The sequence below is a fragment of the Ipomoea nil genome, unplaced genomic scaffold (assembly GCF_001879475.1).
Source record: "Ipomoea nil cultivar Tokyo-kokei standard unplaced genomic scaffold, Asagao_1.1 scaffold1576, whole genome shotgun sequence".
Lineage (NCBI taxonomy): Eukaryota > Viridiplantae > Streptophyta > Magnoliopsida > Solanales > Convolvulaceae > Ipomoea > Ipomoea nil.
Window position 1 is genome coordinate 4,109,058 of NW_017618004.1, and position 143,418 is coordinate 4,252,475.

The 143,418-nt window shown below is 35.5% G+C and overlaps 11 protein-coding genes and 2 long non-coding RNA genes across 25 annotated transcripts; 6 read left to right on the plus strand and 7 right to left on the minus strand.

Moving 5' to 3' along the window:
• Positions 1-4,643: 4,643 nt before the first annotated feature.
• LOC109190238 lies at positions 4,644-7,892 on the minus strand. 3 transcript variants are annotated; one of them, XR_002055677.1, is made up of 4 exons: positions 7,735-7,887; positions 7,474-7,635; positions 4,784-5,041; positions 4,644-4,749 (listed from the first exon to the last, which is right to left on the minus strand). XR_002055677.1 is itself a non-coding variant. In XM_019340697.1 (3 exons), exons 1-3 carry the CDS (start codon positions 7,781-7,783, stop codon positions 4,944-4,946), a joined length of 309 nt encoding a protein of 102 aa, XP_019196242.1. In that variant the 5' UTR covers positions 7,784-7,887; the 3' UTR covers positions 4,644-4,943. The 3 variants fall into 3 exon arrangements, 2 of the variants coding, with proteins under 2 accessions (XP_019196242.1, XP_019196243.1); XM_019340697.1 differs by having other exon boundaries at positions 4,644-5,041; XM_019340698.1 differs by lacking the exons at positions 4,644-4,749; positions 4,784-5,041 and adding an exon at positions 5,193-5,550 and having other exon boundaries at positions 7,472-7,635; positions 7,735-7,892.
• Positions 7,893-12,004: 4,112 nt separating this feature from the next.
• On the plus strand, positions 12,005-16,960 carry LOC109190527. The gene is made up of 3 exons (XR_002055733.1): positions 12,005-12,110; positions 13,566-13,632; positions 16,270-16,960. It is a non-coding gene; the product is annotated as an uncharacterized LOC109190527 (long non-coding RNA).
• A 2,663-nt stretch (positions 16,961-19,623) lies between these two features.
• Positions 19,624-40,240, plus strand: LOC109190525 (beta-galactosidase-like). Of its 3 annotated transcripts, none has more exons than XM_019341022.1 (20): positions 19,624-19,634; positions 34,476-34,675; positions 34,809-34,904; positions 35,006-35,118; positions 35,228-35,294; positions 35,380-35,472; positions 35,551-35,694; positions 36,036-36,124; positions 36,222-36,327; positions 36,406-36,493; positions 36,649-36,767; positions 36,860-37,024; positions 37,106-37,278; positions 37,731-37,840; positions 37,992-38,101; positions 38,220-38,330; positions 38,420-38,530; positions 38,837-39,045; positions 39,207-39,543; positions 39,667-40,240. In XM_019341022.1, the coding sequence occupies exons 2-20, from the start codon at positions 34,496-34,498 to the stop codon at positions 39,775-39,777; spliced, it is 2,532 nt and encodes an 843-aa protein (XP_019196567.1). In that variant the 5' UTR covers positions 19,624-19,634; positions 34,476-34,495; the 3' UTR covers positions 39,778-40,240. The 3 variants fall into 3 exon arrangements, with proteins under 3 accessions (XP_019196567.1, XP_019196566.1, XP_019196565.1); XM_019341021.1 differs by lacking the exon at positions 19,624-19,634 and adding an exon at positions 21,770-21,782; XM_019341020.1 differs by lacking the exon at positions 19,624-19,634 and having other exon boundaries at positions 34,245-34,675.
• On the minus strand, positions 23,306-43,459 carry LOC109190528. The gene is made up of 3 exons (XR_002055734.1): positions 43,278-43,459; positions 32,586-32,591; positions 23,306-23,317 (listed from the first exon to the last, which is right to left on the minus strand). It is a non-coding gene; the product is annotated as an uncharacterized LOC109190528 (long non-coding RNA).
• LOC109190526 lies at positions 41,939-45,159 on the plus strand. The gene is made up of 6 exons (XM_019341023.1): positions 41,939-42,723; positions 43,103-43,155; positions 43,591-43,678; positions 43,771-43,869; positions 44,162-44,274; positions 44,749-45,159. Exons 1-6 carry the CDS (start codon positions 42,073-42,075, stop codon positions 44,789-44,791), a joined length of 1,047 nt encoding a protein of 348 aa, XP_019196568.1. The 5' UTR covers positions 41,939-42,072; the 3' UTR covers positions 44,792-45,159.
• Positions 45,160-45,849: 690 nt separating this feature from the next.
• On the minus strand, positions 45,850-50,465 carry LOC109190524 (receptor-like serine/threonine-protein kinase ALE2). 3 transcript variants are annotated; one of them, XM_019341018.1, is made up of 13 exons: positions 50,312-50,465; positions 49,929-50,187; positions 49,566-49,619; positions 49,273-49,389; positions 49,020-49,202; positions 48,836-48,925; positions 48,623-48,724; positions 48,138-48,509; positions 47,684-47,977; positions 47,195-47,587; positions 46,874-47,117; positions 46,097-46,772; positions 45,850-46,001 (listed from the first exon to the last, which is right to left on the minus strand). In XM_019341018.1, exons 2-12 carry the CDS (start codon positions 50,002-50,004, stop codon positions 46,103-46,105), a joined length of 2,595 nt encoding a protein of 864 aa, XP_019196563.1. In that variant the 5' UTR covers positions 50,005-50,187; positions 50,312-50,465; the 3' UTR covers positions 45,850-46,001; positions 46,097-46,102. The 3 variants fall into 3 exon arrangements, with proteins under 3 accessions (XP_019196563.1, XP_019196564.1, XP_019196561.1); XM_019341019.1 differs by having other exon boundaries at positions 45,850-46,772; positions 49,929-50,177; positions 50,312-50,464; XM_019341016.1 differs by having other exon boundaries at positions 45,850-46,772; positions 50,312-50,464.
• Positions 50,466-59,077: 8,612 nt separating this feature from the next.
• Positions 59,078-59,987, plus strand: LOC109190383 (protein YLS9-like). Its single transcript, XM_019340847.1, has one exon. The coding sequence runs from the start codon at positions 59,126-59,128 to the stop codon at positions 59,888-59,890; it is 765 nt and encodes a 254-aa protein (XP_019196392.1). The 5' UTR covers positions 59,078-59,125; the 3' UTR covers positions 59,891-59,987.
• Positions 59,988-61,936: 1,949 nt separating this feature from the next.
• Positions 61,937-63,298, minus strand: LOC109190347 (LOB domain-containing protein 22). Its single transcript, XM_019340812.1, has 2 exons — positions 62,382-63,298; positions 61,937-62,086 (listed from the first exon to the last, which is right to left on the minus strand). Exons 1-2 carry the CDS (start codon positions 63,296-63,298, stop codon positions 61,996-61,998), a joined length of 1,008 nt encoding a protein of 335 aa, XP_019196357.1. The 3' UTR covers positions 61,937-61,995.
• An 18,729-nt stretch (positions 63,299-82,027) lies between these two features.
• On the minus strand, positions 82,028-84,605 carry LOC109190717 (protein indeterminate-domain 7-like). 4 transcript variants are annotated; one of them, XM_019341283.1, is made up of 4 exons: positions 84,537-84,605; positions 83,751-83,985; positions 83,235-83,634; positions 82,028-83,161 (listed from the first exon to the last, which is right to left on the minus strand). In XM_019341283.1, the coding sequence occupies exons 2-4, from the start codon at positions 83,971-83,973 to the stop codon at positions 82,258-82,260; spliced, it is 1,527 nt and encodes a 508-aa protein (XP_019196828.1). In that variant the 5' UTR covers positions 83,974-83,985; positions 84,537-84,605; the 3' UTR covers positions 82,028-82,257. The 4 variants fall into 4 exon arrangements, with proteins under 4 accessions (XP_019196828.1, XP_019196827.1, XP_019196829.1 ...); XM_019341282.1 differs by lacking the exon at positions 84,537-84,605 and adding an exon at positions 84,256-84,509; XM_019341284.1 differs by lacking the exon at positions 84,537-84,605 and having other exon boundaries at positions 82,028-82,670; positions 82,716-83,161; positions 83,751-84,509.
• A 3,523-nt stretch (positions 84,606-88,128) lies between these two features.
• On the minus strand, positions 88,129-97,311 carry LOC109190719 (putative hydrolase C777.06c). Of its 2 annotated transcripts, XM_019341286.1 has the most exons (13): positions 97,108-97,311; positions 96,103-96,230; positions 95,859-95,971; positions 95,552-95,593; positions 95,115-95,170; positions 94,888-94,964; positions 94,279-94,398; positions 93,786-93,862; positions 93,643-93,706; positions 93,502-93,552; positions 93,359-93,407; positions 93,076-93,221; positions 88,129-88,170 (listed from the first exon to the last, which is right to left on the minus strand). In XM_019341286.1, exons 1-12 carry the CDS (start codon positions 97,274-97,276, stop codon positions 93,085-93,087), a joined length of 1,083 nt encoding a protein of 360 aa, XP_019196831.1. In that variant the 5' UTR covers positions 97,277-97,311; the 3' UTR covers positions 88,129-88,170; positions 93,076-93,084. The 2 variants fall into 2 exon arrangements, with proteins under 2 accessions (XP_019196831.1, XP_019196830.1); XM_019341285.1 differs by lacking the exon at positions 88,129-88,170 and having other exon boundaries at positions 92,846-93,221.
• Positions 97,312-116,825: 19,514 nt separating this feature from the next.
• On the plus strand, positions 116,826-119,524 carry LOC109190232 (beta-fructofuranosidase, insoluble isoenzyme CWINV1-like). The gene is made up of 7 exons (XM_019340690.1): positions 116,826-117,024; positions 117,278-117,286; positions 117,383-118,251; positions 118,342-118,509; positions 118,587-118,837; positions 119,030-119,120; positions 119,236-119,524. Exons 1-7 carry the CDS (start codon positions 116,877-116,879, stop codon positions 119,413-119,415), a joined length of 1,716 nt encoding a protein of 571 aa, XP_019196235.1. The 5' UTR covers positions 116,826-116,876; the 3' UTR covers positions 119,416-119,524.
• Positions 119,525-120,037: 513 nt separating this feature from the next.
• On the plus strand, positions 120,038-122,763 carry LOC109190233 (heterogeneous nuclear ribonucleoprotein 1-like). 3 transcript variants are annotated; one of them, XM_019340692.1, is made up of 7 exons: positions 120,038-120,236; positions 120,388-120,634; positions 120,978-121,018; positions 121,188-121,351; positions 121,452-121,554; positions 121,641-121,810; positions 121,904-122,763. In XM_019340692.1, exons 2-7 carry the CDS (start codon positions 120,414-120,416, stop codon positions 122,417-122,419), a joined length of 1,215 nt encoding a protein of 404 aa, XP_019196237.1. In that variant the 5' UTR covers positions 120,038-120,236; positions 120,388-120,413; the 3' UTR covers positions 122,420-122,763. The 3 variants fall into 3 exon arrangements, with proteins under 3 accessions (XP_019196237.1, XP_019196238.1, XP_019196236.1); XM_019340693.1 differs by having other exon boundaries at positions 120,038-120,167; positions 120,384-120,634; XM_019340691.1 differs by having other exon boundaries at positions 120,039-120,236; positions 120,384-120,634.
• A 4,856-nt stretch (positions 122,764-127,619) lies between these two features.
• On the minus strand, positions 127,620-129,107 carry LOC109190401 (transcription factor MYB26-like). Its single transcript, XM_019340869.1, has 3 exons — positions 128,956-129,107; positions 128,631-128,760; positions 127,620-128,552 (listed from the first exon to the last, which is right to left on the minus strand). Exons 1-3 carry the CDS (start codon positions 129,086-129,088, stop codon positions 127,823-127,825), a joined length of 993 nt encoding a protein of 330 aa, XP_019196414.1. The 5' UTR covers positions 129,089-129,107; the 3' UTR covers positions 127,620-127,822.
• Positions 129,108-143,418: the final 14,311 nt, after the last annotated feature.

Below are 143,418 nucleotides of genomic sequence, written 5' to 3' on the forward strand. Positions count from 1 at the left end.
CTTTTACCAATTTATTTTAGCACAAGTGTCTCCAAATAAAACTGAAAATTAATTAGTTTTTAAAAATAATTAAGTTGAAGTATCAAACCCATTTATAATAATTTTTTTTTTTTTTTGGTAATGAGGGAAACCTATCATTATTATTCGAGGGTGTACACGAATAAACTTAGCTTCTATCTAATAGTCCTAGAGAGATAAATTGCAATAAGAAAACAAGTAAAACGGACTTGACTAATAAAATGTTAATAAGAATTGAATTAGCAATTTTTTAGGTACGAGAATTATGCTCTATCCACTTGTTTAACGTTTCGGACCACTTATAATCACTTTCAGCATATTGAAGAACAACTAATTTAAATTCTTTATATGTAAATAGGTCATATATTGGTATACAGTGATGAGGTACGTGTTGATGAACAATATAATGAAGGTGTTAGAGGTTCAACTATTATATTAGCTGGAGCAATTTATTATATTAATTATTACAAGGATATGGCCAGTAGGCAGTAGGCACAGATCTACTTGATTCTGGTTCATCCATTCTGTTCCTCTCATATATTTATTATTATTATTATTATTATGAAATGCTGTCATGTGGCTATGATGAAAGAAATGCAACAAAAGTCCAATCATCAACGCGGCTTTGGGGTTTAATTACAACACGCCCAAACCCATGAAAAAAATCTTAATTAAAGTTTAATTTTATTTATTTAATAACATTTAAGATTTTTTTTTTTAGAACATAAAGTCAAAAGATTGATACTTTAATTTTAGCTATTGTCTCAATTAATTCCTTATTGTATATTGTAATAATAGATTTGTAAACATTAAAAGAATTTATTCTTTTCGGTATAAGATTGGACTTTGAGTTGTCTAACCCAAATACTAAACAAACTTTGTACATTCATTGCTTTTGAGCAAGACATCAAGTGTGATTGTGTGTATATGGAAAAATATTGATTAGTTTATGTACAACCTTTGAATGGATCTCTTTGACCAAAATATTATTATGTACATACTTGTCAAGATGACCCATTTTGCATTAGGTTCAAATTGCATGCCTAATAAGTAATAAGTAATAATCCATTTGTTTATCAAAGTGTAATCATGTCTCGCCAAATTGTTCAATTATTTATTGATAAGCCAAATCTTAGAGTCCTAGAGAATATTCCGTGAATAGTATATCTCCCTAATCTGTAGGCCGGCCGGCTCACAATTATCACAGTGGTTATGCTGTGCATCCGTATGCACCATGCATGGTGCATACGGATGCCAAAACGACGTCGTTTTATTAAAAAACGCGTGTCTCTCTTTTAAAAAAAATCAGGTTCGATTCCCAGCAACAACATTATATTGTTCATTCATTCTGGAATTTTAGTTCATAGATTATGGAATTATAGTTCATTGATTATGGAATTATAGTTCATCGATTATGAAATTGTAGTTCATCGATTCTGAAATTTTAGTTTATAGATTATGGAATTTTAGTTCATTCATTCTGGAATTTTTAGTTCATAGATTAGATTATGGAATTATAGTTCATCGATTATGGAATTTTAGTTCATATGTTGTTGCTGGGAATCGAACCTGATTTTTTTTTTAAGGGGAGACGTGCGTTTTATTAAAACGACGTCGTTTTTGCATCCGTATGCACCATGCATGGTGCATACGGATGCACAGCATAATTTGCCCAATTATCATCAAATCTTTTGGTTTGATTTAGCTAAGCCCAACATATGATAAAGCTATAGTATTTGCATGAAATTGCTGAACTCGTTGTGATCGCTCCTTGTGCACAGTAAACAAAGGTCTAGCCTCTGTGGTTCATGTTCAGTTGAGTTACCATGATTTACATCCTTCCAAATGTTCTGTCGGGTCAAGGTATGAAAGGACCCTTAGGATTGGGGTTCAACCTTTTTGGAAGAATGAAATTGCTGAACTCCTGTATTAAATACCATTCAATTGATATATTAACTTGTTATATGTTTTCAAAAAAAAAAACTTTTTATATTATAAACTAGGGAAAATGACATATTTGGTCCATGAGTTATAACCATAGTGACGACTCAATCCCTAGGTTATGACCGTATCCAATAGTAGTCCCTCGATTATGAGCGACGTGGCGATTTTTGTCCCTAATGTTAGTGTTGCGTTGACAGTGTTAATTCCAGGAGAAAAGAAGTAAAATACTAAATAATAAAACATAAATAATCTTTGTTCGTTAGCTGCAAACGGAATACTAACACCGGGGACCAAACTCGCAACTTCGTTCGTAACCGATGGACTAAACTTGGATACGGTCATAACTTAGGGACAGAGTCAGAATTTGGTTATAATTCATGGACTAAAGATGCAATTTTCCCTATAAAGTACTTATAAATTATCCATCATGCATTAGTTTGATAAAATCTTGAAAAAATGACACTTTTTTCCTCTGAATTATATACTTAGGGGGGTGTATTCAATCATGACTTTCATAGAGTTTTAAAGACTTTTATGAACTCTAAGAGTTAGGGGGTATTCAATTCAAACTTTTAGAGAGTCTTTAAAAGTCAGGCGGTATTCAATCAAGATTTTGAAAGAATCTTTAAAAGTCGTGTGGTATTCGATTAAGACTTTTAGAGAGTCTTTAAAAGTCATGTGGTATTCAAAAAGTTATGAACTTTTGCAGACTTTTTAATTTTAAGACTTTTGTAGACTTTTCCTTCTCAAATATAAATAGTTAAATCCAACCATCAACCCCAAGATTTCAAAATTTTCTTTCTAACAACTTTGAATGTTGTCTCTCTCTATTTAAACTCTATTTTTTCTTCATATTTAAACTTTATAAACCTATCTAAATTCAATAAAATTATTTTTTTCTTCATTATCCTATATTTTCCTCATACCTAAACTCTACCAATTTTCTCTCTCCTAAACTTTACAATCTTTCTCTAAAAATTTGAAATAATATTATTTTTACTTCATTATTATTTGTTTATATTGATTTTTATTTTTTCGATCTATTAATTTTTTATCCCTAACTTTCTCTAATCTCAAAGTCTTATTGCAAATAATAGTTCTTTGCATGATGTCTAGCAATATATCAAGTATAATTATATATATATATATATTAGATTTATTTTTTTTATGCAACTTGTAATTATATTTTTAAATATTTTATTTGATCAACTCTTTTATTATAAATTTTATTATTCAATATTGTTATGAATTTTTAATGAAATAATTTTTTTGATGCTTTTTAATAATATATATATATAAGTAATTAGCATATAAGTCTCAGCATACTATGGATAAAAATAATAATGTTGAGAGTGTTGATGTGGGTGAAGAACTATATAATAAGAAAATTTTATGATATATTAAAATTGTTTTGTAAGAAAATTATATAAATGATAAGAATCAAAACCATTGAAAGTTTGTAAGGATGTATTCAATTTAGAATTTCAAGAACTTTTGTAGACTTTTTAAAATAAAAAGTTGATAAAAGTCTATGAATGTTTTTTATATAGACTTTTATAGAGTCTTATAAAGTTTTAAAAAGTTTTGAATGACTCTATGAAAGTCAATCAAAGTTTATTAAAATCTATCATTTTAAAAGTCTTTAAAACTCTACAAAAGTCATGATTGAATACACCATCCTTAGGGCATCCTCAATAAATAAGTTTTTAGGTGCCAAATAAGAGAGATGAGAGAGAAAAATGTATGAAAAAAAAAAGAAAAGAAAAAAAATAAAAACAAAGGTGAAAAAACTCTACCCACAAACTTCATTCTCTCTCTTGGTGGGACCCACATTTATGACAAAATCTCCATTCTAGCATGAGGCACTCACCCCTCTCTCTCATCTCTCCTCCACATACCTATTTTTTTTCTTAATTCTGATGCAAAATCTCCTTGTTGGGGATGCTCTTATAGCACTTTCCGATTTTGAACGGCCGATTCACGGTTCAAGATCCAATTTTTCTAATTTGTGATTTTAATAAAACGAAACCCAAATATTGGGTTCCGATTATGAATCATAACCTGAACCTTTCAATTCGGTTGCTACAGTGTTTGATTTGGCTCGAACCGAACCGTGATCATCCCTACATATAAATAATAATTTGTTGAAGAAGAGAAATAAATAAGGGTAAAAATGTCCATTTAATATATCAGGGTGCAAGCGGCCACTTTTAGAATAATTGAGAGGTTAATATAAATGCATGAATAATTCAAGGTAAAAAGTTGCCATTTTCCCTAAAATCTTTGTTATTCCATTGTTCAATTATAATAGCAATATGAAATCTAGTCAACTTCATGGTCTGTAGGACTACCTCAATTGGTCCGACCAATCACCTTAAAATCATTGGAAGACCTTGACTGATCAACAAAAATAAAGACTACCTCAATTGGTCCGACCAATCACCTTAAAATCATTGGAAGACCTTGACTGATCAACAAAAATAAAGACTCCTTATACGTAGAGTGTATAGATTGGTAAGAACTAAGAACTTAAAGACTAACGAGGTGACTTACAATTTATGAATATTGGGTAGGGACTCTAGGGGCTTAGGAAGATACCTAATGTATTAAAACTTCCTGAAAATTTTGTAAATATGTTGTCTTCTTGCCCAGATATGGATGGCAAAATTGTCCAAAAAAGATTGATGTAGAACAAGAAAATGATATTCAACCCTGTAGATTTTGAACTAAAATAAAATTTAATTAATTTCAATCCAAGTGTAAGTAATACTCCCTGTATGGTTCTTACTATTCAACACTCTAGAAATTGGATGGAATAAACTGTTTGAGAATGGCCATATCCTCATCAATGCATCTTTTCTCTTTCAGGATCTCTTGCCTTCAACTTTCTCTTCTCCAATAAACGTTGCAATCTGAAATTCTGAATAGCTCACAATTTCCAGTCTCCCATATCCATTCTACCACAGGCTGCACTAACAGAACTACTTATTTTCAGCAGCTGGAGACTCGCTAGGAACCTGTAATGATTCTACTTTCTCTGTGACTTCGTCTTCCTTTTTTGGCATCAACAAGATGTAAGCTACACACAAAATCAAGCAGCCATAAAGCAGATACCAACACCAGTAGTACATGTAACGGACTAACGGTCACATATGTAAAAGGGTTTATGATTGGCATTACAAGTCAAACGTTACATAACTGATATTCAGTTTGACCAAGTTTGTGAACACGCAATTGATCATATCAAATTAGAAGACTCAACAATCTAGAGTTAGTAAGAAGACAAGCGAGTCCTAGACAAAAGAAATAGTAGTTCAAGAGAATAATTTACTACACATTAGTCAAAAGATTACTGTTTAAAAAGAAAGCAGCTTCTGTTATGTTACTGAAATTACTTTTATTTCAAGATGTCCGATGGGAGGAGATTGAACCCTTAACCTAAAGATTAAGAGGCCTTGCCTTACTCAATTGAGCCAACAGTCATTTATCGTTTCTGCTATTAATTCAAGAATCATGCACATCTTTTCCCAAAAATTACTCTTCCCCAAAATATTGGTTGCACAAATAAGCAAGTTCAGAAGTCTGCATTTGACAAGAAGAAAACCACCAGAAAGAGCATTAGATTTGTTTTCTTTTACTCAATTGAGCCAACATGCCTTGTTTTCTTTTACAGTATTTACAGCTTTACCCCACAGTGGAGTTTCAAGTATTTTATTTAATTACAGCTTTAAGAAGAAACTAGTAATTCACCTGTGCAGCATATATTATATATTTTCAAATATTAAAAACAAATGAGCCAAAATTTATAATATTTGTAAATATTAAAGAAAAACATTAATAATAAAACATGAAGCATACAATTATAATTTGTAAATTTGTTGTCAAGTAGATTTAGCACTTGTCACAAACAACTTCATGATAGACATAGCAATCAAAGGATATCCATAATCCATGTAATAAAGAGATTTTTCAAAGATTGTATAGATGCCAAAATAACTTCCTTCAAAATTTCATCAATACATTTTGTAATGAACCTTGTGGATTTACCACCAAATGAAGAACAAGAAGAAAACTACAGGCTGATTTTCCCAAGTGGTATGCCTTCTTTTCATTTGCTTGCAGTCATCTTATATTGCCAGTCTAGAAGGGCGGAGGCTTGTTGGGGAAGATTGGAAGAACAATAGGTTAATAAAAGTGTAAGTAATTTTAAAAGCATACTCTGCCCCGTTTGGTAAATGGCTGTTAGCTGATTGGGTTAATTAGAGGATATAACTAGTTGATAGCATTAGCTGATTATACGAAGGTGTTTGGTAAATTAGCTGTTAACTGATAGCTGTTTGGTATAATTTTTTTTCTCAAAAAGCTAATTGTAAAAGTTTCTTTGAGCAGCCTTTTGAATTTTAGCATTTTGGAGTAACAAAAAGCTAATTAACCAAACACTTATATTGATTTTTTAACTAAGTCAAACAGCTAATAGTGGTCAAATAAGCCAAAACTGGCCTATAAGCTAACTATTTTACCAAACAGGGCCTAGGTTGAGAATGGGAACAACGGAATAGTGTAGTCCTTACAAGCTCTCACTCTTGTGGTACAACACCAGAATCAGGGAAGCCAATGGGTCGTTACTTTTAGAATACAGTATGAGCAATTTCTAGAGTGAACAAGAGAAATCCATCTATAATTACCATATTGGATTTAAAGTTAGTGAGTTACTAGTATTCTAATGTTTTCTAAACAAAGATATTTTAATAAGAAACAAAAAAGTTCTAGCTAAGCACAGTTGATGGTGCCAGGAAGGCTTTACATCCATAGTCAAATTTAGCTCTTTATGGGGAATGAAATTCATATGCCTGATCCATACCTCTCTTGCAACCCTTACATAACAAGAGAAAGATCAGGTAAAGAATTTTTCTCCACCAAATGTTTTCAGCATTTCTGAAAAGTCACATGCATTTCTTTTTCACCGAAGACTCAATTTCATCATCACTACACAAAGTTAGCAGATGACCATTGAATTTTTGTCAAGAAGGGAAAGTAAGTCAACAAGCATGAGCTCTTTTCGGTATTTTTATTCCTCTCTTTTTGTTGTTGTTGTTGGCGGCAGAGGAAGGCGGGCAAGGTAATTAAAGTACTGAACACGAGGCAATGAGGCACGGTAACTATTAGGAGCCCGAAGTGAACAATGTCCTAAATTATATGCAATTCATTATGAGCAGCAAACCACATAGCATGCAAGCCTTAGACCTCTTTACAACATGTGAATTCAACTTCAAACATTGACACAAATCCCTAACCTTTAGTAGCCTGGAAAATAGATCATTACATTCAAATCAAAACTGATTCCATCCAACTCAAATTTCAGTAATAATATCGGGACAAAAATCGTGTTACAAGCAAAGCACATCTAAATTTACTATGAATCTGCTAATATCACATGAACACATTCATACGCGTCACATAGTATCATCATATACTAGTAAATGATAGAAAATTAGGTAGAGGACGACGAACCTCCCATGGAGAAATTGACTGTCAAGAGCATCGGCCAGAGGAACTTGTACCGCCGAGCGAAGGATTCCTTTGGTGGCCGGTAGGTCGGCGGTGGAGGCCTACACCCCGTTGACGTCAACGGCGCCATCGAAGACGACGAGGATGCCTGCTGTTTCAGCAGCGCTGTAAAATACAGAGTAGTAATAACAGATCAATCGTCATTGCGGCTAACAATATTTGGAAAACAAAAATAGAAAATTAATATGCTGCGAGAGTTGTTACCCTTCTTAGGTTTGTCCATGTAGAGCTTTGGAGTATCTTCTCTACTCATTCTTCTTTAGTCTCTGTACACTGAATCGCCAGTCAGCCCTCCATCTCCATTTCTCCTCCAGTTCTTCGGTTCTTCCCCTGAACTGTAATTACCTTCAATCTTGGTGTAAAACGACACCGGTTGGGCGCTTCTTTTAGGATTAGTACGGCGTCGTTTGGGATATGAGTCCACGACTATTATACATGAATCACATTTTGTCCTTTACTATTAAATTAAATTTTCAAATTATGTGCATGACTATGTAAGTTGTATCACTTTTGGTCCTACCGTCCAATTTTCTTAGCCAACTATAGCTGAATTCCGAAATGAGCACTACATTTGCTTCTTCTGGAATGAGCACTTTTAGAAGAAGCACTGCATACTTGCATTTGTTTCTTTTGAAAGGAGCACAAGCAACGACGTCGTTTAGAGGTTATCCGAAAATTTAATACTTTTTTGTTAAACAACGAGCGGCCTCATCAGTTCCCAACATTAAATTTATATAAATCTGTTTTTTTTAGACTCTAGTAGTCTTTTTTAATTCTAATCCAATGATATTAGATAATGTATTAAACCATCTATATACTAATCCATTTCCCATACGCAATATAGAGCCCACTAACCGGATTCTTATTTTCTATGTAATTATTGCTACAGTAAATTTGAAACCCTTCGTTAGTTAATGAAAGGCCATCAATCAGAACTAAAGTCATATATATACATCACAAACCTACTGAAAATCACAAACCAATTCTACCATACTTCATAGTTTTCGATTTCTCAACCGCAATCTCTATAAAACAAACCAATTCTGCTAATATTAAAAAATGTTCATTCTTGCAAGCCATATTTTTCCTATGAATACAAGACATGCTCTGAGGGTTTGTATCCTTAGAGCATACCAAATACCTGAAAGAAAATATTCATCGCAAATCAGATCTAAAGAGATCGTATTTCATGACGAGAATGTCAGCTTTATGAATAAACAAATATTATGAGCAATAAGTATAAGAGATGATTTCTCCATAATTTATGAGGTAAGCCGTAAGCCCCTATAAATCTTATCTTAATTATAATAAAGCTATATGGTTTGGGAAGTAATCAATATTACAATTAATGTCACAACATCCTTTATTATAAATAAATAAAAAAAAAGTACAACATTTGAAAAATAAAATAACTATATATTATATAATCATATAAAAAATGTACTTTTGAAAAATAAAATAGCTATATATTATATAATCATATAAAAAAATGTGTTCAATTAGAGTTTAAATTTACTCATACAAAATTTGAAATTTGCTTTCCAAATGTAATTATCTTAGTTATTATTCGTATTGTGAAAATTATAATATAGATGAAATACAATTAAGAATAAATCAATGTAATTATGTAAATTCTCTCTATAAGTTTATTTGAATATGCACATAACTAGAGATTATATTAACCATACAAAATTTTAATTTTAATTTTAATTGTAATTTTGTATTCTATAAAAATAATAAATACTTGACCAATGGAAGGTCAAAAATATTATTATGTTAAACAATTTAAAATATTTTAGTTTTTTTATATTTTATTTATATTTATAATAACATAATTTTTTCCCGTGCATCGCGCGGGTGAATTACTAGTAACATTACAATGTTGCTATCCATTTTAGACTTAGAAATAAGTAATATAGATAGAGGCCAAAGTCCAGTAATCAGTACTATGTATTAGAAATCAATAGTAAATAATGATAAAATAGTATTGAAATATTTATTTATTCATAAATCTTACCTCATCGTCGTGAAATACGATCTCCTTGGATTTGATTTGCGATGAATCTTTTCTTCCAAGTATTTGGTATGCTCTAAGGACACAGACCCATAGAGCATGTCTTGTATTCATGGGAGAAATCTCGCTTGCAATAATGAACATTTTTCAATATTAGCAGAATTGGTTTGTTTTATAGAGATTGCGGTTGGGAAACTGAAGACTATGAAGTATGACATAATTGGTTTGTGATGTTCAGTAGGTTTGTGATGTATATATAGGATTTTAGTTATGATTGATGACCTTTCGTTAACTAACGAAGGGTTTCAAATTTACGGTAGCAATAATTACCTAGAAAATAAAAATTCGGCTAGTGGGCTGCTCTATATTGCGTATGAGAAATCGATTAGTATATAGATGGTTTAATACATTCTCTAATATCATTGGATTAGAATTAAAAAAGACTACTAGGGTCTAAAAAAAAGATTTATATAAATTTGATGTTAGGAACTGATGAGGCCGCTCGTTTTTTAATTAAAAAGTATTACATTTTCGAATAACCTCTAAACGATGCCGTTGCTTGTGGGCGAGAACTTTTCACCATTATTTATTTTGCTTTAATATAGATAGAGATAGAGATTGACATATATTAAAGGTCATAAATATTATATTGAGTGAAAATATTATTACGTGTTTTTCTAATTTAAATATATGCATCACTTAGTCTCCTCTTTTTTTTTTTTTTTTTTTTTTTTTTTTTTTTACAGAATCTCATTGTCATGAAAAATACATTCTTTGCATTTGATACTCTAGCTTCCCTTTCTGTATGGCACTTTATAGGTGCGAACAAACCTGAGTTTGATGGCGCTTAAAGTTCTCATAGGTGAAAGTTGGTTGGCCGTGATGAACAGGGGAGCCCTGATATGATACTTTGAGCTGTGGTGTTAAAAATGTTGTAATGTGTAGTATTTTCGTTGGATGTAATTTCGTTTTCTTTCTATATGTTTATATACTTAATTGACGCGATGATTGTTCATTCTAGGGTTGGGGAATCTCAAATGAACGACAATAATTTCTTTATCTCGTATTCAAACGATATTCATAAATGACCATTCGAAAGGTTGCAATTGATAATTCCAAAAATCTTATAATTAAAATTCGGTAATTAAAAAATCAAAGCAAAAGACGGTTATGCACGATAAAATACGGCCCAAACCATTTATTGTTCCTTTTCGGTACCATATGCAATGTAACAGAAACATTCACTATCATTTTTGTCCAAACAGTGTCGTTCTTGTTTGGGCGAGATTTTTTTTACAAAACCAATTGGTTTTATTATAGTTGAGAGAAGAGAAGAGAATACAAGAAGATAAGATAATATGATGAATTGAACCTACAAAATTTACCATATATTGTATATTCTTAATATATTTCTAACTATTAATATATTTTCCTTTTCCATTCAACCTACGATATTTACAATGAATATCAAACGTTTCCATAACAATGAATATCAAACAACATAAATGCAAATTCAAACACACGTAACAGAGCACCTGAATTAGCACAGATAATTGATTACTTGACCTCAGGTCATGATTACTACAATAAAGCGAGGAATTGATTGTTGTAACTGTTATATACGATACAATAATAATAATTTTATTTTTAGGATAAGGGTCAAATATGTCATTGAAATATTCATGAAAGTGTAATTACGTCATTGAATTAAAAAAATTTCAATTAGACACTTAAACAGTTGAACTTAGAAAAAAGTGCAATTGGTTTTATTTGACCCGTTATTACATGTAACCTGTAAATTAAAAGGTAATTACAATATGTTAAGTGCGTACACATTATGTACACATGCAATTAATAATTTATGTATTTGTAATTATCAAGTTATGTGCTTTCAATTTGTTTGCAAAAGCTGCAAATATATAATTTTTAGAATAAAATTCACAATACAATATGAACATTGGTCCATGGTATAACTATTGTTTAACCAAACGTCCCAATTTTCTTGAGTAGTTATGCTGTGCATCTGTATGCACCATGCATGGTGCATACGGATGCAAAAACGATGTCGTTTTATTAAAAATCCGCGTCTTCCCTTAAAAAAAAAATCAGGTTCGATTCCCAGCAACAACATTATGTTGTTCATTCATTCCAGAATTTTAGTTAATAGATTATGGAATTTTAGTTCATTGATTCTGGAATTATAGTTCATCAATTCTGAAATTTTAGTTCATAGATTCTGGAATTTTAGTTCATTCATTCTGAAATTTTTAATCAATAGATTAGATTCTGGAATTTTGTTCATAGATTTTATAGTTCATCGATTCTGGAATTTTAGTTCATATATTGTTGTTGGAAATCGAACATAATTCTTTTTTTAAGAGGAGACGTGCGTTTTTAACAAAACGACGTCGTTTTTGCATCCGTATGCACCATATGCAGAGCATAATTTGCCAATTTTCTTCGTACTTTGGGCCATCCTCAACCAAACGGGCCCCGTGAGTATAGTTCAGCCACCGTCCCAACAGCTGTCTCAGGCGAGAACGCAACATTCCCGGCCATCTCTAAGGTACGGTGCACCCACCTAAAAAACCTGTGATTGATTATCCCTCAATTCTGTAGATACATTCTTGTAGCTATCTTCTGATGCTACTTAGTTTCTTCTTTCTGCAATTTGAGCTTTGATTCAGTTCAATAGATTGTGTTAATAACTAATTCAATCCATACGCCCTTACTGGCTTACATTGGAGAGATATTGCATTCTCGCGTTCTTCTTGATTTTGTTTCCTTTTTCTTTTTGGCTGTATTTTTGTGGCATTAAGTTTTAAGCAATGTGATTGTGTGATAAGTTGGAGATGAGTTTAATTCATAGTCATAGAACAAGAATGAGTACTGTACTTCATCATCGATTCAGTGAGAAATGCCTTTACATAAACTGAGTAATGTCTTTTTGGTTAGACCAACTACCTATGATTTGAGTGGATGGAACTCATGGAAGGAGATGTATGTTCATTTAAGTAAGATTTTGGATTGAGTTTTGTAAATGTTGCAATAAGCATTAGGAGAGCTTTCCCAATTTGAGTCCAACTATCGGTTACTGGCAGTTTATGGTACCAAAAAAATAATAGTAATTAAGTGTATTAATATGGAAATGAAGTGCAGTCAAGTTTCAGGTTAATAACAGTCACTTCAACACAAATACATCATGAGCAACTAGTGGAGGTGTGATTTGGCTAATGGGCTTTTTCAGAATACATATATTTATTGATGATATGTTGCAGCTTATCTGCGTTGGACGTGGCTCAGCTTTTACAGCTAATAATTATGGAGTAATTTTTTCCATAAGCAGAATAATAGACATCTGCAGAGTGGCTTGATAAAGGAGGTTTATCTCTATAATCAAATTTGTTAACTAGGGCTTATAGAGGGTACTTTAAACTTGTGTGATTAAATGTGAAAGTAAATAAATAATTAAATACATATAAGTGATTTTATATGACAAAGGAAAGAGAAGGGTGAAGAAACTAATCCAGCCAATACTTTGCAAAGCTTCCCCTTTGTTTAATACCCAAATTGAGCATGACCAAATGCCTATTCTGAGCCATAAAGTCTTAGTGTCTTTTCTTATCTAACTTATACTTCAAGTTATGCATGGACTCTGAATGTGAATCAGATTAGAGTTCAACTATTATACGCCCATAAAACTATGTTTTTATAAATAGAGATCCTCTTAGAGGTTCAGATTGTCACCAGTTTTGTAGAACACTTTTAGTGCTTTGCTAGTCTTATACTCTTATTTATCTATTCTTAGTGGAGGTCAAGGCTGCTAATCATAACAATAAGTCTACTGCATGCGTTCCTACACTCTCTCTATTTTGAATTTTGTATTTATGGTTGTCCTTCATTCTCTGTAGAATAGTTTCCTACAATTGTGTATTCTTAGTAGTATATATTGCTCTATGTACTCAATATTACTCCCATGAACTTTGATCATTCATTCTCTGAGCTTTACACTCTTCTTCAGGGGCAGATCCAGAAAAATAGCTGAGTGGGGGTGAAGTTCAAATGATTCAAAAATGTCCATAAGAAAGGTTTTCATTTGATGCAGTAAATATTATACATAACATTTTGTTTTTTCTTTCTAGTTTCTTTGTTCACACAATACATTCAATCACACGATCACAAAACCATAATCATCAAAAGCTATTGAAAGAAACCAGAAAATGGGCTTTAAAAGAGTAAAACATGCTCACGAACAAATAGAGAAACAACAATCTGTAAATTAGGCAATTTAGACATTAAATCAACATTAGGCAATTTCGGCTACTAGAATACTGGAGTATAGGCTATTGGAATAGTGAAATCAACATTAAATATATGGAGTATTTAATTTGATTAGTATTCTAATAGGGAGTACCATATGCAGTATATTAACAGCAGTACAACGTACAGGGACCAAATTTGAGAATATATAGTAAATATCATGGTTGCAGTAGGCGCTAGGCGCTAGTCGGGTGCCCGGGCAGCTAGCGCCTAGGCGGGCGCCAAAAATATAGTGGCAGACTTGCAGTTTGACAATTTTAATGAGGCTGTTTTCAACATTCAATCAAATAACACATCCAAATAGATGAAATAATGATAATTCATAAGTCATAACATCAAAACAATATTAAAAAATAAAAATACTCAAATATGAAATACTCAAATACTTCAATCATCCAAAGATTCAAAGTATCAAACTAGTCTACGGACGGCTGGACTAGACGACATCGGTCAAAATCGGACGAAATCGACTGACACGGCCGAGTTGGCCGATTTTGACCGATTTCGCCGCCTAGCCGGGTGCCTAGGCGGCCGGCCGATTTTTGGGCGCCTAGTAGTGAAAGCGGAACAGCCTAGGGGTGCCTAGCGCCTAGGCTGATTTTTACAACAGTGGTAAATATATAAAGATTATACAAAAATTGATAAAAATTGGGGAAATATACATCATATATTCACATATATGAACAATAAATATACATAGAATAGAATACATAAAAAAAATGTTGAAGATTGAAGATTTAGGGAATTAGGGATTTATAATTTATGGAATTAGGGTTAATTAATTAAGAGAATAAGGTTGAAAATTGGTTCGAACCTGAGCATTTGCAAGTTGTTGCCGACTTGCCGGATGACTGGACGACGGTCGGACGGTGGACCTTGAGAATCTGAGATGTCTAAGTCTCTGAGAATTTGGGATGAGCAGAGAAGATGAGCTGTGGGGCATGGCTGCAGCAGTGCGTAGTCGCAAAGGAGCTCAGGAGGAATCATGAACTAAAGTAGAAGAATGAAGATGACTAGATGAGTGAAAACAGGTCTCAGCGTCTTGCACAGTCCGCAGAGGAGCCACTGCCCAGGACTGCCAAGAGATACGCCCTGGGAAAAAAAAATTATATATATATACAGCCCCAAATCGACGTCGTTTTGGGGCTGTTCTGGGAAACAAGGATCAACATGGTTGAGTAGCTGTTTACAGTGGAACTACCTTTTATACTGAACAAGGAAGCGCACAATGGGTGTTTTATAACTCAGTTCTTTGCACATTTTTGAAGTCTATCAAATGCTCAGTATAGTTTTGAAGATGATGAAGTTCAAGATATATACAAATGAATGTAAACCAGTTAATTGTTCTGATTCAATTCAGAAAATTGAACAAGCATATGTCCACTTGATGCTTTACCGGTGTAGTATTTACTAGCCTTTTCTTCTGTTTGGGACTGAATTTGTTGTGCATAGATCTCTTGTTTCTTTATACCTTTAGTTTAAGCTTGCTGAGGTATTGTTTTTGTAAATTTCATTTTCTATTTGCTGGTTGCAATTGAGGACGTCATCATATATCCCAGTCTATGTAATTGTATTGTTTATAACTTCCAAAAAAAGTGGAATATTTGTTAACTCTTTCTTGCTTAACTTTCTTTCAGTTGAAAAGGACAACTTAATATCCTAGGAGAAAGGAGGAGAAAGAAATAGAAAAGAGTGGATCTCCTTTTGTTTCTTTTTCATCCCCGTTAATTTTTTCTTCATTTTTTTTTGTGTGTCCATGATGGCAGCATCTGATGTGGCATAAGGACTAGCTCATATTTTCAGCTCACGGAACATACTAATTTTTATAAATTTGTTATTCTGACTATTTGGGAGATCACCATGCATGTCTTTCAGCTTCTCTCTGATGCCTGATACTTTTCTTTTTCTTCTACCATTACACTTTTCTCATTATTTCTTGTGTGGATGCATTCTCTACCTTCTTGTATTAGCTCTTTTTTTTTTTTTTTCTTTTTTTTCCTGTGTGTTCTATGATGGACCATAGTTTCTGCATGAGCAAGGCAGATTCAAGTGTTCAAGTAAAGATGTATCCTGCTTATTTTTGCTGCCTCACAATTTAGTCACCTTTCGTTGCAATGCAACACCAACTTCCTATGCATACTTCATTTGGGCCTTTGAAGTACTATAGAAAAGATTTTATCATCTCAAAAGTCGGATAATATGTAGTTGCCAACCTTACGTATAAGAATCTAGTCTTTCAAACCATTTTGCTTGTTTCCTTTATTTGCAGCCTTGCCTCCTCCCGACGAGTAGGGAGACTGTACTACTATTGCTTCTGATATTCTCTTTTGTTTTCTGCCCCTACTCCCCTAGTACTTTTTTGGGTTACCTGTGATTTAATGATAAATTAATATTCCATTGTGCAGGCCTGCAGGGAGCTTTGATCATTGGATCCGATTCACATAATACATGTATTTTATGTCAAGGTGAATAGGTGATTTCATAGGTTAACACAATATTCAATCAACTTGAAAAAAGACATTCTATATTATCATGAAGCAGGTCAGCTTGTGCAAAACCAAAAAAAGGTTCCATGAACCTCGAGCAATTTTTGTTTTTTTCCTCCTTAAATGTTTTCACTTTTATGATTTCTATCTTATATATGCTTGTGGTATGCCTTTGATCCAAGTGTGTGTTTCCCAAAACTTGGATTCAAAAGCATCAAACTCTATTCTTATGCTGTAGTTGTCAACACTTGAACACCCGTAGTTATTAAAATACAAAAAATGCTTTAAGTTGGTCCTTATTCCTTGCAGTAATCTCTAGGATTATTGTTCATCATAATTAGGCCAAGAAAAAAAACCTAGTAAATTTCTTTTGTTCCTTACTTTGTGAAGGTATTTGTTTTTCCTCCATCATTTCCCCGCGTCAGGATATTTTATATCATGCTAAAAATAGAAATTACAGGAAAGATTCAAGTGGATATATTTCCTGTATCTTTGCTCTGAATCTATCCATTAATATCCTTCCTAAAGCCGGGAGTGACTATGATCATGGGATTCATGGCAGTGAAGGAGATAGTATTTGCATCATGGAGTGGCCCAAGACCATCAAAAAGTAAGGCGTCTCTTATTTATTGAGATTATTTTATTTTAATTATAGTCAATTTGTTTTTTTTTTTTTTTTTTTTTTTTTTTAAATAAAGAATCCTGTATGTGGATCCAAATCCTTTCCACTTGGTAGAAAGCTCTTTTCATCATATAACAGTGTTCTGATTGCATGAACTCTGAGGCGATTATGGAACATATTGGATCGCCTGTCATTACTGATTGCACTTGCTTAGATTGATCAGTTTTCTTAAAAGGATTGCATTCCAATCTTGAGGGCTCTCACCTGCTACTGTCATAGAATTTTGGTAGATAATGTAAATCGCAAGATATACCTAAATAGCCTATATGTTAACACAATTTAACTAGCTTGGTTTTCTTATCGAGATATATTGGTAACCATTTAACTAGCTTGCTTTTGTGCATGCCTTGATAACAAGCGTTCAACGTTCACACTTGGGGTCACTTTGCTTCTCGTCTTGAATGATATGATAAATGTGAAAGGCATATATGAATATGATATTATGATGGGATTTTAATTTGCTTATTGTTGCAGTGTAGCTTTGAATATATTGTGGATAGCAAATTCTTATGATCTTATCCATATTTTGAGAAAAAGCTGGGTATTTTCAAGCTGGAATGTTGATCCACAAATGGATGATTTGGATAAAAGCAACCTTTATTTGACGAGTACGTAAGAATGAGTCCGACGTTATATTATCCACAGCCGCCACAGGGATCCATGGAGACATTGTGTGGTGATAAAAATGGGATATAGCAGTATTTGGGAGAAGAGACAAGGTTCGAATTTTAGCTTGCAGTATTATGTCTAAAATGAGCAGATCTCTTGTGTGCACCGACATTTGATTCTGTCTGTTGAGTTATTGGGTCACCGTAATTTATATCATCTAAATGCTCAGGCGAGAGATGAGAGATTCAACTTTTTGGGAGAAAAAAAAAAAAAAGATATAGCAATTAACATGCGAAAGGCCGAAAATGTTAATGCGAAAACCCCACGTCGTCCCCACCCTATCGTCAGCTACGACAAACTTGTCACTAACTTGCAACTGCTGAATTGGATTTATTCGTGCTTTCCCTTCTGGGCCCAAAAGGTATTCAAATTATATCCGACGCAAAATATATCGTGGACTATGGTGCTTCATCTTGCATGGTAGATTTTAGTTTAATATATAGTTGTTTTTATATTAAATCGTTAACAACATAAACTACATCACGCTTAATAAGATTTGTATTGTATTTTGTTTTGTTCTATATTTTTATTTTTATAAACTTAATCCTTAATATACATAAATATTAAATTGCATGTACATCATATCTATTTCTATTCAGTCAGTAGTAAATTCATAATTTTACTTTTATATGTTCATAAAACCGAAGGTTAATCTATATAAATATTACACTATAGGCGTATCATGTATAATAACATTCATCATATATTATGTTCATAATATTTATTTTTATTTTTATTCCCTTTTTGTAGTATGTTCATAAGATTCTTTTTATATGTTCATAAGCATAATATACATAAAGAGAAAATTTCACTTTTGGTCCCTTGACTATTATATATGAATCACATTTGGTCATTGACTATTAAAACTTTCTAATTAAGTGCATGACTATATAATTTGTATCACATTTGGTTTTGTCGTCTAATTTTTCGGCCAATTACGGATGGAAGTGCTTCTTCTGGAAGGAGCACTGCATGCATTTACTTATTCTGGAAGGACCACATACTTCTGGCAATAGTTGGCTCTAAAATTAGACAGCAGGATCAAATGTTATATAAATTACATAGTCATACACCTAATTATAAAATTTTAGTATTTGAATGTGATTTATATATAATAGTCAGCGTACCAAAAGTGAAATTATTCTATACATAAACATTGCATTAGAGGCGTGTCGTGATTGTATACAAGAGTGTGAATGGTTGTTAATTATGTTACATTGAAATATATATATTATTACTACCCTATCTTTTATACCGAAACGTGTGTTCTTAAAACATTTATTATAGAATAATAATTTAGCAAGAAATTTAGGCACTTATCGTATAGGATGAGTAGGACGACGATAAGATCCACTGGTTGTATAATTATGAGTAGCACTGTCGACGCAACTATATATCAGCTGTTTATATATGCATGCAATGTGGATACAACTTCCACGTTAACATTCCTATCCCAACCAAGATAAACTATCCTACTCACCAACATAAGTTATTAGCTAAACATATATCTTTATTTTGACCATGTTTGATAATAGAGTCAGTAGTATTCAAAAAAATTAATTTTTTGTAACAACTTATTGCTCCAAAATGTGAAAATTCAAAAAACAGTTTTTTGATAAATATTTAAAAAAATAATTTTACATGTAATCAGTTATTAGTTGACAACTAATTTATCAAAGACTTTTCTACAATCAGTTATTGCTATCAACTAGTCAAACTCACTAACCCAATTAGCTAACAACTATTTACCAAACACCCATTGTCTTTTTTTTTTTTTTTTTTTTGGGGAATTTGTACGTTAGGCTATGTCCCAGTACTGAAAAGTGCAAATTGCTGGCCCTTCTTCTCTCCCAAAATGTGGATAACATCTTCTTTTGTATATATATTCACTGTACAGCTTCATTATATTCATTTCAATTCATATTTTGTGTTGGTATAATGATTGGGACTTGTGACCTACCCAAAATCCTAACTAATGGCTGCAAAATAAAGGAAGTACGTGCTTTAATTAACTTCAAATTGAAGTAGGCACAACTTAATTTTCAGTCCAAGATAAATATATTGGACTTATTTGCTATTTAATGTTTAACGAATTGCATTAATTTGTATTAATTATGTGTACTACTTAATATTAATTGTTAATTTGCATAGAGGTGTTTGATGAATTTGTGGGCATTTCTTAAAGGTAATTAATTTTTAATTAATTTGAATAAAATAGTATAGGGGGTGTTTTGGAAAAGAATATTTTCTCCAAAATGATAATTAAAAAAACACTGGATTTAATTTAAACAAATAGAAAATGTTCCCAAAAAAAAAAAATACTATATATGACGTTCTTAGCAACATCAAATCAGGATAGGGTTGATTGAAATTAAATAATTAATGTGGTCCTACAAATTTGTTAAACATCAATTTGAAAACATTGGATTTAATTTAATTAAACAAATAGAAAGTGATATAAAATTATATATATATATACATATAAACAAAACATACTAAAGTTTCTTATTACCTTGGAACATCATTTGTTTTTCCTTTTGTTGAAAACATGTTATAATTAGTTTCGCAATTTTGATGCTTTATAGAAAAGTCATCATGTAAGTGCTACCATACGTGTAATAATGATCAACAAAGCCTGTCGATTAATCAAATTAAGTAATTATATAATTTAAGATAGTTTCAGAAAAAAAAAAAAACTAATTTAAGATAAAACACAAAATTTATTTGCCGACCCTTTATTATCTTATTATAATGCTATCTTTTGGAGTAGGATATGTACGGTGAGTCATCCTATGTTTGGACAAAATCATATGTGATGTCTTAGGTTCTTTAGCCTCTATTTCAAAAAAAAAAAAAAAAAAAAAAAGGTTCTTTAGCCTCAAACACTACAAAATACCTAATTAGTCTACCGCATATTAATTATTAATAATGTGTAGTGTGTTAAAAGTTAGTTTGCTATTAGTTAATTTAAATGAGACTTTTTCTAAATTGATTAATAGCAATATGTGGCATGATAACATTTGTAGAGCAATTCCAACAGATTGGTTTATGGAGAGTTTGTTGTGAGTCTTAGTATAAATTAAAAGAAAGTAGAAATTAAAATATAATAATATAATAATTGAAATGATCACTTATTAGTAATTACTCTAATCGTCTAACTGGCATGTAAAGATTATGCACTCGTTACTCGTTAGGCCTTGTGTGTATACACAAATCACACGTTTTTTTTTTTCTTTCTATAAATATTAGGGTTTTGGCAAAAGAACCCTAATTATCTCTCTTCTATGCCACTTCACTTTCTCTTTCTTTCATAATAACCAAAAAAACCTTACCAAAAACTTCTATTGAGGTTGTTCTTAAGAGAATGGTTGCAGCAATTCATCGCTCAAGTCCTAAAATTTTCAATTAAAAGCGTAGTGCTATGATATTAATAATGTACTTGAAGCGATCCAACTGCTCTAATTTCACCACTTTCACATCGACGGAACCAAAAACTAACATCGCCCCCATAGGGAAGGTTGAGTGTTGCTCGCATGGACAGTTCAGTTGGTTACAGTGGTAATGTTTGGGAACAATGACTCGGGATCGAATCTCACCAGTGACAGTATGGGAGCAACCTCTCAAAGTGAAGGGACTCCTTGTGCACAGTAAATAAAGATCTAGCCTCTGTGTTCAACTGAATTACCATGATTTACATCCTTACAAATGCTCTGTCGAGTCAAAGCGTGAGGACATTAAAGTTAGAGATTCATCTTTTTGGAAACAAATGTTGAGTGTTTACATAATTGGTATTTCCTAATAAAGCAAAAAGTGCCTTAAAATGGTGGCCCTTGAGACAAGGGAAGAGTCCTTAAATTAAGCATATCCAACATCCCCTGATAAAATCAAAAGGGGCCAAACATAGGCCCACGTTTTATGAGAGATCCATCTCCAAGAATATAATGTCCAGACTTTTAATCTGACCCACACATTTCTCTATAGCGCAGGGGCCCACCAAATCCTAGAGCCACTGGCAAATGGCAATGGATGATAATGCACAAGCCCATGCATATATGATAAGATTAATGTTAGTTTTGTGTTGGTGTGTTAACCATTACGTGTGGGATTTAGTTATCCATCCCCTTCATACTTGTCATTCCATTTGTATATTATATATATCAACCAAATCTATCTCTAAACACTTTATACTTAACAATTTAATGTGCCCTATTAAAGTCCAACTATCTCATATATAGAACATAAATATCGGTACAATAGTAAAAAAAACATACATTTAATCTTATGGTGACAAAGATAGGCGTCAGTATGCTAGTGGCACGCAGACACATACAAGTCAACATTGGCTAAAAGTACATCAGGCTTATTAGAACATCTTCGATATTATTCTTTAGCTCTCTTTTCACATCATTAACAAAACAAAGAATAAAAAAAATAAAAATTAAACAGATTAATTAAGAAAATGTAGATAACTATCTATCATTTTCCTATGCCTTAGTAGACGTATGCATTTTTCTCATAATTTTTTGGATAGTGTAGAGTATCTAACTATCTATACACTTTGCATCTTGTTTTTCTCTCTTTTTATATTATCTTTTTACTCACGTAAAGAAATTTTTTATTCTATTTCAGATATCTTTAGACACGATTGAACAATATTACTCTTGGATCTCTTTAGAATGATGATTTAGTTATATATTGATGGATATGCAATGAAACTAAGTTGAATACTTTTGAAGTTAATAACCATGTAATGAGAAGTGAGAATCCCTAATATGGTCGCATGTACGTCCATTCACATTTGTACAGCTGACGTGTACTACTTATCCTTGTTTACTTTCAAGGGTCCCATCTTCCCTTTTCTTACATGGCATTCCAATCTTCTTATTGGAACTTCAAATCCCAACCGATTAACACAAATTAGCAACAATATAATTAATTGTGGTTTAATAGACTCCAAACTTCAATTCAAGTATATATTCTTCTACGTCCCTATTTTATTAGTCTTGGATACTTATCTCAATACTATACATTACTATATGGAGTATGTTTTAGAATTGAAAGAAAATGAAATAGAAATAATAATATAAATAGTTTTATATGTTTTTTTTTTTTTTTAAAGTATGTTTCACATTTCAAGATCAGCAAATTATGCAACTCATGTTTTGGTTAAAGTTACAAGCTCTTAGTTTCATCTGTCTAGATAGGAACTAGATCTCTCTATTTGTATATATTCATAATTTTTTTTTCTACTGATTAATATTTTGTTGGCTTTTTTTTTTTTAAAGGAAATTAAATAGTTTTATAGGTTATGTAATGATTATTACTGATTAATATGTTTTTACTCCCACTAAAGTGGCATAATAATTAACCTAGAAAAAAACGAGAACGCCAACAAAGTTTGACTCTTACTTGAAAGAAAGTCTGGCATAAAGTTCTTTAACATTGTATATTTTTTTTATAAGAGTTTAACCTCGATCTTATTTGCTTTAAGCCGTTGGATTGGATTGCAACTTTTGTGTTTTTTTTTTTTTTTTTACTTCAATAAAATTAAAAAGTGTGATAGTAGTATATGTATATTTATATAAAGTAAGAAGCACCATGAAGCAAGAAACTCTTCTGATCTTTCAAATAATTAATTATAAATGTAGAAATTGTGTGACACCTCTTTCTTCCATTTATATAATTAGATAAAGTAAGAAGATGAGGTTGGGTAGATTGTTTGGTTTGATTGAATTGTAGTGCAAAAGAACAAAAGAAATTGAATAAATTCAGTGATTCAGTAGAGAACATATATATAAAGATGAGTGTTGAAAGAAACATTTCAACTAGACCCTCCATATACATTTGCATGCTTGTGGACATTCATGGGGTCACCTTTGATCACTCATCTAGATACCTAGTAGCTGCTGGCCGGCCTAAAGTGTGGCTAAAAATGGTGCTCACACAAATTATAATTAATTTTTTTTAAGGTTATAATTAAAGAGTTAAATTTAATTATAACATATACATGCATGATCATCTTTGTTTTCAATATATAAATTAAACATGTCTCAAATATCATCATTTAGCACATTTTTATAATTAAAATTTTTAAGGTTATAATTAAAGAGTTAAATTTAATTATAACATATACATGCATGATCATCTTTGTTTTCAATATATAAATTAAACATGTCTCAAATATCATCATTTAGCACATTTTTAAAGACAGATTCCAGTGAGAACTATGCTTTTTGTGAGAATTGCAAGCATGTATCGTGTAATAATTATAAATGCAATCGTTGGTAGGTAAATGTGACTCAAAATTAGTTTTAAACGTACATTGTGCAACAAATTACAAATTTACGTAATTCTCCGTTATGTGTACTCAAAAATGAAAATTTGAAAGTGCATTGTGCAACTACAACTACAAGTGCAATTGTTGATATGTAACGGTGAATTGCATCGTTACATATCAACAATTTGATGATGTTTTAAACTTTTTTTAAAATATTAGATATTTCATAATATGGTATATAAAATTTCATATCCTAAAAATAAAAAGTAGATGTATTTGCTTGTAATTTTTTTTTTTTAAAGTTACATAAATGGTTAAATACATCTCTCTATTTTAGAATATATCCTCTTACGTCGAACACGGTAGATTTTCTAACCTATGGATGTAGTTGTCTTTAGCCAAACGTCAAGGAATCTTGGTCTTGGTATGAGTAGCCTTAAACTTTCAGGTCAACTATTCCATCTTTTAGAGGTATGGTACATACAATTCAGCGACGGAATTAAAGATGCAATAATAAATATAAAATGTATTACAAATAATTACTACTTAACAAATGAATATAGAATATATAATAATTAAAAATTATTAAAACTCCACTACAACTAACAATAAATTATTACAAAATGACATGCATTTTAAGTAAACAAAGACCAAATATTCCTTAAATAAAAGAATGAAAATAGCCACCGCTAAAACTTTTTGTGGCTAGGAACTAAAATAATAGATTATATCATAGGATAAAAGGAGATGCCTTTAATTTGTGCGATTTAAAATGTTAATCCAACGACTGTCGGGAGGCTCCTAAAAGTGTGAACAGAAAGCGGTTCAAGAAATCCATCATTATTATTCTTATTTCTTAAGAACAAAGACACTGCATATCTTTAAGCAATATATATATATATATATATATATATATATATATATATATATATATATATATATATATATATATATATATAGTTTAATTTGTTAAAAAAATTATTTTATTTTGGTGCATGATATTCGATCATTATATATGTGTGTGTATGAGTGTGGGGTTAAAAGTGCATGCACCAGTAGGATCCACCCACATTAGGTGTTGCTGGCCAAAATAGTTTTCACGTGGATTCTAATACAAATGTCTATATCAAGATTAATCTGTGGGAGTAAAGTTGGGATTAGAAAATGAGAGTACACATAGCATATTAAAATTATCAAATATTAATGTGATGTGTTGCCATTGATTTATTTATAAGTAACCAATAAATGTAAAGTAAGATAAAAAAATATAAACATTATATATATATATATATATATATATATATATATATATATATATATATATATATATGTCATGTTTATATTTTTTTTATCTTATTTTACATTTATTGATTACTTATAAATAATGGCAACACATCACATTAATATTTGATAATTTTTGTAATTATTAATGAAATTTTATTGCCAAAAACCTTGTGGTCGAGTAACATAGTTGTCGCTTCTCAAATCAGTAGCATTCAAAAAAAAATCAAATTTATTCACATACGCTTATGGGTGACTGCGGTTCCGATTTCGGTTCGGAATCACCGGTTCCAATTCCGCAAATGGACAAACCGGAACCTTATAGTAAGGTTCCGGTTCAAAACCGACGGTTCCGGTTGGAACCGCCTATTCTAACCGAATTTATTTTTTATTTAAAAAAAAAAAAAAAACACTATAATTTTTAATTTTTTTCGATTTGGAACCGGAACCGTACAGAGGGTTCGATTCCGGTTTCGATTCAACAGTTCACGATTCGGTTTGAACCGAACCGTGGTCACCCCTGTACGCTTCACTAAAAAATAAAAATTAAAAAAAAATAGTATTTTTGTTTTCACGCATACACTAATAATTATGTTCTTGAGGCACAATTTATCTAACCAATCAACCTAAACTAGTTTCATAAGCTCAGTTTTACTAGCATTTGGATTCCAACCCTACGAAGGATGTATGAATTTGGCATGCAAAGAAGAGGAATTAATAAAGCCACAATTGATCAATATTAATATTCGTTGGTATATATCCACTCGACTCGATCGATCCACTAGACCACTAGAAAAGTAAGTGCACTAAAGATTATATTCTTGTATGTATACCATTTTTGTATATGCCATGCCTTCAAACTTTATGCAGTCCTAAATTAAAATTTTTAGCCCCACTGATTTGAAGATTAAAATGTTAAAAGGTGTGCTTTGAGTAAAGTTAATCGTGTGACGTTATTGGTAAATGACTATACAACGATAATTGAGAAAGCTTAGAGCATTCATAATAGTGTAGTTTTTTTTTTTTTTTTTTTTTTTTTTTTTTTTTTTTTGTGATTTTTGAAGAGTTTTTGTAAGTGTGATTAGGAAAAAGAATATTGAAGGGAAGAGAAAAACAAAATAAATTAAAACAAACTTGATTTAAAAATATTAAAAAAAAGTCAGTGTCGAATCGGTGCTAGTTGAGTACCTGTAACGCACCCGCGGGACGCGTGGCTGTCACATTAGATTTTCAAATAAGTATTTATTTATTGTAATTTATCAACGTATACCACAAAATTGTATAATCTAGGATTTATTTGATATGTACTATAAGTATCAGATAATTATACTTATGAAATAATGATAAATAATTACCCTTTAGAGATTTATTAATCTAAGAAGAAAAATATTTTAGCTTAACAATATGAGAATAATTTATATATTTATAAAATTTTACTTTACATTTTAAAATATAATTTTTATATTTATTAACTTAATTTTTATTAATATTTAAAATTAATTATATGTTGCCATATAATTCTCTAAAAAGAAGTAATCATAATCATACTAAATTAGCTCAAATAATTCTCTAAAAAAAGTAATCATAATCACATTAATTAATTGACGATAATACTCCTAGATTTAACACTCATTTAACAGAAATGATTTATGGTAAAAAATGAAAGTTAAGGTACGTGTTCTAGTCGAACATACTCAAACTAATCCCCGTTCGCACTGAAATGGCCCAATTAAGGGGTAAAGTACGGGCTAGATTGGTTTTTCCCGTTCGCACGACCACTCACGCCAACCAAGCTGATTTCATTTGTGATATTAACTCAAAGTAAAATGTGGAAATCCTACCATTTACCATAATTATGGTGTTGAAATCCAACAAATTAAGCACTCATCGAACAATCAGATGGCTCCAGTTGTTTCTTGATTTTGAGTGTTTGATCAAATGTTAGACAGACAGGCAACATTATATATTTTTGTGAAAATGTGACATTATTGTAACTACTACTAATGTCCCTCTGATCGGTACTTTGACTACTTCGTTTAATTTCTTCATCCCCACTGACCTTAAAAACACACCATCTTGAAAGCAACAGCCACTGCAGCCTCCTATAGGTAGGGTAAATTAAACAACTTCATCCCATGTGAATCATGTCATTTTCTCACCTGCCATCATATTTTCTAGATATATGACCTCTGCACGCCCTATAAATATTTTAATTGAAGATCATAATAATAAATAAAATAGGGACTTATATTGTGGCGCATGAACTTTTTTGTATTAAATACATTTTTTGGAGGTGACGAGGGAAATCTGCAACACTATTGGGTAGATCGTCTTGTGATCCTAACTGGTAAATGACCACAAAAAGGTAAATCTGTTTGTGGTCAATCATAGTTGACCGGCTCAAATTAAGAAGGTGAAAATTTGAACTCGTGATTTTGTGGTTACAAGTTTGTAACCTTTGCCATCTTAGCTGGGATTACCCCAAATACTGTCAATATTTGTTCTCATAGTACGTTGTGAAACCAAACATATCATTCTTCCAAAAGGCTGAACCCCAACCCTAAGGGTCCCTCACACCCCGGCCCGACAAAGTATTTGGGAGGATGTAAATCATGGTGACTCAACTGAACATGAACCACAGAGGCTAGACCGGTGCTCACTGCGCACAAGGAGCCCCCCTCACTTTGAGAGGTTGCTCGATCCCTGGTCATTCTTCCAAAGTTTCACCTCTATGACCAGTTGAGCTACCCATGCGGGCAAACCAAACATATCATGAATGGTTGTATCAAGGTATCATGTTGGAAAAATTAGCAAAAATAACATGTGAGTGGTCATGAGGCCATGTATTGAGTGGGAACCGCTTCTGATTTGAGTCGAGTCAAAATTATCTAGTTGAGATGAAGAATTTCATATATTTATATATCCAAATTACAATGGATACTTTTGTGAATGAGAAATCGATTCTCAAGATATACATATGAAGTTGAGAAAATTGAGCTTTTTAAAGATTTTGAATATGCATTAATTATATTTAAATAATGTATTCTATCTTAACTAAAAGTCTAAACTCGATCATAGTTGGACCGCACATTTATTATTATTAATATTTAATATTTATAAATAATTAAATATGGGTTTAGACTTTAGACGACTGCTATAAATACATTTTCACTTTTTAATAAATTGAAATGCGTGGCTAAAAGAATCTATCTTGCATGTAGGGATGCAATTCATACATTGAGAATTAGTTTTTATATAAAATTCTTACACCTAGTACAAATCACACGATTTTCAATTGTTATACGTTGAAAAGAAAAATAAAATATATAATATAATTGAGCAATTCCAATGCATAATTGAAATTCATTTATTTCTTAACTATGTTTTTTGTTTTTATGTAAATGACGAGATTTACATGGTACAACATATAGTTTATTTGTATATATGATATGTGTGTAACTTTATTTTAAGCTGATAAAATTTAGTTAATGCAAAAAAAAGGAAAAAAACATATTTAATTTGTTATGATGTATCAATGATTCCATTTGTGTTTTCACTGGCAATTGAAGTCAAATTTTGGTTAGGAATAATAATTCATAATTTAGGTGTGATTTAGACTTGTAGTGCAGTAGTGGTTCACCATCTCTTCTAAATTATATATGCATTGAAAGCTTAATTGCTTGCAGGCTGTATGGGGGCCTCTATGTTTATCTAAGTCATAAATTGCCAGCAAAGGTTTATCATACATGCACCTCCTTCCATATCACGTTTCTTTATTTATTTTGTTTTGTTTTGTTTTGTTTTGTTTTTTTTTTTTTTTTTTTTTTTTAATTTGGAAGGGGGGAGGGGGTTATTTTATAATTTTTACCTTTATTATTATTATTTTTGGCTAACGCAGGAAACCTGCAACAATTATCTGATGACGTGAATGGGTCAATCCCGCTCTTGTGATCACCCCTTTCGGGGCATTTTCCTTTTTTTTTTTTTCTTTAATATGAAAGAATGGTGTTAAGAGGTGAAATGGAAGAAAAGAATAAATTATTCCTATTACAAGATTACAATATGATACTTTATTTAAGAAAATAAACCAATCTGTTGAGCATTATATAACAATTAATGTGTAATCCAACTATAAGCTTAGGCTTTTAGTTGAGATGGAGCATATGCTTCAATTTGGTATTAGAGTCAGACCAAAGGCCATGAGTTCAAAGTGCAATCCAACTATAAGTTTAGGCTTTTAGTTGAAATGGAGCACATGCTTCAATTATTTTTGCTCGATCTAACCATATATCATTAGTTCATGTTTTGGGATATGGTATCATGTTAATCAATTCCATAATCTCCATAAAATTTGGATCATCGCAATAATTGAGATTTTAAGGGAAAAATTAAAAATTGCTAGGTGTACTATATCCAATATATTATAGAATATTATACTTAGATTTAATAAATAAAACGTAATATTCAATAATTATTATTTTATCATGAAATGAAAATTTTTGATTATCAAACAACTAATAAGTTGACTTTCTAATCCTCCATTCACAATCATGCATTAAAACATCAATTATTTAAAATTGGCTTCATCAAATATTTCCTCTCATTAAACCTTTGAGGCCAGGTCATGCGCATCTCATATATCCATCCATTTAAATTATTAATTGTATAATTATTCTATTTGATCCTATATCATCCCATAAAAATAACAATTTTATTTCCATAATTACTGCACTTCCATGAAAAATATTAATAATAACATTGTATCATCCCACGATCGAGTCCTAGCTATCAGCATTTATTCCCTGTTAGTCAATGAAAAAAATAAAGGACAAAGGAAAGTTTTGTTGTTAATTAGTTGTTTTTTATGTGGGTTTATGTCCTTTTTTTGAGGGTTTGGTTTATATATCTCCCCTCAATTTTTGTTTATTTCTCTGTGTTTGTAATAAATTTATTAATTTCTTTGGTTATCGATTTTTTCTTAATAACGAGGGAAACTTGTGGGCGACAGACTCAATCGAGAAAATGTTGTTAAGAATCAAACTCACGACCTTCTGGTACAAGAATCATGCTCCATTCACTCGCCCACTCATTTTAGGACATGTTGTCGATTTCTGATGATATGTATGAGATTACTGGTCCTAAGTTTTTCTTCAAAAAAAAAAAAAAAAAAAACAATATAGTTATGCTCTCTATCCCAAAAAAATTGTTGGTTTTGACTATAAATTTAGTACATGTAGCATTTGTTAATATTGAAACAAATAATAATAATAATAATAATAATAATAATAATAATAATAATAATAATAATAATAATAATGATAATTATAATACTTAGTTAATACGTGCTTTTTAAATATCTACTCTATAATTTTTAATTGAAAAAGGTAAACTTATGTGAAAAGGAATTACTCAAATTGATGCACTTCTGCAACCAAAAAAAAAAAAAAAAAAAAAAAAAAAAAAACCTAAATCCTTTTTTTTTTTTTAGGAAAAAAACCTAAATCCTAATTGATTTTTAATTAATTACAATAAATATAAATATATTCACTATATAGGGGAATCGTAATAAGAAAGGGAAAAAAAGATTAAATAGAAGATGGAAGATGGTCATGATGGACATTAATGTTTTTTTAGTTGGAAAAGTTTGAAGTCACCATCATAACACAATTTAAGATAAGCAAGCTTAACTACTCACTTAACTAATCTACCCATTTAATACCTACATATGAATTTTTTTTCGATCTGTTGACAAATTTAGGTTTTTTTTTTTTTTTTTGTTCGGTTAAAAATAGCGACGAGGGTTTTTCCGAATACCCAAATTGATTGAAAAAAAGTGGTCGAAACAAGTGTTTGCCACCGGATTAAGGCCATTTCCGATTACTTGGGTGGTCGGAAATCTATTGATTTCTAGCATTAGTAAAAAAAAAAAAATTAAATTAGTTGATGAGCCTTCATTGATAAAGACATGAGAATTAACTGGAATAAATTTATAAGATGTGATATTTATTTTGTTTCATTTTCTGATCCATGTAAGAAAATAAATAAATAAGGTGTTCGTTGGTGCATGTAATAATGATGCATGGAGAGGTGATGTTGCGCCAATGACCACTTTGGCTTCGTAACTAAGAGTCATGGTCGTTGATAAAGATTATGAACTCAAGTCTATATCATATTTTTTTAGTGTAATTTTTTTTCTATAATCGCTATTTAATTTCTTTTATGAACAATAATGTCAGTATTATTTATAAGAAATAATAATATAATTTAATGCTCCGAGACATATATAGCTCAGGTAGTCAGATCAATCAACATAAAATAAAATATATCTATAATTTCATAAACTTTGTTTTGCTGGTAGTCACAGAGTGGTATTATGAAATTAAAATTAAAAATAATTTATTGGCAATTGTAATGTTTGAAAGACTTGAAGAAAGGTGATATATGGTGGAGTGCATGCAACTCATTACATTGCTTTGCTTGCAGGTTTAATAAGAGAGAGATGAGGGGCTATTCAATCTAGGAGACCTTTTTCCTCTTTTTCTTTCTCTTTCAAGTTAACCCAACGTACCATTTTTATGTTTCATTTTGCTTGCCGATAGTGAAAGGGTAGGTCGTTCCTCATGTTTATAGTCTCCATAATATTTTTCTGTACGGGTTTAACTGACTAGTTCAGTAAGCAATATTTGAAAGAAGAGACTAAGGTTCAAACCTGTGACATTGTAGAGATTATGTTCAAAGTAGACAGATTCCTCGTGCACACCGACATTTGATCTTGTCTACTAAGTCATTGAGTCACCGTGATTTACCTCATCCCATACGCTCTCTCAAGCCGGAATATGGGGTCATTAAGATTGGGATCATTAAGGTTGGAATTTAACCTTTTGGGAGAAGAAAATCAAAATTGCAAATTTAAAATCCCACGATAATATGGATAAGAGGAGAGAATCTAATTTTAAAGTGAATTTGACAATTCATTGACTGATTTACAAGATTAAAGACTAAGGTGGAATTTGGTTCAAAAATAGGAATCAAAATCAAAATTGGAATTTGGAATCATCCAACTTTTAAATTCTAGATCAAATATCACTAAACTTTTTAATTCTTTAAAAGTTTATAAAAGTCTTTATTGAATACATCCCCTTAATAATTAAAATGGTTTGTAGTAAAAGTAATTTATGTGTTTGGTATAACTTCGAGAATGAGAATCAAAATTTTAAAAAATAATGATGAAAATAATTTTGATATTAATATTTCAGACACAAAATGCTCACAATTTTTAGGTGCAATTTGCTAATCAACAAGTGCTCCGTACAATACAAATTTAACATATTCCTACTTTTTATTTTTGAATGCTACCTAATGAAGCAGAAAGAGTCAACAACACCTCTACTAAAATTTGATCTCATAACCTCCCATATAAAAGAAATCACGTACTACATGTCATCTGAGCATAAAGTCCTTAACATATTCATACTTCTTTAGCCGTGACTTTCAAGTTTCAATGCTCGCAGCCAAATTAGACTCATTTATTAGATAGGAAGAGATTTATACCTAATTATTAATTAATTGACATGATAGAAATTAATTCCAATTTTCTTTTAACAATACAACATAAAAAATCACGAGTTATTTTAAATTAATTAGTCAAATTAAACTTTCTACTATAGATTGTACTTTGATACAAAATACTATTTTCTTTTCTATGTGGTATGTGCACAAATAAATACCTAATATTAGTACTCAACATTAAAATTATAGTTATATTGAAATAATTTTTTTAATAATAGTATATGCATACATACATACAAAGTCATAAAATACATACATACATACATACATCTTTTAAATTTTTACAAAGTGACAATTTAGATTCATCAACCTCTTAATATATAACCTAACGATTTAGAACTACAAATTATAATTTTGTGTATACATTAACTAATAAGCTTTACACATTCAATTGTTCAACATAAATGTGACGAGTTTTAGTATTCTTTGTTAGTGAGAAACCAAACACGTCATAGAGTCATACTGAAAAAAAAAATAAAAAAAAAATAAAGAGTCAATAATACTTTAACCATTAAGTAATAAAAATACATAAATAGTGGGACAAAAAAATGATTAAAAAGAATCTCATTTTTTTCTTAGAAAATACTTGGTGTACTTCAATTTTAAATCTCAACTTGTACTTCCTCTCACATGCTTTTGATGTAGATATTTTTCTGTAAACCTACCTGATGAAAATAATCAATCCTGATTTACCACCTCAGGAAGTATAAATAAGGGAGTAGAATTTTGGAATTCTTTGTAGTAGAATTCTATGTTAAATTGTTGTATTAAAAAAATTGATTCAAACAAAACGCGGCAATGCGGACCAAATAAATTCGTAGTTATCGAGTAAGATTCTTGTCACTCTCTGCGGCGGAGCGTGAGGACACGCTCGTATCACTCGTCATGATTCCCTCACGGAGAGGGCCAACGCTCCGTGCAGTGTTTGGTTAATGCAATACAGAAACAAATCGGCTATGCTTGGATCAGTGGAGAATCTTGATTATTTGTACGCTTCGCTTCGTAGTTTGTACGTATCAAAACTACAAAACCCAGTAAATTAAGTGAAGGCCAAACATCTTGTACTCAGATGGCATGTAGTGATTTTTTTCATGTGAGAGGTCATGATATCGAATCTCAGTGGATTTGAAGACTGATAGTGAGACTCACGATTTAACGTATGTTAAAAGACAAAAATATCCTCATAGACATGTTGATAGGGGGTTTATTTACCTGCATCAAATCAAATTAATAGTTCAACGTACGCGAATCAAATCAGATAAGCTTACCGAACTAAACGGATTTTTAACCTCAGCGGCTACAAGCAATGCTTGCCATGGCGGGTGGCGGCCCCATTTGATGCGTAAAATGTCCAAAAATGGGGCCCACTCGGACCTCCATTGGTGCTATAAAATGGCAGCTGCAGAGCACTAATGTCTCCAAGTTTCAAGCTACAATTAATCACGCACACACTCTCTCACCACACTACGTTTCTCTGCATCTGTACGCTTAAAAAAGGAATAAAAAAAAAAATCTCAAGACAACAAAAGCAGCCCTTCTTTGTCTCTCTCTCTAGAAGATAGAGAAAAAAAAAGAGCATAGAATAAAGTGGGAAATTAAAGAAGAAGGGGCATTGCCCAGAAAGGAAGAAGAAGAGAGGGGTGGCAGTTTGAGGAAAAACATTAAACATGGGATGGAAACATGAAATGTGGGATGTGATTGTGGTATTGTTGGTGGTGTTATTGGGCACTTCTTGGGTTTCTCTTGGAACTGCTTCAGTATCTTATGATAAGCATTCTTTCATTATTAATGGCCAAAGAAAGATCCTTCTTTCTGGATCCATTCACTATCCTAGAAGTACCCCTGAGGTATATTTCTGTCCAATGTAATTCCTAGGTTTATCCAATGTTTTTTTTTTTCCTCTGTTACTGTTTTGTTATTAGGATTCTAGGAGAACAGTATTTCTGAGCTCTCTGTCTTGCTTATTATTTCTGGGTACAGATGTGGCCGGATCTTCTTAAGAAAGCAAAAGAAGGAGGCTTGGATGTAGTCCAGACATATGTTTTCTGGAATGGACATGAACCTCAACCTGGCAAAGTAAGCAAGACAAAAAAAAAAAAAAAAAGCTTATTTTTTTCCCTGAATATTTATATTTCTTTGCATTTTTACTGATTAATTTTTTTGGGGGGGATTTGCAGTATTATTTCGAAGGGAGGTATGATTTAGTGAAGTTCATTAAGTTGGCACAGCAAGCTGGACTTTATGTTCATCTCAGAGTTGGACCATATGCCTGCGCTGAATGGAACTTTGGGTAATATTTCAAGAAAATAAAAATTGTAACTTTATTGGAAAAAGTTTTCTATTTTGCGCACAGGGTTGAAGGGTCTTTGGGCATTTTTTGTTTCTTGTTTCAATTTCAGGGGTTTCCCAGTTTGGCTAAAGTATGTTCCTGGTGTCAGCTTCAGGACAGATAATGGACCTTTCAAGGTTAGTTAGTCATATTGAAAGTCTCTCATCTTGGTTGTGATAATTCTTTTTTTAATTTCTTGTTCTAAAATTATCTGTCAAACAGGCTGCAATGCAGAAGTTCACAACAATGATTGTTAATATGATGAAATCACAAAGACTGTATGAATCTCAGGGTGGTCCAATAATCTTATCTCAGGTAAAACTAATGTATTGCTCAGGGAACAAAGTTATGCCTACTTTATCTGTACAATATGCTAAAAAAATCGAATGGCAGATCGAGAATGAATATGGACCGATGGAGTATGAACTGGGTGCACCGGGAAAATCCTATGCACAGTGGGCAGCCAAAATGGCGGTGGGCCTGGGCACAGGTGTCCCGTGGGTCATGTGTAAGCAAGATGATGCCCCCGATCCAGTTGTAAGTCTCGCTGCCATTATTCTCGATTCTTTGGTTTTCTGGTTATAATGTTTCTTAATTTCATTGGAGATGACCTTTGTGCAATGTTTCCTGCTATGGTTGTTGGGGCACTGTTTTTCTATGTGACAGTTAGTGTCCCCGTGAATGGTTTATATGAATCTATAGATGTCTTCCAGCCCCTCACATGGCCTGTCTTTCACTTCTTCTCACAATTCTCGTCCTTTTATTTTGTTTGTTCTATGTTGAAATTTGAGGTCTGAATATGTGTAGACATCTATTTTCTTGTACTGTCGTTTTCCATTCATTGAAACATCTTGGGATGTCTATTCGTTTTCTCCCAGGTTAATGCTTGCAATGGTTTCTATTGTGACTGGTTTTCGCCAAATAAGGCTTATAAACCCAAGATGTGGACCGAAGCCTGGACTGCTTGGTAACCTTACTTTAGTCTTTTTCCCTTGTAAATATATGTGTTAAATGCCAAATTCGATATTTGAGGTTGCTAATAATCTCGTTGAATACTATTGCAGGTTTACTGAATTTGGAGGTCCAGTACCTTACCGTCCAGCTGAGGATTTGGCTTATGCTGTTGCAAAGTTCATAATGAAAGGCGGCTCATTTATCAATTATTACATGGTACGTTCCTGTTTTTTTTTTCATATAATTTTCTCTGCTTTTTCAGCATCTAATTGTTTTGTTATTGTTTTTGACCAGTTTCACGGGGGCACAAACTTTGGCAGGACGGCGGGAGGGCCTTTTATTGCCACTAGTTACGACTATGATGCTCCTATTGATGAATTCGGTAAGAACAGCTCTTAGTTAACTAACAATAAATTTTTCGTGTCCAAAAGGTGATTTCAAGGCCAATGATATAATTTTGTATTGGGAAGAGTCTGAAAGTCGGGGCCATAAAGTGTTAAGATAAACTTATTGCAACGTTTACTTGATATGTCAAAGGTTTATTACGGGAGCCTAAATGGGGTCATCTGAAAGATCTGCATAGAGCAATCAAGCTATGCGAACCGGCTTTAGTCTCGGGAGATCCAAACGTAATATCGCTTGGCAACTATCAAGAGGTTTGGATCGATTACTTCGTTTAATTTCTCTCAATTCATCTCATCGTGTTTGAAACTCAAGCGAATATATACTAACCTTTTACTAAACGCAGGCTCGTGTGTTCAAGTCGAAATCGGGAGCTTGTGCTGCGTTCCTCGCAAATAATAACCAACATTCTTTTGCTAAAGTGGCTTTCGGGAACATGCATTACAACTTGCCGCCTTGGTCCATCAGCATACTTCCCGACTGCAAGAACACTGTATATAATACAGCACGGGTGAGCACAAGAACTCTTGTTTTTTTTTTGCCTCGACATCACTGTGAAGAGTTACTTACATTAACCGAGTTTCACATGAAGGTCGGTGCTCAAAGCTCACGAATGAAAATGACTCCCGTCAGTCGCGGGTTCTCTTGGCAGTCATATAATGAAGAGACATCATCATATGACGATAATACATTTACAGCTACCGGGCTGTTGGAGCAGATAAATACCACGAGAGATGCTTCCGATTATTTGTGGTATATGACAGAGTAAGTGCATTTTTAACAGCTTGAATATAGTCTATTTACATATTGGCCATGTTTGGTAATAATGTAATATAGTTAGCTTATCAGCCAATTTTGGCTTATTTGACCACTATTAGCTGTTTGACTTGGTTAAACAGCCAATATTAGTGTTTGATTAATTAGCTTTCTGTAACAGCTTATTGCTCCAAAACTCTAAAATTCAAAAAGCTTCTCATTTTTGATAAGCTTTTTGAGAGCGTCATTTTGCATATAATCAGCTATAAGTTAACAGCTAATTTATCAAACATTTTTTTACAATCAGCTAATGCTATCAACTAGTTAAACCCACTAACCCAATTAGCTAACAACTATCAGCACTATTTACCAAACGCCCCCATAATGTTTGAAAAAATGATTAAATTAACTTAGGTGATTTAACTATAGTTTCGTTTTTATGTCATGATTTCCAACACCAGTGTCAGGATTGATCCGAGAGAAGCGTTTCTGAAAGGTGGAAAGTGGCCTTGGCTTACGGTCTATTCAGCTGGCCATGCTTTGCATGTTTTCATCAACGGTCAATTAGTAGGTATGTATTTCGGTTTTGTTTGAGCCTATGACTCAATCTCGTACATGCGTTTCAGTTAACAACCGTAATTCTATCCATTAACCATTCAGCTAGATAGTTTTTGCTTTGAATGTTTCATAAACGCTAAATTAGTAGGTATGCATTGTTGCAGGAACTTCCTATGGAAGTTTAGAGAACCCGAAAGTAACATTCAGTAAAGCGGTATATCTGAGAGCTGGTGTCAACAAAATTTCGCTCCTCAGCATCGCTGTTGGCCTTCCGGTTTGTTCTCTCTTCCAAAACCCATAATATGTCTCCATTTGTAATTCGATATGATTTGTACAATTTATTTCATGATATATATATAGGTTGTCTTACTTATACATGTGTATTTACCCAGAATGTTGGCCCTCATTTTGAAACGTGGAATGCTGGTGTACTTGGCCCTGTTTCACTTAGTGGTCTTAATGAGGGGAAGAGAGATTTAACTTGGCAAAAATGGTCTTACAAGGTTCGTTAATCGCTATAAGATATTTAACCGTAAAATTAATTGCTCGTTCCTGTTTATTTACTTAATAATCAGAGGTGTTTCCTTGCCAGATTGGTCTTAAAGGAGAAGTATTGAGTCTTCATTCCCTTAGCGGGAGCTCTTCTGTCGAGTGGGTTGAAGGTTCTTTCATCGCTCAGAAACAGCCTTTGACATGGTATAAGGTGTGCACCGCTTTACTCTTCCCCTTTTCTCGCTATTAATTTGTTTTATGTGACTTGTATCCTGTTGAGATTAACAAGAACAACGTCCACGGGGTGAAATTATTCTTTTATTACTTGTGATGGTGATAGTGGTGATACAACCCCTTAGGGATACAACTAATATATTTATAGGCATCTAATCTCTGTACAATGGGTCTACCTGCTTAACTCCTATTTCTAGTATAAGATAAACTCATATTCCTAATGCCTATATGAGACAAACTCAACATATCCCTATACTGAATTATATATTTTTGTATTTTCCAGACGACATTCGATGCTCCTGCAGGAAATGAGCCTTTGGCGTTGGATATGAATACCATGGGTAAGGGACAGATATGGATAAATGGTCAAAGCGTTGGGCGCTATTGGCCAGGATACAAAGCGTCTGGTGGTGCCTGTGGGGCCTGCAACTATGCGGGTTGGTTTGACGAGAAAAAATGTTTGAGTAAATGTGGAGAGGCTTCGCAAAGATGGTAAGATAAAAGTACTAATTGTTAAGAGTATAAACTAAGAGAGAATATATGGGTTTATAAGGCCATGAGTTAGACTAGCTAATTGGTTGGATTCAATCTTTTAGTGTGGTTTGGCTCATGTACATTATAGTCCAGTTGTTCACCAAAAGTGTGTGGTTCAGGTATCATGTCCCTCGTTCGTGGCTGCGCCCGACTGGGAATCTGTTAGTTGCTTTCGAGGAATGGGGAGGGAATCCATACGGAGTCTCGCTGGTGAAACGAGAGGTGGCTAGTGTGTGTGCAGACATATACGAATGGCAACCGCAGCTGATGAATTGGGAGATGCAAGCCTCGGGCAAAGCCACCAGACCGCTCAGGCCTAAGGCTCACCTCTCATGTGGCGCTGGCCAGAAGATTACCTCCATCAAATTCGCGAGCTTTGGAACCCCCCGGGGGAGCTGTGGAAGCTTCAGCGAAGGCACCTGCCACGCCTTCCATTCCTACGATATTTTCCAAAAGGTATCCAGAATCTCTCGTTTTTACCAACTACCATAACAGAATGATCATTCACAGCTAACTGTCAAAATAATCTTGCTAAAACATCCACTGGATTCAATGCCTAATTGCGTTTTACGTTTCTAGTACTGCATCGGGTGGAACTCGTGCACAGTACCTGTAACGCCCGAGGCCTTTGGAGGCGATCCGTGCCCCAGCGTGATGAAGAAACTCTCGGTGGAAGTTGTTTGCAGTTAATGATTTGCAACATCATAGGATAAAGGAATAAACACGGTATCAGTTTAGTTCCTCGATCACCCCACAACACAAACATATATATATATATATATATGTATTCTGCAAAACTCGATTCTTTGAAGTACTATATTGTCTTTTGGCCCGCGGATGAAGTTGTACAGATATGCAACACGCCCTCCGGCCAAAGAAACATGTATATATAGTATATACATACATTAGTCGCCCCCGCCATTTGCAGCTGAAGGTTGAAATGCACATCGAGACGAAACTAAGTGAGTCCATGTGCAAATTGGTGTGTTAAGAAGCTTTTGGGTCTCAGGAAGTTCAAAAGTTTATTCCTTTTTTTTTTGGTTCAATGTATAAAAAAAAAAGCAATATTCTCATTGCTTTGCCCATTGTAAGGTGTAAAATATGCTTGGAATATAATGTTGTAATAATAACATCAAAGCTTTCTTGGTTGAAATGTTGTCTCAGTTGCTTTCTTCTTTGAAGTTCTGTTAAAGTTGTACTCCATGCATAATTTATTGCACCAGAATAATGCCTTTCTTTGGATGGTTGCAATCTTTGCCCTACATCCATCCTGAGTTATCATAGTAGTAGTGGTGTGGTCAACAATTTTAAAGGTCAAAATGGGAAAGTACATTTTTCTTTTCTTCACCTCTCCTTGTTGGAAGCTGTTGGTACAATTGAAAATAGCACACTTTCCTAATTGAGAATGTGAGGGTACTTAGAAATTAGAATCTCCCCCTTTTTCATTACTTAAATTTAAGACGTACTTCTTCCGGACATTAGTATAACATGAATGCAAAATTTCACTTAAAATTTTCTTTCAGAAATAAGATGAGAGTTCGAGTATAAACATGTTGTGATAGTACTCGCCCAACGGTTGAATAACACTAATGACATTAACAACGCAAAAACACATATTATCCGTCCAACTCACAAAATTAATTCAGTTAAAATAATCATTGAAAGATAATTATAATAATAATTACTATAAATTGAATAGCATTAAATGTAATTACTATAATTAAGGGCCATCATCATCCCACCAATCACACAATTAGTCATTATCTTACAAAAGAAATCATCAATCTTACTTTTATCACATAATTAAGATAAAGAGTCATGAATATTATAAAAGCAACACACCAAGATGATTACCCCATGGCTCAATAAGAGCATGCACATCAGTAGTTTGTTTAGGGTTTATGTCAGTGAAAAAAACTGGTGTGGAAATCAAATTATGAAGAAAGTTTACCCTTTGTAGGAGTACACTAAAAAAAAAAAACGCCTAACTAACGCATTTGGGCGCACTTCGCGTCCCAGCGGGCGCGTGTTCCCCACGCGCTCGCTGAGGCGCGTCAGAGTGGCCGCCAACTGGCTGCCACTCTAACTTTTTGGTTGTTTTTTTTTTCTCTCCCTCATATATTTTCTTTCTTAATCACACTTACAAAAACATCTAAAAAATTACAAAATATCTCCACTATTATGGATGCTCTAAAAGTAATCTAAGTACGCATAGACAGCTTAGTTAATCATAGGGTTGTAAACGAATCGAAACGAATCAAATATCTCAGTATTCATTCGATTCGAATTCGACTATATATTCAAATATTCGTATTCGTATTCGTATTCGTTTAATATTCGAATATCAAATTTGATTCGTATTCGATTCGATCAGTTTATTCGAATATATTTGATTCGACTCGAATATTCGAATTCAAAATGCATAGCTTAAAAATTCTCTAATAAATTAAGATAAAATATAATAAAAAATTATATTTAAATAGCATAAAATATTCGAATCGAATACACTCTAATTCGTATTCGAGAAATATTCGAATCGAAAAAAGTATTCGAATTCAGATTCGTATTCGAAATATTCGAATTCGAATCAACACATTCGAATTCGAATCAACACATTCGAATTCGAATCACAAATCAATTTTTTTTTTATTTGATTTGTTTACACCCCTAGTTAATCACAGGGGTGAAATTTTGAAACGATAATTCGGATCAAGGCGCAATAAGCAAAGGTGTAATATATTATATATATAGTAGATTTGATTTGGTACCGCTCATAAAATTCATGATTTGGATAATTTACTCAAGATTTAAAATAGTGTTTATAGAAAGAAAGAAAGGAGGTCCCTTTGTTTTGTCTTTCTTTAGCAATTTGCTAAGCAGAGTTTACGTAGGAGAGGGAAGAAAGCAATTCCCAAACCGGATACTCTAAAATCTGTGCATTTGTCTCTTCTTCCACCGCTCTGCTACGCTCCGAAAAGCGCTCCCATGGCGGCGGCGGCGTCTACTCTGCAACTCTCATTCTCTCTCCTCGCCGCGTCCATTTCTTCTCCTTCTAACTTCCTCTCGCGATTGGGCTGCCTCGTCCTTCACATTATCCGTAATCGTAATCAGCATCTCCACCTCATGCTTGCTCTTCTGCTTCTGTTTACATTCACTCTTTCCTTTCTCGCCTTCTCCCTCTACTCCAAGCCCCGGAAAGCTCCGGTTCATCTCGAACAGCCCGATGTGGATAAGGTTCCGGAGCTTGAGGAGATAGAGGATGAGCGCGGGCCTGACCCGACCCGGATGTCCCATTCATTCCTTCTAGAGATCTTGCCGTCCAGCTCGCCGAAATGGGAGAAGTTTAGTGACGGAGAGGGCAGTGAAGCGGAGAAGAACGGCTCTGGTTCAGTTGCGAGGAGGGAGGCGGTGAAGGAGAAGAGAAAGAAGAAGAAACGGGCTAGGAAGAAGCGACCCGATTCGAATGGGGAGGAGGAAGGGGCTGGGGTTGTGAAAGAGAAGGAGAAGGAAGAATTGGTATGTCTGTACCCGTTTACGACGTCGTCTAGTGCGACTCAGAGGAGGATTAAGCAACACTACGATGAGCTTGTCAGGTGCCATGGCTCCAAAGCCTCCAGTACCTTAAAGTTAGCTCAGGTACTCTTTATGTTTTTTTTTGCTGCCTTGAATGTGTTTGTGAATATGTTTTCTATCTCAAGTATTTGATTATTCCCTTTGAAATTTGAATTCTTTTGTTTCTGAAGTTTCTCTTAATATAATCAAACTTCATCATCCCAATTGCTTCAATTTTCAAGATGGATGTTTAGCATTTCCTTGAAATATAAGGATCCTAACACTCAAATCATTAGAACTTCATACCATGAACAAATGTATAGCTTAGTGTGAGTGCTGTTTTGGGCAAAATATACAGTAATATTGAGCTGTTATTTGATCAATGTGATTTTAGTTGTTTGACCTTTTTTATATTTGTTTTTCTTCACACATCTTATAAATCGTTTGTAATTTGCATATGCAGGTTGAACAATTTGTTAATTGCTTGATGGAGACGAGGAATGAGCTACAACACAAGTATGGCCTTCTATTTTCTTTAGTTGTAAATATCAATGTTTTTGGTTATTGACTTTTTTTTTGTGAGCTACTGTTGTATACTTGTATTTCTCACACAATGATGAATGATGATAAGCGTATACAAGAGCGTCTTCTATAGAACTTACGTGTGGATGTTTATTCAATGCACAATATTTTTCTAACAACGCCAGACTTGATGTTTTAGACCCCAAAAAGATGAGTTTTGATTTGATTTAGCTTTTATTATTTTTATTACAGAAGTTCATCTACAATTCTTGTTTAGCTCTTTCAATTGATACCCGTCATTTACAGTATTTTGTTAACTATGTAGCTGAATTTTTCATTCTTCTTGGTTTCTGATTTCTAATTCAAAATTGCCTGGCAAACAAAACTTTTTGCATGCCGAAATATAACTATGGTTATGCTTTTAAACAGGTCTGAGGTTATCCAAAGAAGGTTCACAATAACAAAGGCCTTATTGTACCGGGCTGATAGGTCTTCATTGGATCGCCTAAGACAACAGGTAGGCAAAAGGGTTTTTCTTTCTCAATTAATATGCAACATAATCTTTTTCGAGTGCAACATACCAACAAATTTTCAATACGTGCAAGATAGATATACAAGCTAGAGTTAGAACAAAAGAGACTGGAAGATGATGCTTTTGTATATAATTGGCTCCAACAGCAGCTTAAAGTCTCTCCAGCATACAAGAAGGTATCAACATTTACATGTGCTTTTGCAAATCTCTACCATTCATGATGGTTTTATAAACCTTCGACAGGATTTAGTGACTCTAAATTCAACTCTATTTTTATTTTATTTTTAATTGTTTTCTTCAATATGGTTATATATAGTTTTCTTACTCTTTCTGCATGCATCCGTGCTTATTATTATTAATATCATATCTTTTGCTACTTGAGGTTGTCTTGTGGTATCTCTTTCCTTTCCTAATTCCTATGGTATAGCTGACCTGACCATTTGGCTCTTTGTTACCCTCTTCTTAAAGATGATTGAGTTTGGTGCTCACATGGAAACACAACCAAAGTCTGATGAAGATGCAGAATTTGCTGACATTTCTTTCGAAGAACTACTAGCACAAGAGAAGAAGGATGCTTTTTGGTGAGTACCTAGTCTTTATTCAACCATGTAGTCTTGTTTTTGGCAACTGTTAACCAAGGTTGAAAAAATCGCTAGGCACCCTCTTACCCCTCTAGAGTCTAGGCACCGGTATTTTTTTTATTATTTTTTATTTTTTAATTTTAATTTTAATTTTTTTAAAATTAGTTAAACTCCCGCCTAGACGACTGCCTAGGCCACCTAGTCCACGGCAACCTACTTGGCGCCTAGGCAACCGACCGCCTAGAACGGCGATTCCGCCGAATTTCTATGCGGTCAGCCACTGCCTAGCGCCCAGGCGCCATTTAATCGGATTGCAATACACATCATTAAAATTTAAATCTAAGTCCACCTTATTATCTACTAATCATCAATCAAGAGGCGGCAGGGACTCACACTACAATGTGACCCATAGCTGATGCTATATTTTCAGCGTTGCTACTTGCTAGTAGTTAAATTACTGTTTTACAAATGCAGGCAGCGGATTGGGAATGGGAAATCGAAACCATGCTCTGGCTGATAGCGGGAGTTTTTTGTTTTTGTTTTTGTTTTATGCGGAGGTATTTCATGAATCCACTGATGACAGCAGCTGCTTGCTTGTACATCTGAGACTCAGAAATCAGAATCATGCATGCTCCAACAGCAGGAATTTTTGAGTAGCCTGTGATGCTTAGCTTGATTTTGGATCTAAATATCCAATAACAGTGCCATTACAACATATCCTTATATTCTTCATTCACAGTTTTATTGGTAGTAGTTACTAGTTAGGCTCTTTCCACCAAAGCTAATTTGCCCTAGGTGTGGCAAACCATGTGTAATATACTATCAAGCTGTATTCTGGTGGTTTTTGCTAACAAACCTTTCTCTCATTATGGATCCCTTCTTTTACATTTCGGTTTACCTAACGTAATGCAGAACAACATGAGGTGAATGTTGGGGCCTACAAAAAACTGGAGAAAAAAAATCACAACTATGCTCTAACCGAGCACCGCCGCAGTCCATACATGAATGTGCTTAATTAAGCCACGGAAAAATGGAGGTGATAAGATAACAAACAGTTATTCATGCAAAGGTGACCACTGACATTTAAGTGTTGCATTAAATTCAGTCTTAGGAACACGCATGCATTCATTCATTCCATAGGTGTTTTGCACTTCTTTCACGACATTTTGCTTGCTTCACTTATTGCATCTCCTAGTAATTAACGAACTGTATTACTAAGAGATGGTCGAGTCGGTGGAATATGATTCTTGTACGAGAAGGTTATAAGTTTGATTTTTGCAATACTCTGTCTGAGCTCTGTCGCACAGGGTCTTCCTAGTACAGTTACATTTCTTGTGTGGTTTGCGGGCTATAGGTTTTCTTAATATGATTTACATTTTGAATAGGGACTACGCTTCTTGTACGGTTACGGGTTTCTCTTGTCATCCAAAAAAGTTGGGTTAGTTTGGACTTATCTTTGGTGCTCCAATATTACTGCTATAACTAATTGACTATATTACTATTAGTTTCATTATATTTCAGTCAAATTCAATAATTTAATGTTGAATTCTAAACTAATCAAACGTACCAAGCATATAATTTAATGTCTCAAAAGTGATTTTCCTCTGTAGTTGAAATACATACAGGTGATTGTCTCTTGTGAAAGATCCAAGGAGAAGAGGGGAACTCACATACATAATCACATCTTCCAATTCCAAAAGCTAAAAATTTAATACAAGGAATAATATTCCAACTTCTATTCTTGTCTTGGAAGCAGCCTTGAACCCATAAAGAACAATCCAAAGAGACATCAATTTTCAAGAACACAAGTTGGGCTTTAACATCCTCATCACAGATTCGATGAAAAGCCATCCTCACTCGTGCTCCCCTTCGACAGGATTTTCAACCGTTGCCAGAAGTTCCTTTTCGTGCTCGTTCCTAATGGAGCAGAGTAGAATTCCCGCTTGATAGGCTCAGATTCTGGCGCTTCCAGTCTAGCTGATGAACTCTTCAAATCTCCAGCTGACAATGGTATCTTAGCGTCGAAAGAGGAATCGTATATGGAGATTGCTTCATGGGCCCGTGAAGCTTCCACAAACTCGCCCGTTTCTCTGCTATCCTCCATATCAATACAAAGTTCCTCCTGGCTGCAGCTTCTCGACATGGGCTCTCTCGTCTCATCAAACTCGTTGCAAATGAGTTTCAAGGCTTGAACGACTTCGCCCATAAAGGGGCGGTGAGAGGCTTCTGGTTGTACACACATGGCTGCGATTGCTGCAAATTTGATTACACTATCAAACGGAACGTCTGACTCCATACCCGGGTCAATAACCATTTCTAAACCTTCCTTGGTTGTGAGGAGAGGGCGAGCCCATGCAACGAGATTCTCCTGTCCCGGGGGTTGTGATAAATCCACTGGCTTTCGTCCAGTTAAAAGCTCGAGGAGGACTACACCGTAACTATACACATCACTTTTCACAAGGAGGTGGCCCGTCATTGCATATTCGGGAGCTAGGTACCTGAAACACAACGGTTAAGACCGAGACTTAAAAAGGAGAATTCAAATGCTGGGATAGATATAATCATATAAACCGGCAATATATATGTCTCAAAAGCATACCCAAAAGTACCCATAACATGAGTTGAGATGTGTTTATTTCCCTCATCCAATGCTGTTCTAGCTAATCCAAAATCCGACACTTTTGGAGTAAAATCGTGCTCTAGGAGTATATTGCTCGACTTGAAGTCCCGGTGTATTACACGGGGGTTTGAATCCTCGTGCAAATACGCCAATCCTTGAGCTGCACCGAGTGCAATCTTCATTCTAGCATACCAATCAAGCCGAGAAGCCTTCATATCAACCCCTAAGATTCAAATTAAAAAGGGGCATGAATTGCACTTCAACTCTGAGCAAAAAAAAAATTCCGAGAATTATACTAACCATGTAAATGCGATTCCACACTCCCGTTGGGAACAAGTTCATAGACCAGGCAACGGCAATGATCCTCCGTGCAGATCCCTATGAGTTTTACCAAGTTTCTGTGATGCAGACGACTTAGCATCTCGACTTCTGCCAAAAACTCACGGCTGCTATGCCGATCATCTCTCTTCAAAACCTTCACCGCTACCTCCCTTCCATCATCGAGAGAGCCACTGTATACTAGTCCAAAGCCACCTTCCCCGAGGATCCTTGTAGCATTGAAGTTATCAGTTGCTTTTTCTATATTGTATGCACTGAAAATTTTAGCAGTTCCAGCATAAGCTAAAAGGCTCGAATTGATGGACATTGATGTTAAGCTCGGCTTACTTCCAATCGTTAAAGAGCCAACACCACCTGTGAATTGAACTCAGAATAAAATCACGGGTAATCATATATTTGCATATCTAACCATATATTTCATGCACTAACATTTTTTCGGTTTGCATATACCTGATGCTTTCCCGTGAGAAGGTGCTGAATTATGTGGAGGTTGCACAGCCTGATAAGTACGACCTCCGAGTTTTAGAGACAGAAGCCAAATAACTCCCACGCAAACAACAAAGGCTGTCACAGATGATAGAGCTATTACGATAATCATATTTCTCCCCGTACCATTCTTTTTTGGCCTCGATACATCTACTCCTAAGGGCTTTATTCTACTTCCATCTCTGTTGTTGCCAGGATAGGGTTGGTCGTCAATGGAAGCACCGGATGAAGGAAGTGAAGGCGGAGATGGTGGCAATCCTGCTTGAATATAACGTGTAAGAATCGTAGTACATGTTTATTTAAAAAAATAAATAAATAAATTGGAGACAGTATTGATTCTTTGTGCTTCAGTAGGTTGAGAAAGTAGTTATGAACAGATACTGCATTGTAACAGAGTCAGTAGTAGTAAAAAAAAAACCTGGATAGCGAACATAAACCACGTCACAGGAACCAAATAGCGATTTGTTTAAGGAAACCTCCCTCTTCCAGAACTTATCATAGATTGCAAATGCAGTGGTAGAATTGAAGTTTTCCTCGGTGGGAACCAAGTTGACAAGTACGATGGTTTTCTCGAGCTGCTGATTGACAGCGTTTGCTCCCATGATGCGTACTTGACCTCGTTTTAGCAAAATGCTAGCGGAGATTTCCTTAGAAAGCTCAGAAACGAGGGGGAAAAGTGCATATAAGGCAATACTAAGGCGGAGCCCAACTTCAATAGGCCTCACACAACCACACAGTGATCCGGGAGGCGTGTATGTTAGAGGATCAGTGCACCTCACCGATGCACAATCTACAAATAAAACGAACTGTACACTTAGCAAAACATACGGGAAAATATAAACAAAAAAGATGCAAAACCACCTCGGTTCATAGTGGTCTTTTTCGTAAAGGTGTGTCTTTTACCTTGATTAGGAGGCGGAGGTGGTAGTGTCAAGAGTGGCAATGGTGGCGGTGTAATCTTTTTATCGTTCCAAGAACTCTGACTCGTTGGCTGTAGTGCGGGCACTTACAGAGAGAAAGTAATCAAAGTATAATCATTTGTTAAGAATTGATACGCATTTTGACAATGAACTAAAACCGAAAAAGAAAAAGAATCTATAATGTGCTTTCACATACTATTGAAATGGCTTGATGGCTCGGGTGCTAGTGAATCACTAGCTGATGAAGGGAATGGAGACTGAGACGGAGAGATCGAATGCCAATGCCCTATATCATTAAAAAGATGAAAAACCGTAGTGTCATATATTATATATATACTTCTTAGATCAAAACAACTCTTTGTTGTTAGAGGTTAATTAACCTTGTGAGCTAGGCCCGGGAGCAAACTTGCTCAATCTGTTTCTCCCTCGATTGTGTTTAGAAACCGAATATGAAGGAGGAAATGCAAATCTGTGCATCCATTTCATAAAATGTTGCCTAAACGTAGGCTTAGAAGGTGCATCCGAATAGTGGGATGGGTTGAAGATCTCGTGTGGATTGGGCGCTGCAGAATAAAGCAGAAGCGTTAGATCTCAGTTATACTTTGTTAACTGAAGCTTTAGTAGTCTATGTACCTTCTCTCGGTGGATAATCCAACGGTTGTGGATTGCGGTTTGCTTTTTCTACAGTGAGGATTGAATGTCTCTTCCATCCAAAGATTGTGGAAACTGATGAATTGTGGGAAGCAGGATCTGGTTTCTCATCAGAAACACGAAAGAAAAGCCATTAAGTAGGATATATCCATAATATAGCACTAATAGACATCTATAAACCATCCAAAATTGCAGTTTGGAAATCGAAATTCAAGAATTTCAAGACAAAGGGTCCAAATCACATATCAAGAAAGTTGCCATTTTGCAGGAGATACCTTGTTTGAAGTGTAGAAGTACTGAAGCAGCCCTCCAAGAAGGCAGATTGAATCCTGCAATGAAAGCTTAGATAAAGTATCAATACACAATTCTGAAATTTACAGTATACCCAGAATTCCAAGAACTCTAAAACCCTCCTTCAACACTAGCAATAAAGCTTCAATGATGAATTCTTCTTCTTAAAAGTGAAAACTTAAGAACCCAAAACCCTTCCCAGTTCCCACCCAGAAAAAAACGATTCCACTTTTACTGATCAAATGGCCTTAATCTCATGATCCCATATTCCATCAACCAAGAAACATTCAAACCCAGAAATCTAAACAAATTCACAGCTCAACAGCATAAAAAGCACAGAACATCACCTGCAGATACTTGGAGTGAGAGAGCAGTGAGAATCAAGAAAGTTTTGAGCAACATGAAGCTCTGCTCCACCGCCATCTCTCCCTCAACAACAAATCATCAACCCACAATCCCAAGCAGGAAATAGAAACGGAACAGCTTCACACAATGTAGTGAGACCCAACATGTCTGTGATTTTTAAGAAACTTTGAACTGAATCAGACCCACAGTGGTACCACGCCAGTAATGACCAGACGGCTGCGTAGGTGAAACTACAGCAGCCTGTTAGGTGGTAATAACAAATGTAAAAAATTAAAAATTAGAACTTGCAATCATCAACAAATATGCAGTTTTCTTGAAAATTCTGGCACTGAAAAACCAGTACCAGAAGTGATGACTTTCTTACCATTTCCTAGCCCCTTGCCACAGCTGAATCAAGAGTGCTAAAACTCTAAAACTCATCACACAGAAGAAAAACAGTGGCACCTTTGGAGAGTCAAACTGAAATTGTCAAACCCATTAAAACAAGAAAAAAAGGCAACTATACCGTGCGTATGCCATATTTCTTAAAAGTTTATGTTAATGGGGTTATACCTAATTTAAGGAGAATTTAGAGATAAAAAGGTAAATATGTTATTTACTTGTAGAAAAAAATATAATTCTTCGAATTTAAACCATGTATAGTTTGCCAAGTACCTTGTGTGATCAGATGGCACTTTTATGGTTCTCTTCGAAGGAATGTCACAAGATCAAAGCCCGGTAAAAAATAACTATCCTTCAATTTGGATAAATGTCGACCATGATTGCTTTTGCAAATTTTACATTTTTTTGATCTAACGATATAATTAAATGTTTTTCAGTTTAATAGTTTAATTATACTTTCAGAAAAGTCAATTTGACTCTTAAAGTGTTCATATGTTTTAAATAATTATAATTACATTTAATTTAAATGATTCTCAAACTAACAAAACTTGTGAGCAAACATGAACATTTTTAAAATATATGAGAACAAGATTTTTTTTTTTTTTTTTTTGTTATGTACTATAAAAATAAATTTCCATTAAATATTAAATATTGAATTCCAATCCAAGTGTTGCAGATAGTTTGGTAGCTAAGCTTTGGGCTATTTATCATGGTTTATTAATGTGTTGGAAAGGAGGGGCAGATATGTAGAGTTTGAAAGTGAGTACTATTGGAAATGTTACACGAAGTGGTAATGATAGGAATTCATGTTTGAATATCGTTAGTGTGGTTCATAAGTTGATTAGGAAATATTGGTATTACAGGCTACGACATATTCATCAAGCGATAAATTTTTCATTGATGAGTCAAGATGACAACGAATACATAGAAAAACAGTTTAGTTTGCGTGTTATGAAAGCTCTAACTGATAGATTAAGTTATTCTTAGCAATTGATAGTGTGGGTGTAACTATTATATCACACTTTATTTCATTTTTAGTTTGAGTTTTGCCCTTTTCTTTTAATATGTCAAATTTATAGTGGGTAGTTGTGTGCGTTTCACATTAAAGATAGAAAATCAAGATCACAAACCATTTTGTAATGGTGAAACTAAGTGATTGCATCTTTAATTAGTTGAAACTTTTGAATTTGTTTGGTACGCATCATTTAATTAATATTACTTCAATGCCTAACTTATGACCAAAATTCCACTTGACTTTGGCATACATATGAGCTAAGACTTTAGAAGATATAATTACTCTTTTAAAGATTTGTGTAGGCTTAGCAAATCATTATTATTATTATTATTATTATTTTTCGGTGTACCCAGAGTTCCTACCGTCAGACACAATGATTAATCTCATTGTTGAATTGTAGACACTTTTTTTTGGGTGGAACAGCTGACTTGGAGATTTAAGGCTGTTCCATTATAATACTATTTATATTTTATTGATCTCTATTTAATTTAAGAGTAATATTAACTCCTCTTAAAGTTTTCCTCTTAATTAATACGGAGTATTTATCTATTGATGTTAGTTAATTTACGAATTATGAACAATCAAAAAAAATTAAAGAATTTAATTGTCATATCAAGAGGTGAATTTGGAAAGTAAAATTAAGAGAAAAAGTAGCATTATTTTTAATTAAGTTAATTCACAATTCAATTTTTTTAAAAGGGGAAAAGTTAATTGATACCAATATTTATCACTATCCTTGAATGGGAGTATGGGACCAACCATGCATCAAAACATACATTTGTGCAGTCGACAATGTCTTAGGATGTTTTTAATTCAATGTTAAAAGCAGCTGAAGCCATAATGCTGCATGTTTGTAATGATCAATTAATTATTAGAACTGTTCTAAAAGAAAATAATTGGTTTCCACTCCTTTTTACTCAGTAGTTTACACCAACAATTAATTTGCCCCGTGCATTTTCATCCTTATTTCCTTACATTCATTTTTCGCTTAAGTACTCTAGTGTTAATTCAACTAGTAGACATAATAAACAATAATTTAATTAGACTTTTTTACTAATTAAATAACTTTTTTTTTTATATATATGTTAAGTCATTTAATTATAATGTCATTTATTACCATCTTCTTCAGTAGGAATAAAAAGTTAAGAACACAAAATTATTAGATAATCCCAAAAACTAATGTCAATTAGTTATAATAGAGAACTAAATGTGATAAAACATCATGAAATTAAATATGGTCCTTTGAGCTTAGAAAGAAAATATAGTGGGACATTGTCCCGAAAGAGGTGACTAGGTGGATGTTGAGCATGATTCTCGTATCAAAAGATCATGAGTTCAATTCTTGTCAACATTGTATCTGTTAAACCCATCGCACATGGTTTTCATAGTGCGATCGACATTTCTTGTGTAGTTTGTTGGCTATTTTTTTTTTTTTGGTATACCCAGGGTTTTCCCCGTTGGACACAGTGACTAATCCCCTCGATGAATTGTAGGCACCTCTTTTGAGTGAGACATCTAGTCTGGAGATTTAAAATTGCTTCATTTCCAAAGCAAAGTTTACTTAATGATTTGAGTAGTGATGGCAGGTTTTCTTAGGTTTTCTATCATATATATATATATATATGGTGGGACTTTGAGGAATCAAATGTTGAATTTTGATAGTTAGGTAGTTGATTTTGGTGGATATGTGGGGTTAGTGTTGGACTCCATTTCGTTTGTTGTTCTTGTCTTCTTTCTCTCCATAACACAAATATAAAAATTATTACAATGAAATAATTAATCCTTGGGGTGCTAGTTTTTGGACTCTGTCGGTGAAATTTTGGATGCTTTCTAAGGAAGCACCACCCATGTTTCTTTCATATAATAACATGTTACTTTAATTTGGACCAACCAAATACAAACTACCAAAGTAGTGTTGTTTATCCCATGAAAATATAGATGGGATTCATGTTCTATCTATTCCTTAATGCCTCCTAATTTGGTCAAGAACCTTGTTTAATTAACTATTTCATTCGTTTTTAAATACTAATAGATCTGTTTCAAAAAAAAAAATACTAATAAATTAAAATTACGCGCTATAATGAATCAAATATCAAGTATTATATGTAGTAAATAGTGGATTTAAATACGTTTTAATAGCCAACTACTATGTAGTGTGATGATGTTCTGGTTACCATTCTAAATGAGTGGTTATAGGTTCGAACTCTCGTGGTGAGCTTAGATTCTTTGGATTAAAAATATTTGAAAAAAAGTATAAAACAAAATTACTATCTTATAAAGAATAATGAGTATTTCAAAGAAAAATTTTTTAATAAATAAAAATATTAAAGACTTATAAGAAGTTCAAAAAGGATGGTTTTCACTTTTCAACCCTTTCAAATTAATTGTAGAGTGTGTTATATGTAGTGGGTAAAAATGTATTAAATTATGATATATTACATTCTCTAGGTTGATATGTAAAATCGATTATTTGTAAAATAGATTTAATTATTTAAATACCACATAATAAAAACTACAATAATATATCAAAATAAAAATAATATTAAATGAGCTATATTTTTATGTGCTTTATAATCGGCCTACTATAATGAACGTATTAAATTTCAACTAGTATAATGCCAATTTTTGTTAATTTTTTCAACAAATTGTGTATTACCTATAAAAAGTGTCTAACCTAATAAAAAATCTACGACAAAGAATGAAACAAGCTAAGTTACTTAAGACTCACAACAAAGCACAATACAACCAAAAAAAAAAAAAAAAAAACAAAAAACAAAAAACAAAAAACAAAAACAAAACAAAAAAAAAAACAAAAAAAAAAAACAAAACAAAACAAAACAAAAAAAGTCTCTGATCTTAAACTATCAAAGGACTCTTGGACGTCGAATAACAGCTCCACACAATGCTTTGTTGATTATCTATATGCATTTACATTTGTCAACTTCTTTATTATTTACAATCTATATAGTTGAACTTGAGATCTTGAATCCTTCTTGATAAAAGAAGTCTGTTTTCTTTTTGTCAAAAACTCCATGTTACCTTTATTACAAGATATTTATTTTTCTTGTATGACAAACAATTTCTATTTTTACAAGATGACAAAAACAAGTTCTAAATTCATTTTTCTTTGCTTAACCTTCAAGATTTCTTCAATAATACAAATTTTACTTTCAAAAATGAAATTAATTTGTTTTCTAAATCTTTATATTTTGCCAAAAATATATTACAACATGAAATTGATACAAACATAACATATAAAGTATAAACTACTCAAATTACTAAGAAAGTCAATTATTAGTTTTTCTTTTTGGGGGTACTATAATATATTAGTTTATATTTGTAAAGGAATTTGCCCATTTCTTTTAATTTGCAGTTTTTGTCGGGCCACTAGGTGAGTGATTGATATACCAAACAATGAAACAAATGAAAAGATTGCAGCAGAGAGTGGAAGGATTTTGTCACCATAAAGGGAGTTGAGTTACCTTTAGATCTACCCACTAAACAAATCTCCTTCTCCTTCATCCTTATCCCTTCACGTCTCTCTTCAATCATCATGTCATTGATTACGCAACTCCTTTTTCGTTTGGGAAAAGAATGACCAAGCAAGGAAAATATGATTCTCATAGTAAAATGTCACGAGTTTACTTAGTATAATTGACATCTTTTGTGTAATTTACTAATTACTATACAAAAATAGGGTTTACTTAGTATGCACCGTTAAATAGTTATTGCGGATTTTTATAACGAGTTAATTTCACTTTTGGTCCTATGACTATTGGCGTATTGTCAATTTGAGTCCACAACTATCAAAATTAACAATTCAGTACCGTAACTATTCAATTTTTATCAATTTTAGTCAATTCGATCAAATTATCGATCAATTATTGTCAGAATCTTTTAATTCAATGTTAAAATGGAAGCTAATTTGTGAACTATTGTTTGAATTAATATAGAGGCAGGTGGGATGTAGATAAAAATTAGCGACAATTGATCGTCAATTTGGTCAGAATGACTAAAATTGATAAAAACTGAATAGTTAAGGTACTAAATTGTTAATTTTGAAAGTTATGAACTGAAATTGACAGCACTCCAATAATCATAGGACCAAAAGTGAAATTAACTCTTTTTATAACTATTCATTCCTTTGCTTTATAATAATTTACTTCCCAATGTTTGTCTTCCAGCCTCCACTGTCTAATTAAAAGATTTTAGTATTTTACAATTACTCAATCACAATTGATGGGGATATTGGGCATGAGCCGACTTAGTGGGTTAAGAATATTGGGTTGTTGGTTGGTCGAAGGGATGGGTAGGGGGTCACCGCCGGCCATCACCGGCTGGGGCGATGGCGCGATGTTGGTGCGAGGTCACGAGACCGCGCGGCGGCCGCATGCGCGTACGACCCTGATCGTGCAGTGTGTGACGGCCATGTGTGTGCGGGTGGCGCAGTCGTGCCGTGCCATGTGCGTAGGAGCGGGGCAGGCGAGTGGCGAGTGGCGAGGGTGTGTGGCGCGGCGTGCGAAGAGATAGCGAGGATTGTGGCGAACGTGGGGTACGTGGTGTTCATCGAAAGCGATGTGAATCCCGGTCATACACGTGGACGGCGCAAGGTGTAGGGTCAGACTATAACTCCTGGTAGGGGCAACATAGAGACATGATAGTCACACTAATCTAATGGTTATGGTCTTAGATGTTTAATTCTTTCATCCAAGTTTGATTCTTGTTAGCAGCATAGTTATTTGTAGCCTATCCCGTGGGCCGCCGTTTTGAACCTGTACCTCGAACTTAGTACATACTATTTTGGGCCTAGCGCCCCGGGTAATAAAACTATTCTATATATATATATATATATATATATATATATATATATATATATATATAACAAACAAAAATTAATAGAAATATGCATTCAGTCCAGAAATTCAGTACAAAATTCGCTGGAGTAGGCCCAAATTTAGTTTTACATTTGACCCACCCATAGAGTAGGCCCAAATAAAAGGATATTCTCAAATGGACTTATTCATTTATTCTGGATAAGCCCAAATAAATATGAGAGTGGTTGTAGTCAAATTATGATCCACACAGTGCTGTGTGGTCTATAACAAAATTATGTTCATAATTATAAAATTCTATGTTCACGGTGAACACGGTTTTATGTTCATAATTTTTTAACTCTATATTCACAATTATTGAACTCTATATTCACAATTACAAAACTCTATATTCATAATTATTGAACTCTATGTTCATAATTATAAAACTATATGTTCATAATTTTTGAACTTCATATTCACAATTATTGGACTCTATATTTATAATTACAGAACTCTATGTTCATTATTATAGAACTTTATGTTCATAATTATAAGACTCTATATTCACAATTATGACAGTTGCAAGGTGGACACAATTTCACAGCATAATTTGCCGTGGGAGCAGATGGTCGTAACTTAACAGAGGCCAGTTTGATCCCATTGTCTTTAGACTACCTGCTTTAATAATTTTAAAACCAAAACAATATTATGCAAATAACTATTGGCTACGTTTCACATTGGGGGATGGCAATTTATATCATAGACCAGGGTTCACATAGTATTATAGATTATGGATTAAAATAATAAGGTATAAAATTCATACTCGTAAGGTACATAATTTCATAACACAAAACACAAAAAATCACAACACAAGCCACATAATATAGAATTATGCACCTAGTTGGATTGCAAAAACAAGGTACAAAATTCATACTCGAAAGGTACATAATTTCATAATACAAGATACAAAAAATCATAACACAAACACATACACATGTTATATATTTACTTATTTTTCCAATATGATTTAAGTATATAATACGTGTTCATAGATACGAAATTTCACAACACAAGACACAATTACTAATTTGTTTCAGGTACAAAATTCATACTCATAAAGTATAAAATTTCATAACGCAAGACACAAAAAGTCGTAACACAAAACACAAACACATGAACCAGGGTCCATATTGCAGTGTGAACCCTGGTTCATGATATAATGATTGTGGTGGGATAAGATAGTCCTACTTTTAATTTTTATAGAGATAAGGGTCAAATATACCATCCAACAATATATCAAAATGCAACTAGACCCTCAAATTTAAAAATCCTTCAATTAGATCCTTAAACTTATTAAAATTGTGCAATTAACCTATTTGACATATAATAACATTTATTCTTAAGTCACCTGGCATGCAAGATACCAAGTAAGATGCCACGTAGATTAATAGTTTTTTAAAAATTATATATTTTTTATAAAAATTAAAATAATTATATTAATTACATTTTTTTTTCTAAAAAAAAGAACATAGACAACTATCTGCCATGGCAGCTGGGCTGCAATGGATGAAGAAGCTTGATAGAGAAGTCCTCCAACTTCTCCACCATACTAACATGTTGAAGCAAGATATTTGAATGATAAAATTACATGTTAGTCTTCTTTATTAAACGATGAAAGGACAACAATTTAAAAGGATGACTAATAGTGACGCACAAATAGTAGTAAAAAAATATAATAATACAAAATTTAAAAAGTAAAAATAAATACCATATCGAAACTAAATGTAAGATTTACTTGCAAATGAGTAGACTTTAAACTAATAGTCCGCTAACTGAAACTCAGAATCCAGGTAGTGTATAATTCATTAATTCCAAAGATCGAACGGTGTTAATGGGGTCAACTAACATCAAGGGCGGAGATATCATTGTGTGGGGTGGTTTAACTGTATAACATCATATCATTGAATAATTTCCACCTAAGACAAAGTCATAAATTATGACTATTGTGTCTCAACCGCTCAACATTTGGGTAGGTCTCAAACAGTGTCTTTTAATTTCTTCCAAAAAAAAAGAAAAGAATATAACATCTTTTCATACCAACAAATGAAAAGCAAAATTATGAATCTACGTTTTCAAAAAAAAAATAAAAAAAAATAATGAATTTACATTATAGAAATTATGGATCTACCCCTATATTCACCATGCGCATGATAAACACGTTTCCACAGCATAACTATTGCATATATAGAGTGCGCAGCGTCATGCAATGAAATTACGATGTAGGAAACTTTGAATTTGCCTTATTGTGTATATGATTGAGATCTTAGTTGTACTATGAATTCAATATAAATTTTTGTATAATATGAATTATATAATTGTAAAATTTATGTTTTTTTTATAAAAAAAATTAGATATTAATTTTGTGCATGTTACTTAATAAAAACTAGTATTGAGATGTAGTTTGAAGTTTAGAAGTTTCTTTTTCTATGTTGACTTATTTTATTCCGTACAAAGAATATAATAATTATGATGAATTTTAAATTACCTTTGCTTTTAATGAATGTTAGTTACGGAGTATAATCAAGTTTACTATTCAATTATTAAATCAACATTTATTTTTTAAAAACTTTTTTATGTATAATTTTAAACATGACTTTTTATATTTGCATTTTGCAATATTCTTTATAAACATATAAATAACATTTTTCATACTAAATTAAGTTAAAACTAGATTATAAACAAGATGAACCCGGTCTAAGATATAATAATTATACAAAAGGTACTTAGGTTGATCGGTACCTTATTACGAATCTCCATTATTACTTATATAAATAATTGAAATGAAATATTTATTAATAAAAAATGGCTATTAGTATTGAGTTTTAATTGGCTAATTGGCCCACTGTACACTTCTTATATAACTTCCAGAGCTGAGAGGGGGAGAAGAAGAAACTAAACGCAAAGCAATATGGCAGAGAAAATATATCCTTCATCCAAGCCCGCAGTCAACGGCGGCGGCGCCACCAGCCCCGCCGCAAACAGCGGAACAAACCCGCCGAAAAAACCTCAGCTCTATCACGCCACGCGCCCCGTATACCGCCCAACTTCCAGCCGCCGCAAGCGCAGCTGCCTCTGCTCGTGCTGTCTCTGGACAACATTCCTCATCATCATCCTCGTCTTCCTCGCCGCCGTCGCCGCCGTTATATTCTGGGCCGTCTACCGCCCCCACCGCCCATCTTTCACCGTAAACTCCCTCAGCTTCTCCCAATTCAACATTTCCTCCACCAAACTCACGTCCAACTTCACCTCCACCATCTCAGCTCGCAACCCGAACAAAAAGCTCACATTTTTGTACGACCCCATCACGGTTTCTTTATTTTCCGACGATGTCGCCGTCGGAACCGGATCTTTGCCGGGATTCAGACACGGCACTAAGAACACTACGACGCTGAAGGCAATGGTGACGACGTCACGGAAGACTCTCGACGGCGGCGAGATTTCAAGCCTAAAGTCAACGCTCAAGAGCAAGAACACCTTGCCGGTGAAGATAAGGTTGGAGACTAAAGTGAAAGTGAAAGTTGGGAGCCTGAAAACCAAGAAAGTTGGGATTAGAGTAACCTGTGACGGCATTAAAGTCACTGTTCCTGCCGGAAAGTCGCCGGCGAAAACGACCACCTCGAACGTGAAATGCAAGGTTGACACTAGAATCAAGATCTGGAAGTGGACTTTTTAAGAAACATGAGCATCTTGTCTTTCAATTCAATGGGAAATCCTTTTTTTTTTTTTTTTTTAAGTTGCTCATTTACTTAATTTACATCATGGTCGCCTTTTATGTCTGTTTTTCTTTTCGCTGCTTGGATAGAGTTTATCAGCCAATTTTAATTTATTTGATCACTATTAATTATTTGACTTGATTAAATAATCAATATAAATATTTGATTAATAGTTTATTGATCCAAAATGCTAAAATTCAAAAAGTTACTTAAAGCAATTTTTTTGAAAAGTCATTTTACATGTAATCAACTATAAGTTAACAATTAATTTACTAAACACTTTTCTACAATCAACGTATACTATCAACTAGTCAAACCCACTAATCCAATTCAAATAAACTAATAACTATTTACCAAACACCCCCAAAATGCTAATTTCTAGTAAATTTATTCTTTAATGTTCATTTTCGATCTAGTGCGTTACACTGCGTTAATGACAGTATATGTTTTTTAGATATATTAAATGAGCAAGCTCAAACTTACCAATTAAGTTATCAACAACTAATATTGTATTGTGATTACTTTTTTTTTTTTTTTGAAAATTTGTATTGTGATTACTTGAATGATCCAATATATAACTTTTTTTTTTTTTTTTTTTTGAGAGGTAGACTTAAAGAATGCAACCAACATGGTTATCGTGGTGGTTCAGCACCTCGTCCCTTAAGCATGAGATTGGGATCAAACTATTTGGCCAGTCCCCTACCACTTAGTGTGCTGACCGTTGAGACGGAAGATTAGTCTTCTGGCTATTGGCTGGAGGGATACCTCTAACCAATGCACTGTGACTCAAATTCATGACTTTCCATTTGAGGAAGACACTTCATGTCACTAGATTAGACCACAAGTTCATTGGCTTTAAATTCATATATAATCTCATAGTATTTTAGAGTTGGAGATTGGACATCCCCATGAAGGTGTGAAATTGTGGCATCTTTGAAAATTTGGTTATGATTGAGTTGTTAGATTAATATTGATACTTAATAGAATTGGTGAATTAAGGATAAGAAGATTAGTTGGGGATGATGAGTTGTCACAAAATGCATGTTTGTTGCACATTTTACCAGGTACCTTATTACCAATATATTTTGTCCACCTAATAACGTTATCCACACACTTACTCCGATCCTCACAGTTCGTCATTCAATTCCTGTATAATCTTGTCCACCCGCAGGCAGGCCAACTAATTCAATTCATTTGGCAGTTAAACAATACCCATCTCACACTGCCCTGTCTCCCATTATAAATAATGCCATAACTCATAAACTATTATGGAACAGGATTACTGTTTCGTTTTCATCTCACAACCATTACATTGTCATTCTTATGATGACACCTCTAACTTCATAAAAAGCTGAACTCAACCTCAGCTCGTCAATCAACACAAATAAGTCTATAAGTTTTGCATGTCAGCAGTTAATCCCAAGGAAATATGAATTCAGTCTTGTTATGGACACTAATATACACGCATTTGGGAGACTTGTAGGCCAATTGAGACACATTCTATCATTTACCTTCTGTACTAATCTTCAAGGTAGGAGCAGTGAAAGACCCTTATGTTTGAGGTCTAAACTTATAAATTAAAAAGCAATTGATGACTTTTTAATTAAACTTATAAACTTGATGATCTTAATTATCAAATGAAGAAAATGAAATGAATAAAAATGGTGATTCATTCATTCTTAATTAATTAATTAATTAGAATATATCACGTCAATAACATATGAAAAATAAAGTAAAAATAAAGTAAAGAGTGAAAGTAAATATAACATTACTTTCATTGAATAGTGAAAGATTGTAAACACAACACAAACAATACCTAACCTTGCAGTATAAGATCGATGAGAACACAGGAGTAAGGTCCAAACTTATCCCCCAAAAAAATTTATATATCTAATGGTATAAATATGTAATTTTAGATAACCGGTTTTGGATCCGATCTTTCTCATCTCAAATCTACCCAAATAAAAAATAAATAAATAAATACTTTCATAAAATTTGTAGGATTAGGTAATAGCAAGTGAATTATGTAAGCAATTCAAATTGAAGTGGCCTGGTGCAGTAGATTTTAGATCATGATCTTGAGCATGTTGGAAATATTTTCTTCCTCTTCGTTCAATGCACCAGCTTTGTCTTGCTCCTTTACCAGAACCTCTTCACTGCAATATGCCATGAAATTCAAGATTATTACTTACCAATAATATATAGTACAACCTTGAACCAATAATTTTAATGGAGCTGGCCAAATTGGTCGGACTGTTACAAATTTGACTTATTACAAGAGCGGCCTATTGACTTTCTTGGTCTGAGCCTGTAAACAATGGGCAATTTAAGCTTCGTTCACCTCCTTTGAGGTACTTTGCTGGTTAGGGTCACAAGACTGAACCCTAATAGTGGTTGCGGGTGTGTCCATGAGGAAAAAAAAAAGAGTAATAATTGATGTAAAAATGGAACCTTTCATCAAGGGTTTCCTCGGGGCCGAAATTGAGGTCTTCAACGTAACCTGACAAATCAAGAATTGGTTTGATGCTATCACAGGCATCGTTATCCTGAGAAGAAACTTGGCTGGTCGGAAGGACGGAAGACGGCGGCGTGGTATCCGGTGCCTGCATTTCCCATGCAACGTTGGTCTGGTAGGGCAATTGGTGATCGTCACGGTGATCGCCGTTGTTCTGGACGACCAAGTATTGCTGCGGTTGAGGGTAATGGGGATAGTGATGAGGGCCCGGGTAGCCGTTAACGTTAACGTTGGAGGGTTGTTGTTGGTACCATTCATCCCTTAAAGCCCCGAAATTGTTGTTGTTGGCAACAACGTCAGCAGCGGCGGCGGCGGCGGTTTGATCGATGGCGGCGTCGCGGTGGTGATGAGTAGCGTTAACGTTGTTGTTGTTGTTGTTGTTGTTGTTGTTGGGCAGCGGCAAGGAAACGGAATCTCCGGCGGCGAGGGCGCGGCAGTAGGCGAGGTGGTGGAGGACGACGTCGAGCTCCGCCTGGCTCTGCTCGATCTGGCGCTGCAGCTGGCGGATGATCCGGTAGCAGCCGCCGACGGGGTCCATGGCCCTAACGTCGGATTCGAAGATGATGGTACGCATGGCCTCGTCCTTCTCCGGCGGGGTGAGGTGGCGGATGATTTTGGTAATATTGCTAACCCCAAAAAGCTTGTGGGCGTTGAGGAATTGGCGCTGGCGGTCGTGGGGGAAATAGGGCGCGAGAATGCAATCGGAGGCGCACTTTCTGCGTTGATACTTGCAAGCCGCGCAGGCCTGGGAACCGTTGGTGCGGGAAACGATAATGTTGTTGTTGTTGGTGTTGTTCTTGCCGGAAATGTTGTTATTGTTGTTGTTGTTATTAATGTTGTTGATGATGTTCATGATATTAAAATAATGTTGGGAAGGGTGTTTGTTTGGGTGTTCAATTGGATCATCATGGGAAGGGGAGACTGGGAGATTTCAGCTGCGTCTCCGATGGGGATGGAGAAAGCTAGTGGGGTTGGGAATTGGGAATTGGGAATTGAGAGATCCAGCCCTTTTGCCTTTTCGGGTGTTTCTCCATTTTTTTCTCATCCAAATTTAACTTCCATATATCTGCACTACTGCCTGCATGCATGCATGCATGGCTTATGGCTACCTAGCTACCTTTTATTTAATTTCAACAACACATGCATAGATATATATGGCCAACAATCTATTTCCCCAAATTATATATTTTCTCTCTCCATCTCGATCTACATATCAATACTATACACACATACGCATAGGCTCAAGCTCATGTGCATAATAATGTTCCCTAGGTAAAAAATAAGGTGGAATGAAATCATAGATCTGTCTTGAATCCGTGATCCAATGCACAACATTAACCCACCTTGAAAAAAAAAACACACACACAAGAAAGACTGTTTCATAATTCTCCTTACTTCCTAAAACATATTTTGTTAACGGTCGATCTTTTACTCAAATTGAAACTCTTCCCCATTCTTTCTTGTTGATCAACAACACTCGATCAACACTATTTGATCTCCTTCCTTCGCATATCAGTTGCAAATCCTTTTCGATCGACATAATGAATGAAGGTACTAGATCGAATTAGAGAAATAATGTGCACGGGAAATTACAACCTTATGCAGTCCAAAAGCACAACAATATGAACGGAAAGAAACAACAATAAGCTCTGTAAAACATAAAAATATGCACGAAAAGTCATAGTGTAAAACAATATGCACTTTATGCAGATTTATTTGATTAGCCATAAAAAAAATGCACGGAAAGTGATAAAATTGTGCTTTGGAATGCACAACAATGTGCATTGGAAGCATAAAATTGAACTTTCAGGTGGTTAACAATGTGAACTATAAGGCTAAATGATGTGCACTATAAAGTAGAACAATATGCACTGCAAGAATGTAAAATGTGCTTTGTTAGGCAAAAAAAAAAAAAAAAAAAAAAAAAAATACAATGCAACCTTTTAAAGAGATGATTGATTGTTTTCCTTGTGCACTTACTTACATGATATTTTATATATTTCAGTTTCAGCATCATTACTCAATGACTTCACCTATGGCAACAACTTGAATATTTCTGATGCAAATTCTTGTAACGTTGGGTCCAATGCCTATAGTGTCATCAGGGATCCTGAGCTAATCAAAGAGGTTTTGAACAATATGCACCAGAAGAAGGAACAATATAAACTTTAACCTTTATTGCATATATATATGCACAAGAACAATGTGCTCTGTTAGGCAAAAAATGTGTACTGTAACCTTTTAAAGAGATAATTGACTATTTTTTTTTTCTATTTTCTTTTAAGTGCATTTTGTTTAGCCTTACAGTGCACATTGTTTGGCCTTATAGTGCACTTTGTTTGGCCATACAGTGCGCATTTTTGTGCCTTATAAAACACATTTTTATTAAATAAATCTTAAGAGAATATGTTTATTCTACAGTTTTTTGCATGTAATGTATTACCAAATTTTATGGAATGAAGTCTATGATTTTATAATAGAAAATCTTTAAGGGTCCGTTTGGAAAGCAGGAAAATGACTTCTGGAAAATGGTTTTTGAAAAATGAGTCATTTTCCGGAAAACATTTTCCTTTTCCAGTGTTTGGTTGCATTTGGAAAACTGTTTTGCTGTGTTTGGTTCATCTTCTGAAAAATGAGTAGAATGGTATAATTACATATTTTAATTATTTTATTCTGAATAAAAAATACATTTTAAATCTTTAAAACAAAAAAAAAAAAAAAGGAAAAAAAAAAGGAGAAAAATTATGGTTTCCGGCTGAACCCAATTCCGCCGGACACCAAGGCTGGTTTCTGGCGGAAACCAGTTCCGCCGGAAACCATGGCTATGGTTTCCGGCGGAACTGGGTTCCGTCAGAAACCATAGAATCATTAAAAAACAAATGAAAGAGAAGTGGCGGAAAATGTTTTCCGTTGACTGGATTTTTCAGGTGTAGCCAAACACCAAAAACTCGGAAAATGACCAAACACAGCCTTAGCTTTAAGGCCAAATAATGTGCATTGTAAGACCAAACAATGTGTTCTATAAGACCAAACAATTTAAGACACAACAATGTGCATTGGGCGCATAAAACTAAAGTTGCTTTGTTGTGGTTTTTTTTTTTTTTATGTTTAAAAAAAAAAAAAACTTTTTACCTCTCTAACAACGCGTGTTTCATTTAACATTACAAAAATTACATCCTTGTCACCGTCCATTTCATTAAAGATCAAAGGCTGATATCATCACATTTTTCACCTAAGGATCCATTGGCACCTAATCTATTATATATATATATATATATATATATATATATATATATATATATATATAAAAGGATGTCAATGTGGTTGAGGGCTCGATCTCCTCCCTGAACCTTCTATAAGAACAACATTATTCTTTCTATGGACATAGTTCAACACTGAAAGAGGAAACAAAAAATAATATATAGCCCAATGTAGTTTGGATAACCCAAACATGCAACAAAGTTTTCAAAGCCCAAAATAATAAGCCTTTGGCCAACCTCTGAAGAAAGGAGCACAATATTTGAATTTTACACATCATAATGGCCTTGTTTGAAAATTAATAGTGAGTGGTTAAAGGATTGTGTTGTTAGTTATTAAATGATTCGGTTAGCGGTTAGTTAGTTTGACAAGATGATAATATTTTAATGATAATATTCCACTTTCATATGACAATCATGATAATATTCCTTTCAAAAAAAAAGATGATAATATTTTTTATAAGTTGTCTTGAGCAGGTCCTAACTGTATGGGACACTTTTAAGCATGTACCATATTCAGATTAATTCCCATTCACACCAGGTCGGTCCAATTAAGGGACAAAATGCTGGTCAGATTGATTTTTTTTTTTTTTTATACGAGAGGAGATTCGAACTCTCGACCTCTCTTAAAGGACGAGAGACAAGATGATAATACTAATTATTTGTAAATAAATATTTGATAAAATTATTTAATTTGTTAGGGGTTAGTGGATAAGTTGTATAATGAATTTTAAGGATATAAATATATTTTATAGTAAGAATTTATTAATTATTAGAATAATTATATTTAATAAATAATAAAAATAAATAAAATTTATTCTTTATATGGTACCATTAAAGGTATTTTTTTTTTGAAACCAAACAACACAACTTCATTAATGACTTAGTAAACCAGAAATACAGGCCGGTGGGATGAATTCCCACGTTCCGGAGACAGAAGAAGAACCGGTTTCCCTTGCTAATTCGTGAGCCACCTGATTCGCTGTCCTCCTGACATGGCAAACACTAACGTTTCCAATGTCATTAGCAATCGACACGCATTGCTTCACAATTACATCCAAATAAGAAAAATTACGACTACAAGAATTAAACGCAGTACAGAAATTTAAACAATCAGACTCGAGAATAATGTTATGATACTGTGATTCTTTGAGCCATTTTAAAGCCTCCCTTGCAGCAATTGCCTCCGCCAACAAAGGTTCGCGGCTGACCGTAATCCTTCCATTTCTTGCTGCGATAAAACGTCCAGCGTGGTCCCAAATAACAGCACCAAAGCCTGCCCCATCCGAGAAAGTGGCTGCATCCACGTTACACTTCACCGACGGGCTTGAAGGTGGTTGCCAGATCGTCGCATGCTCCGTTACGTCGCGCCGCAAAGAACATTGATACGCGTCTTCCCATTCTGCCTTCAATCGCGATAGATGAGACGTCATGGTTGTCACGGACGGTTGAATGGTACGCCACACAACATCATTCCTTGTAGTCCACACCACCCACGTAATTGCCGCCAATGTAATGGATTCATGCATTGTTGAATTTGTTAACCAGTGGTCCATAAACAGCTGCATGCACCTTCCCTGTAGCACATCGCCCTGGTTCCATAAAGCCATCGCATAGGCACACTCGCAGAATAAGTGTTCCATCGTCTCCCTTACGTATCCACAAAGCGGACACCCTCCACCTATCCAAATATGCTTCGACTTAAGAGTCTCACGGACCGGCAACACTCCTCTAGCACATCGCCACAGTACGTTCTTCGCCTTGGGGGGAATTGGTAGAGACCAAATTTTATTCCAAGCTTGGAATTCACCCGCAACATTGTTGACCACCATACTGTTAGTGATGAGCCGATATCCTTGTTTTACCGAGTACATACCCCTTGAGTCCCCCAACCACCGCCAAGAATCATGGAACACTGGACTCACCGGTGTGGCAATAATTCGTTGAGCATCCTCCTCCCAAAAAATATCCTGTATTACATCCGAATCCCAAGCCCCATGCTCATCAAATAAACCACTAACTGTAGCATCTTTTAATTCTTCTATGCGTGGGGTGTACAGTGTGGGATTGGAAGCATCCGATAGCCAAGGCCAGTCCCATAAGTTGGTGTCACGGCCATCCCCAATTCGCCGGGCAAGACCCAACTTCAACACCTCCTGTCCCGAGAAAATGCTACGCCATATGTAGCTTGGATTACTACCCAGCTTTGCCTTCATAAAATCACATTTAGGAAAGTATTTAGCCTTTAATAGCCGGCTGACCAAAGAGTCAGGATTGACCAAAATACGCCACCCTTGCTTTGCTAGAAGGGCCACATTAAATTCGTGTAACCGTTTGAAGCCAAGCCCTCCTTTTGATTTTGGCTCACACAACTTACTCCATCTCAGCCAATGAATTCCTCTCGTGCCCGTTCCACCACCGCCCCACCAGAACCTGTTAAACAATTTTTCAAGGTTATCACAAACCCGTAGTGGCAGCAGGAACATTGACATTGTAAAAATAGGCATGGCCTGAGCAATGCTTTTTAATAAAATTTCCTTCCCGGCTCTCGAGAGGAGTTTGTTTTGCCAGGACCCAATACGTTCCCGAACCTTTTCTTCTACATACCGGAATGTTGCCGTTTTATTTTGGCCCAAGGCTGACGGGAGTCCCAAATACCGGCCTAGATCAGTGGCTTCATTTACTCCCAGACTGTTAGTGACTGACTGCCTCATCGTGGCTGGTGTGTTCAAGCTGAAAATGGCATTCGATTTGTCGAAATTAATGAGTTGCCCCGAGGCTGCACAATACAGATCTAGACACTCCTTGACCTTTAGCAATTCGTGTTGATTAGCCCTGAAGAATAATAAGCTATCATCAGCGAAAAAAAGGTGTGTGATAGCCGGGGCACCCCGAGCAACACGCACCCTGTGGATATCACCCCTCGCCTCCGCTTGTTGCAACAAAACAGAGAGCCCATCGGCACATATAATAAATAAGTAAGGCGACAATGGGTTCCCTTGCCTAATTCCCCGAGTGGGACGGACAGTACCCACCGCCGACCCATTCACCTGAATTGTGTACCTCACAGTGGTGACACACATCAACAACAACTCAATCCAACTACGGTCAATCCCCAATGCCTTAAGCATCCCTTCTAAAAAATTCCACTCCATCCTATCGTACACCTTCGCCATGTCAAGCTTTAGCGCAACCCACCCCATCACCCCTTTAGTTTTCCGTCTCAAAAAATGGCCAACTTCCAGCCACTATTATATTGTCAGTTAATAGCCTCTCTGGGACGAAGGCACTTTGCGATTGCGATACAACCTGCTCCAAACACAATTTAAGTCTATTTGCCAACATTTTGGCTAGCACTTTGTAAACCACGTTACACAGTGCAATTGGGCGCAAATCCGTGACCCTTTCCGGGATTTTTTTCTTTGGTAAAAGAACAATATTTGAGTCATTAATCCCCTCGGGCAAACGCCTGTCGGCCACACATTAAAGAATAAATACTGCCATGTCATGCCCGAGCATTGGCCAAAAATGCTGGTAAAAGGCCGGCGACATGCCATCTGGCCCAGGCGCTTTTTCCAGAGCCATGGAAAATAACGCAGACTTAACCTCAGTAATCGTGAACGGGCGCATCAACGAGACATTCATCTCGTCCGATACCCTTTGCTGTACACGATTAACAAGAGTTGGATTGCTCGCACTGGAATAGAAAATATGCTCAAAATACCTTAGGATTTCTGAGTGCATGGCTGCATCTTCCCTCCACCTCCCGTCTTGACCTTTCACCCGTAATAAAAGATTTCGACGACGGCAGCCTGATGCTACTTTGTGGAAATACTTGGTGTTTGAATCACCATGCTGTAACCACAGCTGCTTTGAACGTTGCTTCCAGAAGATCTCTTTTTGGCTAACTAACAGCTTTAATTCCCCTTCCGCTTCCTGGAACTCCGCGACCGCCTCAGGTGTGCGGTTTTCATTCAAACTCTCAAGCCGACTACGTAGGAGTCGAATTCGATGCCCAAATCTCTGGAAATGCTCACCCCCCCATCTCCCCAATCGCTGGCCACAAATCGCAATTCTCTGCTGGAACGTCAACCCCGAGGTTTGTCGCCATGCTTCATCCACAACCTTCGCGCACCCTTCCTCCAACAACCATGCCGACTCGAACTTAAATTCACGTTTAGCCGCACGCACCGGTCTCGTCTCATTGTCGACGAAGATCGCATTGTGATCGGAATTCAGCGTGAAAATGTTTCGGACAAGCGTCTCCTCAAATAGCTCTGCCCAATCCACCGTAGCCACTGCTCTGTCTAACCTCTCCTCCACCCAAGCCGCGGTTCCTCTACCACGACTCCACGTAAACCTGCCATCCACCATCCCCAAATCGTTCAACTGGCAATCCCCGAGAGCGTCGTTGAAACCATCGATCAAATAATCCGGCTGCGTATGGACTCCCCTCTTTTCCGATAGACCCGTGATGTCGTTGAAATCACCAACGACAATCCAAGGTAACGTAGATCTGTCCTTGAGCTGCCGCAAACGATTCCAAGAAATATGTCTCTCGGCTCTGTCTGGATTACCGTAAAAGCCCATTAGCCTCCATGCAGTCTGTCCCGGTATTGAAATCGCCATGTCAATGTGATTGTGAGAATAACTTAACAAGGATGCCGCATCTACATCCCTCCAATACAACACCAAACCACCACTCATACCCCTTCTGTCCACATTCAACATTCCTTCGAAACCCAATTTAACCCGTACCTCCTCTGCTTTCTGACATGTTACCTTCGTCTCCATGAGGAAGACGAAAAAAGGTCGCAGCTTGGACACCAGGCCCAAGATTTCTCGAACTGTCCGGGTGCCACCCATTCCCCGGCAGTTCCAGCTGAGTATACTCATTTGGCTTGGCGAGCCTGGTCCTCCAGACTCGCCGGCAGCAAGTTTTTTGGGTCTTCCACCATCGCATCGTCTTCCTCAGCCACATTTACTAACGCCTCTGTATCCCCTCTGCGGCGCTTGAGATCACCATGCAAACCCCCGCCTTCCTCCATAGACGTCAGGGCCATAGACGACATACCTGGACTGTCAGTTGGCGATCCCGTCGATGGCATAGATGGGGATGATAACAACCACTTGGCTCCAACCGGCCTGACTTGACGCCTGGGGCCTGCTCGCATCCATGCGCCGAACGGAAACTCCTCCGGGAGAATGCCTTCTTCGTACGCCCGGCGACAGAATTTGTCCGAGTGACCTAAGACTCCACAGCAAAAACAGAACGTCCCGAGTCTCTCGTATCGGAACGAGATCCATTCCGATGAACCATCCTTCCGTATCAGTTTCATCCGCCTCTTCAGGGAATGCTCAACGGGAACCCGAACTCGAATACGGTGATAACTTCTCCATGATCCTCCAAAATTCATCGGATCAACGGCGATGAAGGTGCCAACGTAATTACCGATTCGTTCCAGGAACTCTGTGGATGCGTAGACCGCTGGCAGCCCGTGAACCTGAACCCAGAACGAGACATGTTCCAGTTTCACCTCCTCTGGATTGATCTCCGCCCGGACCTGCTCACATATCAACAAATGGTTCTCGAAAGTCCACGGCCCATCGTCCAGAACCCTTTGGAGATCCCTCGGGTGAGGGAACTGAAAGAGAAAAAGGTTATCCGCGAGTGTGGCGACATGCATTCCCATAACCGGCCTCCACACGGAAGCCATGACCTGTTTCATAAATTCGTGTTTGATCGGCCGATCTGTAAGGAAACGGCCTACCAAGTTGTTTTCGATCACAGCATCCGGTCCCTGTTGGATGTCCGGTGCCTCCACAGCATTGATCTCCTCCTCTTCAATTGACAGATCCGCACAGCGTTCCTCGATTTGTCGCAAATCCATGATGAAACTAGGATAGCGAAATAGACACAACACAGCAATAGCACATACCAAAACCGGGAAATCCATTATCGATATAAAAGCCCTAGATTGCTAGGGAGAAACTCCCTTGGCCACTACCAAGAGAGGTTGCCACGATTAGAGAACACGATCGGAGATCGTCGTCGGAATCACGATCTGTTTTTACGACTTATGCGGAGCGTTTTTGCGGAAATTTATTTTAGTTCTTACCTATTTCCCTTTTAATTTGTACTACCATTAAAGGTATTTGATAAATCTTTTCTACAAAAGTCAAAGTAAAACACTATTTCAGGTAACTTACTAAAAACTCTTCATCAAACACTTTCTTCGTTTAGTTTTCCATTTTCATATGCACTTGTATATAAAGTAATTTAATTTGTGCATTAATATGAATTTCTCAATTTGGTATAAAAAAAAAAATTGTGCATCATATTTCATACTTCTTGGGAAGTGAAAATATATTTATACTAGATTGAACTTATATATATACTTATTCAATGTGTGGCAATAACTTTTTCAAAATATTTTTAATACTCATTTCTCACAATTATTTCATGAATTTATTTTATTACATAATTTTCCTCCTCACCTATTAACTATTTTGAATGTACTAATATATGATATTCATTTCCTCACATAGAAATATTCGAATATATTTTGATTGGTGAATTGAACCCACTCAAAAAAATATTTCAAAATTACACTCACATACTGATTTTCAACTGAGTTACGTTGTGTTTTAATTTAAAGATGAATATATTATACTGGTGTTGCTATAACACACTCAAGTTTGTACTCCAACCTTATAAGATAATGAATGAATAAATCACGGTGATTCAAGGACTCTGTATATGAAACGAACCGGAAGACATGGAGTAATGAACAATAAATATAGTTTAAATGAACATGAATATTGGGAGGTGTATTATTGATGGAGGAGGGAAGGAGGAGGGTTAGTTCCGACGACGACAATCCATTGGCGTACGAGGAATCGAATGAGGTACCCGAAGGAAGGAAGAGTTGCAGACAAAACGATGAGGTATATATATATAGCCGTATAGGTATGTAACATAGGCAAATAGCTTTGGTCCTTTTTTTTTTTTTTTTTTTTTTTTTTTTTTTTGTAGTATTCAAAAATTTGATTGTGTACCTGCTGCGACACTACAATACAAACTACATTCACATGTTGGCCTTCCAACATGCTTGGGGATTTGAATTCAATTCAATTTTTAATGTTCTGTCAAATGAGAACTCAATGTCGTCTTCACGGGTAAATTCTAAAGTATTTCGAAATTTCTAGGAAACTAACATCATTAACACCATTATTTGTATTTGTATACCTCTCTCTCAGCTCCCAATTATTTGTCTTCCTAAGGAGAGGATCGAAAATGATAATTTAGTCCTTCAAGATCAGTCACTTAGCTTGCATAGTATTTGGTCACCAGTGACTTGAAATTGAGTTGGAGGTACCAAACGTTACTGGGGTTCAAATATATGACCACTCATTTAGAATGGTAACTGGGATGCTATCACACTACGTAGTAGTTAGTCATACAACATTTATTTAACCTTTTTGAAAGAACATTTATTTAAACGTTATTCTATAATAGGAGTAAATTATTAGACGTATATTTCAAATAACTTTTTTAATAAATACAATTCAAATCATTTCAAACTATACAATTTTATAGTACGGAGTATTAGACACTAAAATTTCGGCATCACACATTTACAGAACCCATCCTATTTTACAGAACATGTATGATTAATTAGGCAAATTATTAATATAATTTGGCAATATAATATAAGCAAATTAAATTATTAAATGAATGGAGTAGTGGTAAACCCATGATATTCTACAGAACTTATATTATATATGGTTTCTAAAAAAGTTGAAAATTATATATACAAAAAAAAAATATAAAATGGATTGATATAATATGTATCTGCGCATGCACAATCCCCTATCAAGGGGATGCTTTAATTTTGTCCGGTTTGAAAGCATGGACAGCGAAGCTCGCATTTACCTTATAAAAAAGTTCAACCCAACAACGTAAGAGTGAATTGTTAAGCACTATCCCATATATGCACTTTATAATTATATATATTGGAATTCTCAAACCATTCATTCTACCTAATAATTGTACATGCATGTTATTGTATGAAAAAGGATTTCAAAAATTCATCAAAATTGTCAAGTTGATAAGTTTGTTACACTTATAGTATGGGTAGTCAATATTTATTATTTCCATCAAAGTGTTAGAGATGAGCAATAATGATAATTAATAACCATCTGTTGGCCGGCGCCTCAGAGAGTCTAGCTAGTTTAATTTAGTATTTTGATATCAAAATGTGACGCTTATGACTATACAAGTATAATAAAATAAAGTTGTGCATCCGTTACTAGTTATGGTTTTTAACATAATCTTAATAATTAGTATTAGAACAGGTCACGAGTTTGAATTTAACTGAATACTCATACGCAAGTATAAGAAAATAAAGTTGTGTTTTTAATTAATATGAATATATGAAATAATTTGTAAGAGTTTTAATATGAATATATGATGTTTGAACCATTTTTTTTTTTGTGGAAAAAATGGTCAAATAGGCCCTCGAACTTTTGCCAAAAAGTTAATTAGTTTTTTTTCAACTTTTTAAAAGTGCAATTACATCCATGAACAATGCATTTTAATGCAATGAAACCCAAATATAGGTAAATGACCTGCTATCATAGATCATTGAAGATTTGACCACTTTCCCGTGTATTTTCAGGCAAAAAAAGACCGACGAACGATCGTCGGTCACGGAGAAGGCAACCACTGGGTTGCCTTCTCCAGCGAGAAGGCGGCCACTGGTTGCCTTCTCCGTGACCGGCAATCGTTCGCCGGTCACTTTTTTGCCTGAAAATACACGGGAAAGTGGTCAGATCTTCAATAACCTATGATAGCATGTCATTTATCTGTATTTGAATTTCATTACATCAAAATGCATTATTCATGGATGTAACTGCACCTTTAAAAAGTTGAATTGGCTAATTGACTTTTTAGTAAAAGTTCGAGAACCTATTTGTCTTTTTTTTAAAAAAAAAATATTATTTTGAAATAAAAAATAAGAATAAACTAAGGGGGGGAAAAAGAAAGAAAAAGGGATCGTAGGTAGTAGGAAGGAGAGATCCAACCAAAAAGTTAGAATTATTAGTGATAGGAAGGGGGGATGGGGGGACCATCCATGCATGTATCCATCTTTACCATGCAATTCCCTTTATAACCCTACAAGTCAACTCACATATATTATAGCCATCATCACCATTAAAATCCACCAAAAAGAAAGAAAAGTTTACTCTACAATTATAGAACCCTCATTATCAGCTTTTTAAGCTACCACCACTGTCTTGTTTTATTATTATTTTCTTTTTTTTTTTTCTTTTTCAAATCCCTCTACTCCAACAATTTCCTATTATTGCATTATTATACTTCTTAATAAATAATTTGATTTGTAATAAGAATTATTATAAATTACGAAAATTTATGATGTTGATTGACACAATATCTCTCACACAGGGTACCAGAATTAATTTCACTTTTGGTCCCACGACTTTTGATGTTCTATCACTTTTGGTGCACGACTTTAAAATTTTTTAATTTTGGTGCTTAACTTTGTTATTTTTTATCAATTTTGGTCCTTTCGACCAAATTGACAGCGAAATGTTGTTGGATTTTATATTGTTAGGGGTAAAATCGTCATCCCAAGGAAACATCTTCAATATCTAAACAAAATCACCGTAAAATCATATCTATAGGTGTTTGATGATGAGAATAATGGGGAAGATGGGCAGAAACCAGACAGATCTATGGGATTTATAGTTTCGACCATTGGCAAACTCTTCTTTTCCTCTTAATATGATTTTTCTTTTGTTTAAATATTGAAGATCTTTCCATGGGATGACGGTTTTTCCCCTAAAATATAAAATCTGGAAATATTTTACCGTCAATTTGGCTAGAAGGACCTAAACTGATAAAAATAACAAAGTTAGGCACCAAAATTGAAAAAATTTAAAATTGTGCACCAAAAGTGATAAGAACTCAAAAGTCGTGGGACCAAAAGTGAAATTAATTCCAGGGTACCATCCAAATAGTTGTGGAGGAAGTTTCAAGTTTGTATTGAGTCCTATGGAAACAATGCCTCAACAGTACCTACAAACTCATAAAAAAAAATTACTTTTAAATTATACCTGATACAAAATATATCAGTTTGGACGGACACTTTAAAATTTGTTGTAAATTATTATATTTATTCTAGTCTCATAACATTAAATACAATTTTAAAGAAAATGCATGCATGCACACATATGTATGTGTACATATTCATATGTATGACTATATATATATATATATATATATATATATATATATATATATATATATATATATATATATATATATATATATATATATATATATATATATATATATATATATATATATATATATATATATATATATATATATTTGTTTGTTTGTTTGTTAGTTTTTGTTTGTAAATAGGCGTGTGTCTGACAGACAGCAAAATAAGATGAAGAAGGGTAAGGGTTTTAGAGGAATCTCTTTGGTAATACTTTTTTTTTTTTTTTTTTTTTTTTTTTTTTTTTTTTGAGAATAATCTCTTTGGTAATACTGTGACTAGTTTTCTTCAACTTTTTTCAACGAAAGGGCATGTGCCCAACTGCCAAACACGCCACTACTTTCAATGTATAGTTTTTAATTTGTTTTTCTTTTTTTTTTTTTTGAAAATTAATTTGTTTTTCTTTCTTCTTCTAAAATAATATTAATCTCAAAGCTCATGCATGCTCCTCATCGACCAAACTATATATTTTATAGGATTATATTTTTTTCTTTTAATTAAGCTATATTTTTTGTTTATACATTTTGTAGTTATTTCTAGGATTCAATATAATTTAAAACTTTTAATTTAATGTTATTTTGGAATTAAATTTGGGTTTGTGAAAAACTTTCAAGATTTACTTAATTCTTTTAGGTAATGATTGGTACTTCAAAGTATTAATGTGACTCAAACCTGATATGCTAAATTAAAATTTTTAGCTCAATTTTGTAATTACTTGATCTTAATTATGATTTAAGTGCTTTAGATTTAGAAGGATCTTAAAGTTCTCTTGTTGTATTATGTGAAAATGGAATCATTATATGCTAAAAGACTTGCTTATATGTATATGAAAAGTGAAGCATATATAGTATATGCTATTTTGTCACTTTTGAAAGTTGTAATCTAATTTTTTTTTTTTTTTTTGTAATCTAATTATTATTACTGTTTTTTCCAAAAAATAAATAAATTATTATTACTGTTTATTGGAAATTTTATATTTATTTAAGTTTAGCAATTGAAGCATATGCTTTATCTCAACTAAAAGTTTAAGCTGATAGTTGGATTGCACATTAATGGTTATATACTCAACAACTTCCATAATATTAATATATACACTTCTTAATTCCAAATTCAATAAATTCATTAGAGCTCGCGAATCTTTATTATTATTCTTGCATTGCTTCTTATGATTTTATGTGCAGGCCGGTGAGGTGATGATTGGTTGAAGAATGAATAGTCAATTCGTAGTTAGCTAAAAGGAAAGGGATTTAAGAATGGTTACGTTGATGTCACCTGTGAGAAACAACTTCCATGAGAGAGGAAATGGATGTGTTTATGTAACGTGATTATCGAGCCCAACTTGGAGTGCCAATTAAGTGATCAAACCGGCCGACACATACGACCTAATGCCCCTTGCCAAGTCACTTTCATGTGTGTGTGTATATATATATATATATACACACACACTAAACATTAAAAAACTAAAAATTTAAAATTTTCTAATTATTAAACATGAAAAAATCTAATATTATTTAAGTTAAATTATTATAATATAAAATAATATAATAATAATTTTTTTTTTTTTTAATTCTTGAAGTTGGCATGTAAGCCAGCATGAGGCGGACTAGAGTTGAAGAATGCAGGTTTCACGGGTCAGCCGGCAAAGGCTCGCAAAAATTACAATCCGCAGTGGGTTTAGCTATTTGTGGATCTTCTCAAGAATCAGAGTTGGTGGATTTAGCTAATTCTTGAAAAGATCCACGGTTGGTAAAACTTTGTTGCTTCAAAATAGAGCCGCTAAAATGAGTTTTGCTAATATTAATCAAGCTAGTTAGTCCTGCCATGCAAAAAGGGTGGGATGAGTTTTGAGTTTTATGACCCGTTAAATTGGTTGGCTTTGGTAGGGGCCATCCAAATAAGACCGCCTAGTATATGTATATTACTAATATAAATACATACGGAGTATTTCTTTATTTATTAATATTTAAACTTGTATTTGTGATTAGTACATTGTATAAATGATTTAATTTGTTATTGACTTAGGGAGTAATGCATTATGTATTTGACTGTTTATTAGGACTTATTGCATTATTAGCATATTGTTTTGTTTAACAAATTACAAAAGCATTTATGTATGGTATATTTAAACTATCCAAATTATTTTAGTATACACTTATAAACTTTTTATATTAATTTTTATTTAATAAATATTGAAACTTTCAAGTTTGAACTTAACTATTTATAAATTAAAACTAACAACGCCATTTTTTCTTTATATTTTTTAACAACTCTCAACCATTGATCTACGCAAATTGATGGATTAGATTAATCATAACTTTTTACCTGAGAGCATGTTCATACTTGAACCGTTAATCTATATCTATATAAATAATATAAGGTGATGTTTCGATAAGAACTCGTCCTCCTGTAAGAACTTATGACTTGTACATAAAAAAAACTTAGGATCCTATCATTACTAAAATTTAATTTAATCTTGTAATTACTTATTTAGAATGTTAAGAGCGGTATTAAATTTGAAGATGAAGTAGTAAAATTTATACACTAATACGTAGCTAGGATTAATTGCAAGGAGTACGTGTAGGCAATTAAAGGTAAAGGTGGAGTGAAGAATAAAAAATAATAATGATATGGTACATGCATATGCATGAGCATTGGTTGATGAGAAAGGACAACAGCCTTACGGGCGTCAACCGATCGGATCCTCCCTCGGGATTGGATCCCACTTTGCACCCACCTCAGGTGTCAAATAGCATCTTTCCTTTTTGTTTACCTATTCTTTCTTTCTTTTCTTCACTTTATCATTCAAATTCAAGCTACGTTGGACTCCATATATATGTATATGTGTGTGTGTGTGTATATATATATATATATATATATATATGCACCCAACATCATATACATGATAATATGATATACAAGGAGTGATATTTGTAGGGTGAAAAAGATTATCTTTTTACGTAACATTTAATTAGTTCACGAAATAAAATTTGAAGGAACATATAGGAATATAATAGAATTCTAGAATAAATGTAATATAAAATGAATATAGCACAAACAATATTCTATATATTTTTTTGGTTTACAAAGCCAATACTGAATAAACATAAAATTATATCTGTCTGGTCGGAGTGTGGGGACCCTTAAGGTTGGGGATTCAACCTTTTGGGGGAAGAAAATTATAGAAGAAATCTTATTTTAGTATTTGGTTGAATTAAAAATAAAAAATTTCACCTTACTTTTTACCTTTTCAAAAATTTTAATAATAATAACTCATGCATCACATGACAAATGTAATAACTAAGAATATGCATGCCATTGAACAACTCGAAGAGTTTAATTAATTTTTGTAAACACTCTTTCAAAAGTGAACTTATCGCACATGGTCTGAAATTTCAAACACAATTTATCTCTCTCGTGTAATTTGTTGACTTTTACCCTTAAATATAGTATATGCAAATTTTTCTCTTTACCCAAAAAGAATATATATACATACATGGTTGGAAGAGACAAATAGTATGAAAAGTAATCATGTTCGAAAATGCCAAAAAGGCCAAATTCTCATATATTTAAAATCGATACATATATTATACTATATACAGAGTATTATATAGACAAACACATGTATACCTTAAAAAAAAAAATAGATAATAAATAAAAAGAATCCAATGTGTTTTGTACCTATGACCCATCAATAATACATCCTCTCTTTCATATCCTAACATTTTGTTCAGCACTTTCAAGAACTCCAAAGAATTTTGTTTGAAATAATTCTTCATTGATTGATAGGACCAGAATATACAACCTTGATGAAGTATAATAATAATGGACAGTACACGTTGTCGCCTACACCCACCTGTTCAAATCAAGGAATTATTTGACCATTTAAAGCATTATTATGAGTGGTCGAGAATTATGTTTGGTAGTTTTTATTGTCTAAGGAACATGCAATACATGTTGCAGTTTATTCAGATTTGTAAGGTCATATATATAGTCAATGTTTTTAGCACTTAATTCAAAGTGAAGAGATCCATTATTATAAGCTTTGTGTACAACTTGTGGTCTTTACATGTGTGTCTTACAAAAATACAAAATACTAACTAAACAACCATTATACTTTATAGTTTGTCTTTATCTATATGTATTTATGCACATCCCACTTCTTTGATGTGTAACCCAATATATGGCATATCAATTAAGCAGTCTTTAGTGCCCGATAGGCAGCTTATTTAATCATAGGGGTGAAGTTTGAAAATAATGAACAGGAATCGAAGCGATCAGTATTTAGCCCCAAAAGCACCATATATATTCTAAGAGCCCACTATAGATATGCTTTAGTTGTCTCAGCAAAATTGGCAAATGCCAAATACTAAATTTGATGATAGCATCATTGATGAGATAGTAATTTACATTGGTAATGAATAACGAAATTAGACACAATTATTAAGTGAATGCCAAAATTAAGTTAAAATATTAGTGAATGATTAAGTTAGAAAATTAGGGAGTAATTCTTTGGGAGCACTATATTTAGATTTTGTCATTTAATTTTGGTAACGCATGCATGAACTATATAGATATCACAATCAATTTCTCCGCATAATAAATGATTATTTGGATGAAATAATTAATACAAGCTAGCTACTGTGTCACTGTCGTAGAATTAAATAGATTTACTTTGCACCCTTTCGATCTCAACATATATTAAAGAATCAATATAGGATGGAGTGCAATGAAGACATTATTGGCTTTAAGGATGTAGTCCAAGGTATGAAACAAGCTTTAATTAAATATGCACTGGATGGATGGAGTCATCTTGTACTTATTACATGCATTTTGTCAATACATCTAAAGGGCCGTCAGAGCATCTGGATAATGTAAATCATGGTAACTCAGCTGATTTGCACTTGTTGCGCATAAGGAGCCCTCCTCAGCTCACTAGTTTCTCCCACTGCTGGAAACTATGGAATTTCCGACCACCTGAAAGTGATCTTATCCGACCACGCCCTCCTCAGCTCACTAGTTTCTCCCACTGCTGGAAATTATGGAATTTCCGACCACCTGGAAGTGATCTTATATCAAGTTGAAAGCAAAAAGTGGTCGGAAATAGCAACAAAGGTTTTTTCGAATACCAAAAGTGGTCGGAACAAGGCTTTCGACTTGATTTAAGATCATTTTCAGGTGGTCGAGTTGAAAGCAAAAAGTGGTGAAAGCAAAAAGTGGTCGGAAATAGCAACAAAGGTTTTTCGGATACCAAAAGTGGTCGGAACAAGGCTTTCGACTTGATTTAAGATCATTTTCAGGTGGTCGAAAATTCCATAAGTTCCAGCAGTGTCCCACAATAACACTGGTGAGATTTGATCCCTGATCATTCTTCCTAAACTTCACTCTTGTGACCAATTGAGCTGCCCATGCAGACACATTTTACCATTGACCTTTGATCAAGATATAAGAAGTTGATTATTGTCATTTTCGGTTTAAGCCAATGAGATATGAGTAACTTATGTTGTTTTTTTTTTTTTGTTTTTTTAGTGATTTTTTGTCAGTTTAGATTATAAGGCAAACTTTATTTAGAGCATATATTTGGGTAGCTCTGGCATAATTTTTCGTAAATCAAAGATATAGACGTTTGATTATTATCCATATTTATGCTTGTAGTAAATAGATGTAAATATTAGAAAAAACTCTCTTTTAGGTAAGATTTGGTAGTATATCAACTAAACTTGATATAATTATTGTTACCTATATATGCCTTATGTACCATGCACATATATATTATTAGGGTGGTACCTAGTACAAAAAATAAAGTTGCAGATTTTTCTCACCCCAAAAAAATAAATGAATTTATTTTGAATGTCCAATTTCCAAAAACGAAACTATGTGCCTGTAAACTAGTCTCAATAATACTCAGTATATGCTATTATTGCTATATAGACATCATCACGTACTGTCTAAAACAGCTGGTAAATTTTTTATTTAAAAAAAAAAAAAAAAAAAAAAAAACTAGGGTTTCTATGCATAATGCATCAGTATCCCTTTATTATGAAAGGAAAAAAAAATACAGATTATTTAAGAATAAACATAAAAAAGCGGATTAAATATTGAAGTACTCCATTGACTGACAGCATATATATGCAATCAAATTGATCGAGTTGCTGACATATAATGTACCAGGTTTAATTTTTTCGATCATAAACAAAAAAAAAAAGACAGAATCTAAGACTGATTATTATGATATGCAGGTAGGTTGTTTAAGAAGATTGCTGCCATGTCTTTTGACTTTGATCGGCGGGAGAATTAACAAGGCCGCCGGTTATATTGAAAATGTCGGTGCGGGAGAGTGGTCGTAAGCCCAGGAAATCCTTGGTTATGTCGTCGTTAACGACGCCGGCGCCGGCGCCGGCGTCTTTCTTGTTGTTGAAGAAGGAGCCGAAGAGGGGGTCTTCAAAGGGGGGATTATTGGAGGAGAAAGAGTTCATCATATCGTGAAGAAAGGAGGCTGAAGGTGCAGCGGAGGCGGAGGGTGCAGCCGCGGACACCGTAGCTTTCCCCCCGAAAGAAGCCAAGCCATCGAGTAAGCCGCCGGCGCCGCGTGACGACAAATTCAGACCAAAATCAGGCTGGTCAGACGACACGTGAGCGAGGTGGGGCCCGGACATCACCAACGTTGTTGGTCCCCCCGAGCCGGTCATGGTCGCGCCCATCTGGGCGGCCTTCTGGAGGAGCGCCGTCGCAGAGATGTGCGGAGATCCCACCGCCGAATGGAACCCCGGGAGCCCGCCCCCACCGAATTCTTGGAAGATTGAATGGGTCATGTCAATCGGCGGCGGCGGCGGAGGCGGTTGCGGTTGCGGGTGCGGAGAGCCGCCACCCGGCAGCAGCCACGGCGGGATTTCCGGGCGGAGGTTGAAACCACCGGCGGCGGCGGTGTTTGTCTGCTCTTTCTTGACGGCAGAGAAGTCTGCAGTGAACTGCGGCGGCTGAAAATGGAGGCTTATATTATTACTGAGCGGCGCCGATGAGGAACGGGGTTGAGAGTTGAGATGATGATGATGAAATGCGTTATTATTATTATTATTATTCCCAGTAATGGCTCTGGCACTCTCTTCTGCTAATGCATCACAGAAAGCTCTGTGTGTGATAAAACTATCCCTCCTGCAAAATCAAAACTAATATAATTGAACCCATTTTTGGTCAAGAAAATGGCTAAGGATTAAGATTAGAATACCTAGAAAAAAGGGTTCCACAGTCGCATCTATATTCTCTTGTTCCACATGTTTTAGAGTGAGCCTTCCAATCAGACTGAACCGCATAGCGTTTAGAACATTTGTCACATTTCCACTTCTTCTCCCCATGTTTTCTGCAGAAATGCTTCTTAATCCCAGTGAGGTCTCCCAGGGCTCTAGATGGGTCATGGTGGACGCAGTTAGTTTCTGGGCAAACATACACCTTCTTCCTCACAACATCTTTGCTGCTTCTCTGCTTCAACTTCCATGGCAGATTGTGGCCTCTCCTGTGAAGCTGCAGATTCTGGTCCCTCTGGAATCCTTTGTTGCAGATTTCACACACAAATCTGTTGGTTGCCATCAGAGTCTTGGGTGACAAAGCTATCACTTCTGAATCTGGGTCTTTTTTTTTTTTTTTTTCCCCCACAAAACTCATCAGAAAACCATTTTCCAGAAACTAACCACAGCAAAATATATGTATAATTCAAGAAAATGAAATGAAACTAACTCAGACCTACCTGGGTTCCCTGGTTGGTTCCTTTTCTTCTTGATTTGCTGGGGTTGGGGTTGGGGTTGAGGTTGATTTATGGTGTTTCCACCAAAGTAGTGTTGTTGATGAGGGTAAACTCCACCATTGCTAGAAGACACACTAGCTTCCCCAGATGCAGCAGAAGTTACATTAGACATGTTTTCTTGATTATCCAGGTTTGGTTGATGAATCATCACACCTTTCATCATCATATCACCACAAAGCTACATAGATTTGAGCAGGCAAAGAAAAAAGTTAGGAGCTTTGTTGAAAACCCAGGACTGAAAGAAAGAAAGAAAGAAAGAAAGAAAGAGTGAGTGAGATATAGTAGTGAGGGAGAGATCCAAAGACAAATAATCCGATCTATCCAACCCAGGCAAGCAAGAAAAAGCTAGATAAAGTAGGTGGTGATAAATATGGACAAAGAAGATGGAAATAGTGGTAAGTAGAGAGTGGCAGAAATTTCTTGTTTTTAACCTCCCCAAAATCCTCACCTCCTCCTTCTCTCCTTTGGCCTCAACCTAACAGACAATTCTTGTTTTTTTCAAAATTTGAAAAACCAAAAAAAAATGGAAGAAACAGATGGGGGGTTTCTTGCTAAAATCAAGATTTGAAGAACCCTGTGTTCCCCTTCTTCATCAATGGCTTTTCGTGCTAAAAATCAAGAAAATCCAATTCTTTAAACCATGCATGTAAGAACAAATAAGTGTAGAGAGAGAAAGAAAGATGAGAGAGAGAGAGAGAGATTGTAGACATGTGGATGAGAAAGGGATACCCTCTCAGACTCAGTGATGAGTAATCCTTTCTCCCTTCCTCTCCCTCCCTACGGCTATCTCTCTGACGTGCTCTTTCTGTCTTCTCTTTTCTTCTCTCCCAACCCAGAAAAATCCACATTTACAAATTAAAAATAAAAAATAAAAATCTCACCTTTTTCTCTCCTTTATTTTTAGTATTATTTGCTTTTATCACAAAGTTCAATTTTTTGGGCTTAATGCCACCACCTTTTCCCCCCATCTCTTTTAAAGTAACTCCCACCCGAATCCACTAATTTTTTTCTCAAACATCCTTCAATCCAAAAATAAATTATGTACCAAAATGTTTAAACTAAATATTGTATTATAGTAGATTCGTTTAACAAGGACATATCTGATCCGTCAAGAAGGTAGGCTAAACACGTAAGTCAGCTAACTCATGAGTCACGAGAGAAACGGTTCGAGATCAAGATGACGTGCTAGGGCCATGGGCCCACATCCCGGAAAGGCCGGCATGTGGTGATGTGCCTAATTGAGTTGTCCAAATCTTATGCTGCTAAAGAAAACTTGAATAGTTTTATACTTATATATAGCTACACCGCCTTGTACTCCTATTCGTAATCCAATACTCCAATGTATCCCGTGTAAAAAAATAAAATGTTTAATCAGTAATCTTAAATTATCCCGCATTTATAAACAATGATCATTTCTTTATAATTTTAATTAATCTCAAGTTTATCCCCGAGTTCATATCATATCAAAAACCTAAAAATTCCATCATTGTGATATATAAAATAACATTAAATGATACATGATTTGAAGCATGCAAATGAGCACATTACCTATTAGTTTAGATCTCAATTTACGTAGGAGTAACACATGGTTTAGTGCATAAGGGTATGAAAAGTGGGACATAGATAATTGCAGAGTATAGTATCCATAATGGACTCACCATGTATTAATTAAAAAATAAAGTTTTTTCCATAAAAGCAGCCATCCAAAAAGAGGATCTGATTTGTATATGGTTGAATTGATTAATCATATATTTTACATCATTGTGTAGGAGACCCTCTTTCAAACTTTTTTTCCACTCTATTTACAGTGCCATGATTGAGTCATTGATTAACTCTCTAGCTAACACATATGCCCATGACCTAAAACTTAACTTTAGGGTAATTAATATTTAATTTTCTCCCCTCATTTTGCAATTGTATAATAATAATAATAATAATTATTATTATTATTTTTGCCCTTTTTCTTTCTTTATTTCATTGCCACTACACCCCCATTTTCCTAAATGTAGCCATCGCAGAAATTTCTGACATTTCCAGCACTCAAAAAGATGCCTAACTTACCAGGAAATTGCATTGGTTTTGATATTTAAAGATATTTACCTTTTTTTCTTAAATTGACTATCATGAACTTTTTGAGTAACCAAAAGTTTAAGTGATTGGGGGACTATTTCGATTTACATTTAGGGTATACTATTGATTTTTAAAAGGGGTTTATGTGAAATTTATCGATTACCCAATAGAAGAAATTAAAGGCTGGCCCACATGGACAGCTCAGTTGATCACATGAGTGAAGTTTGAAAACAATAACTCGGGATCGAGTCTCACCAGTGACAGTGAAGGGGACTCCTTGTGCCTAGTAAACAAAGGTTTATGCTCTGTATGGGGACTATTTCATATCAATTTAGATTTATCACCTAAATTGAAAAACTACTGATAGTGAAAAGTAAAAATCAAACTTAGGCCGTGATTACAGATGACACTGACTAACTCTCGATACCATTAGTACTCATGAACTTAAACTTAATTTAATTGTGTTAGTTTTGAGATATTTTTTTTGTAATGGATGGTGACCAATGAGAAAGTTTGCATTGACTTGGTGAAGGGTTATTGAATTGGCATGGTGTGGTGTTGCAAATTAATTGGAAAAGCATAGTTGTTAGAGCATAGGCGCACTAAATAGTTTATAATCGTGCATCCATAACATAAATTAAGTGAAATATTTAGTGTTAAGATCACAGACCAAATATATATTAATATAATTAAAACCTTATTAAATGGAGCCATCCAAATAAATTAATTATTATTATTATTAATTAATTAATTAACAGCAATACTTGTTGAACTATGTCCTGTAACAGGCAAATGATCATGTGTGTTGTGTTTTTTATTATTCTTTTTGGTTTCACGAGATAAAATATTTTTTTTACACTAAATAAAAAAAAGTCGATAAAAATAATGGTTTTGTTTTGTCATTATCGTGTTTATTCCTCAATAATTTAGGTTCTTGAAATGGGATCTTGCTCAACCCAAGTACTCTCAGACATGCTATCCCAGCTCATCTCACTCTCTCTCTCTCTCTCTAAAATAATTCAACCTTAATCTTAATTAAATCAACTGATTAATCTTGAAGGGTCACTTTGGGTATAAAATAATATGATTAATGGTTTGTGTGGGTGTGCGTGCAAGAATTTATATTCTAATAATTCTTCCTTTTTGTAATTTCATGATGCAATAAATCATAAATATAACATTACAATAATTTCAATTTTGACAAATAATACACCATATTTTTTATAGGTCCTGAATTCTCGACCTCTAAGTCAAAAAGCTTCTCTCTTGATTAGCCATTAAGCGAAAATGTCATCAATGCATATCAAGGAGTCATGAAGCTATGGAACATTTAACTTCTTAGCTTTAGAGTTGTAGGTTTTTTTTTTTTTTTTTTTTTAAGGTACCTGTATGTATTTAGCATATAAACTGATTGTAATTCATTTTCAAATTAAATTAATGAGAATCCAATCATTGATCAAACACCTAAGATGATATTGGCCCTGTTTGGTAAATAGTTAGTCTATCAATCAATTTTGGCTTATTTGATCACTATTAATTGTTTGATTTAGTTAAAAAATTAGTATAAGTGTTTGGTTCATTAGCTTTTTGTAACTTCAAAACGTTAAAATTCAAAAAACTATTCCAAACAACTTTTTCAATTAGTTTTTTTAGAAAGAAATTATACCAAACATCTATCAGCTAACAACCAATTAATTAAACATTTTTCTATAATCTATTATCAACTAGTTATACCCTCTAATTAATCCAATCAGCTAACATCTAACAATTATCAATTAACAACCATTTACCAAAGACGCCATTACCAAATGAAGGTGGTACAAGTGTGAAACTCATGAATTTTGAAAGAATAATGTAAGATGAAACCTAGTAAAGTGTATGACGGTCGGAATAGGTTGGTTGGATTGAAATTTAAAAGCATGATTGAATGAGAGAGAGAGAGAGAGAGAGAGAGTACAGTGGGTTGGGTTGTTCACGAGGGGGCAAACGAAAAAGCAATGGGCCCTACACTAAATGATTGTGAAACCACAGGACCTACCAGTTACCCACACAGCCCAGATTCACTCTTTTGTCTCCATAATTTTTTTTTTTTTTTACTTCATCACAATTTCTTTTCTTTTTTCTTTTTTCTTTTATAAAATCTAAATTACTCTCTGTTAATTATATTTTCCCAATATTTAACTGAATTTTATGTCAAAGACATTGTGTTTGGGTAATATAGTTGTGACCCTTCAAATAAGATGTCTCAGGTTCAAATCCTTTGTGTTGAAAGGTAAAGTAACCTTGTTAAAAAGGTTTTCTAGATGGTTCTGTTGTGACTCAATTTGTCTATATATATATATATATATATATATATATATATATATATATAGCTCCTATTACTTAATTTTATATATTTCTATCATACGTGAGTTACACTAATAGAGAGATTCAACATAGATGAATGAAGTTTTAATTTCCCTATTTTCCTACTTCAACACCACAAATACTTAATCAATTCTCATAGTTTTATGATCCTTATAATTTTGAAAGTGAGAAAGAACCTAACTACCCGTAGCTATACACGACATGCAACTAATGAAAAGCTCCAAGACAATCATAAAAAATAACATCTTGGAGGAACCGAGGCGAATTATTAAAGACCATAAGTCATCAGCAACTCTATTTTACTAAACACCTTTTAGTTTCCTATCTAGCATAATGCTAGTTAACACCGGAGTGGTAACAGATTCTTTTCGTTTATCTTCTTCTTTTTTACAATTTTTTCATTTAGTAGAGAGGAATTGTAATTTCTTTTTTACTTAATTTCAAGAAGTGGAATATTTTAGAGTTTGGTTGAGAAGAATTGCACGCAATTCTCAAATTTGAGGATTTGCAAATCCCACCTCCGATCCTCTCGGAATATAATTATTGCAACTCCATAATATATGAGAGAAAAGTTTAGAATGTAAGAACCAAATTTGTTCTCCCTAAAAATCCAACATTATCATATCTTTCTCCCTAGGAATTGCAATTACATAGACATTTCGATATATATATATATACTACTTACTAAACACAAATTAAAATTCTCAATAATTCTATTTCTGTCTACTAAACAATGAAATTTGACTTTTTATTTTATTCTCACAAAATTACAAATTCACTTCTCGTCTTCTCCCATAATTTTGTCATTGTAAACTTGTTTATGGTAATAAACATAGAAATTTATGTGTAAGCGAGCGAGTACGTAGGAGAGGAAAGGGTCAAAAAAGTATAGAAAAAGATGAGAATAGTGCAGTGGGATGGGCGCATGAATAAGTTAGGAAACAAGTGCAGGAATACAACGGAAATAAGCAAGAAAAGGATGTGCACATGGAACCAAAACCCCTTTCTGCTTAGTGACACAAATCCATATATATATATATATATATATATATATATATATATATATATATATATATATATATATATATATATATATATATATATATACACTCAATGAGAACACTCGCTTAGGTGAGAACGTGAGAATAAATCGTATGCATTCATCTAATATTATTTAATGGTCTAAATCAATCGCGTTCCCACACATTTAATCTAAATCAATCTAGATCATTAAATTTATTAGATTGATGCACAAAATTTAATCTCACAATGTCACCTAGACCCATCTAAATCAATCGCATTTGCACACACTTAATCTAGACCATCAAAATTTATTAGATTGATGCACAAGATTTGTTCTCACGTTCTCACCTAAGCAAGTGTTCTCGTATGATTATATATATATATATATATATATATATATATATATAGGGTCAGGTTCTTGTGTGAATAGTGCTTCCCGTGCGATCGGTGTGGATTGTATCATTAGGTATGCATAGGTGCACCATAAAGTGTTGAAAATACATCATTATATGTTGTGCAGTTCTTTGATATGTGATGCATTTTGTGGCATTTTATTCTGGCGCATTTTCAAATATTGTGTGGTACATTTATGTATACCTAGTGGTGCAATCCGGATCGACCACACGGGAAGCATAATATATATTTCTACAAGAACCAATATATATATATATATATATATATATATATATATATATATATATATATATATATATATATATATAAAAGCCCATAATCAAGTGTAAATCATCCTTAACTTGTGATTGGAGTTAGGGATTCCACCTTTCTAATAGAAAAATATGGTTCAATTTTTATATAAGATGGTGTTTTTATCTTGTGATGAAATATTATATTGGTGTCTAGCATAATTCAATAGGCGTTATCAGAAGGGTGGGGCAGCCCAAACCCACAAGCTCAACGTGGCATATGCTTCATACAACAAATTATACTTTGGACCATGATCATATTGTGATGTAAAACACTAATAAATATGCATTTTAATATACTGAAAATTCATTTTTAATAAATTATAAGTTCAATTAAAAATGAAATGGAGTACTAAAAATAAACTTGTATATAAGTAGTTTACCTTATAATGTGAATCATAATTCATTGAGCTTCATACAATATCATTGGAGATTAAATATGTTCACGCTCATGCTGTCACAACCACATAGATAGCCATCGAGAAGTCATCTTGGTTCTCCCAATCTAATTAATTTGTCTATTAACTCTTATTATCCTTATAAAAAAAAAAAAAAAAAGAACCATTTGTATAAATAGTAGTTTAATACAGTTCGTAGAATTTAAGAGAAAACACCAAGGTTTGAACATCGGCAATATTAGTGTAGGATTATCCTCAAAGTGAGCAGATTCCTTGTGTGCACTAGTCTTTGATCATGTCTGCTGAACCATTGAGTCACTGTAATTTACATATTTTCATGTTGTGAGAAGTAGTTCAATACATTTTACAATTATTTGATTTTCAGCATCTTAAACCCTTACCTTGCTAAAATGTACTCAAAATTATTTCAATACATAACAATAATATTGATACCTATTCATGGTTTCATTCACCTACCCCTCCTTTTTTTGATTTGAAATCATGATTATGACAATAAAATTACAAAATTTTTATATAAATAAATGTGTGTGTATATATATTTTATGAACCAATTACATTAAACAATATGAAGAAAGGGTCGTTTTCGACCGTCGATGACCGGCGAGTGAACTGGTTATTGACTCCACAAGTGAAATTTCAACCGTTATTTGCCATGCATAATGCATTGTCTTCAACAATAGCTGCATTAATTATATGCCTCCCTCCATATATATAAATTAAGACTTGTCAAGGTTTCCACAATATATAATTAATAATAAATTTCATATTACAATTGCCAACCAATCATGACTTCAAACTTCAACTCCTCCATCTTTGTCTGAAATCGTGACATGAAATTAGGTAGTACATTTCAATATAAGTTAATAATTTTGTATATAGTATATGTCAATCCAATTATTTGTAAGAATTTTCTTAATCACATTATTTATAGACAATTTAATTCCTTTATTAAGGAGTTGACATAAATATTTGTTACGTTTAAAGATACTCATAATTCAGCATGTATATAATTGAGTTATAGTTTCTACAATAACAAGAAGATCAACAATTCTAAGATATTCTAAATTATTATTATTATACTAGGACTATGTGGTCTAATGGTACCCGGGTTGGATTTTCATTTGGAAGGTTGTGAATTTAAGCCTCAGTGGAGGCGTTATTATTATTATTTATTATTATTAGAGAATTGATTTGGTGTCACTAGTACGGTGGGGCTTAATTCAATGGTTCTCTAAGAGATTATTAGAATTAGTCTAGTGTAAGTTGAGAAATCTAATATAAAAAAATAAAATAAAAAGTGCCAACTCCATCCAAGTTGATCAAGTTGTTGGTTTAGTGATCACACGATTATAAGTTTTACTCCTAGCGAGAGTGGCCTATTGGTGATACGCCCCTAATTCTATAATAATCATAAGACTAAATTGTGTAGCCTTGTAACTTAATCAGGGAGAGGAGAAAATTATGTATAATTATTACCTTTTTGATAGCGTAAATTAAACCAGGGGTTACGATTACACTACGAATAATACGTATGTTTGTGAACGAGTAGAATAGAGCGCTCGTAGGTCAGTCGGTCGGTCGGTCTACCGGGCGACAACTGAGTGATCCGAGGCTGGGTGGTATTACAAGTAATAAGTAGTAGGTTACAGTGTAGTGAGTAGTAGTTGTACTCAGATGAAGATGAAGATATCCGAAATGAGGAGGAGACCCTCCTATTTATATTGTCTGAGTCGGTCTACGCATTTAATGCACCTGCTGCAAGTGGCTTGACGTGGCGTCTTCGTGTTGGTTTGGTCAGGCGGTCACTATGCAGCTACTCGTAGGTTGACTGGCCGAGGTGACAGAGCCGCCCTACCTGCAAGCTGTCCATCGCCGCTCTACAAGTGCAAGTTGGACCCTATAACTTGTCGTGTAAGTTACGTTTTCGACTCTGCAGGCCAAGTTGGACCCTATAACTTGTCGTGTCAGTTACGTTTTCGACTTTGCCGGCCAAGTTAGACCCTATAACTTGTCGTGTAAGTTACGTTTTCGACTCTGCAGGCTATGTCACGTTGTAGGCCGACTAGTCAGCCTACAGTAGATCGACCGGGTGACTTTCTATCGGGGCGATTCCAAAGGTGATCCGAGAGCATCTTCTTTTGTCACGAGGCCTATCGGTGCGAACGGTACGGTTGACCACAAGTGATTTAGTCCTGTCAGGTTGATGACAGTGACGGACCGGATAGATGACTTCTTGACGGACCGACTATACGGATCAATCTTCTGTGCAAGTCTTTTAACTCATTGTCAATGGGGTGGGCCACAAAGAATTCCCTCACAACACCGGCTGCTTGATTATCACTTTCAACCACAGTGGCAATCCGCGTAGACCCCACCCCCTTGACATCAAACACCCCCAGCACTTTCCTAGCTAATTTAATTGCATCATTATATTCAACAAAACAAATAATCAACATAAACATCAACTTCAAAAATCCCCCTCTCATATTCATTCTTCTTTCCAGTTTCCATGCATGAGACTGACTATGTGTCTATAAGAAGCCAGCCAGGCAGCCAGGCAGCCTTTTGTACAATACAATATTCCCTTTGCTGTAACACACAGCACAAAAATGAAGTCTATTTTGGCCCCAAATAATTATTGTACATACAAAGATGTTGTGGACCAACATGTTTGTGTTGAAAAAGAATAACTAACTAAGCTTGAGAAAGGCTGTATAACCTCACTGGCACGCGGAGACCGTCATAGCTGAGCTCCACATCCAGTCCTTCTGTCTCCTTCAGTTTCAAGAAGCCCTCGTTTATTGTCTCGTGATCCATCAGGTGCATCATACCTTCATGCCAAACGAAATTTTGTTGCCACAATATATGCATAATAATATCAAGTTTTACTTCGTTTGCTTTTCTTGAATATTAGAGACTATGTCGATTTCATTGGCAAAGAAGAGAACATAGAAAAACATCAGAATACCAGTGAAAAGCGTTCTCCTTGGTCTGATTTTCCGAACTTCCTCAAGAGCCTGGAAAGTGTTAAAATACAAATATTTAATAAAAGAAACAACCAATCGTGAAAAACTATCAAATCTTAGAGAGGCAGGATGAGGAGGGGGTCACCCTTGGGAGCCCGAAATGTGTTGCAGACGACCTATCAGGCCTCAATGCATCCTGAAGTCATAACAAACACATTCACCACTTACATATTCGTTATTAAGTCTATCAATATGCACAGAAAATTGTCCACAGATCTATGTATACCAGGATAAGCAGTTCACAGTCCTCCAGAAGAGGGTAGGTTTCTTCAGGAATTTCGCTAACATCACTAGGAAACCAGGAAGAAAGTTAGTAGTTGGTCTACTAATGAAGTCAGAAAAAGTAGAAGTAAAAGATGACACTGAAACCTTATATAACAGATATTGCCAAAACGGAAGCCCAAAGAACGATAACCAGCACCATGCCATACTGGTAAAGGGATAATCTGATAGCACAATGGTAAAATTGACCGGTTATAAGAAGGAATGGAGCTACTAAATTGCAAGATTTGCAGCCATTTTGTTTTAATAAGCTTAAAGAATCCCTTGAAAACAAGTAGTAGCCCAATTGGAAGAGAACGACGCAATATCCAAAAAATCCAGACAACAGAACACAGATTCCTTTGGCATCAAAATTCAAAATTTAAGTGATGAATTCTATGAATTTAAGAAAAGCAAATGACTCATAGTAACAGAAGAACAAAAAACTTAGCACTTTGCCCCTTAATTGGGCCAGCCCGGTGCGAACGGGGATTAGTCTGAGTATGGTACGGGCTTAAAGGTGCCTCCTACAGTTAGGACCTGCTCATGACACCTTGTGGTCTGACCCAAAAAAAAAAAAAAAAAAAAAAAAAAAACTTACCTTGAGATCATGTACAATGAATGGGTCCTCCTTTATAATGTTAAATTGCAGGTCTGAAACAGCAGCACCAGGTGTGACACCACTAGTATCCACTAAATAATAGTGAGTTTTCTTCATCACCTGGCATTAACACAATCCAAGCATGTAAATCTAAAAGTTCTCTAGGGTAGTAGTGTGTAACTAAAGATTAGAAGAAAGACGGCAGTATGTGGGTGTGTTGTACCGTTGTGTGGTGAGAGCACTACTATTAAAGTTGAAATGAAATCTTTAAGTAAACTTTGACAGATAAGTAACTTAAACTTCCAGATCAGAGACTAAGTGACATAATTCTCTAACATGTTCTTTCAAGCAACCAAGGCAGTAAATTGGCAACTGCAATAATGGCTTAATTACTGTTTATAACACCATTATAGCTTAAGTAAGATTGAAAAACTAGAACCTAATTAATATGATACTAGTCAGAACAAACAAATCATGCAATAACATGAATAGCACAAAAATCGTGGACATTCGATATGCAATTTGTAATTAGTTACCAGTGTTTTTGCAGTTTAACAATGAGAAAGGAGTTGAATAGCATAATATATGTTTTTCAAATAGAATTGGCACCTCAAAGTCACGCTGTGCTACATAAATAGGTACACAGGGCTGGACATTGTTAGTCCAATCACGAAGATCATCCAGACCTGCACAAGAGGCAAACTTAAGTGCCAGAAAGCATGTATTCACAGACAAAATGACTTTAAGTAAAGACAAGGGGAGACAGGAGCATCAGAGTGATTCTCTAATCATATTATTCATATATGAGGACATTGAAATTTGAAAAAGTCAGAGACCTCCAATTGCATCAGCATGAGAATGAGTTATTACAACTGCATCAAGTGTTCTTATCCTGACAGAGGCATGAGAAATTATAATCAAAAGGTGATATCAAACAAATTAAAAAGGTGCAAAGTTCAAAGCCCTTCATAGTGAAAGTAAAAACATTAAAAAGAATTTAGCAAAAATAACATTAAAAAGAAAAATTTCGAAAAAAAAAAAAAAAGGAATACAAATGGGTTTCGCACACCACATGGCAGGAAAACCTATTTGGAGGGAGTCTATGAAGGGCTAATGGATCCAACCACATTCATTTGTGCAAGGAGGTCGGTTCTGTGCTTTCAGTACAAGACAATTTGGTCATAATGACGGACAATTTAATCAACCTTTCTATAGAGATATGATAACTAACCAAGTACAGCTGAACTAATGAGATAAGTGATTAGAAGCTTACCCATAAGCAGGAAACCATCTCAGGGCACTATGGTAGAAGAACCTGCATTAGAAAAAAATACCTTCTTTAATTGAAGATTCAAGCGAACCTAAAGATTAGAAAACACTTATACTTGAACAAATGTGTGTTTCCATAAACATCTTTTTCCCCATTTCTCATTTACATTAGGGTATAGTAATTTGCAAGGATCAAGGGAACAAGTCTAGATTTGCAAATTACATCACTTAGAATTAAATATCAAATACAACAATTACATAGCATTCCTTCCTGAGTTATTTATCTTTAGAAAGAAGAGCTTCCTACATACTTGCCGGCATCTATAAGAATGTTTGAATATCCAGATGGCCCAAAGTGTCGAATGAGGATGCTTGTGTTAAGTCTCCTATTTTTGTTACCAGGTTCTATGGCTTTTGAGCACACCTGTAAATTGACATTTGGGAATTTTATATTGATTAATCAACTACTCAATTTGCATACTGAATACTTAAATATCAATTGATGAGCTCTAGATACCACATATTTGCAGGAGAATGTAGGTTTTGCATCCTTACAGGGCATGTCTTCACGGGATTAGTGAGGCAGCTAACTCGTGGGATCCCTTCACTAGTTCCTGTCCCTAAGAATATTATTTCAGATTGACCCTCTGATCTCTCTACTAGAGTTGAAGAACTCACAGAACCTACATTGTGTTAAAACTTAAAAGTAAGCATACATTTCATGGAAAAAGGGAAAGGCAAAATATTATACCCCAACTCACCAGAACTCCATAAGCTTAGAGGCTTATTTCATTTCATATATTCATCTATTGCATCAGTAGCTTAAGCAAACAAACTAAACACTTAAATAAGATAGGAAAAAAGTGTTGCACTATTCCAATAAGATAGGGAAATACTACAAATTCGACATCAAATTTGCATTGTGCACTCTATTCTGGCGCAACCCAGTGATGTAAAAATCGGCCTAGGCTGAGGCAATTTCAACCCTAGGCGGCTTTTAGTAGGTCAGCCGACTAGGCGCCGAGTTGGGCACCTAACTCGACCAAGTCGGTGCCCAACTGAGCCGAGTGGTTTTTTTTGCCTACTCAACTACTCATCTCCTATATTCCTCCAGTAATATACTCAATTAACCATCTAACATATGCAGTTAACTAGTTTGGGAATTATAACAGTCTAACAACTCCCAGTTTTAAGTGGGAAAAGTGGGAACGATATACTCAGATTACTCGGCCGTCTAGGCACTCTAGGCACCCCGCGCCCGACTAGTGCCTGGAGCCTTCTACAACATTGGCGAAACCTCATACATTAGAAAGTGAATTCTGCCGGCTTAGTATAATAATCACAAGTACATACATAGATGATAAGAATCGCAAATTTGCAGTGCCTTAGCTGAACGATTCAGTTTATGCTGATTAGGCAAAAAATATTGAATCTATGTAGCAATCAACATTCAGCGAGCTTCAGAAACCAAATATTCCGTACTTAATTTCCAGCCAGGAAGAAGAAATGACACTATATATGCATATATAGTTGTTGAAAACGAAAGAATGGTTCACTTACTGGAATTAAGAGAAGCTCTGAGAATATGCCTGAATGGAGAATAGCCATTTCTGGAAATCAAGATTGAACCTCGTCGTGAGTTCCCGGAAATGGAAAATCGACGGGAAGAGCGGGTGATTTGCAAGAGAGAATTGGGAGCGGGACGAACTAATCCTAGAAAAACCACCATTTTCTATTTTTTGGGTTCTGCTACTGTCAAACTGCGGTTAAAACCTAGTTTGGGCGGGCCTGTTTAGTTAAAAAGCTAACGCACAAAGCCACAAACTAAATTATTACTCCGTACGCGAATGGTGTAAAGAAAATGTTATGTGTATTCCCATTTTGTACTTTAATTGTATTTTTATACGTAAAATTTTGATGTAAACACTTGTATTGGGGTACACATAAAAAAAATATAATTTATCAAAATCCGTTATATCAGAAAATAAGATTAGGGGTACATGTAATAAAACTCATGATGTAATTGCACAACCTGAAAAAGTAAGGCTGGATCCTATATAAACAACTCATAACTTAATAAAATAATTAGACAATTCAAAATGATTTATGAAAATTAAAGAACGAAATCTAATCAATAAACTACTTAACTATTACTAGATCAATTCACCCTTTAAAAAAAATTCCTCTAAACTTAAAATAATATTTATTTTTTACAACACCTCAAATATTATTTAAGTTTAATAACATATGTTGGTTTTCAAACTTTAGGCAATCTACCGGTGGTCCAACACAACTAGAAAAGGTAGTGAATCGCCGGAAAATAACAAGAACACTCACAATGTATCCGTAAAATCGCTCGTGTATATTGTCAAAATGCCCAACCCCTTCTACAGTGCCATACAAGGGCCTTTTATACTGGTTCGAGTGACCATTGGACTCAGCTCCCTAATTAATACATTAAATGGTATAATTATGAGTAATAAAGGCTTTAATTATCCACTATGCACGGTCGGCTCGCTGCTCTCCTCCACATCAGTCCTCATTATTAGTCATTAAACCACATTAATTACACATTAAATGACCCAACTCAACAAATTGTCTAGGCTCTTCCTCTTCTGATCCACTTTCACCGATTCTTTCAAGCACTCGGTTTTTGAGCCTACCCCTCACTCGATTCCGACTTAGTTGACTCCTTCACCAAAACGTCCCAGCCACTAGACTAACTTACTCGCTCGGCTCTTTCATCTGCTCAAATCATTCTTCTCGACTCCTTCTCTCGTCCGGCCTAGACCGCCCGCCTGAGTCACTCACCCGTTGCTTCCCAGGACGCCTCCTTCATTCGCCCTGTTTGTCCGACTGACTGGCTCTTTCGGCTCATCTCGACTAGTTTATTCACTCGTCTTGTAAACAGGATGGCTCGCCTATTCGGCCCCCTGCTGGCTCCTCTACCCGGATCCTCCAATTGGCTCCTTCTCTCGCTCAGCTTCATTCACCCGCCTGTTCTACTCGTTCGCCGCCCTCCGTGATGCCTGCACAACTCGTCCTCCCTGGCTAACTCGTGATTCCACTTACTCGCTCGTTCCAATCACCCTGTTATCCGTCTCGCTCTTTCTCGCATATTGCTCCTAGATTGCCCCACTTCCTTCTCGATTGGTCTCGCTACCTTTTGTTCGGCTTGATAACTCGCAATGATTCCACCCATCTGCCATATTTGAAATGAGTTAATACTCAAAATCGTCCCCGACTATAGTGATTTTTCTCAATTTCGTCCTAAACGACTTTGGTGACCTACTATCGTCCCAGACTTTTGTGTTTCGCTCAATTTAGTTCTCCATTTGTTATTCCGTCAAATTGGTGTTAAATAAAGGGACAATTCAATAATGTCAATATTGATCTCTCTTTACTTTCAACTTGTGAAGTGCAAAATTCCTCTTTCTTGTATGAATTACACTCAGAATTACTCCCGGACCTGCAAATCAAATTTTATATTCGCAGTTTTAGGAGTAATTCTGGGAGTAATTCGTAAAAAAAAATGGGATTTCGCACTTTACATGTCTATGAGTAAAGAGATGCCAATATTAAAATTACTGAATTGTCTATTTATTTAACACCAAATGGACAGAATAACAAATGAGGGACTAAATTGAGCAAAAACACAAAAGTCTGGGACTAAATTGAGCGAAACATAAAAGTCTGGGACGATATTAGGTCACTGATACTGCTAATTCTACGTAAGCAATATAAAATAACACGAGACCAATTAAAGCAAGTAAAATCTTTATTGATCCCGGTAAAGGCCCTAAGTACAATCTACTTGGCTGCTCTGAGTACCGACTGACTGCGGTCGGAATTCTCTAACAACAACCTATCGATCGTCCAAAAGTCCTCCCCACTGTAGCTACTGTGGGCATTTATAGCCGCTATGCCGGGGACAAGATTCCAGCCGCTCGGCATGTCTTCCACGTAGCCACCACGTGTCATCTTCCCGGGTGCCCTGTCTGTCGCCATGAAGAGCCGCCACGTGTCCTCTCGCGTCCTTGTGCCAGCTCTTTCGTCGAAGGGCTACCGCTCGGTGGTCGACATCAGCGCTCGGGCAACTCCCGGCCATTCCCGACCGGGGTCTTCATGGAAAAAGCCCGACCTGCCACCTGAAAAGATCATAAGAGAAAGACAAAGGCAAGTCGGTCGTGGTGGAGCTTATGTCGGTCGGGATATTCCCTACCAAAAGCCCCCCAGCCCGGGCCTTTTTGATCAGTCGGGAAAAAACGGGACGGGATGAAGAAGCCCAACCGTCAGGCATTAGACCGACCGGCCAGCTGTCATTCCCTCCTACGCCACGTGTCGGCCTCTGCCGGCCTCGGCGATCCCATCCGTCGCCTCGGATTCAGTGCAGGTCGTGTCAGGCAAGTTGGCCCATTTCCCGCCTAAATGCCCTCCTATAAATAGGCCCTTGAGGCCCTCATTTGAACTTTCCTCACTCTTTTGCTTCAGTCGGTATCCTCTAAGAGTCCCGAGCAGAGCATCTCAGCAAGGCGATCGAGCAACAAATTTCAAGCTTTCTCTCGCAAAGTTCCTTCACTCGGTAAGCTCTTAGTTCTTTACTCTTTGTTTACTCTTTACTTAGCGTAGAAGTAGGATAACACTAACTTCGAGCTAACTCCCCGAACCTTGTATTGACTCCCGACCGACCTTTAGGTAGAAATATGTCGGACTCGGATAGTCAAAACGCCTCGATCGCGGACTACGATGAGGAGGTCGAGCGTACCAGCGACGAGGAAGTGGACATTATGTCCTACACTCCCGAAGCCAGCCCCCGAGCAACGCCAGCCCCCGATCGAGCCGTCGAGCATAACGGCGCGTCAAGCTCCTCTGGGACGTCGAGCTCTAGCTCCAGCGGATCGGGGAGCCCTAGCGAAGAAGAGGAAGAGAGAACCACGTCAAGCGGGCGGGGTTCTCCGACCGAGGGCGTTAGGGAAACGCCTACCCGGGTGGTTGGGGACCACCCGGAAGCCGCTCCTCGAGGGGGTGATCGAGAAAATACCCCCGAGCAGACCGAAGAAGGCCCGGCCCGGCCGGCCACGCCAGCCGTCGAGCTCGAATTCTTGAACAGCGAGAGTGTCGAGCAAGAAATGAGCCTGCTGACCAAAGGCGAGGCGGCTCGGATCGCTGAAATACTCCGGGGTCGGGTAGAATTCGACACGAGCCGGCAGCTGGGAAACGTGATTGACAGGCATCGGGGCAAGTGGATCGGGATGCATTACGACTCCCTGATGGCCCCGATCGCCATTCCCTTCACCCCCCTCCTGAACGCCTTCTTGGCCTATTACCGGGTCGTCCCGGCCCAGATCTGCCCGAACGCACACCGGATCCTCGCCTGCTTCCCGCAGATATGCACTCGGCACGAGGCCGAGTGCACGATGGAGTTGTTCAACTTCATCTACCAGATCAAGGTTCTCCCGGGCCGCTACGGGGGTGGGTTCCTGATGCTGCAGTCCCGAGCAGATATGTGCTCCATCAAAGGCCTGCCCGGGAACAACAAGGGGTGGAAGAACAGAATTTTCTCCATCAAATACGACCCCTGGATCCTCCCGGTCGACCGCACTTGGAGCAGCCACTTCAGAAAGCAAGTGGTACCGGTCGAAACGCAAATGCTGAGGGACACGGTCAGCCGGATTTCGAGCGAGGTGCACGAATACACCATCTTCCGGACGGCTGAAAGTCTCGAGGCGGCTCAACTCCCGCCCCCCACATACGAGCTGCCGGAGAAGTATCTGCCCGTGCCGATGGGCGTAACGATCGCGAAGCCGTCGAAACGAAAGAAGAAAGGTTCAACCCGAGCCGTTCCTCCCGACCTAGCTTCATTTCTTGATCAAACTAACTTTGCTTTTTTATTGCAGCCATGGCAGAGTTCGGCGATGAAGACACCGCCCTTCCCCCGCCCACGAAGATCTCCCTCGGCGGGAAGAAGAAGGCCAAGACCAAAGCAGCCGGGGAAAAGGAGATTCCCACTGCCCGACCCCTGAGTGCCTCGACCGTGTCGACGGGCGAGGGCTTCATAGTCGAGCAGCCCGACGTCTTGGTCACCCGGGTGGAGGTCGCCCGGGGCAAGGAGAAGGTCGCCGACCATGGCGCGACCGAGGTGGGCAGCCTGAAGCGGCGCCGTGAGCAGCACAGCCCGAGCCCTTCGGTCGGGCGGGAGAGGGAGTCTACGTCCGTGCTGGCACGGATCGGCAACGCCGCGCCTGCCCGAGCGGATCTGGGGAAGATGACCCCGACCCAGGTGGCTGAACGGATCGGCCACGATCTGGCCGAGGTGAGTTTCCCAACTTATAATCTTTCTTTGCCCAAGTGTATTCGATCGGGCTAACCGAACGTCTCCTGTTTTGCAGATTTCCCGGGCCGCCCAGCTCCTACAAGGTCGAGCCATGCTGGCCGAGGAAGCTGATCACCACAAGAAGACGGCCGCCCGTCGCTTGAAGGAGATCAAGGACCTCCAAGCCGAGCTGGAGAAGACCCAGAAGGCCCTGAAGAAGGGCGACGAGGAGCGGGTTCTTGCCGAGAAGGTCACTAGCCGGGCGATCGGAGAGGCCAAGGAGCTGAAGGCTCAGCTCGAGAATCCGAGCGAGCTGGCGCGGGCAGCCTTCAAAGACAAGGACTTGGGCTCGGCCTTCCTCACAGCGGCCCGGGGAACAGAGATCGGCGAAGAGCTGATCGTCTCGTTCGGTCGCTGGGGCTTTACGGCCGGGAAGCGGAAGATGCTTGAACGAGTCCGCTCTCGGTTGGAGCAGGCCCTGGACGGGGAAGACCTTCAGCTGGTCCTCTCGGCCTTACCCCCAGACCTAGCCGATCCCGGTCCTTCTCCGTTCGCCCCAAAAGCCAAGGCGGCCGAGCCAGGAGCGTCGTCGGCGGCCCCTTCAAGCGGGAAGGAAGCGGCTGCTGGAGCCCGGGAGGCAAAGAAATAGGCTAGGCTGCCTCCTCTTTTTTGTAAGAAACACCGATCGGGAGCCCGGTCCCGAATTGTACCGGGCACCTCTTGTCGATTAATAAAATTTATTTTTTTGTTCTATCTTGCGTCGCTCGTTCTTTCTTTTCGCACTTTTATCTTTAATCGCGTAAGTGCTGATCCTTAATGCTCGACCCCGCGGCCTTGTGGCCCGACCTTGCACACACTGATCTCAATCACTCGACCCCCTGGCCTTTAGACCCGGTCTCGCAATATTCGATCCGCTTAACGCCCGACCTTACGACCTTATGGCCTGGTCGTGCGTTCGATATTTCGACGTCAAATCTGACCAACCGATCGGGTTTACCCGATCTCCGGTCCTTTGTTGAAAAATTTTTGAAAACAACTGAAAATAAGCCTCTACGGTCGGGATGTAACCGAGCGACGGGCCTGCGAATACTTCCTTATCCCAGCCCCCACACTATTGTGCGCTCGAGGCACGAGTGGGTGCAATAGTGGACAGAAGTTGGACAGATCGGGGGATAATGCTGAGAGCTCCTGGCTTCCCCGATCAGCGGCGTGACTTAGGTGTCCGCCAATATGGAGCGCGTTTTGACCGGTCGATAGATTTCGCCCGGTTGATGAATGTTGAGCTGATCTGCATGTAACGAAGGTGAAAGAAAATAACCGATCGGGCCGCCGCATACAAACGGTCGGGCAATCATCGATCGTACATACATTAAACTTTCCCGCTCGCAGGCGGTTGAATTAATTTACATTGAAATGACGACCGGGACTAACTCGCAGGTCAAGCCCCCACTTCGTCTAAAAATACAAAAAATAGGCTAATGCCTAAAAAGGACGAGGTGCTCGGAATTCCAAGTCCCCTCGATTAGCCGACCAGTCGTTGTCTCTAGTCGGTATGTACCCGGCCGTATGACAGCGTTGATGATGTACGGCCCTTCCCAGTTCTGAGCTAGCTTTCCGCCCTCTAGAGGTTGGCTGGCCTCCCTTCGTCGTAGAACGTAGTCCCCGACTTGAAAGTAACGAGGGTTGACCCGAACATCTTTAGAACTCTTGACGCGCTTCTGATACTCGGCTATGCGTCGAGCGGCTAGCTCCCTTTTTTCTTCGATCCCATCGAGGTCCACGGCCATCGCGTGCTCGTTCTCTTCCGCATTATAGGTTCTCTCTCGATCGGTCGGAATCCAGGCCTCAATCGGAAGTCGGGCCTCGGCTCCGTAAACCAGGGCGAACGGGGTCTCCAAAGTAGCTTCCCTCGGGGTCGTCCGATAAGTCCACAAAACATATGGCAACTCATCGGCCCAACTACGACCGGCCGAGTGTAACTTCTTTTTCAGACCTTCCAATATCGTCCGGTTAACATTCTCCACTTGTCCATTTCCCTGCGGGTAAGCGACCGACGACCGGACGTGAGTCGTCCCGATCGTGGCCAAGAAATTCTGGAAGTATTGGCTCACAAACTGGCGACCGTTGTCACTAATGAGATGCACGGGCACGCCAAAATGAGAAATGACATTGCGCCAAAGGAAACGAGCACATTGCTGAGATGTGATCGTGGCTAAAGGCTCGGCTTCTATCCACTTGGAGAAGTAATCTATGGCGACGATCACGAACTTTCTCCGACCGGGGAGCTGAGGAAAGGGGCCCAAGATGTCTACCCCCCACCTTGCGAAAGGAATTGCGGTCGTGACTGGCTGGTAGAACGTTGCCGGTCGTCCAGGCATCCGGGCGTACAGTTGGCACGTCTCACATTCCCGAGCTAACTTTTCACAGTCTAGCTGGAGGGACGGCCAATAGTACCCGATCAACATGATACGACGGGCCAGGGATCGACCTCCTTGATGGGAAGAGCAAATTCCCGAGTGTAACTCCTTCATGACCAACTCAGCCTCAAATGCGGTCAAGCAACGCATGAGGGGGCCTCCATACGATCGCCTATACAGACGACCGTCCAAGACTTGGAACCTTGGGGCTCTTAGCTTGGCCTTTCGAGCACGCTGCGGATCGTCGGGGAGGCGATCGTGCTCGAGATACTCCTTCAGATCGGTGATCCAATTGTCATCTACCGGTTGGATGGGATTGACCGGTAGACGGTGAATACTGTGTCTTGGGATCACTAAGATCCGAGCTATCTTCGAAATGTGCTCCGGGGCGTCTTGGGCCAGTTTAGACAAGATATCCGCATCGGCGTTATCCAACCGGGGTATGTGTCGGACGGTGTACCCCCGGAACTGAGCGAGCTTTTCCATGGCAAGGTCTCGATACAACTGCAAACGCTCACCATTGACTTCATAGTCCCCGAGGACTTGCCCGACCACGAGCGCGGAATCTGTCTGAGCTCGAATGTATTCAGCCCCCAAGTCCCGAGCGCACTGCAAGCCGTTAACGAAGGCTTCGTATTCGGCCTCATTGTTGGTCGGGTGGAACTGATACATAAGAGCGAAATAGACTTTGAATCCTTCCGGGCTCGTGACCACCACTCCTCCTCCTGCCCCTTTTTTGCTACTCGACCCATCTGTAGCCAGCGACCACCACTCAGCCTCGGGATCCGCAACCTCAGGAGGCTGGGTATCCCGGGCGGTGCACTCAACCAAGAAATCCGCAAGAGCTTGACCTTTAATAGCCGGTCTTGGTCGGTATTCGATCGCGTACTGGGTCAACATTAACGCCCATTTGACTAGGCGACCTGATGATGAAGCAGTTCGGAGGACTGGCCCGATCGGCTGATCGGTCAACACGCGAATTGCTCGACCTTGGAAGTAGGGGGCCAACTTCTTGGCAGCAATGTATAAGGCATAGACGACCTTCTCTAACCGGGAGTACCGGAGCTCGGGACCATGTAGCGCGTGGCTTACATAGTACACCGGTCGCTGGACCCCTTCCGGATCGGTTCGGCACAACACTGCGCTTACTGCACGATCGGACACGGCGAGGTACACGTCTAGCTCCTCTCCGAGCTCGGGCTTTGAGAGCACGATCGGTGACATGAGATACTCCTTCAGCTCGTCAAAGGCCGCTCGGCATTCCTCGTCCCAGACGAATCCATTAACTTTTCGCAATACCTTGAAGAAAGGTAAAGCGCGCTCGGCTAGCTTGGAGAGGAACCGGCTGAGGGCCGCCAACCGACCGGTCAATTGCTGGACTTCCCGGACGGTGGAAGGTGGCTGCATGTCCAGAATCGCTTTTACTTTGGCCGGGTTAGATTCGATTCCTCTCTTAGTCATCATATAGCCGAGGAACTTGCCGGTCTGAACCGCGAATGTACACTTGGTTGGGTTCAGCCGCAACTGGTACTTCCTCATGATCTGGAAGCATTCCCGAAGGTCCCGAGTGTGGTCAGATCGGTCCCGACTCTTGACCAACATATCGTCGATGTAAGCTTCCATCGTTCGGCCCAGCAGATCAGCAAAGAGCATGTTGACCATCCTCTGGTAGGTGGCTCCGGCGTTCCGCAGACCGAACGGCATCACTCGGTAACAATACAGCCCATCCGGGGTCACGAAGGCTGTCTTGCTCTCGTCTTCATGGTGCATCATGATCTGATGGTATCCCTTAAAGGCATCCATGAAGCTCATCAACTCGGCCCCAGCCGTCTCGTCGACCATCTGATGAATGCTTGGTAGAGGATACGGGTCGAGCGGACAGGCTTTGTTGAGGTCCGTAAAGTCGATGCACATCCTCCATGCTGGGGGCTTAGGAACAAGAACAATATTTGCCACCCACTCAGGATAGACCACCGGACGGATGTGCTCGATCGCCGCCATCTTTTTGACTTCTTCTCTTACAAACTCGCGGCGATCGGAGGAGAGGTGTCGTGTCTTTTGCACGACCGGCTTAGCTGCGGGATCGACGGCCAATTTGTGACAAATGACCGACCGATCGATCCCGGGCATGTCTTCAGGCCCCCATGCAAAAATATCGGCGTACTCCCGGAGCACGGCCAGAACAGCCGTTCGGAGCTCGGGAGTGAGGGCTCGGCCAATCTTAATCTTCCGGTCCGGGCGGTCCTCGGACAGGGGAACTTCTTCGATTTCTTCGGAAGGCTCAGGCTGCTCCTTCCGTTCCTTAGCCTCCTCCTTGGCTATGGTGTTCACCCGGGAAGACGGACCGGAGTCACGTCTATTGACCGCTCGGGTGTAACACTTCCGGGCGGATTGGACATCGCCACGGACCACGCCGACCCCGTTGGGGGTGGGGAATTTCATGCATAAGTGAGGCATAGAAATTATCCCACCGATCTTCATAATGGCGGGTCGGCCCAAGATAATGTTGTGGACGCAATGGAGGTTGACCACAACAAATTCCAGCTCCGTTTGGATCGACTTTGGAGGCGTGCCGATCTCGACCGGGAGCGTTATTTTTCCCTCGGGGTAGATAAGAGCCCCGGTAAATCCTGACAGTGGTACACCGATCGGAGTCAGCTCCTTCCTGTCAAGGCCAAGCTTCTCAAACACGTCCAAGTATAGGACGTTCACGCTACTGCCCGTGTCAACCATAACCCTTTGGACATCCGTCCCCTTGACATCAATCGTGACCACGAGCGCCTCCATGCCGTGATCACTGCTGGTGGGTTGGTCCTCGAGGGTGAAGGTTATGGGCTCCATCTTCTGCCTCTTCCCGGTCTCCCGGGAATCCACTACTGCGACCGGGCAATTTGTCCGCGGTCGGGAAGCATCTTCCAGCCCACCAAAAATGACATGGATGGTTGGTTTTCCGGATGGGCGGCTACCGGACGGAGGGTCAGGGTCCCGTCGGTCATCATGACGATCGTCCCTTCGATCGTCTCTTCGGTCCTGGCCCGACCGATCAGAGCGGTGATGAGATCGTCTGTGATCCCTCCGATCGGTATTTCTCTTGCTGTCTTCCCTCTTTCCCACACACTTGTCCAATTTTCCTAAATTGAGCAAATCTTCCAATAATTGGCGCAAGTGGGTACACTCCTCGGTGTCATACCCGGCGCATCGATGGTAAGCACAGTGCTTACTCTTGTCAGGGCCGTCTCGATCGGGATGGGGAAGTTTGATGAGATTGCAGGACTGGGCATATTGCATGGCCTCCGCTGCGGATCGGTTCAAGGCCGTAAACTCGCCAGGCCTGGTGCGGGATCGGGGATGGTCATCTCCCGACCGATGTTCCGCCCGGCCGGCCGGTTTACGAGACGAAGAGCCGACCTCCTGCAAGCGCTTGACGGCATTCGCCTCACCTGCGTTGGCGTAATCAGTGACCCTTCGGAGGGCCTCCTCATATGTGGTCGGGGGGTGGAGGATAAAATCCTGGTACAGATACCCCGCCCGGAGGGAGATGTGAAGCATGTGAGTGGCAGTCGCATCATCCATGGGCTCGACCTCCCCGACTGCTGCCTTCCACTTGATGAGGAAGTCGGTCAAGCTTTCCCCTTCGAGCTGCTTGGCCTTTTCGAGGTACATATAGGACTTCCTCACCACTTTGGAAGTAATGAACTTCCGTACAAACTTGATCGCCAGGGTCTCAAATTTGTCGATTGACCCCGGTTGCAGGGTTCGGAACCATTCTGCCGCCCGACCGGTAAGCGTTGAGTAGAAGGCCCTGCACATCACGGCGTCTGAAACGCCCTTCAGCATCATATTGCTGAAGAAATCATTCACGTGAGCCTCAGGGTCTGTCCGACCGTCGTAACTCTTCTCTCCCGAGACCTTTAAGTCGAGCGGGTAAGGCTGAGCCATTACCGCTGCTGTGAAAGGCGTCTGGTGTAGGGTCGATCGGTCGGCCGGGGGTGCTGTAGGATACGCACTCCTGAGCTGCGCAACTTCCGCCTGGAGGTTGTAGAGCAATCCTCGGGTTTCGTTGAGCTCGGCGGCTTGAGCGGCTTGGGCTGTATCCCGAGCACGTCGACGTCGATGAGATCTCGACCCGTTATACCCGGATGAAGCCTCGTGGCTAGCTTCCTGCATTTGTACGTCCTCTTGCCCGCGACTCGGGTCTTGGGGTCCCAGACGCTGGCGCATCTCTGGTCGGAGACGATCGAAAGCTACCGCTCGGGCAACCTCTTCAGGGTCCTCCGCTCGAACGGCCTGAGCTAGTGCCTCCATCGCATCAGCACCCCCCGACCCCAACCGCGAATGAGCCGAGCGTCGAGCCCGGGAAGTGGACTGACGCTGCGGCTCTACTTGTGCGGTCGGTTGTACTGGAGGGGCGGCGGCTGGAGCTGTATATGCAGGCGTATATGGTGGATAACCAACCGGGGAAGTGTAGCACATCGGTTGGCCTGGCCAATACCCGTACGGTGGAGGTGGGACCGGGTACGGATACTGGGCGGGATACATCATCGGCTGCTGCTGGTATGGCAGACCGGGTGGTGGGTATCCCGGTTGTATGTAATTCACCGGCTGCTGGGCGGCCGGGTATGCATTTGACGGATGCGGCGGTGAAAGGTTGAGGTTGAGGTCCATCGTCTGACCCTGCTGTTGGGTAGCATAGTGGTCGGAGGAGCTCGCCGCGTCCGCCTGGTCGTCGGCAAAGTTGTTGTGTGCCCACGGATACATGTTGATATGGTGATCGGGTGCTCGTCAAGACGTCGGTTTCTTGCACGGGTCCCCACGGACGGCGCCAAAATGATACTGCTAATTCTACGTAAGCAATATAAAATAACACGAGACCAATTAAAGCAAGTAAAATCTTTATTGATCCCGGTAAAGGCCCTAAGTACAATCTACTTGGCTGCTCTGAGTACCGACTGACTGCGGTCGGAATTCTCTAACAACAACCTATCGATCGTCCAAAAGTCCTCCCCACTGTAGCTACTGTGGGCATTTATAGCCGCTATGCCGGGGACAAGATTCCAGCCGCTCGGCATGTCTTCCACGTAGCCACCACGTGTCATCTTCCCGGGTGCCCTGTCTGTCGCCATGAAGAGCCGCCACGTGTCCTCTCGCGTCCTTGTGCCAGCTCTTTCGTCGAAGGGCTACCGCTCGGTGGTCGACATCAGCGCTCGGGCAACTCCCGGCCATTCCCGACCGGGGTCTTCATGGAAAAAGCCCGACCTGCCACCTGAAAAGATCATAAGAGAAAGACAAAGGCAAGTCGGTCGTGGTGGAGCTTATGTCGGTCGGGATATTCCCTACCAGTCACCAAAATCGTTTAAGACGAAATTGAGAAAAACCACTATAGTCGAGAACGATTTTGGATATTAACTCTATTTGAAATTATCAAACATACATTTACTATATAAATCTTCAACAAGTTTACATACCAAACTATGGTAAATAATAATATATTAGAATATTTCGGCCAGGTTCATTATTTGCTTACTATACTATGAGCATTTTTGATAGGTCAAAAAAATACTCTCTCCATTTTAGGTGTCGGGATTCTTTATATTTATTATACATATAAAATATTTGTTATGTAGCTAAAACCAATCAGGATGTGGCTTGTGTCTGATCTAGATAAGAAGAGTACTGTTTGAGTCGATGCCTGCTCGAAAATGGATGCGAATTGAAACTCTATAGAGGAAAAAATAATAAAATTAGAAAGATGTCAAGGCAAGTCTCCAAGCTTTTGTACAAAGAAGGAAAAGAAATGCATTATATCGGATAACTATAGCCAAATTAATTAAACAATTGAATTAATAATTACAAAGTTTGAAATTTGATTTTTTGAGAAAGTGCGTTATTTATTAATTTTTTTTTTTGTTTAAGTCAGTATGATCAATTATCGGTTAAGTCATAAGACGGACTTCACCCAGAGTACATCTTTAAGTAACAATTGCAAACTTTTCAACAAATCAAAGAAATGTATGGTATTTATCTACAAATCTTACCCCAAATTTATCTACAAATCTGCAATAGCAATTGATGAAGTTATAATAAAATGGATAATATGGTCTAACAAAATGAAAGGTACAAATGGTCATGTCACAAGGCATAATTATTTTTAATGAAAAATGATTTATTTTCAAAAGGATTAAAAAAAAAAAAGGAATGAGATTTTATATTTATACAAAGAAATATAGATTATTTGTACTTTTTGAGTAATTATAATTATTACATCATTGTCAAAAACACAAACAAGAATAATACGGAGTAGTTAATAACAATAATGACAACAACAAAAACATCCATTTCTAAACTTCATTTCTTGTGAAATTGGTTAAACATCAATTTCTAAACTTCAATTCTTGTGAAATTTGTTAAAGGAAATAAAAATACTTTAATAATTGTTACATAAATAACAAAATATACTTAGTTATTATAAGTCATTTTACGTGTCAATAGCTAATAAGAAATAATTAATTTTACCAAAAAATATTTCTAAAAAGAAGTGGATGAATGGTACTTTATCTATCACTCTCTGCATCTACTTAGAGTTACAAATATAGATAAACGTGATAACCCAACATAGGTTGTCTTGTCAATAGTAGACCGACTCAAATCAAGAAACCTAATAGGCCGCTCTTGTTGAAAGTCGAATTTATAATTTTGTGATTACTAAGTCAACAACCTAACCAATTTGGTTGCATTTGCCCCAAAACGTTTACATAATTTTGTTTGTAAATTTTTTTGGTCAGACCACGAGGTGTCCTGGCAGGTCCTAACTGCAGGAGACACCTTTAAGCCCGTACCATACTCAGACTAATCTCTGTTCGCACCAGGCTGGCCCAATTAACGGACAAATGCTGACCAGATTGATTTGATTTGTAATTTGTTGCTTGAGAGATTGGAGGTTTTAATATTTAATATACGATTGAGATTTTTGTAGGGCATCATATTTTGCACAATGTGCATAGTCATTATACTTGTGCTTGTATAATACTCCGTATTTAATTTGACTTATTAATACATATTAATAAATAATGGTTGGGGTATATAGACTATTGGATGTTAGCATATGGGGCTTGACTTATTTGCAATATAATTGAAGAATATGATTTAAGTACAAGAAATGATTTTAATTAGAATAATTATGATGCAGTGAAAAAGATGTATGCATTATTGTTATTATTTTCTTGTTAGTTTATGCAGACCTTAGTGTCTTGTTGCATGTTTGTTCCTTATAATCATAAAAAACAACCCTTAATTTACTAAATGTTCTTATCAGAAGTTGTCTACTTCACAATTTTCAACACAAATTTGTTACGTTGCCAATACCTTATTAGTTTCAAAGGCTTATCCTTGAAAAATCAAGCGCAATAATATAATTAAAACAATATAAGAAATAATATAATTTTCAATACAAATTATAAACACTTTTTATATAAATTTATTCTTCCAAAAGGTTGAACCCCAACCTTAAGGGCTCCCATACTCCGGCCCGACAGAACATTTGTGAGGATGCAAATCATGGTAACTCAACTTAACATGAACCACAGAGACTAGACATTTGCTTACTGCGCGGAGCCCCCCTCACTTTGAGAGGTTGCTCCCACACTGTTGCTGGTGAGACTCGATCCCTGGTCATTTTTATATAAATTTCTAATTTTACAAATGGTATAATTTAAGACGTTAATATGTGAAATTCGACTTATTTTAATTTGATGGGTTAAACAGGATTGATGATTAAATATTTAAACCTAAAATATCTTAAACAAATCCTATTAAAATACAATGCAGCACATAATTGAAGAATCTAATTTCAATATAGATAGACATTAATAACTAATTAGGATTCTGATCTCTCGTTGGACTTTCCTATTCATACTACAATTCTACATTAAAATTCATATTCTTAATCCAATACAACAATATTAAAATTGAAAAATTATAAAAATACTCCGTATCATGTAACTATATTTGATTGAAAATGTTATAAAATACTGTAGAAAATTTTTATATGTCAATCATTATAAATTAGAAGGCATGATAACATTTTTTTTTGCAAATAAAATAATAAAATTATTCCGTCCCGAAAATGACTAATCAGAATGTGATGGTTTCCGACCCGATATCCGCCGTCAACGTCATAAGGGTGGCGGTGCCGGAACCGTCATTGTTTCCGCACGTGGTGCCAAAGTCGCTGCCCGGCGAAGCAGGGAGTTTTATTGTCATTCCCCGCCCCTGCTTGATCAATGCATTGTTCGAATTCAAGGGGGGGATTCTTGCGAACCCTAAGATCCTTCGAATTTGGCAATGCTAATAAGTCTTGGATCGTGAGTCTGATCTCGAAATTCATATATACTCCCTAGCTTCCTCACTTCGCAATTTAATAAGCAGACCTTATGCTATTTTTTTTTAAAAAAAAAGTTTTATTTTTTTGGATGGAATAGTTGAGTCATCCATCTGCTAGCTATAAGCATGTCTGATGATACATGTTTCTTGATTATGATGACACTATTTCCCCCATTGTTGAATACTCTGAGAGCATCATTATCAGTTGGAGAGAATAGGTGGAGAATATAAGAGTGATTATGAAAGAGAAGATGGGAGGGGAGAGAAAAAAGGAAAAAAAAAAAGAAAAGGAAAATTGATTTTTTTTTAATTAATACTTTAATTACTGTCAGACGCGCCCAGCAGGAGCGTGCAGTGCACACGCCCGCTGGGTGCAATGGTGATAGCCACGCATGGGCAAAAAAAAAAGGTGGGCCCCGCATTTTAGAATTCTCTCCACATTTGCAGAAGCTTCCCATTTTTCTCTTTCTTACTTCTCTCTCTTCCACATGACTTTGATTGATGACATTATTCCCATATTATACAATGATGGAGTTGCTCTGACAAAGCTTTCATAGGCCCGGAGGTTGGTTCACCATTATAATTATATTGTTTATAATTTCATCTTTAATTTTATTATCTAAATATATAATAAAAATTTTTTATCCATGAGCATCGCACGCACATTGCACGGGTAATTGGACAATTATTTGTTCGAATTCAAGCAAAAGATAACATTAGAAAACACAATCAATACATCCCATTTCATCAACTACACTATATAATATTCGTTGTTATAATTTATATTTGTATATCGATTCAAATATTCTTAAAATATTATAACGAACCTATTTCGTGCAACGTACGAGTGAAAATACTACTTCATGATAATAATACATAAAAAAAAAAAAAAAAAAAAAAAACCTTAATTTACTCGTATTTCACATCAAAAACAATATCAGACGCTACTTCCCAAATTTCAATACAAACATGTGTAATCTGTTAACAAATAAAAAGTAGTGACTTATCCTTAAACAAACAAACAAAAAAAAAGAGTAGTGACTTAATAACATATAATAGTAATTTAAGGAACATGGAATGGAATTTGATTTAATTTAATTATAGGTTATTTTTTTAAATTTAAAAAAATCACTATGTGTATCATTCAAAAATTTTAATTACATTTTTTAATGATATTTTTTTATACATTAATTTTATTTGTAAAACAAAAAAAAAAAATAAATTAAAAATTTATGTATAGAATTATTAAGGTATTGATAAATGTATAATTTAATAGCAATATATAAGAATATTACAATAGCAAGTCATTATACTCCATAAAACTAGGGCGGTTAACGAACCGAACATAAACGAACGGAGGTTGTTCGTGTTCGTTTGTTAAGAATTTTAGAGTGTTCGTGTTCGTTTGTTAAGGTTTTTGAAAATCCTGTCCGTGTTCGTTTGTTAAGCGTTCATTAGTGTTTGTTAACGTTCGCGAACACGTTCACGAAGGTGTTCGTTTATGTTAACGAACATGTTCGGGAACGTGTTTGTTAACATTCGCGAAACGTGTTCGTTAACGTTAACAAACACGTCCACAAACATGTTCGTTAACAAGCACGTTCACGAACATGTTGGTTTACATTCATGAACACGTTCGTGAACCTTTAATAACCAAACACCTGCACATGTTCATGATCACAATTCGTTCGTGAACAATAAATAATCTACGTTCAAGAAATAATCAACGTTAATGATCACAATATAATCTATGTATATATATGTTTGTGAACATGTTCGTGAACATTATTAAACGAACACTAAACGAGCTTGTTCACGAACACTATTAAACAAACACAAACGAGCTTGTTCACGAACATTATCAAACGAGCTTGTTCACGATCTCTTAGCAAATGAGCATACAACTGTTCAAGCTCTGTTCGTTTATCAATCGATCGAGCTCTAAATTTTGTTTGTTAATGGTTCGTTTACCTTAACAAACGAACATAAACAAACGCTTACCAAACACGAACACGAGTAGTTTGCCGAAAGCTCTATTCGCTAACACCCTACATAAAACATGTCTTTGAAAGCAACTTTTGTAGAATTTAAAGTCTATTAATTTTGATAAAATTCAATAATACTCCCTAGCTACTAACACCTTTCAAGTCATCAATCAACTCAACAACAAAAAAAATAGAAAAAGAGAGAGGAAACAAATTAGTTGTAGAAGCATAAGGAAGCAAAACTCCGAGAACAGAAATCACACTCTTTTTTTCTTGTCTCGTGGAAGAGAAGAGAAAAAAAAAAATTTACAAAAAAATAAAAAATAAAAAATAAAAAATAAAATCAAGGTAGTCGCCGATTGGTAACAATTTTGACGTGCTCAATATTTTTCTCCACTCTCAAGTCTCATTTCTCCACACTCAAAAAACCTAACAAAAATCCACCCAAAAATCCATTGAGAATGCTTTTATATACATAGATATATAGATAATTTGTACTATCCTACTTGAGTTTTGGTCATACCTCTTCCAAGGGTATTGCATACAAATATACAATGAGTTCGAATATTCAACCGCATGATTTGTACCTTTTAAGTTGTTATGATTATTTAAAAAGAAGCACACAAACAAAAACAATAGTTAATAACAACAAAAACGTCAATTTCTAAAGTTCAATTTTTATGAAATGGTTTTGGATGGAGCCAACAATGTGGGCAAATTATGCAGTGGACTCATGAACACAATGTATTGTGGACACGAGTTCAAAACGACGTCGTTTTCAGAAAAAACGCGTCATTTCAGTTAAAAAAAAATTAATTTTGTCTCGCCGTTAACGGCGTTATTCGTTTGTGCCATTATGAATGTACAATTATGTGATTATGAATGTACAGTTATGGAATTATGAATGTACAGTTATGGAATTATGAATGTAAGTTATAAAATTATGAACACATAGCTCTGACATTATGAACTTACAATTATGAACATATAGTGATAAAATTATGAACATAGAGCTCTAAAATTGAGAACATCAAGCTTTGAAAATTATGATTTTACAGTTATTGCATTATGAATGTACAGTTACGGAATTATAAATGTACAATTATGCAATTATGAATGTACAGTTATGAAATTATGAACACGGAGTTCTGACATTATGAACTTACAATATGAACATATAGTGATAAAATTATGAACATAGAGCTCTAAAATTATGAAGTTACAGTTATTGAATTATGAATGTACAGTTATGGAAGTATGAATGTACAGTTATGGAATTATGAACATAGAGCTCTGACATTATGAACTTACAATTATGAACATATAGTAATAAAATTATGAACATATACTCATATAACGAAGCGGTCTGAAATTTTAAAAAAAAAAAAAAAGAAAAAGAAAAAAAGAAGATAACAGTGCCTAACGGCACTGTTACCCGTGTCCAGCATGCTTGCTGGACACGGGTCCATAGCATAAGGATTGAACAATGTGACCCTAGCTAGCAAAGGACCACAATGAGGTAAACCAGTCTATGTTGTCCATAAATGATCAACTCAAATCAAGAGCGCCAATAGACTGCAGGGAACTAGACTTAGAACCTTGTGGGGTTATCTTTTTGTTATTGTTGATATATTTATGTTTCGTAAAAAAGTTTTTTTTTTTTTTCTTGACAAGAGAAACATGTAGCCACTACCCTGAGGATGGGTACACCGGGTAACCTTATGATCCTGGTGGACAAAGAACCACAATGAGGTAAACTAACATTGGTTGTCCATAGCTAATCGATTCAAACTAAGAAGCCCAATAAGTCACTCTCACTAAGAGTCGACTTAGAAACTTGTGGTTTCCAAACCAATAGGCGTGATCAATTTGACTGTTATTGCAAAAAAAAAAAATATTCAATAAAATATTTTATTAATTAAGAGTATGGCTAGTTGACTAGGTGCATGTTTTAGACAGCCAAAAAATTCAAGAAAACAAAAAAAATAAAATAAGCATATGATAAGTAATTTACAATAAGCTGTTTGTTTGTTAGTAAATTATATATTCGACAACATAGTTGTTTTCAAATCAAAGTTGACTGCAATTGCAAACTCTTGTAACTCACTCCAATCATCTCCCAATGCTTCTCTGTTTCTGAACCATTGTTGTAACACATAAAGAAGCTCGAAGCTCCTTGGATAGAACACAAACCTTTTGTCTGTTCCATTTCTCCAAATTTGGCAGAACAAAAACATGGCAGCATCCTCTAACATTTGGATTCTTTGTTTCATGTTATCAGTTCTTGCCAATGGCTTTCTTCCACTTCAGGCTTCTCATCAGTCTGCAAATCACTCTTACAGAACTGCATACCATTTCCAACCTCCCAAGAACTGGATGAATGGTACTTTATACACTCTTTGCATCTTTTTTTTTTTTTTGGAAACCCAACTTCAGGGGTCTTGTGATCCTAGTCAACAAAGGATCATAATAAGGTAAACGAGCTTAGATTGCCCATAGCTGATCAGTTCAAACCAAGAAAGACTCCTGCTTTTATCTTATTATTATTATTATTATAACTTTGCATCTACTTTAATGAACTAAACTGCAATTTTTTTTCTTGTTCTGCTGGCGAATCGGACAATGGCTATGCAAAGATCCTAATGGTGAGTTGAGTGTTGTTTTGTTCCAGTAATGTTAACAGCCAAGTCTCAGTTTCTCAGCTAAATTAAAGCATTTTCTGGAACTATATATTAATGCAGGACCCATGATTTATAAGGGGATTTACCATTTGTTTTACCAGTACAATCCTAAAAGTGCAATATGGGGAAACATAGTATGGGCTCACTCGACATCAACAGACCTCGTCAACTGGGACCCGCACCCGCCGGCGCTGGTTCCATCTCAGCCGTCCGACATCAACGGTTGTTGGTCGGGTTCTGCCACGATTCTGCCAGGGGGAAAACCAGCAATTCTCTATACTGGAGTAGATTTCCAGGTTAAGCAATATCAGAATCTGGCAATGCCCAGAAACATGTCTGATCCTTACCTGAAAGAGTGGGTTAAATCTCCTTATAATCCAGTGATGAGTGCAGCCCCGGAGAAGCTCAATGCTAGCTCATTCAGGGACCCAACCACTGCATGGTTAGGACCCGATGGGCACTGGCGAATCCTCGTTGGGAACGAGAGAAAGCACGTTCGGGGGATGGCTCTTTTGTATAGGAGCCAGGACTTTGTTCATTGGCAAAAGGCCAAGCATCCATTGTTTTCACTGAAAAACACTGGAATGTGGGAGTGCCCTGACTTTTATCCAGTTTCCATTCATGGTGAAAATGGTGTTCTTGGCCCGGGGGCGGGGGCGGGGGTTAAGTTTGTGCTCAAGGTAAGCTTGGATGACTATAAGCATGATTATTACACCATTGGGATGTATGATCACAATAGAGATAGGTTTACACCAGAGACTGCAGTGTTTCTGGAGAATGGTTGGGGGTTAAGGTATGATTATGGGAAGTATTACGCCTCGAAAACATTCTTTGACAGTGCTAAGAACAGAAGGGTTTTGTGGGGTTGGGTCAATGAATCCACAGGTAATTCAACAATTGATCTCTTGAGAGGATGGGCTGGTGTTCAGGTAATTAATGAGCTTTAATTTCTTGTTTCTGTTGAAGGGAGTTAATTAATCAATACTTTCCCTGTTCTTGTTTCTGTTGAACCATTTCAGGCAATTCCCAGGAAGATTTGGCTTGATGAATCTGGGAAACAATTAGTGCAATGGCCCGTGGAGGAAATCGAGAAGCTAAGAACGAACCGAGTTGGACAACAACCTAGTACTACTACACTCCTAAAACCAGGATCAGTTGTTGAGGTTTCTGGTGTCACAGCATCACAGGTAGGTACTAATAATTACTGTTTCTTCACTTCATTATTTCTTTCCTTTCTTGATCTTTTCGCTCTCCCGATCTCCAGGCAGACGTCGAAATTACCTTCGATGTCTCAACCGTAGTGGAGAATGCAGAGGTGGTGAAGCCGAAGCCCGGTGGGAGTACTAATCCACAAGAGCTGTGTAGCCAAAAGGGTGCCTCAGTTAGTGGAAAACTAGGACCTTTCGGGTTGCTAGTTCTTGCATCAAAGGATATTCAAGAATTCACAGCAGTTTTCTTTAGAATCTTCAAAGATGGAAATAAATTCTCAGTTCTCATGTGCAGTGACCAAACCAGGTATCTCTCTTTTCTCCCTTTCTTAACTGCATTCTTTCTTATGAGCATATAACCATTAATGTGCAATCCAACTATCAGCTTAAAATTTTAGTTGAGATTGAACACGTGCTTCAATTTAGTATCATGAGTTTGCTGATAGAGCACATGTTTCAATTCTTTCATCCAACTGGTTTTTGGCATTTAAAAACACAGGTCTTCAACTAAACTTGTCTATGACAAAACCACATATGGAGCCTTTCTGGACATTGACCCTCTTAAACAAAAACTGTCTCTAAGATGTTTGGTAAGTTATATTCATCAACTCCATTTTTAATATAGTTTTCATTTGTAACAATGAAAACCAGCAGTCACTATCCGATAATGTGCATTGGGTAAACAGAGTCCTGTGAATTGTGCAGATTGATCAATCAATTGTGGAGAGCTTTGGGGAAGGGGGGAAAGTTTGCATAACGTCTAGGGTTTATCCAAGCATGGCAATCGATGGCGAGGCACATCTGTATGCCTTCAACAATGGAAGTGAGAACATATGGATCTCTAGTTTGAGTGCTTGGAGCATGAACAAAGCTCGGATCAACTGAAATAATTAAGTGCCTGCTATGGAAGGGGATGATTTGTTTGAATTGTTTCTCTTCAACTGTACTATGATCTATGAATGCCTACATTAACTTAGTAAAGAGTGTGAAATATCCTTACATAATATGTACTATAATCAAACATGATTATAGATATCTTGGCGAATCTAGTTTACCAAGATACTTAGAGAGAGATCAATGAGTTCTCTCAAAAAAAAAAATAAATAAATAAATAAAAAAATTAAAAGGCTTATAAGAGAAGACATCGTAAGAGTTAAAGGTATGTACAAATTGGCCAACGAACCTGAAAATGTAATTAGTTCACTGAACGAAAAAAAAAATATAATTAAATCACTGAACACTCTAAAAATATATAATTTCACTGAATAGTAAGTTATCATAAATTTTAACAGATTACATGTTCACGTGACAGCTGAGTTGTCATTTTAATAATTTTTAATTAATTTTAAACAATAAAATTTATATTTTTAATAATTTTATTTTTACCATTCAAATAATGAAATTTATTTTATTATTATTTTTTTAATTTTAATTCTATTTTCCTTCAAATACTTTCTAGGGTCGTGAGAATTTATTGTTGTGTTTTTACCACTTTAAAGCTTACCGATAAATTTCCAAAAGCATCTTTCCGCCAGCTTCGAATAATCGCAGCTATTGATTTGCTCGTTTTCGGTACTCACACACTCTTTCTCTCTGGCGGGCGGCGGCGACGATCCTCCATCTCCGCCGCACAAGAGGTAGGGTTTCGGCAATTGCTAAACTATCTCCGCCGCTTGTCACTCGACGTCTCCTCTAAAACCTAGCGAGTAAGAACCCTCATACTTCGCCTGTTTTTGTTCCATGTATTTTTTTCTCTAGGGTTCAAAAAAAAAAAAAAAAAGCCTGTAATAATGTACAAAAGTTGAATGTGAACTTATAGCTGTAGTTGAATGTAATTTCTTATTCGTTTGCAGGCAGAGGCACAAAAAGAAAGTAAGGCTGACATGATGGATTACGGGGCGGCCGACCAAACCGGCATCGCCTTTTACGGCGACGACCAAGAGGAAGATGAACTCCAGTATGAGGAAGAAAACCAACCTGAGCTGTATTCAGGAGGTGGAGAAGATGCGGAACCACCGCCACCGCCAATTTGCAGCGCGGATGATATTGCTGCAAGCCAAGAATTGAAGCATTCAGTCAATGATTCTTCTTCTTCTTCAGCTGGGTTAGCTAGTTTTCTTAGACCTTATTATTCCAGCATGTTAAATTCTAATCCCACTTATCAAAATAGTAATAATTATAAATTTTTACCAAGTACTCCATAGCTTTTAACCTCTTGCATTGGCTTGTAGAAGAATTGTCATACACCTTTCTGAACTTTTTCAAATCCAAGTGTTTTCCTTGAGGAGAGGGATTGCTGTGTGTATGTGTGTTTGTTTGTTTATTTTTTTTAATTTTTTTTTTTTAATTTATTATTATTATTTTTTTTGTTGGTGTTGTATATGGCAAAGAAATACAAGGATGGAATGATGAACTATACATTAACTGTTGCTTTTCTTGTTTGGTAGAAAGCTGTTTGTTGGAGGCATTGCTTGGGAGACGTCTGAAGGTATTATAGTCCATGTCATTATATATCTGATCTGTTCTGTTCTGAGATGGTTTTCATATTTTTCTCACTGTTTCTTGCACAAACTGCATTATATATCAGCTTATATGTGTCATGTAGTACAAATTTTCCTTTCCCAAGTCTCATTTGTATTTGGTGTTTTTCTTGCCAGAATCTTTTAGCAGGTATTTCAGCAAGTATGGAGAAATAGTTGATTCTGTAATAATGATGGATAAGGTTTCTGGAAGACCACGGGGTTTTGGATTTGTTACATTTGTTGATGCAGAGGTGGCGAGTAAGGTTTTGCAGGAAGAACATGTCATCGATGGTCGAGTGGTAGGATTTACCTTTGATAAAATTACAGTATGGCATTCCCCCACTTTTCTATAGCTTTCCCTCTTCTTATAGGTTGTGTACTTGTTTATTTGTGAGTTAGGTAGAAGTAAAGAGGACAGTACCTAGGGAGGACATGCCACTCAGAGGAGTTTCAAAAACAAAGAAAATATTTATTGGTGGTATTCCAATCTCTCTAACTGAAGGTAAAAACATTGCATATATTCATATCATTGTTAATTCTCTGTAAGTTAAATGTAGTGCTACAAAATTGAACCATGAATTATTTTAGGTGGATTGAAGGAATATTTCTCTTCATATGGCAATATTGTTGAATGCCAAATAATGATGGATCACAAGACTGGTCGGCCCAGAGGCTTTGGCTTTGTATCTTTTGATAATGAAGATGCTGTTGAAAAGGTTCTATCTGATGGACGCATGCATGAAGTTAGTGGCAAACAAGTGAGTAATAGTGCCTTTGTACTTTTTACTTCGCTAGTTTCTGTCTTTTGGGAAAAGGGAATGAATTATGCACTTCAATATGTGGCATCTCAGGTTGAAATTAAGAGGGCTGAGCCAAAAAGAGCTGGTATTGATCATCCAAGTGAAAGTAGAATGTCTCGTGCTGGTGGTAGTAGTTTGAAGCCGTATGGCAATTTTAACAATGTTGCAGAAGAATATGGTAGTGGATATGGTGGAAAAATGAGCAACGGTTATGGTGGGTTTGGTAGCTACGGTGCTTATGGCCACTACATGGGGAATTACGGCATGAGCTCTGCAGGATTTTATGGTGGCTATGGTGGATATGGGTATGGATTTGGATTTGGTGGTGCTATGTATGGTGCTGCAGGATATGGAGGCGACAACTATGGGGCTCCTGGTAATTATGGTGGTGCTAAAGGATATGGCAGTGGTGTTGGCATTGGGTATGATGGCAGCGAAAGCCATGGGAACGTTGGCAATGCTTCTGGGTATGGTGCACCCAAGGGCCATGGCAGTGGCAATGGCAGGGGATATGGAAACAATGGCGCTGCAGCTGGAGCTGGAAGGTTCCATCCTTATAGGAAGTGAGACCTTTTAGTTATTGAGATGAAGTTTAACTTTGTTTTGACTAACCACTGGGTAGATGTATTAGTATGTGATTTATGAGGAAAGTACCACTCACTGTACACTCCCTCCCTTAGAACCTAATAATTTCATTAGTTTTGGGGGAAGAGTAGAAATTAGCATACTTTGATGCATATTATATTGTAGACAAATTTTCCTTCTGCAGGGTTGTTAGGTATTGCCAGTTACTGATCATAAGATATTTTCATAGGTATATACATATTGGTGTCTTCACTCTTCTCTAGATCCAAATCATGTATTTACAGGTGATTGGGAAAATCTCTTAACATTTGATGAATGATATTTGGTTGATCATTTGAATGAAGCATGTCTATTTTTAGCTTCCTGTAATTTAAATTATTTTGTTTTTTTTTTTGGGCACTCCACAGTGGGAATGGAAATGCATTCTATGATCAGTAATTATATCCTTCAATTTTTTTTTTTTTTTTTCTGTCTTTGATTAATTCTTTTAATTGGATGAATTATAAATTATCTATCCATTCATGGAGAATGCCACTGTCTCTTCCCTGATGATAAACCAAGAACAAAAATGGAATTATGACGCTATTCAAGATATATTCAATCCAAGGGACTCAACTAAACAAGATCTATGGCTTGCAGCCTGCAGGAGACCAAACAAGATTCCCAGTTAGATTTAATATTATTAGATGTTAAAAGATATTTTATTAGCTTTGTTTAATGTCTATATCTCTTCCTTTTTTTTGATTGATGGCAGGGAGTAGTTCTTTTCTCCTCCCTCTTTTACTGTTGAAATTCTGTATTCTGAAACTTGTTAATGGAACCGTTTCTTTTTATATTAAAAAAAAAAAACTGTGATAACAAAAATGATTTTTGAAAAATGTATTTTATTCGAAAAGAAAATATATACTTTAGTTGAAAGTAAGAAAATAATCATTTTCTTTTGATTACAAGTTAAATAATTTTCAGAAAAATTGTCCCTGATACACCTATTGCTCTTTGTAATGTCAATTAAAGATTTTATTGGTGAGGTGATACACCTATTGCTCTTTGTAATGTCAATTAAAGATTTTATTGGTGAGGTAATATCTGAAAATCAAAGTGCATTTATTGCAGATAGATTAATCATGATAATATTTTAGTAGCTGCAGAAACCGGTCATTAGTTAAAACGTAAAACACAAGGTCGCACTGGTTGGGTAGCCCTTAAACTTGACATGGCTAAAGCATATGACCGTATGGATGGAAATTTCTTAGACATATGTTGACCATACTTGGGCAACCCTTAAACTTGGCATGGCTAAAGTATATGACCATATGGAATGGAAATTTCTTAGACACATATGTTGACCATACTTGGCTTTCCCGCAGCGATGGATCGAGCTTGTGATGTTATGTGTAAGCATAGTTAGATATAAAGTCTCAATCAATGGCAATCTGACTGGTTTTATTGTTCCAACTCGGGGACTGAGACAGGGTGATCCCCTTTTACCCTATCTCTTCATATTATATGCAGAGGTGCTCTCCATATTACTCCACACAACTGAAACTAAAGGAGATATTAATGGCAGGCATTCGAGTTGCAAGAAATGCTCCTCCCATTACTCATCATTTATTCTTTGCTGATGATAGTCTTCTCAAGCTATAGTTGGAGAAGCATTTTAGCTGGAAGAGAAATATATACTACAAGGAGGTTTGGGGATCAGAATTCAGAATAGGTAATGGTAAAGCAACCAAAATCTGGAACTCACCTTGGTTATTGGATAATAACCAACCTTAGCTTTTATCAACACAATCCCACCCCGGCCCCCACGCAAATGATTGGGATATGATGTAGCTTCTCTTATAAATATGGATGGTATTAACTGGAATGATCGAAGACCTTTGATGATTTTGATGCTAACCGTATTCTGCAGATTCCTATCAGTCAAGAGCTGGATGAATATATGGTGGCATCAATTAAAATCTCTTAAGAAAAAAACTCAAATGTTTCTACAAAATATTTATTTAATTAAAATCTCTTAAGATGTAATATATAATATTAAGATAAATATATGGTGGCATCAATTAATTGGAATATGGCTGCATGTGATTGGAATTGGATGTCGTGTTACAATATTGTTACATGAATATACGCTTTCATAACTGATAAACATGATAATTAATCACGAAATTAAAAATAAAACAATCCTTATACCATAGATTAGAAACGGCGTCATTTGATAGAATAAAGGGAAAACGGCGCTTTTGGTCCTTCAATTGTTTTACTTTTAGAAATTTAGCCCCTATTAATTAATTTGATGAGCAAACTTAATTCTTTAATTATTCACAATATGCCACATTTAGTCCCTAATGTTATATAATTAGAATTTTTTTAATAATTTTTTTTTCATGATATTATATTTATCCATTTCTTTCAACCATTCAACTTTCTTCTCCTTCTTAACGACACCTTTATCATTTTTGCAGGATATATTTGGGATTTTCATGGGAGAATCCATAATCATATTTATACGGAGATCAGATAATTATTCTGGATGACATTGCATATTTTCCACCCACAATATAACAACCAAATCGGAGGAAAACAATTTGCTTCTTTGTACTTTAATTTTAAAATTATTTTCGTATGTTTAATTTGGAACTTTATATTAATCTTAAAAGTGATAAGGCTCAAATACGTTTAAATTTTCATTATATATATGGCAAAAATTTGTGTGAGAACGCCTCACGAATCATTATTCGTGAGACAAGAGACGGATTTAGAAAATCATCTGTGTGATATAAATGATTGAAAGAAATGGACAAATATAACATCATGAAAAAAAATTATTAAAAAAAAATTCTAATTATATAACATTAGGGACCAAATATGACATATTGTGAACAATTAAAGGATTAAGTTTGTTCAAATCAATTAACAGGGACTAAATTTCCAAAAGTAAAACAATCGAGGGGCCAAAAGCACTATTTTTCCTAGAATAAATTATTTCAGGTTGGGTTGAATGTGATTGGGAATTCAATTATAAATGATTTAGGTTGGATTGAATGTAACTGGAAAATTAAGTGAGAGTCAAAAGCTATGGCCATAAAGATAAATGGATGTGATCGGTGTGACTGAGAGATAAGTAAGGGTCGGATCATGTGAGGTCGGGAGGTCGGCTTCGAGTGCGGTGATGACGTGATGTAGGTTGAGAGCCCAAAAGTCACTCTTAAAGTGCAATAAATGTCCTATATATAGAGGGAAAGAGAGGACACATTGCATGCCGGGTGCTCGGCATGCCCTCCACGTGTCTTTAGAGTTTTGACATCACGTGGTGGACGCTTGGTGATCATTATTTAGTTATGGAAGAGATCGGTTGTGCTCGGATTTGGTTGGCTTTAATTTGTTTTGATGTTCATATCTCGATCGGATTCCGGTGGGCAAGGTCGAGAAGTCTATATACAAGGAGACCAGTAAGCTTATTTCGTAATGAGACCAGGAAGTAAGCATGTCTTTCAAAGTAAGTATTAACTCTAATTGATTTGACATGATTATTGACACCAAAGATCATAATAGTTGGCGTAGATTAACCGCGAACGCGTATTAACCCTTAATTCACACCTAAACTACTGCTTAATAGTGACAAGCGTCGCCAATTAAGCCTAATTGATAGCCTAAGTAAGCAACCTAACCCTATGACAAACACCTAGGATTCAAGGTTCAATTGCATTAAACTAGATTTGTGAATTCTTATCCAATACAAATAACATTCCCTGAACGAACAAATATTCAATTTGTATTTATATTTTCTTAGATGGTTCATAAACACCTAGTTACTACATGTATGAAATCCCAGTCAAACGAGTATGGAATCATATATAATAAGTATGCATCTAAATTAATTAAACTTATGAATTCATTAGAAATTAAATTACAACGAAACAATATAGAATACTATAACAAATAAATAATTAAGCCAAAAGTCTCACAAATTAAATTATAGAATTCTAACTTGAAGTTGGAATAATCAAGGACCCGCGCTACTCATAAGTCATAATTAAGAAATTGACAATAAACTATGAGAGAAAAGACTGTCCGGCCGGATCGGAATATGCTGACGAAGAACTCCGATCTTCTCCGCGAACTGCATGCCTCTCCGATCCTCCCAGCCGTCCGTCGCTTCTTTCTTTTCTCTTTTCAATTTTTTTTTTCCTTTTATTTAATTTCATTCGATCTGCCGTAGGTTTCTTGTTTTCCTTTCCATCCCTTTTCTTTCTATTATTTCCCTTTTCTTTTCACGTTTCTTTCTTGCTTTTTATTTTCTTTTGTTTCCTTTTCCCCTCATTCATCAAAAAATAAATTAAGATAGGTAATGGATCGGCTGATGGGTGATTGAACCAAACCCTAGAACGAAGTGAAGAATCCGACAACAACAAATGACCAAAAACATCCTCACTCTTAATTAGGGTTACGCTTGCTTTACAGTAGACAGTAGCGATCGATCGTAGTAATCATTACGTACGTTAACAAAGAAAAGGAATGGAAAAGCACAATCATTCCATTGTTGCAATACCCACTTTCTCAAAATCAATTCTCATCTACCTACGAAAATACTCTAAAAATCTAACATCTCTCATTCATGCATGCTTTAATGTATTCGTTCAATTAACTTAACAAAAACTTTTTTTCCCCCTTTTTAATTGATCCACTGATCGATCCAAACCCTCTAGGCGTCTGGAGATTGCCTAGGGCGCCTAGAGCGATTAATAAGCATCTAGAACGCTTAGGCGCGATTTTTGCAACACTTTGTTCAGTAGACTCGATCAATTGAAAAAATGTGTGCTAATGGCTAAACCCTTTCAGGTAGACCCGCAAAATTTTAGTGTAAAAGCTAGCATTACTGGCTAACAAATTAAAACTATATGGAATCAACAATGATTGCATATATATATATATATATATATATATATATATATATATATATATATATATATATATATATATATATGCAACTTATGACTACAAGACTCATAATCAAATCATTTCTTAATTATGTGAACTCTGATCTGGTCAAAGAGATTGAGATATAGAGAAGGGTAATTATATTTATTGACATATATATACAATCCACAAGGACAAATTAAACAACCCACATTATTATATATTAGATGAAGGATATTATAAGTACTGAACACATTAAAGTAGCTGCAACATTCATTCTCCAGAACTACATACTACTTACACACAACCCAAGCTAGCTACATATATATATTTCTCAAAGAAGCAAACTTTAATTTCACCCAAGCTAAGGATTTGACAAATGTATGTATATAGTTTACATATACATATATATAAAACATGGATGAAATGGAAGCACATATACATACATATTCCGCCATGTCTGAATTAAGGAACCCAGGTTGAAGGATTCATGACGAGTTGGCTACATGGAACTGCAGAAAACGACGACGAAGAAGAAGAAGATGGCGACAATGACGGCATTGGTGGCAGCATGATTTCATAGGCGGGGAGAGATGGGATAATGGGGTTAGGGACGATGAACTCATCTTGCTGTGCAATACCAGAAGATAATGAAGAAGATGAAGAAGACAAAACGAGATTCCCAGGAAGGTTTGGGATTATAATGGGTTCATCATTATGATGATGATGAAGAAGAGGGACCATTAATTCATTATCGAAATTATTGTTGTACAAGGAAGTTTGAGGATAATGATCCATGAGGTTTTGAGGTTGCGGGTATCCCAGAAACCATGTCGGATCAATTGAGGTTGTCTCCATCATCATCATCTGCGGCGACGATAATGGAACCGAGGGCATAACTGGAAATACCAAACTGTTCATCTGATCTAGATCTGCTTGTAGTTGTTGCGCCATTGGAGGAGAGGGGAGATTAAGAATAACATTATTATTGTTGTTTTGGATGAAATTAGGAATATTACTGCTACTAGGAAGCTGCAGTGAATAGAAAGTTTGGAAATTAGGGTTTGGTGCAGGTGATGAGGGTAGATGAGAGAGGCGGCCATTAGAGATGAGCTTCTTCTTGATGCTTGAGTTCCAGAAATTCTTCACTTCATTGTCTGTTCTTCCTGGTAGATGCTTCGCTATCTGTGCCCACCTGCAATTTCCATTCCAAAATCCAAATATATAAAAACTACTAAGAACTAGCTATAAGAACTAGCTAGGTACGAGGTACCTGTTGCCCAGAATCCTATGGAGTTCAATGATAAGCGCAGCTTCCTGAGGAGAAAAACTCCCACGTTTCAAGTCTGGTCTCAGGTAATTTATCCATCTCAATCTGCAGCTTTTCCCACACCTCTGCAACCCTGCCACCATTAAAACTCATAAGATCTATACTTGCAGGACAATAAGTTACAGATCGAAATTCATAAGACAAGGTTTACCCAGTGCCCAGTGGGTTTCCCTCGTCACCCAAAATAAGGCACAGAAATATGGATCGGAGTAATGATTAAGGGCGGGGGTGAAGAAAATATAATAAAATAAAATATATATATACATACCAGCAAGTTTAGGAAGGGAGCTCCAACAGCCATGGCCATAGTTGGAGATATAGTTGATGAGTTTCTCATCTTCCTCAGGTGACCAAAGCCCCCTCTTCACTTTCTGTTTGTTGCAGCAATTATGGTGTCCCATCTCCCCACACCCAACTGCTTTCTTGCTTGCTTGCTTTGATCAGAAATCGATCACAAAGAATATATATATACTAATTTAAGAAGGCTATATATATATATAGCTGGAAAGTCCATGAAACCAAAGAAAAGATGGCAGAAATAATGAAGAAAATGTGGATGTTCTGATTAGATATAAACAGTGGGGTTCAAGCAAGTACGCCGATCCATCTGACATTTGTGACGACTGACGAGGGAATCTATGAATTTAACGTTAAATTATGAGAGAGAGAGAGAGAGAATTGGGCTGAGATTTAGGGGTTTTGGTAATTTACCATGCATGCAAACTTGGTGGGTCCTACCCTCGACACCTGGTAATTTCTAAAGTATCAATTAACACTAATATCTTTCTCTACGTATCAAATCAAGTAATATAATAATATTTAATTACATTTGATGGGTCCTACCGCATCGACACCTAAACTATTAATTAACACTAATATTATATCATTTTGTATTGAAACAATTTTAACAATTAATTAAATTCAGTGGGTCATACCACCTCGACACCTGGTACGTAGTTTCTAAGGTATCAATAGACACTAATATCTTTTTGTACTAAAGTAATAAAGATTGATTACACCAATATATAATTAACGCCATAACTTTCTCATATGTATACACACCCATCTCGTGCAAGTGTTTGTGTTGTATAGAAGACCCACGTCAGCTTTTTGAAGAAAACCAGGAATTAATTAAGGATGCCAGTTAATTACCACATCGTTTTACAGATTCAATTTATTACTGTACTCCTTTTTGTTTTCTTTCGTTTTTGTTTTTAGTAATTATTGTTATTCAATGTGTTTTATATCGGTTTTCAAAAAAAAAATGTGTTTTATATCACATTATAAATTTAATATGATATATTTAAAAATTACAATAGAAAGTTATAGAAAGCTAAAATAAATTGATTTGATTTTAAATACTAAAATATATAAAGAACATTATTCTAATCAAAATTATCCTTTCTGTTTAATTGTAAATAGGTCTCAACATGTTAAAGAGTAGTTATTTTCTTAAAATAAAAAATATAATACACGCTTGATCCAATGGGTTATGTCGTTGGCAGTTTGATACTATGACTATCGGCAAATTATTGTGTGAATCACGGTTCAAACGACGCTGTTGAATTTTATGAATTAGAAATTTAGAATAATGTATATTATGAGTTAGAATAATTTACTTTATGTGTTTGAGTAATGTACATTATATGTTAAAATAATGTATTTTGTGTTAGAATAACATACATTGTGTATTAGAATAATGAAACTTTTGGGATTAAATAATGTACTTTATGAGTTAGAATAACATACATTATGCTTTAGAGTAATGTACATTATGAATTATAAAAATTTATGTTGCAGCAAGTCGTGTGAAAAAAATATATACTCAAAACGATGTCGTTTCACACAATTGTGTTGTGTGGACCACGGCCCACGCAATAACTATTGTATGACTGCCTTGGGCAAATTATGTTGTGGAACCGTGTCCACGGTTCCAAAACTGTTCATAATTATGAATTAGTTCAAAAATTTTAAACATATAGTTCTATAATTATGAACATAAAGTTGTGAACATAATTATAAACGTATAGTTCTGTAATTATGAACATAGAGATTCAATAATTGTGAATATGAAGTTCAAAAATTAAGAATATATAGCTTTATAATTATGAACATATATTTTAGTAATTATGAACATAGAGTTCTGTAATTGTGAATATATAGTTCAATAATTGTGAATATATAGCTTTATAATTATAGACATATAATTCAGTATAGAGCCAATAGTACTAAAAAAAAAAAAAAAAGGATGCATTATTTCCACGCCAGTTACGTTCTACACAATAGATCACAGTTGCGAATATACACTCAAAAATTCTACATCAAGCTTAGTTATAATATAACCCGGACAATCGTATGGACACCAATATTTCCTAAGTTTAATTTGTTGATAATTACAAAACCTCTATACCTATTGTTGAATATTTATATAGTAAATGTACCCGTAGTAGGCACCCGCACCCGATGGGGTGGGGTGGGGGTGGGTTCTGAAAAAGTCCACCCGATGTGGGTTGGAGGTGGGGGTGGGTGGAGAAAATATAAGGTGGGTCAGGTGATGGATGTAGCCCTCCCCGACCCACACCCGACCCATTGTCATCCCTAATCTAACATGTTTAATGTGCTCTAATTATCAAATTTTTAAAATTGGATTATGTTTAACATTTTCGAGAAGAGATCCTACAATATAATAGGGGATTTTATGACATTTTTTCACAATTTTGATTTGGTAGTTGTGGAAGTGGCACAATGAGAGCGTATTCAACAACCAAAGCAAGAGTTTGATTAAAAAAAATAGTCTAGATAAAGAGCACTGTAGGGGTACTAATTAAGCTTTTAGTAAGGCTTCAAAACTAGCATGGCTAGTCTTATCATTTTATAGGCTCAAGTCAGCGTATAAAAAAAGGTCCCTATATTCACACACACATAGTGAAGTACGGTTAAATGAAAATATAGTTCTTCGGTAAAAAATGAGGATTGATCTTAACCGCCTACCATGGTTTATCAATGGTTGAGGATTTAGTAAAAAAAGCATGAGATCAATTTTATAATTATTGCAAACTTTTAGATCGATTTATCATATTTAGAAAATAAACTCAACCTTTTCCCCTTACAATACTCAACTACTCAACTATTGATCTATCCAAATGATGAATCATATTATCCATTATCACTTTTTACATCAGAGCATATTCTTACCTAAACCATCTTTTATATATATAGCGGACTGGATATAGTGGATTTTGAGATATCACATCCACGTCAAATCCACCAATGACAAATTTTCTTAAATAGAACGACATACCATCCACTTTAAGTGGATGTGGATGGGATGAGAACAAATTTGACGGATCATTACTCACTCCTACCGGGAGATGAGTTCAACAGTTTTTGACCTTTTATTTTTCTAGGGTTGACTAGTAAGCAAACAAATATGATAATGGATATCAAATCATATACGGTAATCAAGTACAAAAATCTCAAACCAAATAACACCATAATTATTTTACTAAGTGAATGTATATTTCAAATTTAGTATAACTTATCGACGTCATGATTGTTCGTTAAGCATCAAATTGTTAATATTTTAATTCAATCTTTTTATGGAATAATTCAGAGAGCGCCATTAAAATGTCAAAAAAATTTAAAGCATTTTATATAGAATTATTGTAATTTCTCCTTTATTATTTTACTAAATTGAGAATTACAAGGGAAAGCTTATTTTGGTAAAAAAATATAAATTTGCCTGAAATAATTTTTATTATATTTTAAAATATTTTTTGGTAGCGTGTGAAATTATTTATGTTGAGGAGTTGAGTAAAAAATGTTTATTTTAATGAATTGTAAATTTCGTAGCAAATGATTACATTTAGATAAACATTTAAAATATAAAAGTGAATTTAAAAAATAAAAAAGCAAAATTAACCCGTTGATAATAATAAAAATAAAAATAAAAATAAATTATCATTATTTCATTTATTTAGATGTGTTATTTAAGTGAACGTTGAAAACAACCTCACTAAAATTGTCGAACTACAAGTCTGTCACTATTTTTTAAAATTTTTTTGGTGTCCGCCTAGCGCCGCCTAGACCGCCTAGGCGCTAGGCACTGCCCGACCGCCCGACTAGCGCCTAGCGCCTACTGCAACCATGGTATATATATATAATAGTAAAATAAGTACTGGTATGTAGTTATTTATAAAAGTTTATATAACTTCCTGTATCTTTTTACTGTTTTTTATATCAAAACTACTAAGTTTATTTTTAAAAATTAACAATTTAGTTATTATATTTAAATATTTCCATTATTTATGTTTTAGTATCACTAATGGGTTTTATTTTTTTATTATGTGTAAATAATTTAAATATTATTTTTTGAAAAACATAATAAGATGATAAGTGGTGGGTGTTGAATTTATATGTTTAGACATGTCTATTGAAAGCTTTAAAAAATATTTTAGTATTGTAGAGTTGAAAATATTGTTTTATGCATAGTATGAATTGTTGTTGTTGTTGTTAGGCATAGTACAGAATGTACAGTCACACTTTTGGTTACTCAATTGTTGGCTATTATGCAATTTAGTCTATTATTTTTAATTTTAATCATAATGATTCTCAACTGTTTTATTGTGTTGTAAATCTAGTCCCTCAAAGTTTCAAATAATCAATATTCTACCAATTGTTTACTTATATTAGCTTCAACTTAAAAATTTTGAGGGACTAAATTAATTCTTTATACCTTGAGTGACTAAATTTACAACATGGTAAAATAGTTGGAGACCATATTGACTAAAATTGAAAATACCACCTGACCAAATTACATAGGGTAATTCTATTTGCACCATCCAATTTGCTATTTACACCACCCTATTTAATAGGTATAATAATTTTATAGGTGGTGCAAACAGAAAAGTCCACCATCATTAAATGTGGTCAAATATTAATATTTATTATTCATTTCTTTTACCATCAAAATATTAATTATAAAAAAAAAAAAAAAAAAAAAAAAAAAAAAAAGAAAGAAAGAAAGAAAGAAGATGAACCCACCCGTCACTTTCTCCGGTGATGAGAAGGCAGCCTTCTCACCGCTACCCACTGGGCTGCCTTCTCATCGGAGAAGGCAACAAAGTTTAAAAAATAATAATAATAAAATTCCTGTCACTTTCTCCGGTGAGAAGGCGAGGGCTGCCTTCTCACCGGAGAAGGCAACTGGGCTGCTTTCTCCAGTGAGAAGGCAGCCCAGTGGGTCGCTTTCTCACCGAAGAAGGCGACCCAGGTAGCTTTCTACCTGGGTTGCCTTCTCCGGTGAGAAGGCAGTTTCTCGCCTTTCTCGCCTTTTTTACCGGAGAAGGTGACGTTTCGTGTGTGTGTGTGTGTGTGTTTTTTTTTTTGTTTTCCTTTTTAATATTTTAATTAATTAAATATTGAATTAATAAATTATTAATTGCAAGTTTGACCAGGTGGTGCAAATAGCAAAATGTACCCCATTTAGCTATTTACACCACCTATTAATTATTAAAAATTTTCACCTTTTTAATTACAATTTCAAAGTGTTTTATACCCACTTTTAGTCAAAGGGTGGTGCAAATAGCAACACCCATTATATAATAGTTAATAATTGAGAGACTAAAAGTGTAATTGTTTCTTTTTTGAAAATTGTTGTATTAGCTTCCGACCTTGCACTACTAGAAATTATGGAATTTTCGACCACCTGAAAGTGATCTTAAATTAAGTTGAAATCAAAAAGTGGTCGGAAATAGCAACAAAGATTTTTCCGGATACCAAAAGTGGTCGGAACGAACAAGACTTTAGACTTGATTTAAGATCACTTTTAGGTGGTCGGAAATTTCACAATTTCCAGTAGTGTTGTCTTATGTGTTTTATATATAGGAAGAAATAAGATAATCGCCTTGTTTGGTAAATGACTGTTAACTGATAGTTGTTAATGAGAGGTTGTCTAATCATAGATAAGTACTAATCTGATTTTCTTTTGCCTGACATAATTCTTGATTGCACTGCTGCAAAGCTCACAAAATAATTTTTACAATCTAAAAATATCAATTTACATCCTTTGTGAATCTTATAGAAAAACAATCTATGAAATTTGACATTTTTTACATTTTAAAATTTCTGGCCTAATTACCCTTGATATTTAGTAAGGAAAATCATAATTTTTTATAATAGTGTATTTTATCTGCCTAATAAAGATTGTGATTAAATGTTCCATTATCTTCTCTACAAGACTTAGATTCCTTGTACAGGATCCAAATTCCTACCAAGCAACTATCCTAGAAACCTTATAGGATATTCTTGTTAATAGCATTAAGAATGGGAAAGACCCAAGACTAACCAACAAACACACTCTAGGTTTGTTAAAAAATTTCTGTGGATGGAGAATAAACACAGGGACGAATGGATTAGAGAGGGTAGGTTCTAACTGCAAGTTGAGTTGCCCTCTCTTCTTAAAATCTTATTTACTGTCTCTCAAAAGTGTTAGGAGCATTGCTGCTTAGGTTTCTCAGGATAAAACGTACTACAGTTCTAAGTTGGTATGAGCACTCAAATTTAGAACCCGATGAACTAGAGCGTGGGAAGAACACAGATAGCAAGAAGGAAAGAAGAGCAGAGTTTTTAGAGGTAAAAGCGTATGAAATTAGTATGTCAAATCACCGGCTCAACTGTCCACAACTTATATAGGGATTGAAGGATTAAATAGCTTTGAATCATGGCATTTAAAACTGATAATAAATAAGTCAAAATAACCTTTGTAATAACTGACCATTAACCTGAGAATTAATTCTGTAATTTAAAATTAGAATTAATTCAAAATTAATTCCGTAATTGATGAATTAAGATTGAGTCAAAATAACCTCTGTAACAACTGACCAATTCCGTAACTGATGAATTAAAGATCCATAACGTAACGGTCAACAAAAAATTATACGAAAATTTAGCATAACTTAACCCGTAAGGCCAACCAATTTTCCGGTGACATTCGTGCCCACACAGGTGCCGCCTTTTCAAGCTCATTTTGAGATTTGATTTGCACCCTTTCTGGGTGCAAAAAAAAAAACATCTATGCTATACAATTCAATAAACTATAGAATGACTCTTGTATAAATAGTCGTACAAACCCACTTCACAAACCAATATGTGACAAAGGCTTCTTCAAAGCCTTTCCCCTTCATTTTTCCAACTCAAATGGATCTACTTTGAAGATTAATTTCTCATTCACTCATTATCTGTTTTGAGCGTACAATATATCAATCTCTTCATCTCACAACGAAACCTCGAATCCACTTTAACCCGACCCAAATCGCGAAAATGAACCCCACTAATATTTGTATAACAAAATAGTCACTTATTATGTCATTTTCAAACTATTTTTCCAACATATACCACTTGTTGATCGAATTACCATAAAAACTATCTCTTTCTACTATTTTTTACTTTACATTCTCTATTTCACACAGTTCATATAACACACTCTTAAGCACATTTCGCCAAACTCATTTACTTAATGAAAGCTTCAAACTGATTTCAGAAAGGCAAGTAAACGACTTCTGTTGTGAGCGCAATTTTGTGATTTATAAAAAGTCTATTCAACCAACCGTCTCATTTCTAAACTTTTAACTTGTCAATGACCTACAAGTGTATGTAGTATCATCGATATAGAAATCGTGAGAAAGAGAAATATTCTTACTCAAACTATAATAAATATAAATTTAGATCTCACCACTCCATTCTTATCATATGTCCATCAAGAAAAATGTGAAAAAAAAAATCTAAAAAGCTTACTCAACTTTGAAATTTTAGTACGGAGTAATATAGGCCATGTTTGATAAAATAGTTAACATATAGGTTAATTTTGACTAATTTGACAACTATTAGTTGTTTGACTTTGTTTAAAAATCAATATAAGTGTTTGATTAATTAGCTTTTTGTACTCCAAAATGCTAAAATTCGAAAGCTACTCAAAGCTACTTTTTCAATTAGCTTTTTGAGAAAAGAAATTATATCAAACAATTATCGGCTAACAGCTAATTTACCCAACATCTTTCTATAATTAGCTAATGTTATCAACTAGTTATTACCCTCTAATTAACCTAACCAACTAGCAGTTAACAGCTATTTAGCTATTTACTAAATATGGCATAATGTAGATAGAGGAGTTTAATTATATTACTTAAGGACAATGTAATCATGGCGATTTGACATATCATGAACCACCTAATTATGATACCTTAGTGTAGTTACGTTCCAAGAGATATATGGTGCGGGCAAAAATTAATGATTATCATTCTAATTTGGTTTTGTTTTGCCTGACCCTTCCAAATGCAATGTTCAAACTGACCACACACAAAAAGAGATAGGCAGATGGTTGGCCGGTCAATATCAAATTTAAAAAAAAAAAAAAAAAAATTGAAACCCGGTCAATATCAATTTTGAATCTAGATTTTGTTAAGGTTTATGTATAGCCTTAGCTTTTCTTCAATTATTAGTTTTCTTCGGTTTTTGATCTGTTGTTTGTGTAATCCAATTTTAATTCGATGATTACACTGATAAAAAACAATCATGTATAACCAATCCTAAACTGTTTTTCTTTTTGCCAAAATTAATTTTTTTTTTAAATCTCATTTTTCACAATAATTATATTCCCCGTCATCTACATGTACCTTTTAAAACCATAGTTTTTGAAGTGCAATAATCAATTAAGGGGAAATGACACTTTTTCTCCCGGAATTATGGGCTTATAATACTTTTTTTTTTCTGAGTTATTTATGTATCCACATTTGCCGTCTTAATTACTTTGAAAGTGGCGGTTTCCCACCTTGGATGTTAAATAGACATTTTTACCTTTAAAATAATTATTTCATTTATTTTTCTTCACCAACAAATTATTGTTTATATGTAAGGATGACCACGGTTCGATTTGAACCGAACTGAACACTATAGCAACCGAACTAAAGCAATAGGGACGGTTCTTGTTACAATTCAAAACTAGAAAAAAATAAAATAAAATAATGGTTGAATTTAGGCTATTTTAAAATAGAAAATAGAATTTGCAATAATAAATAAATAAATAAATTTTAAACTGGCGGTTCAAACTGAAACTGGAAGTCTGCCTGAACAAACACCGTTTGTAAAGTTTTTTATTTTAAAATATTTTAAATTCAACAATTATTTTATTTTATTTTATTTTATTTTTCTAGTTTTGAATTGTAACAAGAATCGTCCCTATTGCTTTAGTTCGGTTGCTATGGTGTTCAGTTCGGTTCAAATCAAACATCATCCCTACATATAAGTAATAATTGAAAAATAAATGAAATAATTATTTTAAGGGTAAACATGTCCATTTAACATCCAAGGGGAAACATCGCAACTTTTAAAATAATTGGGGGGACAACTGTGGATAAGCCTATAATTCATGGGAAAAAAGTGACATTTTCCCATCAATTAAATTACAACCTATATTTCAATGAATATTTATTAAAAAATCCAAATAAATGTTTGGTAAAAATAGTTTCATGTCAAAATCTCGTTCCTCTCATTTTTTTAAAGGTTTTCGACGGAAACAAAACCACTTGAAACCAGACCACTGGTTTTCGCCGAAAATATCGTTGTATGTTTGGCGGAAGTCATTTTCCATCAAATTAGCTTGATTTTCCCCAGTCAACGGAAAATATTTCCGTTAACTGAGTTTTTCAATCCCATCCAAACATGAGAAACCCGGAAAATGATTTTCAGAAATCATTTTCCGGGTTTCCAAACACAGCCTAAGAGTTGATTTTGAAGCTCAGAAAATATTTTTTTAAAAATGATTTATAGATAATTACTTATTTTCTAGAGAATATTTTTATATAAGAAAATTGACTTTTTTCTATTTTATTGATTTTTTGTAAAAATAAAAAAATTTAAGTAGTTGTATTTTGTCAAATGAATTATTTATTATTACTTCAATAAATATTGATTATTATTTTTAAGACTTTTAAACTTTGTCCTTGTACTTATATTATGATTTTATTTATATTAAAATAATATTATAAATTAAAATTTATATAATTAACTAGTTATACCTTTTTATGTATAAAAAATATTATATTTTAACTAAAAAGTATTACATTTCTCACATAATATTGTCTCACATAGATCTACTCGACATTTAATTTTTTCAGTTGCTAAAGAGATTCCAAAACTGTTAATAAGAAATAGGAAAAATGCTAAATACGGAGTATATTTTAGGGAAGTATTATTCTCATTCCATATCCTAATTTTATCAAAAAAGAACAAAAAAAATAAAAATAAAAAATCACTACTTTCTTCTAGCAATGAAATTTATTCGTCAATGTAATAAAGTTTGTGTTGAATGATTTAAATTTGTCGCAATCCATCACTAATCTAGTTTTGGCATTTTTTTTTTTCCGATTCCAACCCATTGGAAAGGTGGTGATTGAGTGTTTGGTAAATAGTTGTTAGCGAATAGCTATTAGCTAATTGAGTTAGTGGATTTGATTAATTGATAACATTAGCTGATTATAGAAAAAGTGTTTGGTAAATTAGCTATTAGTTTGATTTTATGCAAATGACTTTCTCGAAAAATTGATAAAAAAAAAAAAAAAAAACTACTTTTAGCAGCTTTTTGAATTTCAGCATTTTGAATCAATAAGTTGTTACAAAAAACTAATTAATCAAACACTCATATTGATTGTTTAACCAAGTCAAACAACAGTTAATACTGGTCAAATAAATCAAAATTGACTGATAAACTAACTATGTTACCAAACAGGGCCACTGTGCCAATCAAAAAACATTATGGCCCTATTTGGTAACATAGTTACCTTATCAACTAATTTTGACTTATTTGATCACTATTAGATGTTTAACTTTGTTAAACAACCAATATAAGTGTTTGATTAATTAGCTTTTTGTAATAACTTATTGATAAAAAACGCTAAAATTAAAAAACTACTCAAATCAGCTTTTTCGGTAAGCTTTTTGAGAAAGTTATTTTGTATGTAATCAGCTATCAGCTAACCGCTAATTTATCAAACGTCTTTTTATAATCAGCTAATGTTATCAACTAACACTACTGGAAATTATGGAATTTCCGACCACCTGAAAATGATCTTAAATCAAGTTGAAAGCCTTGTTCCGACCACTTTTGGTATCCGGAAAAACCTTTGTTGCTATTTCCGACCACTTTTTGGTATCACCACTTGATTTAAGATCACTTTCAGGTGGTCGGAAATTTCATAATTTTCAGTAGTGTAATCAAACCCAAAAACCTAATTAGATAACAATTATCAGTTATTTACCAAACATTTTTATTAGATAAAATTACCCTTACATCTGTATCACTGTATAACCGCATCCCCTATTTAATGAATTCTAATATTGATGGCTTAGTCACTATTACCATACTCCTACATCTACAATATTTTTTTTCCTATTCTTTAATTATAATGTTATTAAAATCATAATATTGAGTCGTACAAAAAAAAAAAAATCATAATATTGAACGTTTGCTATAATAATATTTTCGCAGTTTATTTTCAAAAAAAAAAATCATAATATAACAATTAATTTAATTGTAGATTATATTTTAATTAAATATTTATGAGTGTTAAATTATATGTGTGTGTATATAATACATATATTATTTTGTATATATAGCAATATATGTTGGTGTTAACTTTGTATTATAGATATTTTTTTTGTAAATATAAATATATGAAAATTGTTTACATTATTATTAAAGAAAAATACAAATTCATATTTTTTATTAATATTTTTCAAATATCATAATTACAATTTATCACTTAAATAAATTGTAAAATATAATTTGAACTAAAATTTTTTAATTATTTTAATTTATTAATATTTTAATATTAGACATGAATTTTGCACACTGCGCATACAAACTACTAGGATAGTATATTCTTAATAAACCTGAACTTTATTTTGGCTATGTTTGACTAACCTATCTGAAAAGGTAGCTGAAAGCTTAAAAGGATCTGAAAGCTGAAAAGCTATAAGCTAGTAGCTAAAAACTGAAGCTGTTATGCGTGAAAGTGTTTGGTAAAATTAGCTTTTTAATAAGTTGATAAAGGTAAAAAGATAAAAAATGACATCTTTATAAAATTTAAATTAATTTGTTTACATATTAAAATTTAACATTTTGTCTTCAAAAAAAAAATAGCATTTTGAAATAAAATTATTAGCATAATCATGATTTAGCATCCCATAATGAAGTAACGATATTATTGCGAATCTCCTTCATCTAATAATAATAATAATAATAATAATAATAATAATAATAATAATAATAATAATAATAATAATAATAATAATAATAATAATAATAATAATAATAATACTAATTAGTATTATTATTATTATTATTATTATTATTATTATTATTATTATTATTATTATTATTATTATTATTATTATTATTATTATTATTATTATTATTATTATTATTATTATTATTATTATTATTATTATTATTATTATTATTATTATTATTATTATTATTACGGTGAAAGTTGGCGGATAAAGGAGAAGAGAAACAAATTTTAATTGGGAAGGATAAATGATATCATTTCTTTAAAATAATAAGGATAAAGATGAAAAAAAAAAAAGTTATATTAGGAAGCTACTAGCTTATTTTGAAATGGTACATAAGGTAGCGTTTTAAAATAAACTCTTATTTTAAGTTACGAGCTTATTTTGGGAACATTACCAAACAAAGCTTATAGCTTATTAGTAGCTTAAAATAAGGTATAAGCTCTTAAATAAACTCTGCCAAACAGAGCCTTTATAGCATATTGGGGCAAATTATGATGTGCATCCGTGTGCACCATGCATGGTGCACACGGATGCAAAAACGACGTCGTTTTGACTAAAAACGCGCGTCCCACTTAAAAAAAACCAGTTTCGATTCCCAGCAACAACATTATGTTGTTCATTCATTCTAGATTTTTAGTTCATTCATTTTGGATTTTTAGTTATGAAATTATGGATGTGTAGTTATGCACTTCTGGATTTATAGTTATGAAGTTATGGATGTGTAATTATGCATGGTGTAGTTATGCAATTCTGGATTTATAATTATGAAGTTATGGATGTATATTTATGCAATTCTGGATGTATAGTTATGAAATTATGCATGTGTAGTTATGCAATTCTGGATTTATAGTTATGAAGTTATGGATGTGTAGTTATGCAATTCTGGATTCTAGATGTATAGTTATGAAGTTATAGATGTGTTGTTATGCATGCAATTCTGGATGTATAGTTATGAAGTTATGAATGTGTAGTTATGCAATTTTGGATGTATAGTTATGAAATTATGAATATTTTTTTTAAGTCGACGTCAAAACGACGTTGTTTTTGTATCTGTGTGCACCATGCACAGCATAACGCTCCGCATATTGGTCCTAACATGTCCGAATGTATTTAAACAGGTGTTTTTGTTTTGTTTTTTATTTTGTTATTTTGCTTTTTTTTTATTTTATTTTGTTTTTTTACTACAAGTCCACAAAGGATATGATGATGGGATAATAGGAATGAAGAGGCAGTAGTACTAAAAAAAAAAGGGAATGAAGAGGCAATCTCAGTTAGGTTGTGTTTGAAAACTCGGAAAATAATTTTCGGAAATCATTTGTTGGGATTCCAGCGTTTGGATGTGTTTTAAAAATCAAGTCAATAGAAATCATTTTTCGTTGACTTGGAAAAATAAGCCTATTTTGGAGAAAATGACTTTTGCCAAAATTTGGCGGAAGTCATTTTCCGCCAGAGGGGTTATTTTTTTCAATTTTTAATAAATAATATTATTTTTAATATTATTATAAATATTTTTATATTCTAAATAAAATAAATAAAATTTTTAATTATACAATTATACTCATTTTTCAGAAAATGAACCAAACAAACCAAAATAGTTTTCTGAAATGCAACCAAACACTGAAAATATAATAAAAATGTTTTCTGCATTTTCCAGAATTCATTTTCGTGGTTTCCAAACACACCCTAAATTAATTAGACAGTTGGTTTGGTAACCATAAGATTTTAAGTTTAACTCATCCTAAGAATTATTTATTGATTTTTTTATTTGACCTGATCAAGTATGAACAAACTAGACTAGTTTACATTATTCTGGTTATTTACTAATTAAGTTCACAAAATAGGCTTCGCCTTATTTGAGGATGCATTTGAATAGTGGCAAATTTGAGTTGGGATGTAACTCTCATTTATGGTTAGAGAGTTAGGTTGGATTTACAAATGTAAATGGTTTGTAATTATTCAGATATTCCTTAGATCCTGCAATTCACGCATGTGCTTTTACTGATTTGACATAATCTGTCTGCGCAAGCAAACATTTCATTAAGCAACAGACAAATATATACCAAAAGTCAAATTCATTATTGTATCAAGAATATCCAATTCTGGAAAAATTCAGTCTTTGGTTGGATGTAGTTGGAATTTCTTTCTTATTTTATTTCATTGTAAAATAAATTACAGTGTTTAGTAATAAGAAATTACAATTTTACGGAATTGTAATTCCCTCGTTTTACTGAATTGCAGAGTTTTTAAATTTGTAATGTGTTATTGTAAGAATGACAACGGAACAAGAAGTATACTTCTTGTTTCCGTCCTCGTCTTCATTCCTGACGAGGAATTGAAAATAATCCCCTCCCTTGTTCTCATTCTTGTCCCGGCAAGAAATTAG

Coding starts and splice junctions, on each gene's coding strand:
- LOC109190238 (XM_019340697.1), bottom strand. CDS start 7,783: ATGAGTAGAGAAGATACTCCAAAGCTCTACATGGACAAACCTAAGAAG. Junction 7,636..7,734: donor CATGGACAAACCTAAGAAGG/GTAACAACTCTC, acceptor TGTATTTTACAG/CGCTGCTGAAACAGCAGGCA. Junction 5,042..7,473: donor AGTCAATTTCTCCATGGGAG/GTTCGTCGTCCT, acceptor TTTTGTGTGTAG/CTTACATCTTGTTGATGCCA.
- LOC109190525 (XM_019341022.1), top strand. CDS start 34,496: ATGGGATGGAAACATGAAATGTGGGATGTGATTGTGGTATTGTTGGTG. Junction 35,695..36,035: donor ATGATGCCCCCGATCCAGTT/GTAAGTCTCGCT, acceptor GTTTTCTCCCAG/GTTAATGCTTGCAATGGTTT. Junction 38,102..38,219: donor GCATCGCTGTTGGCCTTCCG/GTTTGTTCTCTC, acceptor GTATTTACCCAG/AATGTTGGCCCTCATTTTGA.
- LOC109190526 (XM_019341023.1), top strand. CDS start 42,073: ATGGCGGCGGCGGCGTCTACTCTGCAACTCTCATTCTCTCTCCTCGCC. Junction 43,156..43,590: donor AGGAATGAGCTACAACACAA/GTATGGCCTTCT, acceptor GCTTTTAAACAG/GTCTGAGGTTATCCAAAGAA. Junction 44,275..44,748: donor GAGAAGAAGGATGCTTTTTG/GTGAGTACCTAG, acceptor TTACAAATGCAG/GCAGCGGATTGGGAATGGGA.
- LOC109190524 (XM_019341018.1), bottom strand. CDS start 50,004: ATGGCGGTGGAGCAGAGCTTCATGTTGCTCAAAACTTTCTTGATTCTC. Junction 48,510..48,622: donor ACCTCCGCCTCCTAATCAAG/GTAAAAGACACA, acceptor TTTTATTTGTAG/ATTGTGCATCGGTGAGGTGC. Junction 47,978..48,137: donor GGTTTATGTTCGCTATCCAG/GTTTTTTTTTTA, acceptor ATATTCAAGCAG/GATTGCCACCATCTCCGCCT.
- LOC109190383 (XM_019340847.1), top strand. CDS start 59,126: ATGGCAGAGAAAATATATCCTTCATCCAAGCCCGCAGTCAACGGCGGC.
- LOC109190347 (XM_019340812.1), bottom strand. CDS start 63,298: ATGAACATCATCAACAACATTAATAACAACAACAACAATAACAACATT. Junction 62,087..62,381: donor GAGGAAACCCTTGATGAAAG/GTTCCATTTTTA, acceptor GGCATATTGCAG/TGAAGAGGTTCTGGTAAAGG.
- LOC109190717 (XM_019341283.1), bottom strand. CDS start 83,973: ATGATGATGAAAGGTGTGATGATTCATCAACCAAACCTGGATAATCAA. Junction 83,635..83,750: donor GAACCAACCAGGGAACCCAG/GTAGGTCTGAGT, acceptor AAAAAAAAAAAG/ACCCAGATTCAGAAGTGATA. Junction 83,162..83,234: donor TGTGGAACCCTTTTTTCTAG/GTATTCTAATCT, acceptor TTGATTTTGCAG/GAGGGATAGTTTTATCACAC.
- LOC109190719 (XM_019341286.1), bottom strand. CDS start 97,276: ATGGTGGTTTTTCTAGGATTAGTTCGTCCCGCTCCCAATTCTCTCTTG. Junction 93,408..93,501: donor CACATTTCGGGCTCCCAAGG/GTGACCCCCTCC, acceptor AACACTTTCCAG/GCTCTTGAGGAAGTTCGGAA. Junction 93,222..93,358: donor AAGGAGAACGCTTTTCACTG/GTATTCTGATGT, acceptor TTTGGCATGAAG/GTATGATGCACCTGATGGAT.
- LOC109190232 (XM_019340690.1), top strand. CDS start 116,877: ATGGCAGCATCCTCTAACATTTGGATTCTTTGTTTCATGTTATCAGTT. Junction 118,252..118,341: donor GAGGATGGGCTGGTGTTCAG/GTAATTAATGAG, acceptor GAACCATTTCAG/GCAATTCCCAGGAAGATTTG. Junction 119,121..119,235: donor AACTGTCTCTAAGATGTTTG/GTAAGTTATATT, acceptor TGAATTGTGCAG/ATTGATCAATCAATTGTGGA.
- LOC109190233 (XM_019340692.1), top strand. CDS start 120,414: ATGATGGATTACGGGGCGGCCGACCAAACCGGCATCGCCTTTTACGGC. Junction 121,019..121,187: donor TGCTTGGGAGACGTCTGAAG/GTATTATAGTCC, acceptor TTTTCTTGCCAG/AATCTTTTAGCAGGTATTTC. Junction 121,555..121,640: donor TCCAATCTCTCTAACTGAAG/GTAAAAACATTG, acceptor GAATTATTTTAG/GTGGATTGAAGGAATATTTC.
- LOC109190401 (XM_019340869.1), bottom strand. CDS start 129,088: ATGGGACACCATAATTGCTGCAACAAACAGAAAGTGAAGAGGGGGCTT. Junction 128,761..128,955: donor CTCCCTTCCTAAACTTGCTG/GTATGTATATAT, acceptor TAATGGTGGCAG/GGTTGCAGAGGTGTGGGAAA. Junction 128,553..128,630: donor CATAGGATTCTGGGCAACAG/GTACCTCGTACC, acceptor TGGAAATTGCAG/GTGGGCACAGATAGCGAAGC.